Genomic DNA, 142,975 nt, shown 5'->3' on the forward strand with positions numbered 1-142,975 from the left:
TATTTCATTTCCCAGCCTCCTTTGCAACTAGATGTGGCCTCGTGACCAAGTTCTAGCCAATGAGATATAATCAGAACAATCATATGTGATGTCGTTCCAGAGAAGGAGCATCTCCCTTCCTTTGACCCCATGACTTCCTCCTTCCCTCTGGCTGGGATGCAAATATGATCATTTGAGTCTCAGCAGCCATCTTAAGCCATTTGGGGGAAGCCATCTGATGAGAATGGCAGAGTAACACGAAAAGAGCCTGGATTTCTCATTATCACGGGGTCACCATAACAGCCCCCAACGGCCTCCCTCTAGAGTTTTTACTTGAGAGCTTGAAGTAACCTTGGGTCTTTAAGTCATTCTTAGTTTGGGTTTTCTGTTATCAGTAGCCAAAGTGAATTCCCACTGATGCATACATGTAGGGAGAAAATATTAAGTGGAAAAGTAGGACAAAAGAGTGGATTCTCTTCATGGGTCACAACTATGTAAGCTGTATGTTAGTGCAGAGATCCTGAGCGGGGACTCATCAATGACAGTGTGACTGGGGTTTTCCTCTACACCAGCTCAGCTGCTGAATCAGTCAGGAGAGGTTATGCTGAGGTGACAAGTAACTCCTAAATTGCAAGGGCTTAAAACAGCCAAATTTAATTTTCACTTGCTCTTCATGTTCATCAGGAGGCTCTGCTCATTGCAGTCACTGGGAGAGTCAGGCTGAAAGAGAAACTGTGCCAGAGGCAAAGAGCCAACTCTGGAGGGTCTTGCACCAGTAAGTAAATGCTCAGGCCTGAAAGTGACACTTTCACTTCTGCTCCCAACTCATTGACCAGAACCAGTCCCAGAACCCCACTCACCCACCCTCCCACACTGAGGCCTCCAAGTGCAATTCAACCATGTATCCAGAAGGCAGATAACTGGAAAAATTTGGCCAGCTGCACTAAGGACTATCACAGATGCATCATGAAGAAACTTCAACAGCATAAACATTTGTGAAATAATTTTTAGAAGCTGTCCTTCCAGAAAAAAAAGTTCTATGTTTCTGTAAGCCTTTGTGTTCCCAATTAGATTGTAAATTATTTGAGAACAAGCCGTGTTCCTTCCTTCTTCATTAGTTCGCGCCTGTCTATCACAGGGCTGAGCCCATCAGAAGCTCGATAATAGGAATTATAGTCATAACGATGTCAGCTGACATGCTCACTATGTGCTATGCACTGTACACTCTGATCACAGCATTTATTAACACACAGGCAAGGTTCTCTGAACCTTATATGAATTAAGACATTGAATGCTCACAAAAAAAATAAACGCTTTGAGGCTGGTACTGGTATTATTCCCATTTTATAGATGAAGACACTGAGGCACAGAGAGGTTAAGTTGACTTGCCCAAGATCACTACTAGGAAGAGGCAGGAATGAATCCAGGTAGCTCCAGAGCCCATGCGATCCTGTGATCCTGCACAAACTCTGGAGGGCAGGAACAGCAGCAAGAAAAGACAGGCTTCCCGTCTCAGGGACCTCACAGTCTGGTGCCTGCAGCAGGATACCCTCTGTGGGGCCCTGTGGTAGCTGAATGACAGCACCCGAAGGCACCACATTGTCTCTGCTGAGCCACCAGGGGAAGCAGAGGGTGTACCAGCCAGGAGGACAGAGTCACAGGGAGACATTTCAGATACTAGCCCAAGAGGTGGGCGGAGGTAAGGAGCAAGAGAGATGGAAATAGGTGAAGGCAGAGACTCAGAGAGTCAGAGCTGGGGGGAGGGAGCAGCAGGAGGTTTGTTTCCTTTATCCACAACAGAAATAGCGGTGTGTGCAGGCAGAGAGTTAAGTGCACAGCTGGTTTACTAACTCCTGGTCCAGTTGGTTGTGGCAAAAACAAGTGCTCCACATCACAGCAAAAAACCCACGCTGTTCCGTGGCCTGCAAGGCCTGACTTGCTCTGGACCCTGGCTCTACCTGGATCTCATTTCCTGTCCCCACCTCTTCACCCACCCACAGTGCTCCAGCCACTCTGGCCTCTGAGAAAGCCCAAGTGCGTTCCCATCTCAAGCCTTTGCAGCTGAGTTCCCTCTGCCATCATGCCCTTCCCCATGACACGTGGCTCTCTTCCTCCTTTCACTCAGGTCTCTGCACAGGTCACCTCCTTAGAGGGGCCTTCTCTGACCACCCTTCTAGAACAGCAGCCCACTACATCACTCTGTAACTTGATTTTTCTCCATAGCACGGGTCAGAGCCTAGACTGCATAGCTATTTATTTAATGTCTGTCTCTCCAACTGGAGTATAATATCATGGATGTATCCCAGTGTCTCCAGTAGCCAGGAGGCCCAGGTGCCTATTTACATTTACATTTAAATTGCATTAAAATGAAGTGGAACTTAAAGCCCAGCTCCTCAGTCACACCAGTCACATCTCCAGGGCTCAGGAGCCACGTGTGGCTAGTGGCTACCTGACCAAGCGGGGCAGATCTAGAACATTTCCATCATCCTTTGTGACAAAACTCAGCTAATACGAAGCAGGTGGAAACACTGCCTAGGGTGCACAAGCGGCTTCATACCGAGCAGGTCTAATTCTGAAGCGCTCCCCTTCCCAGCCTCCCAGGTGCCCCCCACTCTCCCTCCTGCCTGCCTCCGCTGCCTCTTCCCTCTTCCCCCTTCCCCAGGCTCTGCCTGGATCTCATTTCCTGTCCCCACCTCTTCCCCCCACCCCCGCTCTGCCTCCTGCCCTCCTGGGTGTCCCTCCTGGATGCTCCCTCACCCTGAGCTCACCCTCCCAACGGTACTTACTGGATTCTTTTTTTTTTTTTTTTTTTGTGGTGGCTTCTCTTGTTGTGGAGCACGGGCTCTAGGCATGTGGGCTTCAGTAGTTGTGACACGCAGCCTCAGTAGTTGTGACTTGTGGGCTCTAGAGTGCAGGCTCAGTAGTTGTGGCACACGGGCTTAGTTGCTCTGCGGCATGTGGGATCTTCCCGGACCAGGGCTCGAACCTGTGTCCCCTGCATTGGTAGGCGGATTTTTAACCACTGTGCCACCAGGGAAGTCCCTCAACATGTGACCTTTAAAACTGTGGAAAAGATTTTTTGGTGCATATACTCCAGGAAGCCCTGTGCTGCCCCATGGCACGTCCCCCTCACCTCCTGCCATAAAGGACAGGGCCCCTTGGAGAGCCCTGCTGCCTTCCCTCCCTACCTCCTCTCTGGGGTCCTGGCCCAGGTAGCAGAGCTCCAGGTGGGGGCAGGGCAGCAGAAAGAGAGCAGGGCCCAGGGTCGCATGAAGGGAGGAGAGGGGGCATTACACGGATTATGTGCCCCCCACACCCTCCACTGTCCTCCCCCCGTCCCTCCCTAGCCTGCTCTATCCCAATTCTGGGCCACCTGGTCCAGTTCCTCAGACCTGAGCAGGAAGCCGCTTTGTAGCTGTTTCCCTGGCCTTCAGCCTCCCCAGACACTCCCACCTAGATCCCTGGGGGTGGGGGGGATGCCAGCAGGGACAGCTGAGGGCTGAGCAGGTTAGCAACCCCTCTCTCCCTGCTGCACCATGTGCGAACTTAGAGTCAGGAATTACATTTTTCCAGAGAGGGCATTGTCCACAAGCCTTCGGGAACCTTCTGGTTGGAAAGCAGAATAGGCTCGCACGCCAGACACAGGTAGAATTGCTGGAGGTTAGTGAGGGCCAGGGGAGCACCACTGGGGGAGGACTGGGAGGGCTTCCCTCCCTGAGTCCCTGAGATACTGAAAGTTGGAGTGTGTGAGGCTCACTGCTGGGCTGTCCTACGTGCCTTAATAAGACCCTCCACTATCCTTGAGAGCTGGGTCTCAGGGGATACAGCCTCTCTTGGGCCCGGCCTGGGGAAGGCACTGCACTTGCCCCTCCCCACCCAGGTTCCCAGAGAAACTCCAGAGCACTGGCTCCTAGGACAGGCACTGCCTGGCGTTGCATTCCTATTAGCTGGAGCAAGAGGGTCCTCCCTGTCACCAGAGCCTCCTCCTTTGACACGAGAGTGCTCCTTCTCAGGGGAGTCATCAGGGGGTTTCTCTGTGACATGGGGTCATTCTCTCTCCACCCCACTATAGTCCAGGACAGTAGCAGGACAGACTCAAACCAGAAACCCAGGCTTCCTAAGTGCAGTTCCATTAATTCTCCAGCCTCCTTGCTCGTGCCAGAGCTGGACAGCACCTTGGAGAAGCCCCCATTCTACAGATGAAGTGGCTTAGCCCAGAGGGAAGAGGGACTCATCCAAGATCATGCAGTAAGTTAGGTCAAAGCCTCCTGCTAATCAAACTAGTGATAGGGGCTTTAGAAGCATGTGTTGAAGCCCGAGTGTGTGTCTTCCTCTGGCATTTGTGTGCGGGGTGTGTGTGTGCTTGTTCGAATGGGTGATTGGGTTCTCCTGTGTCCACTGCATCAGAAACTTGCTTTCTCCCCTCCTTCAGGAACTTCTGGTCTGACTGAAGTGGGGGCCGTTGAGGAAGCTCCCGAGCACCCAAATGCTTCTCCGGGGAAGTGGATATCACCCATCTGCTGGCCGCCGGGCACCCAAACTCCCTACCTCTTCATGGAATCTTCCAGTGTGAGTCTGGCTGGGAGGCAGAGCCCTGATCCATTGTGGAAGTCAAAGGGGTGCAAACAGGCTCCCTCCCCTGTCCCCGGCAGCTGGGCTGGGGGCACACAGGCCATCTTGGCCAGAGGGTGTTTTTGTCCAGGATTTTATTTTTTACATTAACATGCATGAAATCGATTTAACTTTTTTGGTGTACAGTTCTATGAATTTTAACACAGGTATAGATTCATGCGACCACCATCACCATCAGAAGTGGGGACCATTAGAAATTGTTCACAATGTGCCGGGGTCCTGACGTGCTGCCGTCCATAGGTGGCCAGTGGCCAGAGGCAGCAGTGTCCCCTGCCTTAGCTGGGCTGCCCCTGGGTGTGACTCTGCCTGCTTCCCCTTCACCAGCCTTTCTTTCTTCTGGCCAGTTTTCCGAGCCTGCCTTCCCAGCCTTCTCACCAATTTAAGAAGCTATGATGTGTCCTCCCAATAAATTCCTTCCTTACTTGAGGTGGACAGTTTTCTTTTTTCTTTTTTTTTACAGTTTGCAATGTGATCCCTGATGAGTTCAGGTGAGACTGGGGTCTGGGGTCTGGGGAGGGAAACTCCCCAGAGATATACAGGGCCAGAGAGTAACGGGATCTTCTGGGATTTCCTGGGAAGGTGAGATACCACTCCTGGGCCCTCCCTAGGGACTGGTTTCCTGGGCAGTCATTTCAGGAAGACAGAACTTGCCCTAGCTTCCCGCCCCCAACCCCCCCCCCCAAAGCCCCATTTCTCTCTTGTCTAGGTCTTAGTGTCCCCCATCTAGTCCTCAGCCAAGAGACAATACCACCTGCCTTCTCCTGAGTGAAGAAGTGGAGGCCCTGCTGGGAAAATGTGAGGGAGGGGGATTATTTTCAGCTTGGGGGTCCCCTGCAGGCTGGAGCAGGGGCGGTGTAGGGGGCAGTGGCGGCTGCCCAGCTCCTCCTTCCCGAGGTTGGTGGGGGAAGGTTTCCATGGAAACAGCAGCTCCGGAGTCTCCGGAGATCTGGGGGAAAACTGGCTTTAAAAAATCACTGCACAGGGAGATCAGCTCGGTGGTTTGTGACCACCTAGAGGGGTGGAATAGGGAGGGTGGGAGGAAGGGAGACGTAAGAGGGAGGAGATATGGGAACAGATGTATATGTATAACTGATTCACTTTGTTATAAAGCAGAAACTGACACACCACTGTAAAGCAATTATACTCCAATAAAGGTGTTAAGAAGGGCTTCCCTGGTGGTGCAGTGGTTGGGAGTCCGCCTGCCGATGCAGGGGACATGGGTTCGTGCCCCGGTCCGGGAAGATCCCACATGCCGCGGAGCGGCTGGGCCCGTGGGCCATGGCCGCTGAGCCTGCGCGTCTGGAGCCTGTGCTCCGCAACGGGAGAGGCCATAACAGTGAGAGATCCGCGTACCGCAAAAAAAAAAAGATGTTAAAAAATATATATATAGCAAGTAACAAATAATAGATTATAATAATACACTTAATATTTATAACAAAGGAAATATATGTGATGTAAATCGCTAAATGGGAAGATGATTATAAAATATTTTACTATGTTTCAAAAAAAAAAATCACTGTCTTTGTTTCAGGCAGGGAGGGCAGCAGAGCTCCATGGAGAGGAGAGGAGCTTGAGGGTGACAGGGTCCTGGAAGAAGAGCTGGTGCCCCCCTCAGGCCCACTGCTGCCCCCATCAGTTCCTGAATCCCCTCCCCAGGAGGGGAGAACCAGGAAGCCCCTGGTTCTCTCTCTGCATCTCCTGCTGCCCCAAAGAGAGACCTGCCTCCTTCCCTACCCACCACGCTGATTCCTCACACCACCTCCCTGTATCTCTCCACCCAGCCCCTCTCCATCTCTTCCTGGTGGGGCAGAGCGCTGTCCCTTGTCCCAGAAATGCTCTTCAGTGTCCCCCTCCCTCAAGGGCCGCAGCTCCCCCTTCTCACACACTGTGAAGATGCCCCCCCGCCAGCTCCCAGCCTCAGTGCACTGCCCCCCATTCCAGCCTTGAGAACAGAAGGAGACAGGCGTGGGGACTCTTGCTGGGAGTTAATCAAAGTGTCCACAGCTTCTCGTGTTCCTGTTCCCTCCCTTGGGAGAACTGGGAGGAGGGGTGGCCACCAGTCTGTGTGTGACCGATGGACGGGCGGCATCAAACACGCCAGCCCCGAGGCATGCACAGACATGAAATCAACTGGAACACTTGCTTTTACAATGACTTTTCCAGCAGTTTTCTTCCCTGGCCAGGGTCCCCCATCTCTGCCAAGAATCTTCCTGAATTCCTGGTGCCACAGTGGACCTTGCCAGCCTGTTCCCAGAAAAGGAAATCACCCCTGTCCTTTCCACATCCAGACCCCATCCCACGCAAACAGTCATTCATACGTTCATTCAACAATGATTAACTCTGTGCTAATTTTGTGCCGGGCTGTGTTCTAGTGCCGCAGACACAGACGGGATATTGACGGTTGGGGCAGGGACAGGGAGGAAGCAGACAAAATCCCCAGCCCTTGTGGAGCTTATACTTTGCAGAGAGACAGAGACAGAGAACAAACAAATAAATAAGTAAAACACATCATAAGTCAAATGTAATGAAATGCTCTGGAAAAAAAAAGCAGGAAGAGAGATAGAGAAAGTTTGTGTCAGGGTGGGTGGGCTGCATTTTTAAATGAGGTGCTCAGGGAGAGTCTTACTGAAGGGTGATGCTTACTCATGACCTCCAGAAGGTGACAGTGAGCCATACAAATTTCTGAGGAAGGAGCACTCCAACCAGAAGGAACAGCACATGCAATGGCCCTGGGGTGGGGGTGTGCCTGGTGTTTGCAAGGAGTAGCAAGTAGACCAGTGTGGCTGGAGTGGAGCAAAGGGGAGAGGAGTCAGAGATGAGGTGTAGGTAGTGGGGCGGGATGGGTGAGACAGATGCTCCAGGCTCTGCAATCCACTGGAAGTGTACTTTGCTAGATTATCAACAGCCCTCTACATGCAACCATATTTTGTGCGTGCTATGGGGCTCCTAAGCTCAGATAGGAAGGACTATAACGATGATATCAGCCTTCCCACATTCTGATCTCCCCAAGTGAAGAAGCATGGACCTCTGCTTAATTCCCTGTATCCCCCTTCCCATTTGGAATGAGACTCTGAAAGCTCAATATGGGTATGTCTGTTGATCACAATCCAGAGAGGCCCAGGGGCTGTCCCAAGGCCACACGGCCAGGCCTCCTGCCCACCGTGGGCCTCTACCCTTTATTTTCTCCCTGCCCTCACTGGCACCTGTGGCACTGTGATGCTGGGCGCTGCAGCAGCGCCTGTATAATTACGGTGATGATTTCACATGTGACTTTCCCTTCTCTTATCACCTCCCAGTGCGAAATAAACCGTTCAGTAATTAATTGACAAAGATGAACTTGTTGTCCTCAGCCGGGCTGGGGGGAGTGTAGGGGATGGCCACAGCCTCCACAGACAAATGCTGTGAGAAGTAATTGCCCTAGGAGAGGAGGCGAGAGGTATTAAGACCAGATTTGCAAGGTCCCTTCCAAGAGCCCGTGGGCACCAGGCGACAGCAACTGCTGGGATTTGTGTTGCTAATTCATCACTAATTAGTGTTCCAAATTGGGCCTGACAGGAGCAGAAATAAATGTGGAGGCATCCACAGAGATAGGGAGACCAAGGCTGGGAACAGAGAGAGACAAAGCGGGGAGGAGACACACAATCAAACACTCAAGTGGTGGAGAGAGGTGTTGGAGCAAGAGCACAGGAGCAGAGGTGCTGAGACTGGATTCCAGGTCTGTGTTCCCAGTGGTGTGTGTGTGGGTGTGTGTGTGTGTGTGTGTGTACACATGCTCCTTTGCTACCACCCTGGTCCAGGCCGCCGTTGTCTCTTGCCTGGATTATTGCAGCTGCTTCTACCCCATCCTCTCTCTAGTCTACTCTCCACACAGCAGCCAGAGGGATCTTTTCAAACAAACCAGTTCAAGCCTGTGTCTTTGTAAACCCTTTCATCTCACCCAGGGTAAAAGCCAAAGCTGTGAGGGAGGTTCAGAAGCCCTACACCTTGTGGCTGCTATCGCCCACCACAGCCGCACCAGCCTCCTTACTCTTTTTGGAACATGCCAGCCTCTCCCACCTCAGGACCTTTGCACTTGCTGTTCTCTTGGCCTGAAAAGTTCTTCCTCCACATGTCCACATGGTCACTCCTTCTCTTTGTAAAGGTCTCTGTTCATCTCCTCAGAGAAGCCTTTCTTGACCACCCTGTTTAAATGATCAGCCCTCTCTCTACCATAACGCTTATCACCATGTGACTGTCACTTCTCTCTGTTTGGAGTCCATCCCTCCACTCTGGACTGTCAGGTTTCTGAGCTGGGATGTTGTCTCTTTTGTTCATGGCTGCGTTCCCCGCACGTGGATCAGCGCTGGGCACCAGGTAGGCACTCAGTGAATGTTATGGAAAGAATTCCAGAATTCTGTTTCAGAGAAGGACGGGCAAGACGAGAGAGTGAGCGGTAAGAGCAGGATGAGAGGGGACAGGGACTAGGCCAGGTGGGAGCTCTGTCCTTTGTTCCCTTGAGGGGGTCAGCAAAAGTGGGCAGGGACTAAGGACAGAACTCGAGGGTGACCACGGACAGGGTGACACCTCCTGAGACCAGGCCTGTCCCCAGGCCTCTCCCCAGCTCACTGCTGCTGCCAGTGGCACAGAGATGTTCTTCCTAGGCCGGTTCCTTTAGAAGCCACCACCAGCACAGCACAGGCATCCCTGACGCCTCCCCCTAGTTTAGGAGAGGATGAGAAACCATCCAATTGCTACACAATAGGGGCCAGTTAAGTAAAATGGAGTCTGTCAATAGAGTGGAAAATTAGGCAGGCATTTAGCAGGCTGAGATGAGAATTCTGTCAAAACCTAGAGCAGTGTAAGAAATGTTGTTATGAGACCCAAGGAGGCCGCCTCGTTGGAAGCACATGTAGGTCACTCTTCCCACCACATTTATGGAGCGCCTGCTGTGTGCTCGGCACCCCGCTGGGCACCCACAGCTGGGCTGGTAGACAGATGTGCACATGGGCATGCGTCTCTCTCTAGGAGACAGAAGGCTCTACATCAAATCCTGGGCTGGCCTCTCACCAACAAGGAGTCTGGCAAGCCCCTGAGGCCACTGGAAGATTTCTTCCCCCCCTCAGTGCTGTGGGAGGCATCAGCACTGAGTCCAGAGCTTGGAGTAATACTGTGGGTCTTCGTTCAGTATTACTACTGATAATTAATACTACAAGGATATCTAGGCCCGTGGTTAAAAATGCAGGCTCTGGGGTCAGATGGCCTGAGTCTGTATCTTGGCTCTACCACTTAAACAGCTTTAAGCCTCAATTTCCCAAAGTGTAAATGAAGGCGCTAGCACCCAGCTTGCAGCATCCCAGCAATGCACTCACTCATCCTTGCGAGGACCTTAGTATGGGTCTGTGCTCACTGAGAGCTTAGTGGGGGCATTAGTGTCCTAGAGCTACAGTTACAAAGACTGGGTGGCTTAAACAACAGAAATTTATTCTCTCACAGTTCTGGAGGCTGGAAATCTGAGATCAAGGTGTCAGCAGGGTTGATGCCTTCTGAAGACTGTGAGGGAGAGTCTGATCCAGGCCTCTCTCCTATAGCTTCGGGTGGTTTACTGGCAACCCTTGGCTTTCCTGGCAGATGGTACTTTCACATCATCTCTCTGCATGTGGCTCTTTCTCTGTAAGTGGCATTTTTTTTATAAGGACACCAGTCACATTGGATTAGGGGCCCATCTTATTCCAGTATGACCTCATCTTAACTATATCTGCAATGACCCTATTTCCAAATAAGGTCACATTCTGAGGTACTGGTGTTTAGGACGTCAATATACAAATTTAGGGGGACACAATTCAACCTATAACACTGAGTGTGAGTAGTGGTTACTGGGGTCTGTGGCAGGGGGAAGCAGAGTCCCCTGGGAAGATGGGGGAGGGCTTCCTAAAGGAGGCGATGCCTGGGTGAGGGCTGGAGGATGAAGAGGACACATCTGCGGGGTGGAAGAGGAAGGGAGATGGGAAGCCTGTCCAGGCGGAAGGCTCATATTAAGATATAGCCGTCAGGCTCCGGAGGAAAGCTGGTCTCTTATAAATGGTTAGAAAGGTGATTTTAGTGCATGAGGTTATTTTCATACAGTCTGAAAATCAGGCAGAGATTTGAGACATTTGGGAGAGGTTGCACATGGCCTTCATGTTACTCTGAACTACTTTCTCTCGGGCATCTGACAGCTTCAGTAGCCTTCAGAGATTGAGAAGTAGGGGAAGGTCAGGCAAGAAGAGGGAGGGTTGGGCCAGACTGGGGCACTTTGGGGGACATCAGAGAAGGGCAGAGGCCTAACTAGGAGGTCCTGCTAACTCTGCCTTCCCCTCACCCTCTTGTGTATGTATTTTTCCTGCGGTCTCCTCCCCCATCACCCTTTCCTGCAGTCCCCAGAGGAAGCGAACATTTCAGCATCCCTATGTTGGGTGTAAATAAGGATGACCCTGTCTTTGCTGTGCCGGCTGCCTCATCTTGGGCAAGCAGCCCCCTGCCCCCACCCCCAGCCTCCCAGCTGCAAAGCGTTGGATTTTCTGTCCTGCTTGCTGCATAGGGATGCTGGAAAACCCTATGTGACCATCTGCACAAGAGCGCCTTCTAACCTGGGTCAGGTGGAAGGGCTCCATTCAGGACCGTTATGGACTCCAGTTGCGTCCATATTCTTTTGTTCTGTCCCTTGCAATTACGTTGAAATCTACCCAAATTACAAACACATTGGTCCTTTAATTCCCTAACTAGAAATGTATCCTACTAACAGCCTTTCTGTCTTTGATTGGGTTCCCTGGAAACAAACAGTCTCTGAGGCAAAACTTTTCACGCAGGAGGTTTTCTGGGGGAACATTCTGGGGAATGACACCTGTAGGGGAGTGAGAGAGGCAGGATGGGCAGAGGGTGGAGTTGAACTTCCATGCAGATCCCATGGGAGCTCTGGGCTGGGATGGCCCTGCAGGGATACCCCAGATTGGGGCAGGGGGCCCTTACGATCCAATTAGTGGGTGTTTATACCCTGGGCAGGGGCATAGCCTTGGGTGAGGGTCAGCTGAGGGCAGTGCCTGAGGAGGTTTGCAGCTGTGAGCTGTTAGCGATCAATGTTCCAGGCAGCTGGGGGAATGAGTGCCCAGTCCCGTTCCTGAAGGAGTCTGAGCAGTGCATCCTAATATCCACTCCACTTGCCTTCATGAGAAGTGACACATGCATGGGGATGTTTATTGCATCAATTTATTTAGCAAAAGATTGGACAATGTCCTTCAATAAAAACTTTGTTGAAATAATGATGGTATATCCACACAGTGGAATTCTATGCAGCCAGAAAGAAAGCAGAAGCTACTAGAATACTGATGTGGAACAACCCCCAATATACAGTCTGAAGTGACAAAAGCAACATGTAGAACAGTATAAAGAGTATGCTAGCATTTGCATAAAAATGGGGGTATGGGAACCTCATGTAAACCTATTTTTGTGTAAGGATAAAATATCTCTGGTAACAGTGGGTGTTTCCAGCTTGGGGAACCTGGTAGTTGGGGTCAGCAGAGAGCCAGACTTCACTGTATGCCATTTCATATCTTCTGAATATTGAAACATGCACTTGTGTTACCTACTTAAGTAAGTTAAATTATATTACCTAATTAAATATGTTCCATTAAATACTGTAAAAGAAAGCCACTGAAGAGGTCTAGAAGAAGGGATGGGACCTTCCAGAACCCAGGCACCAGGGTGAGTAGGGTATTTTGGAGGCCAGTGGGGGCCCAGCCAGGGACCTTCCCCTTGCAGTGAGCAGCGAGGTCAGTGGACCCAGTGAGAAGAGGCAATGAGCATCTCTCTCTGAATCTGTGAATCAAGGCCAGTTCCTTACTGGCTGTGTGACCCTGGGTAAGGTTGTCTAGGTTCTCTGAGACTCAGTTACCTCACCTGTGAAGTGGGGACACCATGGAATGCTAAGCTGTAATGAAAAACAACATGCTAGATGTACAGACAGATACAGGGATAGATATTAAACATCTAGTGTTGAGTGGGAAAAAAGAAACAGAATTAAGGTCCATAGCACAATATCATATATGGAAATTAGAAACACGTTCTCAGGCAAACCAATACTACATATTTAACAAGGATAGACGTATATATTCAAAAACACATCAAGTGCATCAGAATGTGTGCTGGTGTCAAGCAGTGAATGAGAGTGGGGGCCAGGACAAAGGAGAGAAAAGAAAATGAAAAAGGGGGGTCCTTGCACAGACCAACAAAAGTACACCATGAGCTGAGGGGTGATTTTCCCTTGCCTTGGCCCCATGGTCCCCTCCCCAGGGATGTTGCAAGGGCTTCCTGAGAGAATGTCTGAAGAATGAGCACAGAGTAGGTACTTAAGTAAATCTTTAAAAAAATAGGAATCCTTCCATGGGTGTTTTGTTATCTTGCTCTTCATTTTTTTAACTTCAGTAGCAACACACAAGCCAAAGACTTAGGTGTGAGCATCGGCCCCAGGAAAACAAAAATGACTACAGGCAGTGAGTAGCAGGGCTAGAGTTTATCCCTGGACCACCAGACTCCAAAGCCAGGACTCTTTCCCACCATACCCACCAACCCCCTCAATCTATTACCAGTGGAAAACCTGAGACTCAGTGGTTAAATTGGGCTCACGATGATAGAAGCTTGGGCCTTATGGGACTTGGATCTGGCAGGAGAGGTTGTACATGCTCATTTACAGGGAACTGACATTATAAGGAGGCATGACTTGAGGTCTGTCTTCCCTTTGGCTGCTGTTAGGATTCTCTCTTTCTGTTTGATATTCTGTCAGTGAGTTTCTCTTAATAGCCAAGGGCCATATCCAGGAAGTCAGTTAACCCAAAAAGTTACTGAGGTGAATTCAGTTCTTTAAAAAACTACCTTGTCTGGGCTTCCCTGGTGGCGCAGTGGTTGAGAGTCTGCCTGCCGATGCAGGGGACACGGGTTCGTGCCCCGGTCTGGAAAAATCCCACATCCTCTTCCCATGTGCCACGAAGTGGCTGGGCCTGTGACCCCTGGCCGCTGAGCTTGCGCGTCCGGAGCCTGTGCTCTGCAACAGGAGAGGCCACAACAGTGAAAGGCCTGCGTACCGCAAAAAACAAAAAAACTGCCTTGTCATTTTTAGACTTTTGTTGCATGATTGTCTTTGCCATTCAACTTTTAATTAAAAAATTTTTTTTTGCTATTCTTCTGAAACCAGTGTCTAATTATCCTAGTATCTGAACTTCTTGGGAATTCACATCTGTTGCTTATTGTTTCTGCTGGCTCTCACTATGATGGTTCATTTTCATAAGTGTTTGGTGAACTTTGATCATGAGACTTTTTTTTCCTAACCCTAATCTGTGGAAATCCTTGGGGACTAAGTTGATATATTTTCCTTCAGAGAGGATTTGCAGTAGGTTTTTCTGGAAGCCAGGGGATGTGGGCTTGAAGCACTGAGTCTCTATTTTTTTTTCTTTTTTCTTGCAGGTCAAGTCTGTACTTAAAGCAAGAGTGCTGGGTCAGTTTCCTTGCCTTCCCAGCTGTGGAGCTAATATCAGCATGTTCCCTCAGGGCAGTCTTGAAGAGTCCCCTGACTTCTCCCAAGCCCCACATCATTACATATGGTTTATTAAGGATTTGTTTTTTTTTTTTTTTTTTCTTTTTTTTTCTTTTTATTAGTTTCTGCTTTATAACAAAGTGAATCAGTCATACATATACATCTGTTCCCACATCACTTCCCTCGTGCATCTCCCTCCCTCCCACCCTCCCCATCCCACCCCTCCAGGCGGTCACAAAGCACCGAGCTAATCTCCCTTTGCTCTGCGGCTGCTTCCCACTAGCTATCTACCTTACGTTTGGTAGTGTATATATGTCCATGCCTCTCTTTCGCTTTGTCACAGCTTACCCTTCCCCCTCCCCATATCCACAAGTCCATTCTCAAGTAGGTCTGTGTCTTTATTCCCGTTTTACCCCTAGGTCCTTCATGACATGTTTTTTTTTTTTAAATTCCGTATATATGTGTTAGCATACGGTATTTGTCTTTCTCTTTCTGACTTACTTCACTCTGTATGACAGACTCTAGGTCTATCCACCTCATTACAAATAGCTCAGTTTCGTTTCTTTTTATGGCTGAGTAATATTCCATTGTATATATGTGCCACATCTTCTTTATCCATTCATCCGATGATGGACACTTAGGTTGTTTCCAGCTCCGGGCTATTGTGAATAGAGCTGCAATGAACATTTTGGTACATGTCTCTTTCTGAATTATGGTTTTCTCAGGGTATATGCCTAGTAGTGGGATTGCTGGGTCATATGGTAGTTCTATTTGTAGTTTTTTAAGGAACCTCCATACCGTTCTCCATAGTGGCTGTACCAATTCACATTCCCACCAGCAGTGCAAGAGTGTTCCCTTTTCTCCACACCCTCTCCAGCATTTATTGTTTCTAGATTTCTTGATGATGGCCATTCTGACTGGTGTGAGATGATATCTCATTGTAGTTTTGATTTGCATTTCTCTAATGATTAATGATGTTGAGCATTCTTTCATGTGTTTGTTGGCAGTCTGTATATCTTCTTTGGAGAAATGCCTATTTAAGTCTTCTGCCCATTTTTGGATTGGGTTGTTTGTTTTTTTGCTATTGAGCTGCATGAGCTGTTTATAAATTTTGGAGATTAATCCTTTGTCAGTTGCTTCATTTGCAAATATTTTCTCCCATTCTGAGGGTTGTCTTTTGGTCTTGTTTATGGTTTCCTTTGCTGTGCAAAAGCTTTGAAGTTTCATTAGGTCCCATGTGTTTATCTTTGTTTTTATTTCCATTTCTCTAGGAGGTGGGTCCAAAAGGATCTTGCTGTGATTTATGTCATAGAGTGTTCTACCTATGTTTTCCTCTAAGAGTTTGATAGTTTCTGGCCTTACATTTAGGTCTTTAATCCATTTTGAGCTTATTTTTGTGTATGGTGTTAGGGAATGATCTAATCTCAAACTTTTACATGTCGCTGTCCAGTTTTCCCAGCACCACTTATTGAAGAGGCTGTCCTTTCTCCACTGTACATTCCTGCCTCCTTTATCAAAGATAAGTTGACCATATGTGCGTGGGTTTATCTCTGGGCTTTCTATCCTGATCCACTGATCTATCTTTCTGTTTTTATGCCAGTACCACGTTGTCTTGATTACTGTAGCTTTGTAGTATAGTCTGAAGTCAGGGAGCCTGATTCCTCCAGCTCCGTTTTTCGTTCTCAAGATTGCTTTGGCTATTCGGGGTCTTTTGTTTTTCCAAACAAATTTTGAAATTTTTTGTTCTAGTTCTGTGAAAAATGCCAGTGGTAGTTTGATAGGGATTGCATTGAATCTGTAGATTGCTTTGGGTAGTAGAGTCATTTTCACAATATTGATTCTTCCAATCCAGGAGCATGGTATATCTCTCCATCTATTTGTATCATCTTTAATTTCTTTCATCAGTGTCTTATAATTTTCTGCAAACAGGTCTTTTGTCTCCTTAGGTAGGTTTATTCCTAGATATTTTATTCTTTTTGTTGCAATGGTAAATGGGAGTGTTTTCTTGATTTCATTTTCAGATTCTTCATCATTAGTGTACAGGAATGCCAGAGATTTCTGTACATTAATTTTGTATCCTGCTACTTTACCAAATTCATTGATTAGCTCTAGTAGTTTTTTGGTAGCATCTTTAGGATTCTCTATGTATAGTATCATGTCATCTGCAAACAGTGACAGCTTTACTTCTTCTTTTCCAATTTGGATTCCTTTTATTTCCTTTTCTTCTCTGATTGCTGTGGCTAAAACTTCCAAAACTATGTTGAATAAGAGTGGTGAGAGTGGGCAGCCTTGTCTTGTTCCTGATCTTAGTGGAAATGGTTTCAGTTTTTCACCATTGAGGACAATGTTGGCTGTGGGTTTGTCATATATGGCCTTTATTATGTTGAGGAAAGTTCCCTCAATGCCTACTTTCTGCAGGGTTTTTATCATAAATGGGTGTTGAATTTTGTCGAAAGCTTTCTCTGCATCTATTGAGATGATCATATGGTTTTTCTCCTTCAACTTGTTAATATGGTGTATCACATTGATTGATTTGCGTATATTGAAGAATCCTTGCATTCCTGGAATAAACCCCACTTGATCATGGTGTATGATCCTTTTAATGTGCTGTTGGATTCTGTTTGCTAGTATTTTGTTGAGGATTTTTGCATCTATGTTCATCAGTGAGATTGGCCTGTAGTTTTCTTTCTTTGTGACATCCTTGCCTGGTTTTGGTATCAAGGTGATGGTGGCCTTGTAGAATGAGTTTGGGAGTGTTCCTTCCTCTGATATTGTTTGGAAGAGTTTGAGAAGGATGGGTGTTAGCTCTTCTCTAAATGTTTGATAGAATTCACCTGTGAAGCCATCTGGTCCTGGGCTTTTGTTTGATGGAAGATTTTTAATCACAGTTTCAATTTCAGTGCTTGTGATTGGTCTATTCATATTTTCTATTTCTTCCTGAGTCAGTCTTGGCAGGTTGTGCATTTCTAAGAATTTGTCCATCTCTTCCAGGTTGTCCATTTTATGGGCATAGAGTTGCTTATAGTAATCTCTCATGATCTTTTGTATTTCTGCAGTGTCAGTTGTTACTTCTCCTTTTTCATTTCTAATTCTATTGATTTGAGTCTTCTCCCTTCTTTTCTTGATGAGTCTGGCTAATGGTTTATCAATTTTGTTTATCTTCTCAAAGAACCAGCTTTTAGTTTTATTGATCTTTGCTATCGTTTCCTTCATTTCTTTTTCATTTATTTCTGATCTGATTTTTATGATTTCTTTCCTTCTGCTAACTTTGGGGGTCTTTTGTTCTTCTTTCTCTAATTGCTTTAGGTGCAAGGTTAGGTTGTTTATTCGAGATGTTTCCTGTTTCTTAAGGTGGGATTGTATTGCTATAAACTTCCCTCTTAGAACTGCTTTTGCTGCATCCCATAGGTTTTGGGTCGTCGTGTCTCCATTGTCATTTGTTTCTAGGTATTTTTTAATTTCCTCTTTGATTTCTTCAGTTATCACTTCGTTATTAAGTAGTGTATTGTTTAGCCTCCATGTGTTTGTATTTTTTACAGCTCTTTTCCTGTAATTGATATCTAGTCTCATAGCATTGTGGTCAGAAAAGATACTTGATACAATTTCAATTTTCTTAAATTTACCAAGGCTTGATTTGTGACCCAAGATGTGATCTATCCTGGAGAATGTTCCATGAGCACTTGAGAAAAATGTGTATTCTGTTGTTTTTGGATGGAATGTCCTATAAATATCAATTAAGTCCACCTTGTTTAATGTATCATTTAAAGCTTGTGTTTCCTTATTTATTTTCATTTTGGATGATCTGTCCATTGGTGAAAGTGGGGTGTTAAAGTCCCCTACTATGATTGTGTTACTGTCAATTTCTCCTTTTATGGCTGTTAGTATTTGCCTTATGTATTGAGGTGCTCCTATGTTGGGTGCATAAATATTTACAATTGTTATATCTTCTTCTTGGATCGATCCCTTGATCATTAGGTAGTGTCCTTCTTTGTCTCTTCTAGTAGTCTTTATTTTAAAGTCTATTTTGTCTGATATGAGAATTGCTACTCCAGCTTTCTTTTGGTTTCCATTTGCATGGAATATCTTTTTCCATCCCCTTACTTTCAGTCTGTATGTGTCTCTAGGTCTGAAGTGGGTCTCTTGTAGACAGCATATATATGGGTCTTGTTTTTGTATCCATTCAGCCAATCTGTGTCTCTTGGCGGGAGCATTTAGTCCATTTACATTTAAGGTAATTATCGAAATGTATGTTCCTATTCCCATTTTCTTAATTGTTTTGGGTTCGTTATTGTAGGTCTTTTCCTTCTGTTGTGTTTCTTGCCTAGAGAAGTTCCTTTAGCATTTGTTGTAAAGCTGGTTTGGTGGTGCTGAACTCTCTCAGCTTTTGCTTGTCTGTAAACGTTTTATTTTCTCCATCAAATCTGAATGAGATCCTTGCTGGGTAGAGTAATCTTGGTTGCAGGTTTTTCTCCTTCATCACTTTAAGTATGTCCTGCCACTCCCTTCTGGCTTGTAGAGTTTCTGCTGAGAGATCAGCTGTTATCCTGATGGGGATTCCCTTGTGTGTTATTTGTTGTTTTTGCCTTGCTGCTTTTAATATGATTTCTTTGTGTTTAATTTTTGACAGTTTGATTAATATGTGTCTTGGCGTATTTCTCCTTGGATTTATTCTGTATGGGACTCTCTGTGCCTCCTGGACTTGATTAACTATTTCCTTTCCCATATTAGGGAAGTTTTCAACTATAATCTCTTCAAATATTTTCTCAGTCCCTTTCTTTTTCTCTTCTTCTTCTGGAACCCCTATAATTCGAATGTTGGTGCGTTTAATGTTGTCCCAGAGGTCTCTGAGACTGTCCTCTGTTCTTTTCATTCTTTTTTCTTTATTTTGCTCTGCAGCAGTTATTTCCACTATTTTATCTTCCACCTCACCTATCCGTCCTTCTGCCTCAGTTATTCTGCTATTGATCCCATCTAGAGTATTTTTCATTTCATTTATTGTGTTTTTAATCGATGCTTGATTCATCTTTAGTTCTTCTAGGTCCTTGTTAACTGTTTCTTGCATTTTGTCTATTCTATTTCCAAGATTTTGGATCTGGGAAATAGAATCTTGGAACATCTTTACCATCATTATTCTGAATTCTTTTTCAGGTAGACTGCCTATTATCTCTTCATTTGTTAGGTCTGGTGGGTTTTTATCTTGCTCCTTCTCCTGCTGTGTGTTTTTCTGTCTTCTCATTTTGCTTATGTTACTGTGTTTGGGGTCTCCTTTTTGCAGGCTGCAGGTTCGTAGTTCCCGTTGTTTTTGGTGTCTGTCCCCAGTGGCTAAGGTTGGTTTAGTGGGTTGTGTAGGCTTCCTGGTGGAGGGGACTAGTGCCTGTGTTCTGGTGGATGAGGCTGGATCTTGTCTTTCTGGTGGGCAGGTCCACGTCTGGTGGTGTGTTTTGGGGTGCCTGTGGCCTTATTATGTTTTTAGGTAGCCTCTCTGCTAATGGGTGAGGTTGTGTTCCTGCCTTGCTAGTTGCTTGGCATAGGGTGACCAGCACTGTAGCTTGCTGGTCGTTGAGTGAAGCTGGGTGCTGGTGTTGAGATGGAGATCTCTGGAAGATTTTTGCCGTTTGATATTATGTGGAGCTGGGAGGTCTCTTGTGGACCAGTGTCCTGAAGTTGGCTCTCCCACCTCAGAGGCACAGCACTGACTCCTGGCTCCTCAATTTGGGATGATTTGTTGTCTATTCATGTATTCCACAGATGCAGGGTACATCAAGTTGATTGTGGAGCTTTAATCCGCTGCTTCTGAGGCTGCTGGGAGAGGTTTCCCTTTCTCTTCTTTGTTCTCACAGCTCCTGGGTCTCAGCTTTGGATTTGGCCCCGCCTCTGCGTGTAGGTCGCCGGAGGGCGTCTGTTCTTCACTCAGACAGGACAGGGTTAAAGGAGCAGCCTCTTCGGGGACTCTGGCTCACTCAGGCCGGGCGGGAGGGAGGGGCACGGAGTGCGGGGCGAGCCTGCAGCGTCAGAGGTCGGCGTGACGCTGCACCAGCCCGAGGCGCGCCGTGCGTTCTCCCAGGGAAGCCGCCCCTGGATCCCGGGACCCCGGCAGTGGCGGGCTGCACAGGCTCCCGGAAGGGCGGTGTGGACAGTGACCTGCGCTCGCACACAGGCCTCTTGGCGGCGGCAGCAGCAGCCCCAGCGTCCCGCGCCCGTCACTGGGCTCCGCGCTTTCAGTCGTGACTCGCGCCCGTCTGTTGAGCCCCTTTAAGCAGTGCTCTTAATCCCCTCTCCTCGCGCACCAGGAAACCAAGAGGGAAGAAAAAGTCTCTTGCCTCTTCGGCAGCTCCAGAGTTTTCCCGGACTCCCTGCCGGCTAGCTGTGGCACATTAGCCCCCTTCAGGCTGAGTTCTCGCCGCCAGCCCCAGTCCTCTCCCTGCGCTCTGACCGAAGCCCGAGCCTCAGCTTCCAGCGCCACCCACCCTGGCGGGCGAGCAGACAAAGCCTCTCGGGCTGGTGAGTGCCGCTCGGCACCGATTCTCTGTGCGGGAATCTCTCCGCTTTGCCCTACCCAGGTATGTGGGGAGTTTCTTGCTTTTTGGGAGGTCTGGGGTCTTCTGCCAGCATTCAGTAGGTGTTCTGTAGGAGTTGTTCCATGTGTAGCTGTATTTCTGGTGTATCCGTGGGGAGGAAGGTGATCTCTGCGTCTTACTCTTCCGCCATCTTACCCGGAAGTCTGGATTTGAGTGTTTTATAGTCAGAGAGCCCTTTGGCATGTCTAGTCCATCACATTTCTGCAAGTGGCATATCTAGATGAGAGGTTCAGGACAAGTGCTACAGGGGTTCAGAGCAGGACAGGTCTACCAAAAGCTGGGGCAGTGGCACATGATGGAGTGAGGGTGTGGGTTATTAAATGATCAAAGTCCCAGACATCCCCTCCCCGACAGAGTCTTGTCCAATAGATCCAGAGTGGAGCCCATAAATCAGCATTTAAAACCCACTGCCTTCTATACATTTCATGTGATTCTGATGCAGATGGTGTAAGCCACTTTAAGAAACTCTAGGCTCTAGTAATCAAGGAAGGCTTTGTGGAGGAAACTGGATTTGACCAGAGTCTTTAAGTGGCTAAGTTGAAGAAGACAGAGACAAGGACAGGGAATAGACAGCCTAGTTTTCCAGAATGTAGAGTCCTGTAGCGAGGCAGGGATGTAGAGAGGGCCCAGATGGTGGAGGTCCCAAAATCTCAGAACTAGGATTTTGCGGTTTATCCTACGCAATCTTGGGAGCCACTGAAAGCTCTTAGGGGAGAAGATGAAGTGACAAGAGTAAAGAGGGAATTTAGGAAACTCAATCAAGCATCAGGGAGCTGGATGAATGTATTTCTACAGTTACCCACTTACTATGGAGAATAATTAACTAAATCACGCTGTTGGGACTTCCCTGGTGGCGCAGTGGTTAAGAATCCGCCTGGCAACGCAGGGGACCTGGGTTCGAGCCCTGGTCCAGGAAGATCCCACATGCCGCTGAGCAGCTAAGCCTTACGCCACAACTATTGAGCCTGCGCTCTAGAGCCTGTGAGCCACAACTACTGAGCCTGTGTGCCACAACTACTGAGGCCCACGTGCCTAGAGCCCATGCTCCGCAACAAGAGAAGACATCACAGTGAGAAGCCCGTGCACCACAACAAAGAGTAGTCCCCACTCGCCGCAACTAGAGAAAGCCCGCGCACAGCAACGAAGACCCAACGCAGCCAAAAATCAATCAATCAATTTAGTTAAAAAAATCACACTGTTATTTTAATAGAGTTGTGTTTTTTTAGAAAGAGGAACCGTGACTAGCTAATACTCAGTGTTCTGGGCTGTCAGCTCCTGGGGCCTGGGGGATGGGCTGAACAGGCAGAGTGACATGACCTCCACAGGCCCCACCATCCATCTGGCCAGGCTGCATGAACCTTTGGGGATGGGCCCCAGTGGGTTCTAAATGGCATCGTGAAGATGAGCCTTGGCTCTTAAGAGGAACCCATACATTAAGGCCTCTGTTCCTGCCTTGGACTCTGCAACCCCAGAGGGCAGGCAACTGTCATGTCACCCGTGACCGGAGACCCAGGATGCCGCCACCACAGTGAGGTACATGATAACAGTCAAACTGTAGTAGAGGCTATTGTGCTTTCTCAGTGATAGTCGCATCTAACCCTTACAACAATGCCAGGTGCTGGGCTCTCTTCCCTCTGTGATGGATTAGACTCAGAGAAGCCCCCTGACTTGCCAGGCGTCACACAGCAAACCAGCAGAGCTCAGACTTGAACCTAGGCCTCCTGGTGGTAGCCCAGAGTTCTGGCCATTGCACTGCTGGTGGTGGAGGATATGGTGAGGGGCCTTCTCAAGTAGGGTGCTGCTGACGAGGAAAGTAGTCTTCAGGGGAGTGGGGGGAGTTCTATTTTTTCTGAACACCTGGGCAGGGGTTCTTGCTAGACACTTCATTTTCAAGGATGGCACTTCCTCAGAATAAAGAAGTTTTGAAAAGTGGCCTGGCCCTCCTCCTTCCTCCATGTGGGATGGCAACTGAGCCTCAAGTGTAAACATTCAGTCAGGGGAGAGGTCCTGCAGCTTGGGCAGATCTCCCCTGGACCAAACCCCACCGCCCCAGTGCCTTCATTTCTCCTGGGTAGGCAGGAACTCTTTCCTGCTGTCTGCCTCCAGTTCTCCTGCCATTTCAGTACATTCCCAGCAGAAGCAGAAATCAGTGGTTTCTCACAAGTTAAAATAATCTCCATAGACCTTAGGTCTAGAACCAGGGATCTTTCATATCCCAGCATCTTTAGTTTCTACCTTTTGCAGAGTGACAATCAGCCAAGCTGGGAGCTCCTCTTCCTCAAACTGGGGGCTGCCTGAGGGCAGACGGTATGCCTCCTCCCTCAGACTGGGGGCTCCCCAGCATTCTCTCCTCAGTCCAATTCACAGGGGCCAGTTCACAGGGCTCAGTAGACCCTGAATGCACTTGGAGCAGAAAACTCTCAGTGTTATCCCTCCGCCCTGGGGCCTGGATTTTCTTCCTACCTAAGCATTTAGACTGTGCTGGGGCAGCTAGGCTAAGAGTGAATGGTGGGAGATTGTCCCTCATCAACAAGGGGGCCACTGAGTGATTTAACTATAGTGGTGTGTGTGTGTATGTGCCACAGTAAGTGGGCTGACACTGGGGCTGAGAGGCCACCTCTAGGCTATTTTGCTTCCTATCTGCTGCAGAGCAGGTGCCCCAGAAGTGGTGTCCTGTGCGCAGAGAGACTTACCTCTCCGGATCTGGAGGTAGAAAGGGCTCCTCAGCCCCAGCAGATCTCCCACCATTGGCCTGTGCTACCCCTACAGCAAGCGCCTGTCTACATCCTCAGCTTGGCCATCGCAGGGGGGAAGGCGGGGTGCTTTGGCGCTTCTTCTTTGGTGTGGGCAGCTGAGGAGTGTTGTACCTGTCCTGGACTATGCAGAGTGCGGGGCAAAGCGGGGCCCGCGTTCTAATTCACTGTGCGGCCTTGAGCCCATCCATTTGCCTCCTTGGGCCCCTGAGCTTGAAGCAGTGGACAAGAGCCTTGCTCCTCAAAGTGTGGCTCACTGACCGGCAGCCTCAGCATCGTGCAGGGCTGGTTAGAAACGCAGAATCTCGGGCCTCACCCCTGACTCATTGGATCAGAATCTGCATTTTAATAGGGCCCCAGGTGATTCCTGTGCACGTTCAAATAGGCAAAGCCCTGGATTCCGTAGTCTTGAGGTATCCTCCCAACTCTGCTTATAGAAGTTCCTGGAAGATGGCTTTAGAGACTATAATTAAGAAAGCTGGCTTCCCTGGTGGCGCAGTGGTTGAGAGTCCGCCTGCGGATGCAGGGGACACGGGTTCGTGCCCTGGTCCAGGAAGATCCCACATGCCGCGGAGCGGCTGGGCCTGTGAGCCATGGCCGCTGAGCCTGCGCGTCCGCAGCCTGTGCTCCGCAACAGGAGAGGCCACAACAGTGAGAAGCCCGCGTATGGCAAAAAAAAAAAAAAAAAAGAAAAAAAAGAAAGCTCCCGGATTTCTCCTTCTGGCCTCAGAGAACTCTTATTTGGGGGTGGGAAAGGCCCTAAACTGGGAAGGAGCAGCAGACTGAACCCAGGGGTGGGGCTTGATTCTGGAGTGTCAGAGGGATTTCTCCAACCCCTAAAATTCCAGAGGCAAGTGGTCTGCCAGGAGTGGCTGTGTTTCCAGGATGCTCACCCACTGCCTTTCCCTGAGGGCAGCTTCTCCACCAATCCATCCAGGTCTGGCTGCCACTTCAGCAGCTCAGTGCAAGTGCAGACAGGCCAAGACAGGCCCTTCTGCCTGGCCACAAGGAGACCCAGGTTGACGGGACCCAAATGGCCAGAGATGTTGCCCACACCCCAGGCCAGCTCAGAGTACCCCAGCCTTCCTGTAACAGCAAGGTGTGTTTCGGTGGAGGGGAATCACTGCCTTTGAGGAGAGAGGACATGCTCCCCACCCCCTCAGCAGGTCTACGGGCATCCTGGCCAGCAACTGCAGCCTCTCTCCACACCACCAGGCTATCTCTGCACCACTCTGCCCTCAACTCACTCTGGGACACCAGGCTCCAGAGGAAGTTTGTGGGCTCAGAGATTTGTTTCTGTTCCCTGGGGAGAATACTGCTCTCCATTACCCCCCTTTCATTTGTGTTCTCCATCACCCCCTTAGGCCACATCTGTACCCCCCGTTATGTTTACCTGCCCTTCCCAGGGACCCATGGGAGCCAGTGATAAGTGCAGTGAGAGAGGTGCCCTAGCAGGAGCACACAACAGGTTGCAGCCCAGGAGCAGAGGGGTGGGAAGGCCAGATCCCCATGAGATTCTCCATTTCCCCTCACCAGCCTCAGCAGTAAGGCTATACTGAGTTCCTCCTGTATGCACCCAACCCAGTACTGGGATCTTTGGACATAGAAGAAGGGGCTGTAGCCATCCAGGAGACAGGACGGACTGAAGAAGAAAGGTGGACATCAGTGCAAAAGGATTGGAAACAACCCAAATATGCATATATAGTATGATGCTTACATAAAGTATGATACACCCATGTTCCAGTTATCTGTTGCTGTGTAATTAATCACCGTAAAACTTAGTGGCTTAAGACAACAGCAATCAGTTATTTTTCCCACATACCTGCAATTTGGGCAGGGCTCAGCAAGGCAGCTGTGTTCTCTACGTGGCACCAGTTGGGATAGATTGATTAAGGCTGGATGAGTCGCTTAAAAGCGACTTCTTCACCTGGCAAGTTGGTACTGGCTGCCAACTAGGAGCTCAGCTGGGGCTGTGGTTCCCGGGGCCTCTGCATCTCTCATGACCCTCTTCATGGACTTCCTCACAGCATGGTGGCTGGTTCCAAAAGCCAGCATTCCAAGAGGACAAGGTGGAAATTTTTTGACTAATCCCGTAGTATTTAGTGGTCAAGGCAGTCACAAAGGTCAGCCCAGGTTCCAGGGGACGGGGCTCAGACTCCACTTATTGAAGGGAGCTTGTGAGATGTGAGATACTGTTCCAACCATCTTTGGAAAATACAATCTGCCACAACCCATAATGTGGGATACCATTCAATCATTTAGAGATTTTTAATGCATATTATCAAATGAAAGAAACAAGTTATGAAAAAGAGAAAAGCATGTGCATATTTATGAGAAAAATACTGGAAGGATATATACCAAAATGTAATTTTCCCTCTGTGCTTTCTACTTTGTGTTTGCTCTAATGCATTATCAAACTTTTTTTTTTCAATTGGGCACACATTATTTTCCTAATTAAAAAAACACAAACTATTTCTATGTTGAAAAACAAATAATGACACAAAAGTCACAATTAGGAAGTAAATGATATGAAACAAGTGAAGGGTCCCAAACAGGAGGGAGCGGGATTCTTTCATGCCCAACTTCTAGAAGCCTTTTTTTTTTTTTTTTTTGTGGTATGCGGGCCTCTCATTGTTGTGACCTCTCCCGTTGCAGAGCACAGGCTCTGGACGCGCAGGCTCAGCGGCCATGGTTCACGGGCCCAGCCGCTCCGCGGCATGTGGGATCTTCCCGGACCGGGGTACGAACCTGTGTCCCCTGCATCGGCAGGCGGACTCTCAACCACTGCGCCACCAGGGAAGCCCTAGAAGCCTTTGATATTCTGATGTGCACTGGGAGCCTACGGGGAAGGGTCAGGGGATAAAGCAATTCCCACTTTTATCTGACCAGGAAAGAGTGTGTGTGTACCCACACACGGGGTGTGTGTATGTGTTATATGTGTATCACTGTGTGCACATGTGTTTTGCTGTGTACACAGGGGTGTGTGCTGTATGTGTTTCTATACATGTGTATCTGTGTGCATGGTGTGTGTGCTTGCTTATATGGGTGTGTGTGTGTTATGAGTGTGCATGTGTTGTGGCATCTCAGGAAACGTGTGATGCTCACATACACTTTGGGTAATGCTGGTCCAAGCAGAAGTTCTCCTGAACTCCGTGGAGGAAGAGGGCATTTCCCCTCACTTGCATTGCTCCTTTCCCTCTGTTTCTGCCTCTTCTTTTTCTCTGTCAGTGGCTTGACACAGTTTCTTCAGCCCTGGCAGCTCCCAGCCCCTCACTCATGGCAAAGACTGGGGATGAGGGCCTCTCTTTTCCTTTCCCATCTGTTCCCCAATGCCTTCTCTTGAGCTCTTGACAAAAGTTGCAGGACTGGGATAGAGAAAGTGAGAAAGAAGCTACACAGGCAAGGCAGGAGTTAAGAGAGAGACAGAAATTCCCAGGAAGTTTGACAAATAGCATCTAAATCCCCTTCCAACAGAGACATTCTATGATAAGTACTTCAAGCGCTTGGTTCAGGTACAGAGACAAGGCTCAGTGACTCCTGGTCATGGTCGTTCATTGTCACAGGATGACTCTTTCTCCCCAACCCTCATAAATACACACTCATCACACACTTGGATTGTGACCAGTTCATTATGGACTCTGGGAGAAGCCTTAACACCCAAGGATTGACCAAGCTTTTCCCCTCCCTAGAGAAATTCCCATACTTTCACACACATACACAAGAAGGTTCCCAGCAACACTGGAAAGGCAAAAAAAAAAAAAAAAAAAGGAAACAAATTAAACGTTCATTATAATACAAGAAAGGATAAATAAACTGTGGCATAATCCTGCAGTGGAATAATACTGCTGTAAGGATGAATGAATAAGATCTGTGCACATAACATGGATGAATATCACAATACATTAGTGAGAAGAATAGGTAACAGAGGAATTGCATACCATTTATATATAAAAACATTAAAATAAACCATGGGGCTTCCCTGGTGGCGCAGTGGTTGAGAATCTGCCCGCCAATGCAGGGGACATGGGTTCGAGCCCTGGTCTGGGAAGATCCCACATGCCGCGGAGCAACTAGCCCCGTGAGCCACAATTACTGAGCCTGCGTGTCTGGAGCCTGTCCTCCGCAAAAAGAGAGGCCGTGATAGTGAGAGGCCCACGCACCGCGATGAAGAGTGGCCCCCAGTTGCTGCAACTAGAGAAAGCCCTCGCACAGAAACAAAGACCCAACACAGCCATAAATAAATTAATTAATTAATTTAAAATAAATAAATAAATAAATAAATAAAATGTCTCCCTCCTTTTAAAAAAAAATTAAAAAAAAATAAAATAAATAAAATAAAATAAACCATGTATGGTTTGAGCGTATATACACGTTAAGTAAAAGTATTTTTTAAAGCATGGGAAAGATAACACATTCAGGTTAGTGGTTCCCTAGAGGTTACCAAAATATTTTCTCTGGGGTTAGGAGATGGGTGGGAGAAGAAATAGATGGGTTGCTAATATTAACTGTGTTGCTAATATTAATTATCTATCACTGAGTATAAAATTATCATAAAACTCAGCAGCTTAAAACCACATAAATTTATTATCTCAGTTTGAAATGATCATGTGGATTTTCTTCTTTTGTCTGTTAATATGATGGACTACATCGAATGCTTTTTGAATATTTAATTTTTTTATTATTTATTTTTGGCTGCGTTGGGTCTTCTTTGCTGCATGCGGGCTTTCTCTAGTTGTGGTGAGCGAGGCCTACTCTTCGTTGCAGTGCACAGGCTTCTCATTGCGGTGGCTTCTCTTGTTGCGGGGCACAGGCTCTAGGTGCGCAGGCTTCAGTAGTTGTGGCTCACGGGCTCTAGAGCGCAGGCTCAGTAGTTGTGGCTCACGGGCTTAGTTGCTCCACGGCATGTGGGATTTTCCCAGACCAGGGCTTGAACCCATGTCCCCTGCATTGGCAGGCTGACTCCTAACCACTGAGCCACCAGGGAAGTCCCGATTTTTGAATATTGAACCAGTCTGGCTTTATTCCTGGAATAAACTTCACTTGGTCATGGGGTATACTTTTTTATATGTATTGTTGTATCCAATCTTCTAGTATTTTGTTTAAGATTTTTGTTTGAGGGATATTGGTCTGTAGTTTTCTTCTTTATCTGCTTTGGGCAATCTGACAATGCTAACCTCATAAAATGGTTTGGGGAGTTTTCCCTTTTCTGTTCTCTGGAAGAGACTGTGTAGAATTGGTATTTTTTCTTCTTTAAATGTCTGTTAGAATTTACTAGAGAAACCATTCAGGCCAGGAGATTTTTTGGGAGTTTTTAAACTATGAATCAATTCCTTTAATAGGTATGGGATTATTCTGGTTTTTTTTTTTATTGGGTGCATTTGGTAAATTGTGGCTTTTAAGGACTTGTTTTATTTCATCTACATCAAAGGTCATCAAACTTTTTCTGTAAATGGATAGATAGAAAATATTGTTGGCTTTTGTGCCATACAGACTCTGTTACAACTATTCAGCTCTGTCATTGTAGTATAAAAGCAACCATAGACAATATATAAATGAATGAGCATGGCTGTGGTATTTGTTTCCTGGGGCTGGCATAACAAAATGGGTGGCTCTAAACAACAGAAGTTTACTCTCTCACAGTTTGCGAGGTTAGAAGTCCAAAATCCAGGGGTTACAGGGCTATGCTCCCTCTGAAGACTCTAGGGAAGGATCATTCCATGCTTCTTCCAGCCCCTGAAGAAGCATCATGGCAGCATACCTCCCATCTTTAATTCAGTCTTCACCTGGCCTTCTTCTGTCCATGCCTCTCTGTATCCAAATCTTCCTTCCTGTATGCACTCCTCTACTCATAAAGACATCAGTCATATTTGATTTAGGGCCCATCCTAATCCTCATCTTAACTAATTACACTTGCAAAAACTCTAATTTCAAATAAAGTCACATTCTGAGGTTCTAGGTAGACATGAATTTGAGGGTGGGGTACTATTCAGACCAGTGGAGCCATGTCCCAAGAAAACTTTAGTTAAAAAACACAGGTGGGGCTTCCCTGGTGGCGCAGTGGTTGAGAGTCCGCCTGCCGATGCAGGGGACACAGGTTCGTGCCCCGGTCCGGGAAGATTCCACATGCCGCAGAGCGGCTGGGCCCTTGAGCCATGGCCGCTGAGCCTGCATGTCTGGAGCCTGTGCTCTGCAACGGGAGAGGCCACAACAGTGAGAGGCCCGCGTACCGCAAAAAAAAAAAAAAAAAAAAAAAAAACCACAAGTGGGCCATGGGCCATGATTTGCTGACCTTTCACCAAGGTTGTTAAACTTATGGACATAGAGATGTTTGCAGTATTCTCTTTTTGATGTCTGTGAGGTGGGTGGTTACATTCCCTCTTTCATTCCTGATATTGGTAATTTGCATCTTTTCTCTTTTTTTTCTTTGTCAATCTAGCTATAGGGTTATCAATTTTATTGATCTTTTCAAAGAACTAGATTTTAATCTTATTGATTCTTTTCTATTTTCTTCCTGGTTTCAATTTCATTGATTTCTGTTCTGATCTTTATTATTTACTCCTTCTGCTTACTTTGAGTTTAATTTGTACTCCTCACTGCCCCCTCCCCCAGTTTCTTAAGGAAAAAGCTTAGATTGTCAATTTGAGACTGTTCTTCTTCTTTAATATAAGTATTTAATATTATAAATTTTCCTCTAAGCATTTCTTTAACTGCATGCTACACATTTTCATATGTTTTATTTTCATTTTCAATCAGTTCAAAATATTTTCTTTTTTAGATTTCCTCTTTGATCCATGAGTTACTTATAAGTATGTTGTTTAATTTCAAAGTTTGGAGATATTCCAATTACCTTTCTGTTATTGATTTTTAGTTTAATTTATTATGGTCAGAAAACATACTTTGAATTCGATTTTTCAGACTTTGTTAATGCAAATGTTCAACTTTTGGTATTGTCCCACACATGCCTGAATTTCTGGTCTTTTTTTCAAAACTTTTTCTGTCTGTTTTTCAAAATGAATAGCTATCAGTCACCCAAGTTCATTCATTCTTCCCTCTGTCATCTTCCCTCTGTTATTGGGCCCATCCATTGAATTTTTAATTCAGTTATTGTATTTTCCAGTTCTAAAATTTCTGTTTGGTTCTTCTTTTTTATATCTTCTGTTTCTTTGCTGAGTCTTTCTAACTTTCTATCTACTTCAATAGTGTTCACTCTAACTTCTTGGAGCATGGTTGTAACAGCTGCTTTGAAGTCTTTTTCTGATAATCCAACATCTGTGTCATCTTGGGCTTGGCATTTGTTCCTTTTCTTTTCCCTTGTGAGTTAAGATTTTCCTTGTTCTTAACATGCCAAGCAGTTTTGGATTTTGTCCTAGCTATTTTGGATCTTATTTAAATCCTAAGAAGTGTGTTGGGTTTTGTTGTTCTTGTTGTTGTTGTTAGCAGGTGATCAACCAAATCAGGTTTAGGCTGCAAGTTCTGCCCTGCCTTCTGTGGGTTGTGGTTCCAATACCAGTTTAGTTTTCAAAGTGTTTGCAGTGCTTTGAGGAACAGTCTCACGTGTGTGCCACCCATTGGCCAGTCTGAAACCTAGGTGGTAATCTGCACTGTAGCTCAGTTCTCAAAGCCTGGGTCAGCTGTTTAGCATCAGATCCAGGCATGTACAGCTCAGAGGTGAGGCCTGAGATTCACACACAGGAACAAGTAATGGGAGAACAAAGAAGAAGAAGAAAGTAGTGGGGATTCGCCCTATGCCCTTGGGATCACAGCTACTCTGGTGAGAGATAAGAGTTTCCCTCTCTCAGAGATTTAGACACCTGCTCTGCTGACTAAATCTCCATCACTGTACAGCCACCACCACTGCCACCAGAGTATTGCCTGGGGGCTTGGGCCAGAAAAAAGGGGAAAAAAATAAAAGCAACAGGGGATGTCCCCTACTCTCAATAACCCATAGGGGTCCCCTTTCCCACTCCTTGGTCCAGAAATAGAAAGCTTCTCATGGAGCTCTTTCTGTCCACACCCAATGAGCACTTCTGAGTTTCAGGCTGCCTTTAAGTCCAGGATGGGCAATACCAGAGGGGTGAAACTTGTAATTCTTCCTTAATCCACCTGCTACCATTTATTTTTCAGAATCCTTGATACCTGCTCCAAGAATTCAAGATTTATAGTTTTATGCAATGGGAGACAAGGTGGGGGTATGCCTACTCCATCTCCTCAGAACCAGAACTCAAAATCTTATAAAAGAGGAAACACCCACCTCCTTTTGTTGATGTCTGAAACTGCACCATCAGAGACCCCCTTCACGATGGCAGCCATTTTGTCAGTCTACTTCTAAGGACCAGGTTGCCCATACTCACCCAACAACAACCCAAGACACAATCTGCTGAAAACACCCAGGTCTCTCCTCTTCCCCACTCAGGCTCTTCCTAACCCACCTGTGTGCTCACAGGGAAAGTTCCCCTCACTTTGAGACAGAATAGGAGAACTCTCCCCTGCTAATGACTCTCCCTGATTGATGGCAGGGCCCGCACAGCAGGAGCGGTGGACCCAAGCCAGTACCTTGGAGAGCTCCCACCACTCTCCTGGGGAGGAGGAAGACAAAGCTGTAAACCTGGCTGACACTGTGAGGCAGGGCTTTCCACTCTATCATGATTTAATCACTTGTTTACTTGTCTGTCTCTATGGGTGGGGAACTTCTTCAAAGGGGCCAAACCCTTGTCCCCTGTTTATCTCCAGAGTCCAGCACTGTGCCTGGCATGTCAATAAATAGATGATGAGTGGATGCATGAACGATGTTATGATCTAATTCCTTCCCCTTGGTCCCTCTTCTCCCAGTCCTTTCTTGCCTCTCAAGGGCTAAATTAATTTACCATTTATTGGGCATCCTCTATGTGCCAGACATTTTGCATTTAATATCTCATTTAATCCCCCAGTGGGGGGGGTAGTATCATCCTCTTTAACTAATTAAAAGTTTAGGCTAAGAAACTTACTTGACTAAATCACATAACAAGTAAAATGGAGAACCCAGGATTTGAACCCAGGACATTTTGTTTCAGTTGTTCATCATTCTTCATCTTCCCTTTGCTTCTCCAACCTCAGCACCACCCCTGGGGCTTAGGCACCACCACGCCCATGGCAGAGACTGTTTATTATCCCTCCAAATCCATTCTCCTCATATTCCCAATTTTAGCTGGGCATCTGGAGTCATGTAGAATAAAAACTAAATTTTCCAGTCTCCTTTGCTGCTACGTGTGATGAATATGTAAGTAGAATCAATACGTGCAACTTTTTGGAGCATACTGGAAGGGAGGGGGCACTCCCTTCCTTGCCCCTTTCTTCTTCCTGTTGACTAGGAAGTGGATGTGACTCGCTGCTGGTATTCAAGCAGCCATCTCTTTCCATGACACAGGAGACATCTACTAAAGATGGCAGAGCAAAAAGACAAAAGGAGCCTGAGGATCAGCCCTAGACTGATACACTAAGATTTCTTTTATGTGAAAGAAATAAATGTTCACTTTGATTTAGCCACTGTTATTTGGGGTTTTCTGTCAATCTGAACTTAATCCTATTTAATAACACCCCTTACCTGGATGACCACAAGAGCCTTTACATAGCCTTCCCTCTTCTTTCATTGCAACCTAAGCTATCCTACAAACCACCTCCCCTTTAAACACTACTTTTCTCATGTCTTTCCCCAACTTATAAACTTTAAGTGGCTCCCTATTTCTTACTGAAAGTAATTCCATATTTATTACCCTGACATTCAAGGTTCCACTATTAACTGGATTTATCTTGTCTCACAGTCTTCACACATGCTTACTGTGCTAAACAGACTAGTTTCCTTGAGGTCTCCATCACATACTATCTTGGTCGGGGTATGCCAGCTGCCATAATAAATAACCCCCAAATCTCAGTGACTTATCATAAGCAAGGTTAATTCCCCCGCATGTCACAACCTGATGGGTGAGAGGTAAAGTTCTGTCCCACATAGTCATTCAAGGACCCAGGCTCTCTCATCTGGTTACATCGTTATCCTCAAGTTGCAGACTCCAAGGTTATCATGCAAGAGGAGGAGAGAGTATGGAGGATCAAGCAGAAGAATTTATGGGAAGCCTAGAAGCAGTGCTCATTAGTTTCATCCATAGTCTGTTGTCCAGATCTCAGTCACATGGGCCAACTGAACTGCAAAGGTGTCTGGGAAATGTAGTTTTTCTGAATACCCAAGAGAGAAATGACATTGCTTTGTTGAATACATAACATTGTCTCTGTCACACATGCCTTACTCTTCTTAGCTCTGAGCCTTTGCATATACTTTTCCTCCTACCTTGGAGTGCTTGCCTTCAGTCCCTGCCAAATCCTCCCCATTCTTGGAGGCCATACAAAACCTCTTCCTGGAAGCTCTCCCTGATTGCTCTCTCCCCTGAATGAATAAACCATGGAATTTCTCAAAACCTGCAATTTGGCACAGTTTGTTTTTATGTGTGAGGGTCCAGACAGCAGCTAGAGGACACTGAGGAGTCAAAGACAATGATTTATATACACATGTTCAAAAAATGTTTGTTGGAAGTGAACGTTATCAGAAATTGTACATATTGAAACCTGATAGGATGCAATAAGAACACAGAATTACTTTGTTGATGTTTTTGGCCAAAGATGCATAACTTGAATCTAATTATGAGGAAAGCAACTGAAATTGAGGGACATTGTACAAAATAACTGGCCTGTAATCTTTAAACATGTTGAAGTTATAAAAGTCAAGGAAAAATCAAAGAACCCTTTTGGAGTGAAAGAAGCTTCACGTGACAGAAACATGACAACTAAATACAACATGTGATTCTAGACTGCATCTTTTTGCTATAAAAGATATTATAGGGACAGTTGTCAAAACGTGAACAGAGTCTGAGGCTCAAATGGTAGTAATATATTAATTTTAATTTCCTGATTTTGATGGTTGTATTGTGGCAATGCAGGAGAATGCTCTCGTGTGTAGGAAATATTAACGTATTTGGGAGTGATCGGATATTAGGTCTGAAACTTACTTTCAAATGGTTCAGAAAATACATAGTTATTTGTAACATACTTCCAGCTCTTCTGTGAGTTTGCTGTTGTCTCAAAAAATAAAATACTTGTTGGAGGAAAATATCAATAAATCTCCAAGTTCAGGCAAAAAGGCACATTTCACAGGCAAGCCTCCTCTCTTGTCCCCTGGGCCCTGCCCTCGGGATTTCAGCAATAATTACCACTGCTTTGGTGTGGGCTGCGGATGGCCCACACTGCAGCCACTCCCCCTTCTCCTTCTCTCAGAGAACCCTAATTTTGTTGGGGCTCAGCAGTGTGCCCAGCCTCTGGTGTGAGTCACTGGTCTAAGCCAAGTGTGACAGACCACTCCTCTTTGTCAGACACTGCAGTTCCTTTTCAGGCAATGATTTGTTAGGTCTTTCAGATAAACCCTTCTTCTAAAAACAACAAAAAGCACTGGAAAAATACATTTTAAGAAGTAAACTTAAAAGCTTCAAAAAAGATGAAAAGACAGCAGGGAATACCAAGCTAATTTGGGGATGAAATCTCATAACCCGAGAGGTAAGCACCAATACTGCTTATCCTGAGGTTCTTTGCAGACACTGTCCATTGGGCTTTGGTTTAGGGGATGTTCCAGATGAGAGGCACAGAAGTCAAGGTCCGCCAAGGCTCAGGTGGGGGGATCTTCCAGGAGGCCCTCCCCACATCAAGCTGGAGCCCCACCCCGAAGGGTGCACCCTTGGGGTAAGGGTGCCAGAGGCTGGCTTTCCCATACTCCCTTGCAGTTCGGGACGACTGTATGCATGACTCAATCCTAACCAATGAGACAGGGGAAATCTGCGGGACAAGTTCTGGGAATGACTTTTCTCCCTGATGAAAGAAGAAAGGGCATGAGGGGAGTCCCCTTCTCCTCTCTCCTTCCTTGCAGCTCAAGATGCTGTCTTTGGAAGCTGTGATGTGGTGCTCTAGCAGCCATCTTGTGACCATGAGGTGGATACTATGAACATGCTGAAGATGGCAGAGCTGAGGGATCTGTGAAGAGCCAGGTCATTGACCAACACTGGAACCACTTCCAGACTTTTAGTGCTTTGAGAAAAACCATTTAAAGCCACTTTGGGTCTAGTATTCTATTCCTTCTAGTGGAAGACATCTCTCTTACTTGAGAAAACCAAGTACACACCACAACTGCGTGGCAGGGGCTTGTCTGCTCTCACCTCCATCACTTATCCACCCTCAGAGTCTCAGGGGCACCCCCTCTGTGAATTCACTGGGATCTCAGAAAGAACAAGGAAGGTCGGGGAAGAGTCAATATCCAAACCCCTCACCCTCATAGGCTCAGAAAGTCCACAGCTGTTTATACTCGACCCTCATCTCCTCTGCCACAGGGTTGCTGAATTCAAGGTTAAGAGGGAGATCCCAGTCCCGGTCTCTGTTCCATCTCCCTGCAGGATTTGAATACATATCTGGGGCTCATTTGTTTGCTCTGTGAAGTGGAGAGATTGATCCCTGCTATACCTGGGTCTCAGGGTTGACATTAGGGTTGGCTGAGAAAACCCCTTATCCTGCTTAAGCCTCTTATCCCTTGCTGGTGCTTTACATACTTCATCTCCTTTAGTGTAATCCACCCACATCCTGTGGGGTGGGTATTATTAATACCCAGTTTACAGACAAGGAAACAGGTTCACTGAGCTTACATGACTTGCTCAAATCACACAGCTCTTAAGTGACTTAATACACTTAACTCAGATCTGTCCAACTTCAAATCATTGCCTTTTCCCAGCCCGCACCCCACCTCACCATGATGCGCAGCTTGGGGCTGGGGGCGTATATAAGGTCAGAGGCAATCAGGGAAGACTTCCTAGAAGAAGTAGGGAAGGCCAGGCCTTGAAGCCTGGGGAGAAATTAGAGACAGATGAAAAGCCAAACACCCTTGAAGGAACTGAGTTAGAGCTTCAGAGCTTGGGAGGGAGGGAGTGCCAGGGAGATGGGGCTGGGGCTGGGAGGGGGCCAGTGGGCATAACTTCGAGGGACAGGGAGTAGAGCCTGAAGCTAAGCACCTAAACTCAAGAGGCAAAGGGCTAGATTACCTCCCAGCTCTGCTACTTACCAGGTATGTGACTCAGGGCAAGTTTTCTAATGTCTCTGTGCCTAGTTTTCCCATCTGGAAAGTGAGCTTGATAATAGTAGATACCTTATTGCTTTTAGCTACAATGATGCCCAGTACTTGACAAGTGTTATTATCATAGCTCTCCCTTTCCCCTCCTGCAGATTTGTTTGGCCAGTCGGGGTGCCACAGAGAGCTCCTGGGTGTGCTCCACCCCTCAAGGCCTTGGTCCTTCTGCTGAAGATGCCCACTGCCCCCAGAACTCCACCAACCTGGGCTTCCTCTAACCCCAGCTGTCCTCCTCCCTCCCCTCTTCTATGTGGGAGAATGAGAGAGATAAGAACCAGCAGCTTCAATTAAAACCGAGTCGCTTGAACAATAATGGAAAAGTAATTGAGCTAAATTGAAATGTAATTGGAAAAAAAAAAACCCAATCATGGCTTAACATGGATTTAGAAACCAGGTTGGGGGCAGGGGCCTTTCTACTCTCTAGTCTCCAAATCTCCTTCTTTCTTCCCCATCCCTCAGGGGACCCCATCACCTCTCAGTCCAGGGTCCCCACAAGCTCCTCCCTATCTTCCTGCAGCTCCTCTCTACCCCCATCCTCACCCCCAGGCATCCTAGACAGTGCTTCTCAATTGGGGCAATTTTGCACACATACACACTCCAAGGGACATTTGCCAATGTCTGGAGACATTTTTGGTTGTCACGATGGATGGTGGGTCAGTGCTACTGGCAACTAGTAGGTAGAGACCAGGGACACAAGGCACAGGACAGCCTCCCACAGCAAAGAATTATCCAGCCCCAGATGTTAACAGTGCTGAGGCTGAGAAAGTGCCCCGCTCCAGCTCTCCACCCTGCCTAGGCCCAGCCCTCAACCAAGGGACCACTAGTTTCCTCTCCCCTCTCCAGCATCAGGAGGCACCCTCTTTTTCATGTGTCCCCTGTAAATTTCAAGACCTTCACCCTCAGCAGAAAGGACAGATGTCTTTACTTTATGGGGACCACTTATCTCCCCCCTGGGGAATTCACCCTGACTTCCTTCCTCTCTTCCTATACCTTTTCCCCTCTCCCCTTCTTCTTCTTTTCTCCCTCCCTCCAACTCCCTTGCATGGGCCCATCTGGAGACCAAGGAGTGGACAGGATGACCTTTCAAAGCTCCCTGCCATCCCTATCACCCAAAAAGCCCTCCAAGGCCAGTCCTTGGAGAGACCCATCACCATGCTAGGATGTGGAAGCCAGAAGTGTCCTTAGAGATCATCTTCATGGGTGGAAGGGGAGGGCATGCCCCCTCCAGACTCCCTGCCCCCACTCCAGCCACTGTGCTACCTGGGCATCAGGAGTGAGGAGCTCCCCGTCCTCAGGCCCCCTTCCCCTCTGTCCACATAGAAAAGTGGACCTGCCACCCACAGAAGCAGGGCCTGCCCTCCCCCACCCCTCCATCTCCTCCCATCTCTCCCCCTTCCTGTCCAACTTCTGAGCTCCGGTGTGTGACTCCAGTGGGGGGGCAGCGGGGGGGGCGGGGAGGTGAGCTGGAGGTGCCAGTTTGGGCTCCTGATAAACTCAGAAGTCAGCCGGCGTGAAATGAAGAAATATGGCTCCCGGTAAATGTTTATTTTCTATCAGAAATTAGCAAACCAAATGTAATTAAAAACAACTCTGTGTGTGCCTTCTCCACTCCCACCCCCAACCCCAAGTCTAGAAAATGACATCTCAGAGTACTGAGTCATAAAGACCGTGTCCTAATTAGCAGGCTGCCCCTGAGGCTAAGGCCACCTCCCTCAGACTCCCCAGGAAGCGGCTGGTACCCAACAGGAGCCAGACCTATGAAGCCTCTGCTGGTCCCCTCTCTCCTTTGGCCCTCATCCAGGTCTGAAGAGCTTGAACCCTGAGCAGGGCCCAACAAGGGTGGAGGGACAGCAAAACACACCTCTCATCAGTGAGTCTGATGGGAGAGGCAGGACCCCAACCTCCTCCTCTGCCTGGCAACCACCTGTCCCTGGGGAAGCAGCTGGGGTTGCTCATTAAAAAAATAGCTTTCGGAAATCAGCAGAACCTGATTCCCTCACTTTCTAGCCTTGTGACCTTGGACAAGTCCCTTTAATTCTCTGAGCCTCAGTTTCTCCATTTGTAAAATGAGGGGTTGTGAGGTCCCCCTTGCAGATTCACCAGCTGTATAGTGAGCCCCTACTATGTGCAGGACACATACAAAACAAACATACAAAATCCCTGCTCTCAGGATTTACCTTCTGCAGAATGTGGTAAAGTGTGTAGCACACAGTAGGTGCTCAGTAGTTGAGAGTGTTCTCTCTCATGGTCTCCATTCATCATCAGGCTGACAGAGTAGTCCTGGCAGTGTTGTCACCACCTAGTCTGGGTAATAGTTACCACTCTTTATTGAGTGCCTACTGTGTGCCTGGAACTGTGCTAGGTGCTGTTCCTCCAGTGTGGCTCAGCTAGTTAAAGAGCTGGCTTCCAAGACTAAGGCCTGTGCTGCCGCAGGATGGGCACCAGCCCAGCTCCCAACTGCCAGCACCTGCAGCTCTTTGCCTGCTCACTCTCTGGAGCAGCACAAACCATCCTGCTATGCTCACAAATGACACCTCTTCTGGGAAGCCTATCCTGATTGCTAGAGCCTGCTCAACTCTGCCCCATGGAATCTGGCTTCCTTCAGCTCTGTGTAGACTCGGCTTTGACACTTGGCACAGACCTCCTGGTATTAGAAGTTCTATTTCACATGTCCAACTTCAGCTCATCATATGGATTGATTCTTCCTTCCTCCCCAACTTGTGGCTCTCTCACTTAACAGCTGTGTGACCTGGGCCAAGTGATTTAACTTCACTGAGCCTCAGTTTCCTCATCTGAATACCATGGATGATAATAATAGGAATTTATTTCATGCCTGTTTCAAGAAATAAAGGAGACGAGGCAGATAAACTATTTGACAAGTTGCCAGGCACATTGTGAGGGAAGGAGACAGCTGTGCCCTCCTAACTGATAACTCTTATATGGTCTTCCCAGCCCCCACCACTCTCCTGGGACTGGTATGCCCCTTCTTCTGGGGGATGGGCCCCACCTGTCCAGCTCTGGGATCCTGGTAGAAAGCATCTATCAGGCACCTCCCCCCACCGTTGGCCATAGATGACCAGCTGAGAAGTTAGCCTGTGCCGAAAGCGGGGCCAATCAGAATTCTTCCCTGGGATTCTTCAAACTGAAGCTGGGAGACACGAGGGAGAAAGCCACAGTGCCTGCCATGTGGAGGAAGAGGGTCTGAGAAACTTCAGTCAACAGGCAGAGAGGGAGAAACCAGAGGGGAAAATGACAGAAAATTTTGGCAGCATTTGAGTCCTGGGATCCAGTTGTCACGAAGGCTCTCCTGCCTGCTCGGCCCTCCCTTCCTTTGACTATGAGAGATACTCTGAATCCTTCTCATAAGTCCCCCCTTCTCTCCTTTTTAATTTTTTTCCCCTTACTTCAGTCATTTAAGCTGGGTTTCTGTCATTTGCTCCCCATCCAGTAGTTCTGGCCAACAGAGAACTCCCAGGAAACCATCGTTCTGGAATGTGCCAGAGAACAAAAGGGACAGGACTTTGTGAATGAGGAGGGGGAGGTGAGAGGGCCTCTGGGCATGTCCTAGGAGTGTTTCCTGTTTTCCTTCCTCACAAAGGACATAAGGAAAAGAAACCGCAGCCCCAAAGAAGGCTGATTAGTGATCAAGAAAAACTCCCCAATGCCATGAGCATGAAGTTCAGAAGCTGAGAGTGTTTATCTATTGCCATGATAAGTTAGTGGAGGGCAGCATGGGGGAGGGGCTGGTCATGAAGTAACCTAGAACCTTGACCTCAGGTGGGGCGTCATTGCCCCTCTCTACCCACTGGCCACATCTGAGTGCCTGGGGCACTCCTAGGAGGCAAGGGGGTGGGCAGGGGCCTCCATGGAGCCAGCCTAGGAGAGGCTGCTGGTTTACTGTCTGCGTATCTTTTCACTCCATTCTCCAGACTGCTCAAGGAAAATTGCTCCCCTAATTGGCTCTTCTCTCAAACAAGCTGTAATGAGGCTAAGCTTCATTCCAAGGGTGCTTAACCACCCTCTGCCACCACTGGATGCCATCTGCAGCCCCTGTCACAGTCACTGCCCAAATGAGAGGGGGTTAGGAGCAGGGGGAAGATCAAATATTCTTACCTGCACTGGTATCAGAAGCCAGGCACTGCTCTGGTCCTCAGAAAATAAACTGACCAGGAGACTTGCCCTCAGGGGATTCCAGATTTAAGAATGCTGGGCGGGAGGAAGAGACACAGCCTTGCCTTAGAGAAGCCCAAGTCTAGGGGGGAGACACATCACAGCCCTCATAAAGCCCCACTATGACGGGGAGAAAAAATTCTGCACTAAATAATTTCCAGACAGGGTGGGGGAGACAGCCCCGCCCTCAGGGAGCCCCAGTCTGAGGGGAGACACATCCACGGCCTCAGGGAGCCCCAGTCTGAGGGGAGACACAGCCCCGGCCTCAGGGAGCCCCAGTCTGAGGGGAGACACAGCCCCGGCCTCAGGGAGCCCAGGTCTGAGGGGAGACACAGCCCATCCCTCAGGAGCCCCGGTCTGAGGGGAGACACAGCCCCGGCCTCAGGGAGCCCCGGTCTGAGGGGAGACACAGCCCATCCCTCAGGAGCCCCGGTCTGAGGGGAGACACAGCCCCGCCCCCAGGGAGCCCCGGTCTGAGGGGAGACACAGCCCATCCCTCAGGAGCCCCGGTCTGAGGGGAGACACAGCCCCAACCTCAGGGAGCCCCGGTCTGAGGGGAGACACAGCCCCAACCTCAGGGAGCCCCGGTCTGAGGGGAGACACAGCCCATCCCTCAGGAGCCCCGGTCTGAGGGGAGACACAGCCCCAACCTCAGGGAGCCCCGGTCTGAGGGGAGACACAGCCCCGCCCCCAGGGAGCCCCAGTCTGAGGGGAGACACAGCCCATCCCTCAGGAGCCCCGGTCTGAGGGGAGACACAGCCCCGGCCTCAGGGAGCCCCAGTCTGAGGGGAGACACAGCCCCGGCCTCAGGGAGCCCAGGTCTGAGGGGAGACACAGCCCCACCCTCAGGAGCTCCAGTCTGAGGAGAGACACAGCCCCACCCTCAGGGAGCCCCAGTCTGAGGGGAGACACATCCACGGCCTCAGGGAGCCCCAGTCTGAGGGGAGACACAGCCCCGGCCTCAGGGAGCCCAGGTCTGAGGGGAGACACAGCCCCAACCTCAGGGAGCCCCGGTCTGAGGGGAGACACAGCCCATCCCTCAGGAGCCCCGGTCTGAGGGGAGACACAGCCCCGGCCTCAGGAGCCCCGGTCTGAGGGGAGACACAGATCCAGCCTCAGGGAGCCCCGGTCTGAGGGGAGACACAGCCCCACCCTCAGGAGCTCCAGTCTGAGGGGAGACACAGCCCTGGCCTCAGGGAGCCCCAGTCTGAGGGGAGACACAGCCCCGGCCTCAGGGAGCCCCAGTCTGAGGGGAGACACAGCCCCACCCTCAGGGAGCCCCAGTCTGAGGGGAGACACATCCACGGCCTCAGGGAGCCCCAGTCTGAGGGGAGACACAGCCCCGGCCTCAGGGAGCCCAGGTCTGAGGGGAGACACAGCCCCAACCTCAGGGAGCCCCGGTCTGAGGGGAGACACAGCCCATCCCTCAGGAGCCCCGGTCTGAGGGGAGACACAGCCCCGGCCTCAGGAGCCCCGGTCTGAGGGGAGACACAGATCCAGCCTCAGGGAGCCCCGGTCTGAGGGGAGACACAGCCCCACCCTCAGGAGCCCCGGTCTGAGGGGAGACACAGATCCAGCCTCAGGGAGCCCCAGTCTGAGGGGAGACACAGCCCTGGCCTCAGGGAGCCCCAGTCTGAGGGGAGACACAGCCCCGGCCTCAGGGAGCCCCAGTCTGAGGGGAGACACAGCCCCACCCTCAGGAGCCCCGGTCTGAGGGGAGACACAGCCCCGGCCTCAGGGAGCCCCAGTCTGAGGGGAGACACAGCCCCGGCCTCAGGGAGCCCCGGTCTGAGGGGAGACACAGCCCCGGCCTCAGGGAGCCCCGGTCTGAGGGGAGACACAGCCCCGGCCTCAGGGAGCCCCAGTCTGAGGGGAGACACAGATCCAGCCTCAGGGAGCCCCAGTCTGAGGGGAGACACATCCACGGCCTCAGGGGGCCCCAGTCTGAGGGGAGACACAGCCCCACCCTCAGGAGCCCCGGTCTGAGGGGAGACACAGCCCCGGCCTCAGGGAGCCCCAGTCTGAGGGGAGACACAGCCCCGGCCTCAGGGAGCCCCGATCTGAGGGGAGACACAGCCCCGGCCTCAGGAGCCCCGGTCTGAGGGGAGACACAGATCCAGCCTCAGGGAGCCCCGGTCTGAGGGGAGACACAGCCCCACCCTCAGGAGCTCCAGTCTGAGGGGAGACACAGCCCCGGCCTCAGGGAGCCCCAGTCTGAGGGGAGACACAGCCCCGGCCTCAGGGAGCCCCAGTCTGAGGGGAGACACAGCCCCACCCTCAGGAGCCCCGGTCTGAGGGGAGACACAGCCCCGGCCTCAGGGAGCCCCAGTCTGAGGGGAGACACAGCCCCGGCCTCAGGGAGCCCCGGTCTGAGGGGAGACACAGCCCCGGCCTCAGGGAGCCCCAGTCTGAGGGGAGACACAGATCCAGCCTCAGGGAGCCCCAGTCTGAGGGGAGACACATCCACGGCCTCAGGGGGCCCCAGTCTGAGGGGAGACACAGCCCATCCCTCAGGAGCCCCGGTCTGAGGGGAGACACAGCCCCGGCCTCAGGGAGCCCCGGTCTGAGGGGAGACACAGCCCCGGCCTCAGGGAGCCCCGGTCTGAGGGGAGACACAGCCCCGGCCTCAGGAAGCCCCAGTCTGAGGAGAAATTGAGCCCCACCGTCAGGAGCCCCAGTCGGAGGGAAGAAAGCCCCGCCCTCAGGGAGGCCCAGTCTGAGGGGAGACACAGCCCCTTGGTCAGGAGCCCCAGTCTGAGGGGAGACACAGACCCGGCCTCAGGAAGCCCCGGTCTGAGGAGAGATTGAGCCCCACCGTCAGGAGCCCCAGTCTGAGGGGAGACACATCCACGGCCTCAGGGGGCCCCAGTCTGAGGGGAGACACAGGCCCAGCCTCATGGAGCCCCGGTCTGAGGAAAGACTGAGCCCCACCGTCAGTATGAGACTTCATTTTCCCTGACATTCAGCTAGGCAGTCAGCTCCTGGGGTCAACGATCTCATCCACTTTACCTGTGCCCACACCTGGTATAGCACTGGGCACTCAAAATACCTCTCAATTCATATGCTGATTCAGAAATAGGAAGCTGATATTATCAATTATCTACTGGTATGTACCAAACTCAAGGGCTTAAAATAAGAACCATCTTACTTACCCTCAATCCTGGGAGTCAGCAATCTGGGCTGGGTTCTTACCAGGGATCCCTCACGTGGCTTCGGTCAGTGGCTTGACGGGGGCAGGATGCTTTCAGGTGAACTCACTTACACATGTCTGGAGGTTGGTGCTGGCCCTCAGCTGGGCCTTGTTGTCTCCGGCATCTAGCAGGATAGCTCAGCAAGAAAGGGAGAAGTTGCAAGGCCCTTGAGGCTTAGGCTCGGCCCTTGCACATGACTTCTGCTGTATTCTACTGAGCAAAGCCAGCCCAGATTCAAAGGCTGGGGAAGCAGTCTCTGTCTCTTGATGGGAGGAGTGGCAAAGAATTTGTGGCCATTTAAAACCTGGTTGTCTGGGACTTCCCTGGTGGTCCAGTGGTAAAGAATTTGCCTTCCAATTCAGGGGACATGGGTTTGATCCCTGGTTGGGGATCTAAGATCCCACATCCTGCGGGGCAACTATAACCTGTGCACCACAACTACTGAGCCCGCATGCCGCAAACTGTAGAGCCAACGCACTCTGGACCCAGGGCGCCACAACTAGAGAGAGACAACCCACACGGCACACCTAGAGAGAAGCCTGCACTGCAACGAAAGATCCTCACACCTCAGTGAAGACCCCACATGCCGCAACTAAGACACAATGCAGCCTAAATAATCAAAGCAAATAAATAAATAAATAAATAAATAAATAAATAAATAAATAAATAAATAAATAAATAAATAAATAAAAGTCCGGTTGTCTATTGCTGCATAACAAACCACTCCAAACCTAAGTGGCTTAAAACAATGACGGTATTTCTTTTGCTCGTGAATCTTCAAATTGGACAGGGTTTGTGGGGACAGATCATCTCTACTCCACCAGCACTTCAAGCTAGGGTGGCTTGAAGGATGGGGGTGAAATGATCTGAAACTCACTCAGGTGACTGGGGGCTGATGTTGGCTCTCAGCTGACACCTCACCTGGGGCTGCCGTCCTGGACACCTATATGTGGTCCCTCTCTGCGGCTTGTGCTTTCTCCCAGCATGGAGATGGGTTCCCAGGGAGAGTATCGAGGGTCGGACAGAAAGAGAGTGGCAGATAGATGCACCCAGGCAGAGCTGTATCACATTCTCTGGTGGAGGCAGTCACAATCTGCCCAATTTCGAGAGGAGAGAAAATAGATTCACTTTTATATATATATATATATATATATATATATATATATATATATATATATATATTTAAATTTATTTTTGGCTGCATTGGGTCTCTGTTGCTGTGTGCAGGCTTTCTTTAGTTGTGGCGAGCGGGGGCTACTCTTCGTTGCAGTGCACGGGCCTCTCACTGCGGTGGCTTCTCTTTTTGCGGAGCACGGGCTCTAGGCACATGGGCTTCAGTAGTTGCCGCGCGCGGGCTCGGTAGTTGTGACATACGGGCTTAGTTGCTCCGCGGCACGTGGAATCTCCCAGACCAGGGCTTGAACCTGTGTCCCCTGCATTGGCAGGCAGATTCTTAGCCACTGCGCCACCAGGGAAGTCCCAAAAATGGATTCACTTTTGATGAGGTGTGGTCAGGTCCTGGAAGAAATATTGCTGAGGCCAATTTTGCAAAATACAATCTAGCACACACTCCTGATTCTTCATCCATGTACCAAACTCCTGTGGTGCTCAGGAGTGCCAAACACAGAGTGAGGACCACTCACACAGAGTCTCTGCTTCCCAAAGGAAGTGAGTCACTTTGAAACCCCAAGAGTGGGAGACTGACAGCCTATCTTCAGAGGCATCAGAAGGGGGCCCGGGGGAGATGCCAGTACTGATGCCTGTCACACCCAAGAACAAAGAGAGAGTTCACATTTCAGCAGGCAGGATTCTCATTAGAACCTAAGAAGGATTTTTTTAAATTAATTAATTAATTTATTTATTTAGGTTGTGCCGGGTCTCGCTGCGGCACGTAGGATCTTCATTGTGGCACATGGGCTTCTTAGTATGTGGCATGCATACTTCTTAGTTGCAGCACGCATGTGGGATCTAGTTCCCTGACCAGGGATTGAACCCAAGCCCCCTGATTTGGGAGCACAGAGTCTTACCCACTGGACCACCAGGGAAGTCCCCAAGAAGGGTTTTTCTAAGCACAGATTTGTTCTGAGAGACATGCTCTCACTTGCCATCGTCACTGTTCTCCCTTCCTTCATTCTACATCACTGGTTCAGTAGGGGTAGTCCACGTGAGAGGACAGGTGGGCCAACACACAGCCCCCCAAATGTAATGTCATTGGTGCTCTTTGCTTTTTGGTTTGGATGCATGTCTGGGCAGAGGAGGTGCTCACAAAAGTATGTTGGATGTGAATGTCTAGACTTGTCTTATTCTCCCACTAGATCATGAGCTCCTGAAATCTGGGGCCTTGGCACATGGTACAGTGCTTTCTACAAAGTATGTGTTTATACATGTTTGATGAATGAACAAGTGAATGAATGAATGAATGAGTGAAAAAATCAATGACTGCTAATTGCCCCCCATATCTTTTCTCACTTTCTTTTACAGTAAAACAAAAATTATAATTTATTGCTAGACACATAGCAACGTAGAATAGAGCATGCGTTTCCCAGTCTCCTTTGTAGCTAGGAGGGGCCAGAACTCTGTAGGTAGTTCTGGCCAATGACATGTGAACAAAAATGTGTGGGATATGTTAACTTCCAGATCACACCTTCGAAAGAGAGAACAAGGCCCTCTTGCCTTTCTCCCTTCCCTCAAGCTGAGATGTGATGCAGTGGGGACACCTTGAAGCATGTGGACAAGAGAACACCCCAGGGCTGGTGAAACAATGAGCTAGATGGATCCTGGGTCCCTGACATCTCAGAGCTGCCACCCCAGCCCTTGACTACTTACACTCAGACTATTATGTGAGAGAGAAATAAATTCCTATTTAACTTAGCCACTGTTACATGGGGTCTCTGTTAGAACATCTGAACCACTATCCTAATCAATTCAGTAAGAAGGTGAATACATGCATGAGTGAATTCGTGAGTAAGTAAATGACCAACTGAATGAATGTCTAAGTTGTGCTATTATGGTGACAGCAAAATAATAATATTGATAAAGCTTTAACAATTATGACATTTGTTTACTTAACAAGTAGTATGAAGGGGTCATGGGGTGGTTTCAGGAATGACTCAACAGCTCAAACAATCATTAAGGACTCCAGGTTCATTCTACTTTTCCACTCCACCATCTTCAGAGTGTTGGTTTTTATCATTGTGCTTGGTGCCTCATGGTCACAAGGTGGCTACCACTGTGCCAGGCATCATGAGCTCACACAATCATGCCCATGGGCAGGAAGCAGGATGAGGGCCAGGGTGGTGAGGTAAGATTATTCTCCAGAGTTTCCTTCTTTCAACAGGGAGGAAAACCTTTCCCAAAAGCTCCCAGCAGACTTCCTCTTGTATCTATTGGTCATAACTGGGTCACATAAGCCAGCTCTAGCTGCAAGGGAGGCTGAGAAATGAGTACCTCCGTTTTTCAAGCTCTATGGTGGGAGGTGGGCAAAAAAGAAGGGAGTTACTGTGACATCGGTAACCAGCAATGTCTGCAACCGTGACTAAGTGGGTGAATGAGTGAATAAATGAATAAATAGTAAAAAACAATGCTACTATGTCCTCTCAGGGTCAGAATCCAAGAAGGGAGAAGCAGACAATGGAGGGAAAGGGATAGAGATGTTCCTGTTTTTGTTTTTTTAATTGGGGTATAACCGATTTACAACGTTGTGCCAGTTTCAGGTATACAGCAAAGTGAATTTGCCATACAAATACATATATCCACTCTTTTTCTCCTTGGGTTTAGAGGAAAGAAGGAGGTCAGAGTTTCTGCAGTCAGAGCGGGTGGAGAGGGTGGTAGGCTCAGAAATGACTAGATGGATCCAGAGTGGACAGGGAACCTGGAAGCTGGGCGGGGTGACCCACATGACAACAGAGGAGAGAGAGAAATCCACCCTGGCCTGAAGATGATGTAATTCCTGGAAAAGGGAACAGGGTTCAGTCAAACCTAAGAACGTGGACAGAGCCTGGGGGACAGACAAGGGTGGTGCGTCCCAGATGTGGGCAGGGGCCCTCAGATTAAATGTGTGTTGCAGGAATCTATCCTCTGCTAACCCAGAGAGACAAACATGCAATGATTCTGGCTATTAGTGATGGTTCTTCATGCCCAATTCTTTACCCTAATAGCAAATAACACTGGAAATCAGAGCTTTAGGACCCTAAGAAAATCAATCAATCCAAACTCCTTCCATTTTACAGGTGGGAAGATTGAGGCTCAGAGACAGGAACTAAAGAAAGTCCATGGCAAAGCCTGGGCCAGAACCCAGGCGCCAGGACCCCAGTGTCTGCCCCTCCCATTGGGCATTACATCGCTTCTCAAGGCAGAGCCACGGCCTCAATGGAGTGACTCAAGGGAGACAGCCTGGGTTCCCCAGCCCATTCTGAAATGTTGGAGTGGGGAACAGAGCCCTCACCCCCATTCTGCCACAGCCTTCCCCCCACCATCACACAAGATGCAGAGGGTTGGTAGGGGACAATGGCTGGCCAAGAGGGAGTGACCTGCCTGCAAAGTACTGAGCTCCTGGCCACTGGCACAGTTCAAGCAGGGCTGGAGGGATATTGTAGGGAAGACTCTGGCCAGCCATGGCGGGGGTGACCAGAGGTTCTCTTCAGTGCTGAATCTCCAGACTGAGTCAGTTCTCACCAGCCAAGAGGGGCTGGGCCCTGCTCAGGTCTGGAGGCAGCAGACACCTCTGCCAGCCCTGGAGGCTGTCCCCATGGTGACAGGTAGGTGAGAGAGAGGCAAGAGGAGAGATGTCTGGAGGCTTCTAAAGGTGTGACTCTGTGCCAGCAGGGGTGTGGTTAAGGCCACAGTGGAGGGGGCTCCCACAGAGGCAGGCTGCTCACTTCCCTCCAGACTGGGGGTCTGGACACAGGGTCGGAGACAAGGACTCCCACCTCACCACCCCACCATCACTACTCCACAGGCCAGAAGTCACCAGACGCTGCACTTGCCTCCTGCCAGAGTCCCCACAGCGGTAGCAAGCAGCCTGTGTGTGTGGGGGTGGGGGTGGGGGCGGGGATTGACCTTCTCTGCTTCTCAAGTTTTAGACAAAGAGAAAGGGCCTCAGATTCCCATTTCAGGGGGAGAGGAAATGGGGAATTTTCACCACCCCCCTCCCCCATCTTGTCCCCATCTCTGGACCCAGGGTGAAGAGGTGAAGGGACATCTCTGAGACCCAGTTAGGTCCTGCCTCCCACCCACTTCCACCCTCACTCCAGGAGAGGATGTTCACGGTTGGCCAATGACCTCCTGGAAGACTTCTGGATTTACTATGCTGTCCCCACCACCAGGGTAGAAAGGCCAGGCTGAAGAGGGCTTTTCTGATGCCTCTGGGGATCCATGGAGGGGAGGAGTTCCTCCCCCCATCCTCGTAGCTTCCACCCCCCAACCCCCCAAGTCCACCTGTAGCCACCTCCCACTCGGAAGCCATCCTCCCTGAGGACTGTCCCTCTTTCCTCCTCTGTCTTTGGCTCAACCCTGACGTCACCCCACCCTGCTAAGACCCCCTGCTTTAGGTCTCGGCCAGACCCCAGTGGGTCCCACTCATCTCCCACCACACCGCTGGCACAGCCGGCATCTGCCCACCAGCGCCCCACAAGGACCCCAGCCTGCCCCTTGGCAGGGGTGGGGCCCAGTTCAGGGATTGCGGGTGTGCCTGGGTAACAGGGGTCCCCAGTGCTGGGAAGGGGGACATAGACAGAAAGATGCTCAGTCTCACAAACAAAAACAGGGCTATGTCGCCGGGGTTCCCATTGACCCCTTTGGGGGAGCCCCCTTTCTCAGGAACACCCCACCCCCTCACTTCATTCAATCCCAGAGCTGGAAGACCCTTTAAGTTTAAAGTTCCCCATCTTGTCCCCCAATTTACAGGGAAACGGAGGCCCAGATGGGGCTGGCTTATTGGAGGTCACAAGCCAGAATTTGGGTCCAGGCATCCTTGTCCCCTCCTCCCAGTGCTCTTTCCACTTCCTGGGCTCGGTCTCTGTCTCTCTCCACCTCTCCTCAGCCCCTCTCTCTCCCTCTCTCCCATGGAAGCAGGACACCTTCTCTGACCCCAGTCTTGAGGCAGAGATCAGCACAGGCCTGGATGCTTCTAGTCAAGGGTCTGAGAGTTTCCAAGGGGCTTTCTGCCACCTGGGTCGGGAAGGAGCCTGGGAAGGGCCCAGAGGCAGTTCTTGCCCATCCCCTCCAGGCCCTGTCCAGGCCACACAGGCCAGCCCTCCCACTGCCCCCGCCCAGTGGGTGTGTTTGTCCACACACTCCCTTTGGCTGGAGTGAAGCCTCATTAGATGGCCCTGCATTCATGGGAGGGAAGGAGATGCCAGCGCTGCACGGGGGCTGCCAACGCCACAGCGTCCAAAAGAGGGCGTGCACACGCCCTCACCCGTGTGCCGACACCCATGCACGCGGTCACACACTCACACATGCGCAGGGCTTGGGCGTATACCTCGAACGGTAGTGTTTGTTGCCGCGGGTAGTGTTATTCTTTCTCCTTGGGATTTCTCTTAGTCCAAACCTGGCGTAACATCCCACCTCCTCACTCCTGATCAACGCAGGCCAATTCTTTTCCCTTTCTTTCCGACTATCTGTTTTTATCTGAATAAATCAGCAGGAAAAAGATTTCAAGGCCTAAGTTCAAAGCCCTTTCCCAGTCTTTGTGATGTGTAGTTATAAAAATAATGCTAAGAACAGAAAGTGACCTTTTTGTATAATCTATAGTCCTTGATGACTTCTGGCTTTTCTTTTCTCGAGAAAATAGATTTTTTCCTGGTTATTAAAAATAATACATGTTCTTCTAAAAGTATTCAGACGATACAGAAAAGTCTAAAGATATGAGTCAGAAGCATCTGAAATTTCACCACTGAGAGAACGACAGATAACCTGGTGAATATTCTTCTGGACTTAGAAAAAAAATGCACACACACACACAAGTACACACAGATATTTTTATATAAAAAAAATGCCAGAGTAATAAGCATGCTCTTTTCTGGTCTGCCTTTCTCTCTCAACAATACATTATAGACATCTCTAAATGGCAGCAGCGACTCCCACTGTGTGGACGTTTGGCACTCGCAGCCTCTCTGACTCATGTTTTACTCTACTTCTCACCACCTCACACTTGAGAGTGAATTGGTGGGTGTCCTGGGAGGTGGGGACACTGAGAGTGGGGCTCTATTTAAGACAGCATGTGTAGGTGGCATGGGGCCTTGCAAAGTGCTGAGTCCATTCAGCCGAGCTTTGGCTGGCCTCATGAGGCCTCAGAGAAATGGGAAACTCAAAATATTTTTAAAGACCAGAACTACTAGAGAGACAGGGTGATGGATGGAGTGGTAGGATTTGCATTTGGGGGGGCCTGCCAAGTTGACCTCAGAGCACAGAGTCCTGCTGGGCGCTGATAGGGCTCCATGCCCAGGAAAGGTGAATTTGGGAGCAGGCAGTTCAAGAAGCAGTATGGAGGGATACCTCCATGCGGGGTTGGGGTGAATTCAAAGAAGAGTTTCGACTTTTTTCTTGGATTTATTTATACCCAACCTCTTTCTAAAAAGGTATTATAGTAGCTTTCCACAAAGGACATATGCAAAAAGGTCAGGCAGCTAGAAATAGAAAATCAGGCCCAGGAACAATTTCCATCTGAAGTGAAGGGCCACACAGGAAAGGGCCCTGCTTCTCCCAGCTCCTGGGGATGAGCCGGTGAGAAAAGCAGAATGATCCCAAAGGGGAGGAGGAGGAGAGGATCTGGCTGACATAAACAAACACTGCACCAAAAGTCAAAAATCTTGGGCTTCCCTGGTGGCGCAGTGGTTGAGAGTCCGCCTGCCGATGCAGGGGTCGCGGGTTCGTGCCCCGGTCCAGGAAGATCCCACATGCCGCGGAGCGGCTGGGCCCGTGAGCCATGGCCGCTGAGCCTGCACGTCTGGAGCCTGTGCTCCGCAACGGGAGAGGCCTCAACAGTGAGAGGCCCACGTACCGCAAAAAAAAAAAAAAAAAAAAAAAAGTCAAAAATCTAGATTCGTCTCCACGTTCTTCCCCTTCCTAATTGTATGAGCTTGGGTAACCACAGCATCTTTCTGAGCCTCAGTTTCCTCATCTGTAGACACGAAAATAAAATATCTGAGTCACCACAAGTGCATAACACAAGACTCTGCTCCTGGAAGTTACCTGACCCACCTGTACAATTTGCATTGAGACCCGCCCTTGGATAGGATCAGCTTCGTGGTGCACACGCTGCATAACTGTGCCCCTGGGAATAGATCATCACTAGAGGAGGAATGAGAGGGAAGAACCAAAGAAGTACATTTATGGTGCTTGCCAGCCCCTTGCCCTTCTGAAGTGGGTCCACGCACAGTCTCTCTGAAGCAGTGGCCCACAGGCAGCCATGTTTTATATTCATGACCCCCTCCTCCAACCCAGTGGATTGGATCAGGGGTGGCACTTAACCCGAGGGCAACTTATCAACAGGTTTCCCAGGGATGTACGTATGACCGGGCACAAAATGGTGAGCCAGTCGAGTGGGCTCTTTCTCTCGAGAACTTGAGTCTGTGAATGCTGGGAGCTGTCACTGGAAGGTTGTGAGGGAGACTTAGAGCTGGAGATGTCTGGAAAGCAGAAGTCATGAAAGCGCAGACACTATGAGTCAGGAGAGAACTGCGTGGGTAAAAAGAAGCAGATGCTGGAAAGTGGCTGAGTCACGCCAGGGTGGTTATCGATTGCTGTTGTAACAAACCATCTCTAACCTCAGGGACTTAAAACAACACTTATTTTATTTTACCCCATGACTTCATGGGTCAGGAATTTGGGCAAGCTGGGCTGGGCAATACTTCTGTTCCCTGTGGCATCAACAGAGGTGTTCAGCTTGTGGATGGGCTGGTCTGGAGGGTGCAAGGCAGCTTCATGCCCATGTCCGGTGCTTTGCAGGAGATGGCTGGAGGTCTGGACTCAGCTGGGATGGTCTACTAGAGCCCTTCACACAGCCTCTCCAGCATGTCGGTCTTGGGGGAGTTGGATGTCCTACATGCTGGTTCAGGGCTCCCAGAGAGAACATTCCAAGAGGCCTGAGCTGAAGCTGCAAGGCATCTTCAACTCAGAATGTCACATTCTATGGGCCAAACAAGTCACCAAGACCAATACAGATTCAAGGGGAAGGGAATTAAGAGTCCTGTTCCCTATAGGTAGGATAACAAAAGATTTGTGGCCATCTTTACCCTGCCAGGTGAGGAGCCATAATCATAAACTCATAAACTCCTAAAACTACCTTGAATGCAGAATACCCATCTGGTTTAAGAAATTCATCCCTGTTATGCCTCTTGTGTTTGGCTTTCTGAGAAAGTCTGTCCCCCTCACTACATAGAGCCTCACAGTAATGCTCCTGTACTTGAGTGAGGGCGAGTGAGTCTCTCTTCCTGGTACCCAACGAGCCAACCCAAAGCAGTGGTGGGCTCCAAGCTCCAGAAGAGAAATCCCAGGTGTGGCAGCAACAAGTTACCCAAGGTGTGAGCTGACAAAGGAGGGGCATGGAGCCTGTAGTCTTGTCACCTTTCTGACCCTCAGTTTGCCCATCTGAAACAAGGAAATGAAACTCTCTGCTCCACCTACCTGTTACTACCGAGTAACACAATAAACTCTCTTCCTGTTCTTTGCCTGATCTCCTGGTAGTTCATATCATGACACATCTGCCCTTGATTTGGGGTCACGCCACAAACCTTCACAGGGGAGTGAACGTTCCCCATCACTGCCTGTCCCCATGATCTTGGCAAGCCTGTTTCTCCCAAGGAAAGCATAGGAGTAGATGATTGAAATAAGTGACTTTAAGGACATCCCAGCTCTGAAATTTTAGCATTCTGAGAGGTCTGGAAAAAGGGAAAGGTTGGGCGGGGCCTCCCTGGTGGCGCAGTGGTTGAGAGTCCACCTGCCGATGCAGGGGATACGGGTTCGTGCCCCGGTCTGGGAGGATCCCATATGCCGCGGAGCGGCTGGGCCCGTGAGCCATGGCCGCTGAGCCTGTGCGTCCGGAGCCTGTGCTCCGCAACGGGAGAGGCCACAACAGTGAGAGGCCTGCGTACAGAAAAAAAAAAAAAAAAAAAAAAAAAAGGGAAAGGTTGGCACAAAATGATTTTGGGGCAAGTGGGCAGCTAACTGGTGGTGAATAAGGGAGGCCAAGTAGAGTGCAGAGTGGGGCTTATGGGGCCAGGACAGAAACAGAGATTGGGGGTTGGGGGTGGGCAGTACGAGTGTATAGGAGGGATGGTGGGGCTGGGTGCTGAGAAGGGAAAGGGCAGAGTTGTTACACGTAGTGGATCAATTTTATTCCTCCTTCTTTGTCTTCCTTCCTCTTCCTTGAGCCTTCTAAGTTTTTTCACCCCTCTTGGCCTGTGCATACTCTGTTTCTTCTGCTCGGAAGATTCCCTCTGCCCCCAAAGGCTAACTCCAATCATTCTTTTTTTTTTTTTTTTTTTTTTGCGGTATGCGGGCCTCTCACTGTTGTGGCCTCTCCCGTTGCGGAGCACAGGCTCTGGATGCGCAGGCTCAGCGGCCATGGCTCACGGGCCCAGCCGCTCCACGGCATATGGGATCCTCCCGGACCGGAGCACAAACCGGTATCCCCTGCATCGGCAGGCGGACTCTCAACCACTGCGCCACCAGGGAGGCCCTCCAATCATTCTTTAGGTATCTTCTAAATGTCTCTTCTTCAGAGGAGTCTTCCCTGGAGCCCCAACCCACATAAGACCCTCCTCTTACCTTTTTCCAGAGCACCAATTTCCCTCACAGCATTAATTGTGCTCATAAGGATACATTTCCCAGTGCAATTATGAGCTTAGTGTCCACTAAACAGAAGCTTCCACGAAGGCAGCATTTAGCTAGTATTTGTTGAAGCGACAAGTGAATGAGTTAGGTGGGTTGGACACCAGGCTGCAGGTCCCCACTGTCCACGCCACAGAGCAGGAGCCAGGATTTTGGGGCCGAAGGGAAGAAGGGCTCCCTCCAGGGGCCTGAGGGGAATCCCCAGGCTCTCACCCATACCCCCTCCAGGCCCAGCCCACCTGCCGCCAACAGACACCGCCTGACCCGGAGCGCTAGAACACTGCAGCTTTATTGATTGAAACAACCGCGTCCGCAACTAGAGGTTACATCTGGGGGGTGGGGGGGGGAAAGGGGAACAAAGAGGGGGCAGAGGCTGGGGCGGAGACAGAGAGCAAGGCAAAGGGGTGAGGATGGGGTCATGTGACTAAAACAACCCCAATCCCTTTCACCCGTTAATGAGGGTCTCCTGTTGTGCTTTTACCTTGGTGGTAGGGTGGGCCTGGGCACGGAGGGGTTGGCTTTCTCCCAAGTCTTGAGGCCGCGGGGCTGGAGCAGTCCCCTCCTTCCCCTGCCCTTTCTCCTGGGTTGGAGATAAAGGCCTTGGTGAGCTGGCTACCCTGGGGCAGGAAGGATGCTTGGAGGCCATGGGTGCAGAGGGGCCAGCAGAGTTGTGCTGAGATGGTGATTATGTGAGCAGCGGTGGGGGGATGCCAGGAGGGAGGGCATTCCTAGGGGGGCCCCTGGGAAATGAATGCAGGTGACATGAGGGGAGGGGGTGGTGGTGGGCAAGGGCCATCTCTCTGGACCTCAGCTTTCTCACCTGTACAGTGGGGACACTGGATTAAATGGTCTTTAAGGTCCCTTCCAGCTCTAAGGGTCAAGGGATCCCCAGGAAAGAGTGGTCCTTCTGCCCTAACACACTCCCTCACACACACACACACTCACACATACACCCTCTCTCTCTCTCACACACACACACCCTCTCATCCATGCACACACACAGCAGCACTGACTCAACAGAGAGGGGGTGCTGTCCTGCCTTTGGAATTGAGGAGGGCTCCCCTGAACCTAGAAACTCAAACCAGTGGCCCTACAGGGACCCTCCGTTGCAGGTACACCCACCCCATTCCTGAGGACAGACCCTGAAAATACCCCCGTCCCCCTTGCGCTGTGCAGAGAGAGGAAAACACAAGGATTAGCCCTCCTCCCCCAGGTTCCCCTGGTCCTTAGGGGGAAGTCAACAGGATAAGGACACCAGGACACATTGACCTTCATTCCCAGCCCAGGCTCATGTGAAGACAGAGGGGAGGGGAAAGAGAGTCCCTTTCATCTGGGAGCCTGGGCGAGGGCAGCAGCCATAGCCAGTGTGGGCAAAGGGCGTCAGCCTCTATGTGGCACCCAGGCTTGACCTGGGGCAGGAGGGGCTGTGGCCTGGGATGCGGGGCCAGAACTGAGGGCAGGGAGACAGTACCTCTCCCAGTGCAGGGCCCAGTTAACATCTGTAATATCTGTACCAGCACCCGGAGACAGGGATGTTTGACCAAGCTCCTCCTTGCTGCCTGGCATGAGCAGTGGCCAGAGGTGTGGCAACCCCAGGACTGTAGTACCTGGCTTCCAAGGCTGGCTCCACCTTAACTGTCTGTGTGACCTGGGGCAAGTCCCTCCCCGTCTCTGGGCTTAACTCTCATTCTCACCATGAGGAGTTTGGATCTCTGCGGCCCATCCCAGCACTGACAGCCTGAGCCAGGGGCTTTCACTGAGCATAGGGAGAGGGCAAAGTGAATGAGGAAGAAGAGTCAGGGCTATCCCAGAGAGGGAAGAGGCGGAAGGAGCGTCCCAGGAGCAGGGGGCTTGGTCTGCAGGCTTAGCTCGGCACCCCGGGTGGCCGTCTATGGTTCCAGGGGCAGGACAGCCAAGCTGAGGCTCCCTGTCTCCTACCTATACAGCACCTGGCCCCAGGAGTCCCTTTGTCCCCCAGACACCAAGCTGGAGGGGACGGGTAGAGGACCCTAACACCCTGAGGGCTGACCCTGGACTCCCTGTTTTAAGGCCACAAAATGCCTCAGCCACCCTGACCCAGAGGGTGAGACTGCCACTGGGGAGATGCACTGGATCCAGCCAGGCTGGTCTCCCCCGGGCTGGGGGTCCTCATGGGCCACCAACCAACACATGGACGCTGATACCCACTGGCACACAAAGACACGCATGGCACAGAGGTGCTGACTCACAGGCACACAGAGACAAGCACTGACTCACAAGTCACCCAGGGACACACAAAGACACTCATTCCTTGCAGGACACCCCCCCACACACACGCACACACAGGCTAGCACACCCCTCACATCACACACTGTTAATGTCAGCACACATTGACACCCACATCCGCTGCAGACCTGCTGGCACATGCAGACACACGCAAGGACCAAGGATCTCAGCGGCTCCCTCGGGCACTTTGTTAGCCCAGGTCAAGCCACCCTGCAGTCGGGGCTGCCCCGGTCCCACCCCGACCTCCCCCGGGCAGTGCTCCCTGGTGCTCCCCCACCCTGCACTCTCTGTCCACGTGACCATGTCTCCTCTCTCCAAACAGACCAGAACTCAGGGGTCACGTGTATGTGCTTCAGCTCAGCTGACATATGCTGAGTCCCTTTTCTGTATCCAGCTCTACAGATGTGGAGGTGAACAAGGGAGAGAGGGTCTCCATCATGGAGCAGCCAGAGCAGGGGACAGATGTATTCAAAGGTCATCTGAGGGCAGTAGGCATGGGGCACCATGGAGCCCCAAGGAGGAAGCGCTCTCCAGCATCCATGCCAGCCAGGGCATGGGGGAAGCACCTGGCAGGTGATAGGCCAGGTTCTCCTGAGGAGCTTTTAAACATTTCTGATGCCAGGTTGCACTCCAGTCCAATTAAACTGGAATCTCTGGAGAGGGCCCCAAGCATTGGTGCTTTCTAAAAGAATCTCTGGTGGTTCTATTCTGCTGGGAACCACTGATTTCTATAATCCATTCTGCTAGGCAAAGCCTGTTGAGAGATTTCCATAACAGACCCACTTGTGCTGGGCATGAGGGTGGGATGGGGTCAGGGGAGGGTTGGAAGGCTCAGAGGAGGAGCTCACAGTCTAGTTGGGAAAACAGACCCTGCACAGATGGGACAATTAAGGAACAATACCCGCAGAAAAATGGCAGCACGTTCTGGGAACCCGGAGCCACTCATTTCGGACATAGGCCTTGGCTGGGCCGGGAAGGCAGCCACGCTGGTCAGGTATCAGGAGTCCCCACTCCAGCCCTGGCCTGGCCACCCACCAGCTGTTGGTGATGATGATAACACCAGCCTGACAGAGCTGAGATGGGCAGCGTTTACTTTGGTTTCCTGCCTGCCTCCTGGCATTGCAGTGCTGCCTCTTCTCTGCAGCTGTCACCACCAAATGCTCCAGGAGGAGCCCTGTGACACCGCCACCAAAGGTGCCTTCATTTCCATAGGGCCATCTGTAAGCTCTTTGTCACCCATAGGGGATAAAAGGTAGAAATTCAGGTGGTGGCAGGCAGCTTGAGACTACAGAATAGGGCTGAAGCGGCATATTTGGCCAGCACTCCACAATCATTCATGTCACTCATGAAGATGGACATACTGACATACGCAGGCACCCACAAGAGACGGGGGTTAGACCCAGCCTCACATATGGATCACAGCGCACGCAGATACATATTTGCACACACTCCTGCCAGAGATATGCCCACAGTGGTACACAGACAACAGATGGGCCCACACATGTTCACACGTGCACACCCACACCGCCACATGCACACACACGTGATGACTCACCCTGGAAGGAGTTGGGCCTCCTCTCTCCCATGGACCGCTAGGAGGGGGGCTCACGGATGACGGTGAGGAGGAGGTCTAGGTCCCATCATGTCCGTCTCAGTCTCCCAACCCAGGACCAAGGGCACGGAGCCCTTTCCCAGTTTTGGGGGCACAAGGCTCAGCTCCCAGGGAACATGGTGACCAGCAACTGCCCCACACACCACCCCCAGCTCTACAAACCCCTCCTCCTTCACTGACCCTGGGCGGGGAAGGGAACAGCCCATTAGACAGTGCTTTGGGGTGGAGGAGGACAGGGCAGCCCCCTACACACACCCCATCCAGAGCACCCCTTCATGGCAAGTATGTAAGAAATGGAGGTTCCACTCTACTCTTAAAATCAATGTCCAATATAGGGGCGTGAAATCAAAAAAGCAGGACTTCTCCTCTGCCCCTCTCAGAGCCAAGCCTCACCCCAGAAAATGGCTTGGCCACCACCCCTCCCCCCTGGCTCAGCTGGGGGCTGAGGTTAGGCCAGCCGAGCAGGGCAGGGACTGTGCTCTCAGGAATACAGCTCCTTGTGGGGTGGGGTGCAGTGGGATGGGGAGGGTGGGGAAGGGGTCAGTCTCCAGACTGTCCGGGCCCAAGACCCTGTGCTAGGTCCCTTCGAATGGGGCACAGTGAGGGGCGGGATATGAATGGGTCAGGGGATACGGGTGGCCTGGGCTCTCCGGCTTCTGGCCTTCGCTCTGGGAACAGAGTTGTGTGCAGCTGGTGCCTCATGTCCTTTGTCGTTCGCAGAGTCGGTCCTGCTTGGCCCCCTCTGACCCTGGCCTCCTCCATCCCAGGGGGCCCTAGAGTCCAGCTAGAGTCCAGCCAAGGGCAGGGCTCCTGTGTCTGCTCCCCTTCTGGCTCCTTCTGGTAAAGCCACGGGGCTGAGCTCAGCCTTGAGTCAGGGACAGGGGAAGGTCAGAAACACACCGCAGGTGCAGCCAGGACAAGGCCTATGTGGCGCTGAGGTCCCTGGAGTGGTGGATGCCATTCAGGCGAGTCCCCTGTCTCTGCAGCAAAGAAGGTGCTGGCAGGTCAGATAGAAACTTGTGCTTTAATATATCTGTGTGTGTGTGAGTGTGGGTGAGTGAGTGTGTGCCTGTGTCGAACAAACGTCTCCGGGGCCTCAGTGCTGGGCCGCTGTCCTTGTTCTCTGCTCATCCTCACAGCCAATGCAGGCCCCCTCACTGGCGGGCGGCTCTGCCCCTGGGCACCCCGGCTGGCACGGGGTCAGTCTTTGGTACGATGCGGACACTTTGGTGTGCCGGGGGCGGGGTGGGGGGGGGCCACGAAGCACTCATCATCTCTGCAACGCCAAGAGGAAGATGGCCATGGGTCCCCAGAGCTGTGGGCGGGACTGCCAGGGGGCTCCACTGCCTGGCATCACCACCACTGTGACGGGAAAGAGAAGGGAGAGAGGCCAGGGCTCCGGTTAGCTCAGCAGGGCCAGGGAGGAGCAGCCAGCAGGCCACGGGAGGGCTGTTCCCCTGCCCCCTCTCTGTGCTCACAGACACACTCGTAAGACATGAGGTGGTGTGCTCTGCCTGCTGGGTCCAAATCCTGGCCCTGTGGCTCACTAAATAAGACACAGAGCAATTCACTCAACCTCAGTGGCCTCAGTTTCCTCGTTTGTAAAATGAGTCTAATAGGAAGAGCCACCCAGAGGACTGCTGTGAGAAATAAATGAGATCACGCATATACAGGTGTTTGTACTTTGCCTGGTACATCGTAATCACTTGGTAAACTCTAGCTGTTATTATTGCCAACACCTGGCCCCCAGTGGCAGAGGGGGAGGGGTACACATTCACACCTGGACACACACACACACACGGATGTACCCAGACACAGATGCTGCTACTGTAAACTTAGTAAGCTCACAGGAGGGTCTGGTGGTCTCATTGTCCTCCATACAGCCCACAGCCTGAGCCAGGGTGGGGTCCAAGGTGGGTACCAAACACACCAGCAGCTGTTCCCACAATTACCAGCACATGAATCCCATCACCCAGCCACTCTGAACCCCAATTCAGACAGCAACGCCTCCCCTGACACAGGCACCCACCCACACAGTCCCCCAGAGATTCAGCACCCCCGCCCTCTTTCCATCCTGCACCTTTATTGGGATCCATCTGCTTCCTGGGACACTCTCCCTTCTTCAGTGTGACGTCATCTATGGCGATATCCCCCAGGTAGCCCGAGCCTCGAACCCCCTCAAAAATAATCTGGGGTGGGGTCAGAGAGCAGGGAGCAGGGATGAGGGAGGTTCTGCACCACAGACTTCCAGCCTTTAGCCTCCGTCTCCCTGGAAGGCCCCCCATCCCGGCAAGCTTTTCTCCTCAGCTCCCAGAAGCAAGCCCTGGGCCCTCCTGAGGGCTCCCTGGCCGGAGCGATGGCCCAAGGCCTGGAGAGCTGTGAGGAGCCCTGGGCCCAGCAGACTCACCTGGAAGGGCCCGCTGGGGTTGATGGGCACATGCGCCTGCTGCCACACGTTGCCCTTATTGCCACTGAGGGACCAGGCGTGCGTGTCCAGTGCCCCTTTGGTCCGGGACCGCACCAGGAGGTTGAGGGAGCCTGTGGTGGGTGTGAGGAGAGGGGGCAGTGAGGGGGCACCCTCACCTTTCCCCATTCACCAGGCTCAACTCCCTACCACTGCCCGCAGCACAGTCCCCGCTGGACAGGACATTCTCCCCATCGCAGACTGGCCTGGTGTCCTGTTATCCCAGAGGGGACCTCAGCATGGGAAAGAAAGGGGACAGCAGCCGGGCAGCAGGGCTTCCATATATCAGGACGATTGGCAAATTTTCTTTCATTTCTTCCTTTCCTTCCTAATCAGCTAATTCCCCCCACACACTCACTCACTCACACACACAAACACACCCACACACAGCACCCTTCCCCCCTCTAGACAGGGGAGTTGTCCCAGGACACTGGGGCCCATATCTGAACACAGAGCAGGATTCCCGAAGCACGTAATGCACACGCTTGGTGGTATACGATACATGCAATGATTTCTGGAGGTACAGGAACGGACTTTAAAAATTTAACACTTGGAGGGTGGCAGGTGGGTGAAATGGGTGAAGGGACTAAAAAGGTACGAACTTCAAGTTATAAAATAAATAAGTTCTGGGGATGTAATGTACAGCATGGTGACTATAGTTAATAATACTCTATTGCATATTTGAAAGTTGCTAAGAGAGTAGACCTTAAAAGTTCTCATCATAAGAAAAAAAAATTCTGGTGATGGTTGTTAACTAGACTTATTGTGGTGATTGTTTTGCAATATGTACAAATGTCAAATCATTATGTTGTACATATGAAACTAATATAATGTCCATTATACCTCAATGAAAAATTTCATACTTATATATATGTTTTAAGAGGTGAATAAAGCTAGCCTTTCAAACCCACAACTTCTCTAATATTGATGCCTAGGACAAAGCTAAGAAAAAAGGAGTGAGTTGATTTAAAGAAAGATATTAGTATATGTGCTACATAGCTGTGGTAAAATGTAAAATTTTGGAGTTATTAGCCTAGGGGTGCTGAGCCCCTTTGCCCACAGACCCAGGGGCCTGGGATTGTGGAGATGCTGAGGGGCAATGGAAGAGAAGAAAGGGATCAGGCCTTGATGAAGAGCACCCAGGCAATGTCATGCCCCCTCGCCGGCTCTTCTAGCCTATCTCAAGCCCCCTATGACATAAAGACTTGGCTCAGAGAGAAGGGGAATCAATCTCAGACGGCACCTGGTAGCTGGCATTTCCATGGCACTGCACCAGACAAAGCCACACCATCTGTGACACCAGATAGACGGACCCCCAGTGGGGGAGGGCCACCAAATGTTACCTGCCTGAGATGAAAGGAGTTGGCTTGGACCTAGGAGAGCCAGTGAGACACAAGGACTGGGGACAGCTGGTGCCCAGAGCTGCCAGGTGGGGTGGGAGGGGAGGGGAGAGGAGGGACCAGGACAGCAGGAAACACCCACCCCTCCCCAGCAGCAGACCCAGGCCTGGGGGAGGAGCAAACAAAGGTTCAAGGCATGTGGAGAACCCTCACCAGTAGATGGGGCCCTGAGAGGGCTGAAGCCAGCACCCAGTGGGCCGGGAGATGCCACACTGGCTTAGGCAGGGCCCAAGCCCCAGTGACTTTTGGGCTTCTCACCAGCCCCAAAGGGACCTCCCTCTCTTCCCCTAACTGAAGATCTTTCCTGGTTCCAATCCCCCAATCTCCAGGGTCCAACCGGGATCTCCAAACCGTTTCTTCCTCCTCCACCACCCTGCCCCAAGGACCCTAATGGGGGAACCCCACCTTTTCACTACTCAAACCAAAATTGAATTTCTGCCCCCTTCCCTGATCATCCCACCAGCTCCAAGATCTCCCCTCTTCCTGACAGCGTTTCACAGGGTCAGCCAGGGCTTTAAGGGTGCCCGCTCACTACATTCTTCCCTATCTTCCTGTCACCTCCAAAGCCACACTGAGCTACATGTTGCAGCCTGGACACAGTCCAGCTTTCCAGACTCTGGGCTTTTGCCTGGGTTGTTCCCACTGCTTGAGATGCCCTCCCCTACTATCTTCCCCTGACCAAATCCTTTTTGTGCTTCAAGCCCTCTCTGAAATGTCACCTCCTCCAAGAAGTCTTCCCAGGCTTGAGCTGGGTGCCCTCTGTGCTTCCTGTGAACTCTGAGACCTTAAACTGCAGTTCCCCATGCCCAGACCACTCCCTGCTCTACAGTGTGGCAGTTACTGGGATTCATATCCTCTCTCCCTATTTGGCTCCTGAGGGAAAGTCCCCATCAAATTCCTATCTGTTCTCAATATCTGAATGGTCAATGAAGAACTTTCCATCACTGTCATCAGGACTGACTGAAAAGAGGCTTCTCAGGGTAAGAAGTTATCTCAGGGTTCATCAAGCCCAGCCCTCCCTACCTCCCCACCTCCCCTTTATTCATTCATTCATTCATTCATCTAATTAAGCAGGCACTATTCTAGACACCAGAGACACATCCATGAATAAGATAAAGAACTCTCCTCCCTGAAGCTTATGCTCTTTTGGCAGTAAGCACTATAAAGAAAATAATGCAGGAAAGGGATACAGAGGTATTTTACATGGGGCTGTCAGGGACCTGTCCAAGGAGGCCTGAATGAGGAGAGGGGAAGAACATTCTAGGCGGGGGGAAATATCACAAGCAAAGGCTTCTAAGGCCTCAAGTACTTAAAGAAAAGCAAGGAGACCGGTGTGCTTGAACTGAGTAGAGTCAGGGGAGAGCAGCAGAAAATGAGGTCAGAGAAGCAGGCAGGGGCAGATCCGGTACGGGAGGCCTAGAGAAGATGGTGATGGAAGGGGGCCGAGTGGGGGACACCTCCACAGCACCCCTGCTGGACAGTCCTCCTGTCCAGGCACAGGATAGCCCATTCCTTTGCTGGGAAGATCTGATACTTATAGGATCTTCCTCAGGTGGAATTCAAACCTGCCTCCCAGAAGCTTTCAGTGACTGGTGTTTGTCCCACCTGCTGGGGGACACCAAGCAAGCTCTGGAGCACAGACGGCTCCCTCAGGGCTTTTTCTGCTCCCAGGCACCTGGGCATCCCAGCTCTTAAGGCTTGATCTCCCAGGGCCCGACTGTGTCCAACATGCTCTTCTTGCCAGCTGGGTCTCCCGTGCCCCTCCTGAGCTGAGGACAAAATGACCAACTGTCCTGGTTTGCCTGGGATGTGGGACTTCTAGTGTTAAAAGTGGGAGAGGCTGGGGCAAACCAGGATTGGTTTGAAGTGGTTACTCTAGCTGTGCAGGGAGGTCCTGGTCACCCTCACCCCCACCTACCCCACAGGAAGCTTCTCACGAAGTCCAGACCCAGTCATGGGTGAATTGGATTGTGTGGATGGCCCGGGGGACCCCAGTGGATGCAGAAGGTTCCATCCCACCTCATTCTAGTTCATCAGTTCGGCCCGACCCATCACTCTAGCTGTGGACACTTCACAATGAGCCTTTAGGTCCACACTTGCTTAAAGTCACTTCCTCTACCATGCAGCTGAGGAAAACAATGAAGTTTTCTATGGTCTGTTAAGGCCTGATCATCAAGATGCACAGTTTAGAGGGAAAAGCAAGGCACAGAACAGTGTGTGTAAAATGGAGGGAAACAGAATATATGTGTACTGGCTTCTACATGCTTAAAGCATTTCTGGAAGTTTGCCCCAAAATCTAATACACTGATTGCCTCCGGGAAGGGACTCTAGGTGGCAGGAGGACTGGGATGGGAGAGGGACTCTCCTTATGCAACCCTTTTGTACCTTCTGACCTGTGCAAAATACATTACCTTTCCCATAAATATGTAAACAAACAAATAAATAAAATTAAAATTGTCATTTCCTCAGCAGAGTCTTCCATAACCAGCCCCCAGAGTCAGTCAACTATTCCTTTTATCAGCTGTCTTGGCCTCTGTCCTTCTGCTGCAGACACACATCACAGTGGTCACCAAATCCTATCTGGTGCAATTAATTATTTAACGTCTGTCTCTCCCACTTGACTGTAGGTGCCAAGAGGATGAGGGATTTGTCCATCCTGTTCACTGCAGCACTAGATGCCTGGCACAGAGCAGGAGCTCTGGAAATGATGGCTGAACTGATGAGTTCATTGACTAATGTGGCACTCCTACCAGTGCCATCTCTTCCCAAAGGGCACTCCTTAGGTTCATGGTCATGCTTAAGAAGTAGTATTTCCCCTCACTGCTCACAGAGCAGCTCCCTTCCAACCCTGCGTTTAGGGCTTGGAGAATCAGACAGACTTGGGTTGCTGTGTGATCTTGGGCAAATGCTTAACCTCTCTGGTCTATATGGTAACACCTCCCACACGTGGTGGTTGTGAGGGTTAATAAGACCACAGATGCATCCCTAACCCAGGATGTCACCTGGCACCTGGCAGGCACTCAATACATGCAACCTCTTAGCTGATTTCTCCATCCCCTCCAAGACTCAGCCTGGTGGATCCACTTTCTTTGCAGACTCAGAAAGTCTTGATCATCTCAAAACCACAGACAAGCTGGCTCTGGACTTCCCCCTTGCCCAGATTCTGCTCATATTCCCTACAAGGATCTGTGATTCAGCCAACTTGGGATGCCCAGGCCTTACCCGGGCCGGTCCCCAGCTCCCTGTGGACACCCCTCCCTGCCCCAGCACACACTCGTGCAGCTTACCTGGTCCCTCAACTCACCGATATGCTTCCCGTACATGTGGTAGAAGAAGGAGACGCAGTAGAACTTGGCGCTGGCATTGTACAGGGGACTCACCAACCTCGCACGGTCCCCCAACTCCCGGGGCCTTGATGTCTCAATGAACATGTAGTAGCCTGCAGGGAAGGGGGAGATGTGCCAACAGTCTCCCCCTCACCCCTCCCAGGCCTCTTTCCATCTGATTCCTTTTTGGCCTTAGTATCAGCTGCCTGAATCCCAGGTGCCTCACCCCACCCCACCCAGTCCTCCCTGCCTCACGGCACAACACAGGAGTCTGAGCCAGCAATTGTGAGTTCTTAGCTCTGCTGCAGTTTCTCTTCTTCCCAATCCTCTAGCAGCTCAGAGCTGTTTCTCTCCTCTCAGACCAGGGCTCCCTGAGGCTGGGGCTGTGTCTCCCCTCAGACCGGGGCTCCCTAGGGCTAGACTCCTCCCTGAAGCTGTTCTCCAATCCTAGCAGCAGGCCATGTCCTCACCCTCAGGGGTGCCACTTATGTCCGTGGGGGGACCAGTGTTGGGGGAGCGCTTGGGGTTCTGGGTGAGGGCATTCTGCCGGGTCCAGTCAAAGTTGTCTGTCAGGTCCTGGGTGTAGCCGCAGATCTTCTCATCCTCAAAGTGGCAGGTGTTGTCTGTATTCAGGGCAGAGTTGGGAGGGAATGAGACAAAGAGAGTCAGCCTCTTCAAGTCCCCTGGTCCAGCTTTGCCTTCCTGGTCACCCCTGAGACAGCTCCCAAGCATCCAAGCAGCAGGCCCAGGATCCCAGGGCTTCAGAAACCAGGCAATGGAACCCCTGACAAATTTATTCCCAGAACAGGACCTCTTAATCTTTTTTGTGCCACAAACCCTTCTGGTGTCTAGTGAAGTTAAGAATCTCATCTCAGAATAATTATTTAGGTGCATAAAATGAAAAACACAGGGTTACAAAGGAAATCAATTATATTGAAATACAGTTGTCAAAATATTTAAAAAATAAATTTGTGATATAATAGTAAGTGGGCTTCTCTATTATCTAATTAAATCACAGGATCCAGTGTTAGGTCTAACTACTGTAGTTTGAAATACTAATAAATGGAAATGATATTTAGAGATGGCTGCAAAAACTTTTAGGTGATGTGAAAACATTGGATTTCCACTGATGACAGAGTCACAGGTAGTGATTATACCACATTCTTACATTCATCATTGAAGATGTTAAATTTCTAGAAGTTAGGGAAAATAAGTCATTGTATGCCCTTCCAGGGTCCAGTTTCATGGACCCTCCTCATCCTTTGTAGGGGTGGTCCATGGATCTCAGATTAAGGACCTCTGCCCCAGGGAACAGAGAATGTGGATTAGCCTGGTCTTTCCATTTTTCTTTTGGGGACAGTGAATGGTGCTGAGTGAGGACAAAAGGCCCTGAGTTAGAGAGATGTCCTCCTGACTCCACCCTCACTTCAAGCCTTTAAGCCCCAGAATAAATCCTAGATGCAAATATCTCCAAGCCCAGCCTTGCTCCCTTCTGCTTTTTCTGCCAACTTCTGGCCTCCACACTATTTTCTCTCTGGGTTATCTCTTGGGGTCCCTCCCACCAGGGGAGCCTTTGTGTCCCTAAAGGGAAGGGGAGGTGGGTAGGGGTGTCTCACCTGACAGATTGGGAGAGTTGATGGCTGAGAAAGCAAGCAGGAAAACCAAGTCAGAACCAAGGTGTGGGGCTGTGCAGAGGGTGCCTGGGCTTAGGAACACGGTCCCCAGAGTAGGCCTGGGGGCCAGAGGCTCCTGGCCTGCAGTGACAGAGTAGGACACTGCACATTGGAGAACCCCAAGGAACCACGTGGGGAATATGGAGGGTCCCCTGGGCATGAGATGGGCCCACGTATCCCACCACTACAGCCACCACCACCTACGCTCTGTGTAGTGGATGATGCGGGAGGCCGTATCTCCAGCCCCGAAAGTGGTGTAGGGCGTGAGGCGGACCTCGTAGCTGTGGGGCACTCGGAGGTCGGTCAGGATGTACTCCAGCAGCTGCCCCTTCTCCACACGCCGCACTGGGATGGCCTTCACCATGGCGTTTTGCTGATTCAACTGTAGATACAGGGAGTTCCCAGATGCCCGACACCCTCCACCTAAGCACCAGCCCAGGCCCTGGTGTGACTTTGGGGGGCAGTGCAGGGGAGGAGAAAGAGCAAAGGACTAGGAAGCCAGGCCCTCAGTTTCCTCATCTGTAAGATAGAGCAATCACCCCTTCCATGCCCACCTCCCAGGGCGGTCTTAATAATAAGTGATAGTAACACATATTGAAAAATTAATGTGCTAGGCACTGTTCTAAATGCTTTGCAATTATTAACTCATTTAATCCTCAAAATAATGATCCTATCAGTTGGAATAGTATAATTACCTCCATTTTACAGATGAAGAAACTGAGGCCAAACAGATGTAGCTTGCCCAAGTTAATACAGAACTGAATTTTAGCTTAGGCAGTCTGACTCAGAGTCACACTCTTACCCTCCACCCAACTACCCCTTAGTCTGGGCAGAACCACATGCAACTGGACTGGACTCAAGACTCGTATAGTGACTCTGGCCTTGTGTCCTAGAGACCCTGTAGATGAGACTTAAGCTCATGCTTTAAGCTTATGATATAAGAGTAGATTCTCTGTTTTGTGAGCAAGACTGGCTTTGCCCCCCTTCCCCCACATGAACCCAGCAGACCCCTAATTCTCAGGGCTGTGCCCAGAGCATGGGTTCAAAGGGGACAGGTCCCTAGAGCCTCCCAGCTCCTGTGTCCAGAACACTTTTCCCCTGGCTCTGAAGAGTTATCTATAAGAGGGTCAATGTGTCTCCAACCCCTTCCCCCTGGCTTGATGAGCATTCCCAGAGCCAGCCTGCACCTGAGCCCCTGCCCCCCTTGGCCCACCTGGCGGACACTGAGTCTGTAGTTGAGCAAAGGGTCGACAGCGTCAGGCTCCCTCTGGGTCCACTGCAGCACGTAGGAGTAATTCTTGGACAGCTTGTGGCTGCGGGTGGGGTTGGGGGTGTCGAAGTAAAACTCCGGGCTGTAGGCTTTGGCTGAGAGGGCCGGGAGGGGGGCATGGGGCCATGAGGGGCAGGGGATGAGGAGAGACACAGAGAGAGGAGGTGCGGGAGAGGGCGACAGAAGAGGATGTGTGGTACAGAGAGAGGGTGGGGGGGAGACAAAAGGAAGGAATATTGTGAGGAGAGGAGATGGTAGGAGAAGAGGAGATTGGGGAGAATGAGGGGTAGGCGGGAAGGTGGGAGATGGAGGAAAGGGAGATTGGGAATCCAAGAGGTGGTGTTGGTGAGAAGGGAGTGGAAAGGCCAAGGAAAGGACGGAAACGAGAAATGTGGGAAGACACAGAGAAGGGATATTAGAGAAGACACAGGGGAAGAGAATTGGATAGAAGACACCAAGAAGGGTCAAGGATTTTGAGGTAGAAGGAAGGGAAGAGAGATAGAGAGTGGCCAAAAGGTGGGGAGACAGGGAAAGTGTGGGAGAACAGGGGAGGGGAAGGAGGTGGGAAATGTCACAGGGGCCTCTGGCTGGCAGGGCTGGGTGGGGTGAGGAGGGGCTGGGTAGGTGGCCAGTGACCTGTGGCCCTAGCCCCCCACTGTTGAGTGAGGAGATCCAAATAAGAGCTAAAGGGGCACCCAGTCAGTCGGAGGCTGTTGGGAGAGCGGGGGCGCAGTAAAATGGGGGACAGGCACACCTGGGGCTCTCCTCTGGGGTGCTGCTTCTGACAGGGTACTGGCTCTCCCCAAGGGAGGAAGAGAAGGGAGTGGGTCCGGCCTTTCCCCTCCACTCTCACCACGACCTTCCCTCCTTTCTGACCCATCCACGCCCATCTGCAGCCCCAAAATGCCCACCTGAATGACATGAAGAGATAGGGCTGAAAGGGATTTCTGGGCACCAAGGGGCCTGAACCTCTAGAGTGACAGCTCAGGAAATGTGTGCTGGCTGGCCCAGCGCCACCCATGACGTTCCAGAGAAGCGGTTGAGGCGCTTCTTCCCTCCTCTAAGCTACAGCTCAGGCCCCTCACATTGGGCCCGCAGTCAGGAAGAGATTTCCTATCTGCAGCCTCTAGAGCCAAGGACGAAGGAGGAGGGACTTGAGAAGTGATGGCTGAGATGCGGCGGTGCCCAGGGCTTGAGCGGTCGGTCTAAACCTGACGTGGACAGGGCTGGAGGGAAAGCGACGCCTGCTACTCAAACAGGTGGAAGCAGAGAGCTGGAAGGGGTGGAGCCTATGCCTCACGTAGGCGGGGCGTAAGCCAGGTGTGAATGAGCCTTTAAAGGCAAGGGCCCACACCTGGTGCTCCTGGAGCTAGAGGGGCGAAGTCTAGGCCTGGTGAAGGGAGCGGGCCTGTCAGATGCCAGGAGCCGGGCAAGCTAAAACAGGCGAGGCTTAGGCCAAGTCGAGGCGGGCCTCGAAAGGGGAATGCCTAAACCTAGAGTGGCCAAGTGGCGGGTTCAGGGCTGTGAGAGGAGGTCCTGGTTATATCCGGGAGGCCTGGCGGTATCTGTACCTGGCATGGGCGGGTCCTGGAAAGGCAGGGCCCTAAACCAGGCGCAGTTAGGCCGGAAAGGGCGGGGCCCCAGGCCGAGCCTGGGCAGGGCTGGGGTTGGGGCGGAGCCTGGCCCCAGGTGGGCGGGGTCGGCTGGGGCGGGGCAGTCGGGACACTCACCGGAGACCTGGAAGAGGCAGGCAGCCCAGCCCACGTCGTTGGAGACGCTGCACTCGTAGCTGCCGCTGCTGTCGCGGGTGACGGCGTCGAGGCGCAGCTCAGAGTGGTCGGGGGCCTCGGCGGCGACGGGGACGGCAGGCGGCAGAGGCAGCAGTTGCCCTTTGAAGCGCCACACAGCCGTGGAGATGCGCTGGGGGCTGCCTCGAAGCAGCGAGCAGCGCAGCAGCACTGGTCGGCCCAGTGCCTGGCGCACGTCCTGGGAGCTGGGCTCCACCTCCGGCGGGACTGGGGGCGGGGGCGGCGGTCAGCGGGGCCTCTTCCCACCGAGTGGGGTCTGAGGAGCGGCCCCATGGGGAGGCGACGTACTCGCCCCTACTCCCGCCACCCCTACCCCACCCCCCAGCATCCTGGAAGGGTCTCAGGGCGGATACACACTCACAACATACAAAATAGCCACACTCATACCTCTCCGACCTGCAGATACCTACTCCTTCCCGGCCAAAACCTCCAGCCGAGCTTCCCAGACTGGGCCTCTATTCATACCTCAAATGGTCCCCTCACCCTCCGTGTAATGAAAAACAGCATAACGTCGGGATTTACAGCATGATCTCCGGAGCTAGATAGCTTAGGTTCAAACCCCAGCTCTGCCTCTAACTAGCTGTGAGATCTTAGGCAAGTTACTTAACATCTGTGTGACTCGGTTTCCCTATTTGTAAAAATGGGTGAATAACAGAATCTAGACATAGGGCTGTGGAGGGCTAGATGAGTTAGGGCATTAAAACAGTGCTTGGCACGCGGTAAATTAACTCTCGTCATTATACTATCAGAGGCAGTGTGTTCCCTTGAAGGTTCCTTCCTCCTTCAAACTCCCAGTTTCACTTGGCAAAATCAGTTATTTCTTTGCTCACTGGGTCCCTGGGAATGAAGATGGAGTAGAAGTGTGGCAAGGGTCATGGACCTCCATGTCTTAGAGCACGGGGGTCAAGGAGGGTTTAGGGGTATCAGCAGAGGGGTTTGGTTGGACCAGGGTGGGTGAAGGGGTGAAGAGGGGGCAGGCCTGACTGTAAACCGGGAGGGACAGCTCTGGACGGTAGTCTGGGTGGGGCGGTGGGACTCACACTGCACGTTCAGCTGCACCTGGGCCTCGCGGGGGCGCACGTTGAAGCCATTATAGCGAGCCGTCTGGCAGCGGTAGGTCCCACTCATGTCGCGGCTCACGCGCTCCAGCCGCAGCTTCCCGTCCGAGGTCTCCTCGAGGGGCAGCCCCGAGGGCAGCAACGCAGCGTCCTTGTCCACACGGGACCAAAGCACAGGCGGCCGCGGCTTGCCCCGCACCTCACACTGCAGCTCGGCGGGCGAGCCCTCGCGCACAGTCACCACGGCCCTGCCCTTGGGCACGCTAATGGTGGGAGGCACTGCGGGGCAGGGAAGAGGTAGGAGCGGGGTTAGAGCTTCCCCTCACCACCCCGGCCTCTGCTCTGGGGCTCCTGCTTCCCTCCCTCTAAGTGCGAGCCTCCTTTCCCATCCCCGATGTTCCACAGATCCTGCAGTATCTTCAAAGCAGAACTCCCCTCCCCAAATACTCTCCACCTCCTGGGTCTCTACCTCAAGGTCTCCCAACTCAGAAAAAGTGTTGAAGTCGTCCAGGCCAATTCTTTCTATCCCCTTATCCCCAATATTACTAAGTTTGGGGGATTCCACCTTTTATTTATTTGGGGGGGTTCCACTTTTTAAATAGTTCTGCTAAATATCTTCTCCCTCAATCCCCTCCTTCCTGCCTACTGGCCCTGCTCTAGTGAAAGCCTCCATCTTCTCTTTCTGGAGTGTTATCACAGGTTGGTAGTCTGTCCCCCAACATCCTTACCCTTTCTTCAAAAGTGAAAGAATATCTGGGCTTTAGCAGGACACACAGCCAGAATAAAGACTGTATTTCCCAGCCTGCCTTATGGCTAGCTGTGGTCACGTGACTAAATGCTGGCCAAGATGGTGTGAGTCTTTAAAGGGAGAGGCAGTGCCTCTCTTCCTCCCTGCAGGCTGGAATGCAGACTGATGGTTGCAGCTGGCACTGCCATCATGGACGAGGGGGCACATGCTAAAGATAACAGAAAAGCAGGACAAGATGGAGCCTGGGGCTCTGAGGATTTGGTCGAGCAGAGCCACTATTCCAGCCTGGACTGCTCACTTGTACATAAAGAAGAAATACACATCTAGCTCATTTAAAGGCACCATTATTTAGGTTTTTTTCTGTTATTCACAGCCAAACCTAATCTAACCCAACACATTGCCCAAATTAAGGGTCTTTTAAAGACTTCCATGGGTCCCATCCCATATCACATCAAACAAATTAAATGTCTACATTAAATATAAATCGTAAATAACTCTACAAGGCAAGCTGAAGTCCAATTATCTAGTTAGCATAATTTATACTCTGTAAACATTTATACATTTATTGGCTTTAATTCTGCAGTTTTCCCTTTGTATTTTGGAGCCAGTTAATTTATTTTTCCTATTCTAAACCATCTCCACAGGTCCTTAAAAAGCTTCTATGTCCTAGGCATCAAGCTGACGAGTGAAATGAAGGAAATGGCCCTGTACCCCATTGATTTCCCTGTTTCTAAAACACCCCAGCTCCCAACCCTTCTTTGCCCCCACAAGATAAAGGGCTGTCCCCCCATTTTGAGGCCATACTGCCCTCAGGTTAAAGCTCAAACTCCTTGGCTCTTCTAACAAGGCCCTTGTGCTCTGGCCTCTGTCAACCCCCAGCCTCATCTTCCTTTCCCATCCTGTGTTCCAGCTGTGGGATCCACTTGTAAGGGACATACTTCCTGAACACAGCAAGTCTCATATGCCTTGGGGGCTCCCTGTCCCTCCTCTCATGGGCTTGAGCATGGGCAAATGCACACATGGAAAATGGCTCCTCTAAGAAGCCTTACCTGACAACCCCGGGCAGCCTGGTACTCCTCTTGTGCCCCTAGATGCTCTGCAGACCCCACCTTTAGCTCCTGAGTCTTATCTAAGGTTTGTCTTTCCTTTTCCTCCACCTTGCCTGACCCTTCTGCAACAGGTCTATCTGTGTGTCTAGGCAGTGAGCTCTGATGATGGGGCTGTGGCATTCGTGTCTGAGTCCCTAGCTCCTCACCCCAGACATGGCTCTGTGATTTGCAAAATGGATTTGTGCAATCTGTGGAGGCCTAGTCCACTCCCAAAACCCAGCTCAAGTCTGTCTCCTTCTGGAAGCCTTTCCTGACACCTCCAGCTACACCTGGCCTCTCCCTGTTCAGATGTCAGGATGGGAAGAGCTTCCAAGGCCATCTGGTTCAATGTCTCATAGAGGAGAGACTGAGGCCCAGAGAGTTGAAGAGGCTTAGCCAAAGTCAGCCAGCAACTCAGTGCAAGGTACTGGGGGCTGGAGATGAGATTCCAGAGACCTTCTCCAAAGTCACTCCGTCCAAACTCTTGTAATTTTCAAAGTGTAAACCCTTCAGGGGTGGCTGAGAGCAGGTTCTGAAGTCTGGTTGCCTGGGTTTGAATCCCAGCTCCACCACTTATTGATGTGTAACCTTAGGTAAGATTCTTAAACTCTCTGAGCCTAAGTTTCCTCATCTCTAAAAACTGAAGATGAACCATCTACCCCATAAAGTAAATCATGAAGGCGAATGAGATAAATATAAAATCATCAGAACACATAGTAAACACTCAGTAAATGTTGGCCATTATTTCATTATCGTTATTTATTATTATTGGAATAAAGACCCAAATCCTCTGCAAAATCTGGCCCCTGCCAACCTCTCCACTCTCATCTCACTCTATTCTCCCAGCCACACTCTCCTTCTTTCAGTGCGCCAAATGCTCCATGTACTTTCCTGCCTCGGTGCCTTTGCACATGCTGATTCCTTGGCCTACTTTTCTCTTCCACCCTCCCTTTGCTCTCTTTTGCCTACTAAAATCCTGCCCCTCCCTCAGATCTCAGATCAAACCTGCTATCTTAGGAAACTCTTTCCTGACTCTCATGAATCACAGTTTGCAGTGATACATTTATTTGTGGGATGATCTGAAAAACATTTGCTACTAAGTTCAATGTGGCCTGTTTTGCCCACCACTTTACTCCAGTGCCTAGCATAATGCCTGGCATATAACAGGTGTTTAATAAATGCATATGACATGAACAAATGGTATCCTCCTCACTGTAGCCTCCCTTTCCCAAGCTGCTGCCCCCACCTCCCCTCTGTGGGTCTCTCCAGCCCCCTCATACCTCCCTGTTGCCCCCCTCCAGCTGCCCACCTGTCTCAGAGGAGATGTTGACCTCCACACTCAGGTCGGGCACAGGTGCTCCCGGGAAGGAAGCCACACACATATAGGTGCCATAGTCGCTGAAGTGTAGGTCAATGAGCTCTAGGCTGCTGGTGACAGCGGGCAACTCAGGGTCATTGCGAGTCACCAGCAGCCTCTTGGACATGCGCGCTGGCTTGCCATTCTTGAACCACTGGTAGGTCACCTTCTCCTGGGGCACTGCATCCACATGGCATGACAGCTTCAGGTCCTGGCCCAGCTGTATGTTCTCGCTCTCTTTGATCACATCTGGGGTGATCTGGAATGTGGCATTCTTCATGGCTATGGGTGGATGGGGAGGGAAAAGTGGCTGGAGCTGGCCCAAAGCCAGGGTTCCCTGTCTCACCACCCCCATCCAGATGCAGCTTCTACCCTCCAACTGGCCTTCCTGGAGTTTGGGGGCTACGATCCCACTCCCAGGAGAAACCATCACTTTTTCTGCTTGGAAATTGTTCTCCTCTCTCAGATGTGTTTCCAAAAGTTAAAAAAAAAAAAAAAAAAAGCTCGCTGTAGTAAAGTGGGTTTAGGAATCAATACAGCCACTGTTGACCAAACATACAATATGAGAGGCCCTGTTCTAAGCACTGTATGTGGGTTTCCTCGTTTAGCCCATCCCACAGTCTTTGAGGGAGGCATTTTATTTTCCCTATTTTATAAAGGAGGGAAATGAGGCTCAGACAGTTTAATTCACTTGCTCAAAGAAGTATTGGTAAATAGCCAATCTTGAATTCACACTCAGAGCCTGTGCTCTTAACTACTATGCTGCTTTATTTTTATTGTTGTTTTAAACCCAGAATATACAAAATACAAATTTTGGAAAGAGGCACCAGAATGTAATACTGGTTCTATCTAGCGAATGGGACTGAGGGAAATTGAGGGGAAATTTTTAACTTGCCCTTTTGCGCTGTTTAGCTCTTTGCAACAAGTTTGTGTCATAAAAAAAAACAAGACCAATACAATCATTTTACATGCAATTACATAAAAATATAGAGTTTAGAAAGAAAATGGTCTGGCCTCCTTTAAAAATCTAAAAATTGTTTTATGTATGCCAAGAGTTAGACAGAATTCTTAATATTAGGTGCTCATTGGAAAGGACTCTGGAAAGGACTCTGGTACAACAGCCATAAATCAGGACTGGGCTGAGTGAAGCAGGCTGTATGTCACCCCGGGAAGTGACCACAAGTATTTGATGAAAATGGCAATCTTATCAACCCAGGTTTTAAAGGGCATATGGATCAGGTGGGGAAGAACAATCTTCTGATGGGAAAAGTACCATCAAAGGAAACAGTAGTCATTAGATAACCACAGTTTGACTATTATCTTTCTCACTACTTAATCATAATTAAGTAAAAAGTCATAGAGAGCTAGCTTCTCTTGGTGAGGAGAGTCAGGGAGAGATTGGTCAGTGACAGATGAACAAAGAAGAGTGTTCACCAGAAGATGCTCAATTGAATTTGACAGAAACTGTATCTTACTTTCAAGTATTAAAGAGCTGGAAACAAGCCTGGATCTTTAAAAAAAATTTTTTTTAATAAATTTTAAAACAACCACCTAAAGCTGCACAAGCAGAAGAATTTAAAGTTTCCTCCTTAAAGCAGAGTAGTAAAATCAAGATCTTACCAAGCAGCTAATGATAATTAGTGAGGCTGAAGTTTAGTTAGGAAAGTATTTGTACTTCTTTTATATTGTGCTCCAAGTTTTAATCATTTTTACATTTAGTAATTATCTTTATACTCACTGAAATGCTTTGCTAATAAAGATTTACATATGAGGTATGTGGAAATGTGTGTTATTTTCACTTTAATTCTATTAATCATGTAGAAACCATTGTACAGGGAGAAAGTCAGGAACTTTCTCTTAGAGTCTGAAATGTCCACATTTAGCTTTTTGCAGCCTCAGTTTCCCAATCTAAAAAAATCTAGGTAATCAACACCAGCCCTTCCTACTTCTTGGGTTGTTGAGGTTATATTTGAAAATGTATTGATTGTAAACTGTAAATAAAACTTTATGCAAATTTTAGTCCTGCCATCTGCTGGCAGACACCTGAATTGCAGGGAAATCAAAGTGCCTGGAACCTGCCTTCTCAGCCTACCTCCCCTACCAAGGAGAAGCACACAGGCCCCTTTCCCATTTCAGTTCCCAAGGTACAGGGACCCTGTCTGCTTCCCCAAGTTTCCTTCCACCCCTCCGGAGCCACGTACATCGCACCAGGAGGTTGACAGTCTTCTTGGCAGGGTTGCCCACATTGTTGGTGGCTGTGCAGTTGTAGTAGCCAGAGTCTCGGGCCTGCACTGAAGGGATGCTGATGGTGCCACCCTGGGCCAGGGCACCCAGGGGCAGCGGGCCTGGTCCATGGGACCACTGCAGCTGGGGCAGGGGATCACCGCCTGTCAGCAGACACTGTACTGTCACATTCTCCCCCGGGTTCACCACCAGAGTTTCATTCACAGACAGCTTCAGGGCTGGTGGTGCTAGGAGGACAAGAATGGAGTCTTAGGGGACCGTGAGGCAGGGCCGGATGTGAGGGAGGAGAATCAGGGAGGGAATGGGGGCCGGGGAAGGCCTGCAGGGGGAGAAGGGAAGGAGCAGGCAGGAGGGAGGAGGGGAAACACTCGTGGTGATGTGCTTGGAGTCTTGCATGGGGTGGGCACCACCTCCTGGTTGAGGACTCAGCCCAGGTGGGCAAGGGGATGGGCGGGGAAGTGCCTGTACCCGTGGTGTTGGTGAGCCGGAAGGTGACGGCCTTGTCCGGGATGCCACACACGTTGCGTACAGACACCTGGCAGGTGTAGCTGGCATAGTCCTGGGGCCGCAGGTTCTTCAGCTTCAGGACCTTGGTCTCCCCCTGGGCAGTGACCACTGGGGTGAGGGGACTGCTTGGGTCTCACACACATTCACCAAGCACCAGAGACTAAAGCAAATTCCTGTTCAGGACTGAGCCTGGGGTGGATGGCACACTCCCCCTACCCTGGGCTTCCATGGGTCTGAGGGTGTCCTGGTACACACTGGTCAGGACCGGGCCTCAGTTTTCCCATTCTAGGAAATGGAAGGGTAAGGAGGGAATCCTGCTCTGTCTTACAACCCATACAAATATAGGGCTGGCCCTACAGGCCATGGCTACATGTGGAGTTCTGACAGCCACCTAGGAAAGCTGCCTCTGAAAACTCTCTCTTGCAGGATGGCTTCATCACCATCTCCTAGGACCGCAGGAGAGCCATGGGAAGTGACTCATCTTTCTACCCCAACTCCTGCTGTTCCTGCCCATGCGTTCCAAAGACCCTGCCAGCCAGCAACAGGCAGGGATGACTTGTCTGCCCCAGGAGGTGCCTTTCCTAACTGGCAAAGTTCTTAGAGGACATGTTGCCTTGAGGACTCTCCTGTCCTCACCACTGCTCCCTGACCTTTCTGTCTCGATATTGTCTGCCCCAGGTGGTCTGAAGCCCAATCAGAATGCTTGCTTCTGATGTCAGAACAAACTTGTTGGAGTCAGGGCAGTCCCTGGAGCTCCAGATGGTGAGGCTTCAGCCCCCCTGGCCCCCTCCCTTGTGGGGTACAGCAGGAAGAATGTGGGGTGAGCCATGAGGAGACCAAGCCAGCTGCCACCCATCCTGACCTGGGTGTAGAGGGGCTCATAGATGTCGACCCCATTGTCCTGGCTGTGAGACAAGGTGTCCGAGCCCCGCTTCCAGATGAAGCGGGCAGGTGGGTTGGAGTTGACCGTACAGCGCAGGAACACCGTCTTCTCCTGGTAGAAGTTGCCTCGAACATCGCTCACTGTCTGGTGTACTGTCAGCACTGGCTCGTCCAGGTCTGCAAGGGCACAGCCCCAGTGGAGTCAGATGCATGACCCCCTAGGTGGAGGGCTTGGGCCCCTGGCAGCTCTCGGGGAAAGTTAAGCTACCCTCATGGGATGCTTCCAGAGAGCCAGATGCTCTCCCAGCCCTGCAAGCTTGAGCAACCTGTCAGAGGCAGGGGACTGGATGTGTTGGCTTCTCAGCAGTCCCTCCCCAGGGACCTGCATTGGCAGGGGAGGGGGAGGGCGGGGGGATGTGTGTGTCTATCTTCACCCTCCTATCATGGGATGGAGGAAGCAGCTGCACACTGGAAATCAGGCCATGCTTGCTAGACCCTTCCAGCTGCAATAACTTGAGAAACGACCCTCAGCCCCAGGGTTTGTCAGGCCCCTGGGTGGCTGAAGGGGGACAGAAGAGAGGGCCTGGGGTTCCACCACTCTATCAGGTCCCAGTTGGGGCAGGGGAGTGTATTTAATGGATAGGTTCATTGTAGATATTAAGATGGTGGCAGACAGACCTTAGGGCCTGGCCCCACAGCTTCTGGGTACCTAGGTCAGCCTGGATGGCACAGAGGCAGATGGCAAGAAGGGAGATAGCCTCTGGGTGGTCAAGGGAATATCCATGGAGGGCAGGCAGGGACTGAGGGCTTCCCATTCAACCTGCAGCAAGGACTGAGGGGTGCCTGGTCCTGCAGGTGTTGGGGTAGGGAAGTTTCAGAGCTGCCCTGGGACAAAAGCAGAGACATGAGGTACTGTGGGAAGGACACTGGACCATAATAAGAGACCTATGCAGTGAGCAAGTCACAAGCCTTTGGTCTCAGCTTCTTCATCTGTAGAATGGGTATAATCCAACCTGTCCTGCCCTCCCTGACCACTTTGCAGGGATGCTGCAAGGTTCATATGGGATTAAAGATAGAAATGGGTGAATGGTATAAGGTAGTGCACATCAAAGGAACATCAGGGATGCCCTTCTCTATCCTGGAAAAGAGAAAGTCTCCACAGTTTTCTCCACGGAGGTGCCACTTCTCCACCCTTCTCCCCACTCCTCCTTCCCAGCCTGAGCCCCCAGAAGCAGGCCCCTGGCTCGGGTACTAAGAGGCAGACCCGACTCACACTGCACGTCCACCCGGATGGACTTGATGGCAGGCACGCCCACGCCGTTCTCAGCCTTGCAGTAGTAGCGGCCTCCCTGCGTGCGCGCGATGCGCTCGATGCGCAGTGTCTCATTGAACACCGACGTCTCCTGGAATTTGTCCGACGCGCTGCCCGCAGTCTTGGTCCAACGCACCTGGGCCAGCCAGGCAGGGCAGAGTCAGACCACACAGAGGGGGAGGGGGGAGGGGGGCTCCCCGCCCACCCCCATACTTTTCCACGAGTGCACATAAGGCATACACAGGCCTGTGAAACTAACCCAAACAGCCTCATGGGGATGCACACTGGATGTAGGACCTCTCAGTGAAGAGCCTGGGGAATCTGGGGTCAGGTGAAGGAGGCTTTTAAAAAGGCAGTATGTGCACTTGTTAACATCATGGATTTGTGGGCAAGTTACCCAACCTCTCCTGCCTTCCTTTCCGCATGTGTAAAATGGAAATATTACTCCCTTCCTAGGCTTACTGAGAAGACTAAATGAGTATATAATTCATTCCTGGAAGAGTAAGAATTTGATTAAATTTTTGTTATTCCACTTATTAGCTTAGTGGCCTTGGGTAGGTTACTCATCTCCTAGCTTCAGATTTCTCATCTGTGAAAGAGGTCTACGTGATAGCCAGCCTCCACCATGGCCCCCCGTGGTCCCCACCTCCTGGTATTCACACCTTTCTGTACTTTCCTCCCATTTTGTACCAGGGATGGTCTGTGTGACCAACAGAATTTGGCAGGAGTGATGGTGTGTCACTGCTGTTCTCATCTCCTCACCACCCTCAACTTTACCCTCATGGACCCAGGGGTTACAAAACTTGGGGAAGGCTACATGCAGTTTCAGGACATTCAGACGTAGATCAGAGGGTGCTTTGGAAAAAGAATAAGACCATGAAAATGTTTTTGCTTTTTGTACTTGACATTTTGCAGTCTTACCATGATTTATCTAGATGAGGTTTATTTACAAATGCTTAGGACTTGGTTTATCCATCTGAGAGTTCATACCATTCTTAAATTCTACAAAATTCTCAGGCTTTATCTCTTTAAATATTGACTCTTCTAAGTTTTCTCTAGTCCTCCTAGAATGCCTAAATTTGTTACAGCTTCTCATTCTATCCTCCATGTCTCCCAACTTCCTTTTCACATTTTCCATCCTTTTGTCCTCTCCAGACTGCATTGTAGCTGATTTCCTTGGATCTATTATCCAATTCACCAGTTTCTTCTTTAGCTACTTCTATGGTATTGAGGCCAAATTGTTCTAAAGACTATATTATTTTTTATTTCTAGGATTTCTATTTGCTTTTTTCCATATCTTAACTGATCAGGTTTTATAATCTCCTGTCTTATAGATTCTATTCCTTCCATTATCTCTTTAAACATTTTAAACACATTTATTTTAAAGATCCTTTCATATTGCTCTATTATCTCTGTTTTCTCAGATGTGAATTGTTCAATTATTTGGGTCTATGGACTGGCTCTCCTGGCACTGTATTTTTAGATATGCTTTAAAATTTCACCCCATGGGCTTGTATTCAGTAGGAATTATCTTCCTCAGAACTCCCACTTGGGCACTGACAGGCCTGTCTGTGGTGTAGCTTTATGGTTGCCTATGCCCAAGATATATGCATTCACAGGTTTCAACCAGTTTGGGTTTTCTTCGGCCGTGCCCCGCGGCATGTGGGATCTTTGTTCCCTGACCAGGGATCGAACCCATACCTGCTGCACTGGAAGCAGAGTCTTAACCACTGGACCGTCAGGGAAGTCCCAGTTTTTATATTAGTTTCTCAGCTTAAGGTCTCCTCACCACTTGGATAGTGTAAGACACAGACTGGATTAGGGTTATTCCCTCATAGGTGACTCTGTTTGCACCCACACCCTGAAGCAGAAAGTCTGCTCCCTGCTGTGACTCTGGGCTATGGGGCAGAGGTCTTCTGGTCCCCATTCATAGGTGGTATCACTCTTATCAAGCTTCCAGCTTTAGGTAAGAAGTGCAGTTCTAGCTCCAGTCATAGATGGGCCTGTGTCCTCAGCTCATACCCCCCATGTGTGTATTAATACTACTACCTCTGATGTGAGTATGCAGTTAAGTCCCTCCAAGTACCAGTTTCTTCAGCTTTTGCTCACTACCATCGCTATAGATTTCTTCTTCATTTTAACCATAGAGAGTCCCTCTCTCTTGCTATTAGTTTGGAGTAGGGAATTCCATGCCCACTCATTCCTCCATCTGACAACAAAGTGGGCTATGAGATGATACTTGCTCCACCCCTAGACTGGATGCTCCATGACAACAGGAACTGCAGCTGTATCCTCAGGACCCATCACAGTACTTGGCACATATCAGGTGCTCAATAAATATTTATTGTACTGAAATGAGCAAAAAGGCACTAGAAGGCATTTCAGGACAGGTAAAGAGCAGTGGCTAAAGCAAGAATGAACAGGGTGTATTTGGACAGGTTCACTGAAGACAGGGTGTGAGGAGGATGGCCGTGGGAGATCAGACAGGACAGGCAGGTGGGGGCTGGATTGTGGGGGTTCTTTAGTTCCACCCCTATGAGGCTGAACTGGGTCTGGTAGGTAATGTGGAGCCATCGAAGGTTTCTGAGCAGGGGAGTGATATAATGTAGCAGGTCTAAGGATGATGATTCTGGGAGCAGGGTGCAGGAATAGATTTGAGGGGGAGATGTAGGAGAATGGGAGGCCAGTTAGAGTCTACTGCAGTGGTCCAAGGGACAAGACTAAAGGTCTTACCTCAAGGGGTAATGACGAATAGAAGGAGACCCATGCAAGAGACGTAAAAAGAAAGGCCTCAGAGCCTGGCTAGGTGTGGGGAATGATATGCGGCTGAGTCAAATATGAGCCCAAGGGTTTGAGCCTAGGTAGCAGGAAGAATAATGAAACTACAAATGGAAATAGAAAATGGGTGCATGGACTCACAGCCACAGCCACAAAAGACTCCTACATGTGATGCACAAGGGGACACACACAGATGGCCAGTGCAGCCTGAGGGAGAGGTGGCCCAGCTGCCTCCCTGGCTTTAGGGAGCATCATCCCTAAAGTCACACCTATGCAAACACCAACCTGAAGACTGGCAGCACTGTTTTCACTTCCAAAAAACAACCGTTAAGAAGGAGGAAGCGGTGGTGATCGCTTCAGTTTGAAAAAGTCTTTAGGAGTTTTCTCGTCCATCTGCTTGTCTCAAGACCAAACCTACTAAAGCTGTCCCTGTTCCCAAATTTGTCCCCCCGAAAAAGGATTTTGCAATCACTGTGCTTCCTAGGATCCAATCAAAACCTTTTCTGCTGCTTTTAAAGGTCACGCAGCTCGCCAGCAAATTTTACCCATCCCTCCAGCCCACCCTCCTGCCTCCTCCTGTCAGCTCTCAGTGATAACCAGCCAATACTTCTTGCCTGAACCAAACACTTAGTCTGGGACAAAATTCACCCAGATTTTCCAGATACTCATCTTCTGTTACTTTCTAATAGCTTTGAGTCTCTTCATGTCCAAAGTGTGGGGCTTGCCTACTGGAAGCCTCCTAAAGTAGGAGGAAGTGTACCAAGCTACAGAGAACGCTGGTTGTGGATTCGAATTCTGCACCCACCCTCACAAGAGCTGAGGACCTTGGGAGTTTACCCAACCTCTCTGAACCTCGATTTCCTCAGCTTAAAATGGAGGCCCTGATGCCTTCCTCACAGCATGGTTGCGAGGTTCCAAAGAGAAAACACTGGAGAAAGTAACGAGCATAGTGCTTGGCACATGGTCTGCCTTCAAACAGTGGTTGAAGGTATATATCTGAGAGAGCGTCTGCTCAACAGATACAGGGAATGGAGTGGAACTGAAAAACTGACATTCAGTTTTTGCCCTCAGTCGTCAATATTTCCAGGTGAATAAGCCCACAGCCTCTAGCCCTTCCCCACAGTTTATTTTCCAGCTATTTCCCCAGCCCCAGGCTCCTGTCTTCTGCTGACTTGCTGCTGTCTGTCTCTAGTCACAGCTCCCACTGCCTCTTCTGATCCCAGAGCGGGGTGGGTCAGGAGGGGCCTGCTCAAGCCAGGCCAAGGGCTTACCTGGGGCCGAGGGTGCCCGGTGACAAGGCACTGCAGCACCAAGGTGTCCCCCTCCCGGATGGTGTAGACGCGCTCACTGATGTTGTCCTCTTTCACCACACACGCCTGGCCCGCATGCACGATCTGAGCCTGGGCTGGAGCTGGCGGGAGACGGAGAGGTTTAGACAGGAGGCCCCGAGGCCAGAGGGGTTCTAAGGCTCCCTCCTGCATGTGTCAGGGGGAGGGGTCAGCCCAGACTTCTCCATGACATCCCTCAGAGGCCTGATCCCATCGAGCTCAGGAAAGAATCCTCCTAGGGCCCCGGGCCAGACCAGAAGGGCCAGGGCCAGGGACTCAGGACAGGGGCAATTCGTCCCCATCCCACGGCCCTTGCAAGAGACCTGTGCTCTTCAATGAGCTGAGGACTGTGAGGGGGCTTTGTAATCTGTACAGAGTGGTTGTCACCCAGTGAGCGTCGTGTCTTAGCAGCCCCCTGTCGTGCAGGCTGCTGGTGCTCTGCCCAGCTCCCTGTATCTGGCAGGTGCCTTCATTCCCAGCTGCTGTGTTAGCTGCTAGGCACGCAGAGCTCACCTGCCCCAGGGGATTGCCCTCCACCAGTGGGAGCTGCCTGGACCAGACACGCCTAGGAGGTCATCCCTTCCCCAATACATACACACCCCAATGACTGGTGGACATGACGCAAAAGCCCAGCCACCTTGCCTCAAGCTGGTGTGACCGCGGTTCTGTTCATGCTCCAGAGGCCTCCTACCCCACCCCAGGGAACAGGCTGAGACTAAGTCAACTAAACCACATTTTCACCTGGCTGTTTCCCTTGTCCCCTTTCAGTTGGTCCTTAGAGCACTTTCTCAGCAAATCACTTGCCTGAACTCACTGCCACCAACCATCCGAGGCTCAACCTTCAGCGAACCTAACTAAGATAGCCCCCAGCCCCACAGACTGCACGTTCCCCTCACCCAAACGCCTGTTACTTTTCCCTCATTGCTCTCTGAACCTATGCCAGCCTCCTCTCCAAGGGAGAGAAGTTCTCACCGGGGTCTGGAAGCTCTCACAAGACTTTGGATCCTCCCTAACCTCTCTCACAGTGGCCAGGGCTGGGATCTGGCCAGGGCTGGGGGACCAGAGCTGGGATATGGCTGGGGGACCCAAAGGTAAAATGATTGAACCAGAAAAGTTCATAGCCCTCCTTCAGTGTCTTAGCCCCACTGTCCTGAAGGAAAACTAGCCCCCAGCCCACCAGTACTTGGGTTCTGGGAAGGAGGGCAAGGCCCCCAATTTCAAACCTGTCTGCTCACATATGAGGGTGGAGGGAGTGGAGGCAGGAGAGCTAATCCAGGGCACGAGGGACACAAGGGGGTGAAAACTGAGTCCTTGCCCTAAAGAGGTGCAAGGAGGTGAGATAAAACCTGTTCATAAAATGTGTAATTTCCTCCGGGAAGCATTCCATGATTGACCTACATCCTCCCCTCCTTCTGTACCCATCACTTTTCCAGTGCAACAACAAAGCATCAATCTGCGTGTCTACCAAATTCAGCATTCTTATCTTTCTACCTACCAGACCATGAACTTCACACCTTGGTATCCCCAGCGCAAAGCCTTGAATATAGCAGGTACTCAGTGAACACTGACTGAATGAATTTATAGGAATATGCCATGGTGAAGCTGCTAAGCATTGTAAGAAAGGTAAAGAGGAGGTGAGAGGAGAAAGACATCACTGTCTGCTGGAGAAAGAATCACAGAAGGCTCTATGGAAGAGGCAACTTTTGAACCAGCCCTCAGAAAACAGGGGGCTTCCTGCAGGTTGACAGGGCAGTCTTATATTCCATATTACCCGGGATAAAACACTAGTGATCTTTGGACCTTCATTTTCTCATCTCTAAGATGGAGAGAATGCTACCAACCCTGAGAACTCACAAGGGTGGATGTGATCATCGCACAGGATAAATGAGAAGTGCTTGGCAAACTCTGATGTGTTCTACTGTTGCCACAAATAGCACCTTAACAGAGTCTTTCCAACCAACACTGATGGGACAGTCACGAACTCATTACAGAGGTGGGTCCACAGAGGCAGTCCCGCCACACATCAAGAAGTTTGTGGGGCAGCCATCTGGGGGTGATGTAGGCTGTGTTTAACCATGAGAGTCTGCAAAGAGCAGCAAGTTCTGCAAACAGTGGCAGCTGCTACCAACCCAGAGTCTGAGTGTCCAGTCTGGCTGCCATGGTCAGGAGACAAGCTGTGTGACCTTGGGCAAGTCAAACCTCATGGGCCTCAGTTTCCCCACCTATAGGAGGGGAGTGTATTAGATGACTTCTGAGGTCTTTTTTCAACTCATACTTTCTATGAATTTTATAAACAGCATGTGGTCCCTGTATAAGATGCACCCTGGACATTGGGGATTTAAAGTAAATGATGAAGTCCTCCTTTATCATTTTATTCATTTGTTCAGCCAGTGTGGCTTCTACTCCACAAATGTAGATGTGCAAGGAGGTTTTCTCTGTTTTTCTATAAATGAACTTACTCATCCCATCGTGGAGCAGAGAGTTGGTATCAGTAAATTCAGGATCTCCTGTCCCCACTTTATCCTGAGTCTAGGGTCAGGGTAGGGGTGGATCCGCAGGGTCCAAACCCCCCCCCAAAAAAAAAGATGCACCCTGGAATCTAGGGAATGGGTCTGAAACTATCACCCCCTGCAATGAAAATGCTTTGGAAAAGATAGCCATCTGTGGCCAAGGTCCTCAGGAAACAAGCCACCAATGTGTGATGTGTGTGCCAGTCGTTGATAAGCCCAGAAGGCTGCATGGATGTCTGCAAGAGGCCTGGGGTGCCTCTCAACAAGGAAGACGTTGATTTAACAGGCTCCAAAGGAAGATAAGCTGTAATCTTGGACACTGTGGCTTGCCCGTAGCCAGGCAGTGTTGTAATGATAGACACTTTGGTGACTGATAAGGAATACTGAAGAAGAGCTGGAGAGCTGGACTTTCTCAGGGCCTGGCCAGCCCAAGCCAGAAAAGATGGGGCCTGGCCAGCAGACACAAAGCCTCTGGCCACCTGACAGGTACTCTTCCTCACTGGACATTGGGCTATGAGCTGGCATCATGGGTGATGACATCATTAAGATTATCTAACGTCCTTTAATGACATTAACTCCTAAGACTATCCAACTCTAAAATAGTAGAACCACTTTGGAAGAGATTTTGGCAGCACCTAGTCAGGCTAAACAAGTGTACACCCCATGATGCAGGAATTCCACTCCTGGGTATGTACCCAATAGAAATTAGTGCTATGACAACCAAACAATAGGTCCAAGAATATTCATAGCAGCTTTATTCATTATAGCTAAAAACAAGAAACAACCCACATATCCATCAAGAACAGCAAGGATGAATAAATTCTGGCATATTCCTACAATGGAATATTACACAGAAGTGAAAAAAAGAACTACAGGGGCTTCCCTGGTGGCGCAGTGGTTGAGAGTCCACCTGCCGATGCAGGGGGCACGGGTTCGTGCCCTGGTCCGGGAAGATCCCACATACCGCGCAGAGGTTGGGCCCATGAGCCATGGCCGCTGAGCCTGCGCATCTGGAGCCTGTGCTCTGCAACGGGAGAGGCCACAACAGTGAGAGGCCCGCGTACCGCAAAAAAAAAAAAAAAAGAAGAAAAAGAACTACAGATAGACACAACAACCCTTTTGAATCTCACAGCACAATTTGAGTGAAAGAGCTCAGACATAAAAGAGGAAATAGTGTATGATTTCATAGATTTGAAATTCAAGACTGGAAAAACCAACCTTATAGTAACAGAGATCTAAACAGTGGTTGCCCTTGGGTGGCGGTGGGCGATTATATACTGGGAAGGGCACAAGAGAAGTTTCTGGGGAGGAGATGGGATCCCATCTAGTGAGATGGAAATGTTCATAGTCTTAATCTGAGCAGCTGTTACACGGGTGGATGTACATGTAAAAATGCATCAAGGTATTTGCTTAAGATTTTACTATATCACTTTACACTTCAATTAGACAAAAAAAAAGAGCATCCAACCCCCCTTTGATGACATTGTCCGCTGATGTTATCCAGCTTCCTCAGTCGACACTAACCATTACAATTACCTACTCCCTTTACTCTGAGTCCTATTTGATGAGCCACTTCCCATGGCTGACTTCTTCCCAGTTCAGATTTTCCTTCTGGAGCAAGTGCTGCCTAATTGCAAAGCACTCAGGCCCCCTTGGCATAGACATTCCAATTTGCCCATCACCCCCCACTGAGTTTCGTTAACATGAATCAGCCTCCCCAACTCTGCTCACCCCTGGAATGGCTGGAACTGCTTTCTGACCCTAAACCAACAGAGATCCCACCAAGTTACAGACCCCCAAAGGGGTTCTGTCCCACTGAGCCTCAGCCTCTCGCTCTACACACCCCAGGAAGTCACTACCAGCGGCAACATTTTCTGATTCTAAAGGCAACCAGGCCAGGGCCTGAGTCAAGAGGCACCATGACATAATCCCTTCATTCAGTCTATCAAACAACAAAAGCAGGCCGCTGCACTGGATGCTAGAGAGACTGTCATGAAAAGCAAACAAAGACCAGCTCTGAAAGAGCATTATTGGGGAGATGGATGGCAAACAAGGAAACAGAAATGAACGGATGGTTTCAGAGTGTGTTAAGCGCTAAGATGACCCTAAAGCAGGGCATCGTGAAAAAAGGAACAGTGGGCGGAGGAGGGATCTGCTGGAGAGAGGTGGAAAGAGCAGACAATCTGGGACTAATTTCTGGCTCTGCTACCCACTAGCTGGGTGACATTGGGCAAGTTACTTAACCTCTCTGAGCCTCAGCCTCTTCATTTGTAAAATGGGAACAATAATACCTTCTCCCAGGGCTGGTGTGAGGGTTGAGTACAATATATGTAAAACATCTGCCCAAACAGTATGTGTTCTGTCAATAAATGACAGCTCCTGAGATGATTAAATAGGAGCAAGAGATGGGGACAGAAGACCACCCTCTGTGGCCCCCTCTGTATCTCAGGGGTGGAGCCACTCAAAGCAGACGCTAAACCATTAGGGAGGTTTCATGAACATGTTCAGAGTTCATGCTGAGGGCTGTGCAGGGAGTCGGAAAACCAGAGGGGAGGGATGGAGCCCTTTCTGAGCATCCCTCTTACACACTTAACTTTCAGAAAGTTACCTTGTGACTTTTAGCAAGTTATCTGAGCCTTAGTTTTCTCATTTGTAAAATGGGGTTGTGGAGAGGAATAAATAAGCAAACTCAGGTAAAGTGTTTAAAACTGTCTGGTACACAGTAAGCCATCAAGCATGTCAGCCAGCATTATTATTCCGTAAGTGATCCTGCACTCCTCTTAAAACCCCACCTCCCCAGGGCACTGCAAGGCCTTCGCATGAAAGGATGATGTCTTATCTGCCACAGATGATGAGGCCTGATACATTCCTGGAGTCCATTGTATATTTGCAAGCTCCTTGCCTCAGTTCTGAGAGCCAGAAAGGGCACGTCCTATTTAGCCTCCTTTGGCAGAGAAGGAGACTGAGGCCTGGAGAAGGGAACACCCCGTCCACTCACAGACACAGGACAGTAGCAGAGCTGGGACTCGAACCCAGGCCTTCTGCCCACTAGCTTGGAACTCAGTTCACTGCCCTCCACGGACTCCTCTACCCGCGCCTTGTGTCACTAGGGGAGCCCTTTGCAATGCATATTCCCAGGCCCATGCAGAACCACTAGCCCTGACTCTTCAGGGGCAGGCCTCAGAGGTTGTATTTGTAACATGCTCCCTTTAAATTTCAGAGGCACTGCTGGATTTGTTTATCTCTGCTTGACGCCACGTTGGTGGATAGAAAATAGGAAGGATTGTGGAACAATTTCCCTGCTTCTGGCCTATGAGACTTTTGCTATTTAACTCTCCCAAGATTTAGCAACAAACCCCATGGAAAAGGAAAACACTGTCTGCCAAACCTGTGCTCCATAAAATGCTCACAGATAGCCCATCGCCAAATAAGGATGCTGCATCTTCTCCCTCTCAGAGTCTCAGCACACAAGACTATACTATTAAAGGCCCTGAAAAGTCCTGCAGTAAACACATCCATGTAACTTGGTTTAATCCAGTGCTTTCCACTTGACCATAAAGCTCTTTCTTAACAGAATATAATGGCTGTGGAGTCAAGTAATATTCCCCACCCCAGCCCCTTGGTTGAGAGTAACCAAGCGGCATGAGACATGTCACCAATGAGGCAGCATCCTAAGGAGGGCAACTAAGCAGAAATGGCAAGTCCCTGGCAGATGCTTCTGGTCTATGAGCTCACTCCTTTCTACCTCCAAAAGTGTACACCCCACACCGTAGGTAGGGGTGGGGACTGCCAGCACCCAGTGAGGAAGCCACAAACTCTCAAGGACGCATGTTAAGGCAAATTCCAGCTTGCTCCGTGGCCTTCTGAAGAGAATTCTCACTGGAACCTAGAAGGGGAATTTCATCAAGGATCCCCATCCCCCATCAGAGAATTTTCTCCCCAGCTGCGAGCCAAGTGGGTGGGGGACACTGGCAAAGTACATGAGGATGCAACAGTAGGATGTAGAACCAAACAAGGCTGACAGACAGCAAAGGGAATGAAAACCCTTGATTAAAAGCCCCATCACATCAGCTTTCCTTCAGCTTTCTTCCCCACCCTAAATTTTAAAAGGTCAATCATGACCAAGTGGGATCTGGTGTCCTGCTTCCCCCTCCTGACTCTTTCAGGGGAAGTGTGTCTGCAGGCTGCGGAGCCTTCCAAACAGAGCAGAGTGGTGGGAAGGCAAGGAGAGAAAAGAAGAAGGGGGTGCTGCCGACTCCCCCACCTGAAGCTGGTTCTATTTCCCAGTTACTGGATGGCAGGGCAAGTACCATCACCCTAACTGCCTCCTGGAAGCATCACTGAGTGTTCTGGGCCAGGCGATATGGAAACAGAATCTGTGGTCTGGTCCTAGCTTCTATAAGACAGTCATTCACCAAATCTTTATAAGTGCGAGGTGCTGAGCTTGGTGCTGGGGGTACAGAGAGCTATGGTACCCAGGCCCTGCACTAGGGAAGTGCATAGTCTAGAAGAGCTGGGATAAGAATGATGCCTATAGGGCTTCCCTGGTGGCACAGTGGTTGAGAGTCCACCTGCCAATGCAGGGGACACGGGTTCGTGCCCCGGTCCGGGAAGATCCCACATGCCGTGGAGCGGCTGGGCCCATGAGCCATGGCTGCTGAGCCTGTGCGTACCGCGTACCACAAAAAAAAAAAAAAAAAAAAAGATGCCTATAAAGGCCTGCTGAGAGGCAGAAAGGAAACAAGGAGGGATTACTGTGAGCTGGAATTATGTCTCAGGTCTCCCTCCCATCACCATAATATAACGATCACATAATAATATATACATAATAATAATATTACTCTGTGCCAGCGTTTTATTGAGTGTTTTATATCTATTATCTTATTTATTGCCCACAACAAGCCTATTATTGTTCCCATTAGTCAGATGAGGAAGCTGAGGCTCAGCAAGTTTAAGTAACTTGCCCAAGGACACCCTGCTGATTTGGAGTCCCTCTGACTCTCTGACTTTTGTGCTAAGCCCCATGCATTTCCAGTTTGCAAGTGCCTGGCACAGTGCTCAGGACACAGGGCCCCAGGTGCAGGACATAGTCTCTGAGCCACTGGTTGGGCCTGTCCCACGTGGCATCCTTAGAAACTATTCCTCCCTCATTCTCCCAGCTCCTGATACACACATGTTTATCGATCGTTTTGTGTATGTAATGTAAATGGACACTTAATAATTTAGCAGAGTTACCAGTGCTGAAATATTAACAGGCTTTTCTCTTTTAATTAGCTGCTCAGAGAATGGCGGCCGGAGTCTGAAAGGAGGCTCTCAGGGCAGGCGCTTGGCTGGCTCCTCCTGGGCCTCCTTCTGCCAGAGATGATGCTACACGCCTCTCCTGCGGACCACAGGCCATCAGATGTGTACCTCTCAGGAAAATTAACCCTGCTCTCTGTGCTCTCCACAGTGGGGCTTTGCCCTGCCCTCCCCACAGCCCTGTCTGCAGAGCTGGCTGAAGCCTGCCCTCTGTTTCTGCCGCTGGCCAGGGGGCAGGCCAGGTGGCTTCTCAGGAGTTCTGGAGTCTAGGGGAGGCGCCAATTTCATGCTGGAAAACAAGTTTGAACCAGTCCCCCCACCAGTACCACCTCCCCTGGCCTCACCTTAATGTGAGTCATCTTGAGGGGAAGCAGCAGCACACCCTGCCCCGTCCACCTCTGGTCACTCTCTCAGGGCATTAGACCTTGGTCCGGGATGATTCTCTCTCCATCTTCCCTCTTGCTCCCTGGCCTCCCAGTCCTTCAGAGGCACGTACAATCACCTGTTAACTTACCATTGATTCATGGATCCCTTCTGTAACATTTCCTGAGCACCTGTTGGCCTGCTCTCAGCTCTAGAATGCAGAGGCAGTCAGGCACATCCCCCCCCCCGGAGCACCTCTGCCTTCCCCTTGCTGCCGACTCTATTAAAAGTCTGCTCTCAGCAATAAGTCTTTTTTGCTTACCAAAACCAGATCCACATTCAGCTGACCTCCCCTTTGGCTTCAAAAATCTCTCCCCAACCTGAGTATGTATGTATCTCTCACCTCCAGGTTCAAGAGCACTGTCACTGAGTGTGGAAAGCAGCCACAGATGAAAGATCAGGGCACAGGCTGCCAGCCTATCACCATGATTGAGCATGAAAACAAGCTCTGCTCTCATAGTCAGAGGCAGGGCCTGGTAGGGCTCGCAGAGTCTGTTGCTGTGTGTAAGGCCTGGTTCCATTTTCAGGAGCTGATACTGTTTGCAGAGCCTGATGCTTCTGGCAGAGCCTGGCACTGCTGAAACTGGTGGCCAGTCCATCTGTGCCCCTGTCCCTGGGAAGGTTTGGCACCGCTGCACCTACATCCTGGCCCCATCAGAAGGCACACAGGTTTTGAGAGTGCCAGGTTCTACTCATAGAATCTTCACTGTCTGCATACCAGTGGAAGTCTAATCTGCACACAACCAATGAACTCAGGAATGTTAGGACAGGTCATCAGAAAGCCCTCTAAGTGGGGGCTCTGAGGTCCCCTGGGGGAAACTATAAAGGGACTTTCTCCCTGGTGGGCAGGGAGATCAAAACCGTCAACAAATGAGGTGCCCTAGGACAGTGCTAACATTATAGGCAGGACACTCAGGGAAGAGAGATCAGAAAGGCACATGCCTCAAGGTGGGCACTGCTTGAGCCGAAGCTGTAAATGCAAGTCTGAGGGGCTGCCCAGATGGTGTAGTATGAGGGGCAGGAGGTAGGGCTCTATCTCTCCTCTAATAACTATGTGACCTTGGGCAAGTTATTTAACTTCTCGAAGCTTCAGTCTCTTCATCTGTAAAATGGGTATAATACTACATCTCAGCTCTAGTGAAAATATCTTCTGGGTTGTGAGGATTAAACGAGATAATGCACATTCAGTACAGAGCATAATCACTAGTATCTAGTAAGTGCTCAATAAATTTCAGTTCCCTTTCCATTTGATCATATAGCCTGGGACCCTTTGGGAACCTGTTCCAAGGGCCTGTAAGAGAAAAATGTAAAACTGAATGAAGAGGTCTACTTTGGGGGGATGCCAAGAGCCATAATCCCAAGAGACCAGAACGTCAATGTGGACAGAAAGAGGTAATCACTGGAAGGAAAGCTCTCCCCAGGAGAACATCCAGGATGATGGAGAGAGAGAGAGGCTACCACCCATCAGAGCAGAGTGGTTTCTGGAACCCAGGACCTGAGCCTGCCTGGCCCAGGGCTGTGGGGCCCATGGACATAGGGTTTCTCGTGTAAAAATTTTCTGCTGGGGTCCCGCTACGCAACCCCACCAAGATCTGCAGTCCTGGAGACCTCATCACTGCAGTTCACTTGGCCCTGGACCCTGGCAGTGGGCCAAATTCTAGAGGTGACCAAGCTTCCAACTGACAAAGCATACCTATCGAACTAAGCCCATGGGAGGGGCAGGGCTGGAGTAGACACAGCGTTCTCATTCAGACTGTTGCAATAATTGCTGTGTGACCTGGGGCAAATCATTTAACTCTCTAGTCTACAGCCTCAGTTTCCTGCCTATAAAATGGCTATAAGAATGCTTCTTATTGAGAGTGTTAAATATAATAAGAATGGAATCCACCAATCACAGCACATGCTGCCTAGTAGATGTTCTAGAAGTATAGTTAGAAGGGAGCAGAATAAAACCAAACTCACGGGGCTTCCCTGGTGGCGCAATGGTTGAGAGTCCGCCTGCCGATGCAGGGGACACGGGTTTGTGCCCCGGTCTGGGAGGAGCCCACATGCCGCGGAGCAGCTGGGCCCGTGAGCCATGGCCACTGAGCCTGTGCGCCCAGAGCCTGTGCTCCGCAACGGGAGAGGCCACAACAGTGAGAGGCCCGCGTACCGGAAAAAAAAAAAAAAAAAAAAAAAAACCAAACTCATACCTAAGGGTGTGTCCACCCTGAGAAGGTCCCCCTAGTCTGAGAGTTGAAGCCTCCAGTGTAGAGCCTGACAGGCCCCTGAGTAACCCTGTTTATTGGAGCCTGAGGCTCAGTCACCTGGGTACCAGTGTACCTGTGACCAACACTAGGGATGGGGCACATCCTGGGTGGGACCAGAGACACACTGCCAGGTGCAGGCCCCCAACCCAGAATGCAGAGCCTTGGCCAGCCCTGGACCAGGGAATGGAGGGAACAGTGGCCTCGCTAAAGCAAAGAACCCTCAAAGGCCCCTATGACCCAAAAGCCCAGTGTTTTCCTCCCACCCCCCGAGCTGAGACCCAAGCCTGAAGCACAGGGCACAGCTTTCAGCCTGACACAGGCCTGGCTGTGGGAACCAAGGGATACAGGGGGCTGAGGCACTGGACTGGGGCTGAAATGAGCATCTGGGGACCTGGGTCCTCAGAAAGAACAGGATGGTGGGGGGGGGGGGCTTGGGCCCCCTGAAAGAACGGGATGGTGGCAAGTGGGTGGGAGTCCTTTCCAACCAAACCTGCAAGAACTGGCTGGAAGTTCCACTCCAGCACTTAACTTGACTAAACCCCCATTTCACCATACAAAACAGAGGCCAATAGTATTAGGCTCATTGTGTCTCACTTGATATGTCATCTCAAGTGAGATGACATATCATAAAGTGCCATGTAAACTGTAAAGTTTTGCACAGATCAGGTCTTATTATTATTAGGTGTTCAAAAGACCCAAATATGGCTTCTGGAAGTAAAAACTGGAAGTTAAGAAGCAGGCCATAATGCACCTATTAAACCAGTGAAAATAAATTAAAATGATAAAAATCCATTGTGGCTGGGCTGCGCACAAGCCCGGCTCAAACTTTTTGTTGCACGGGCCGGCAGTGCGAAATGAGAACCATAAAACTGTTCCTATCCTATGACCTATTAGGCAATCTCACTTTGGGGAATAGGCCCCAAGGAAATAATTTAAAAGGAAAAAGTAATTCACATAAGGATATTCATGGCAGAGCTATTTAGAAGAAGAAATTGGCATCTGCCCAAATGCCCAGCACTGGAGAAATGGTGACCAAACTCCAGCGTATCAATGCAGGGGGTGCCCTGTGGCCATTAAGCTGACAGGTCTGAGGGTTCAGTCAATACCAGGAGATGTGTGTAGGAGATAAAGTCAGCCAAGAGAGCAGAATGGACCACTGTTTACTGCTATGTAAAAATATATTGACAGGTATGGGCAGGGAATTTAGAATGAATGGTTAATGTTTGATGGTCACTGGGTTCCTTTTTTTTCCTGTGAAGTTGTTTAAGTGGATAATAATAATAACAACCCTGAAAGCAAAATCACTCTTGCAGCTTAAGAGCAGGCGGGGCCTTAGACGCCAGGACAGAAGGACAGTGTTTCTGCAGAGCTTACCACCGCCACTCTGGCTGGGCAGCACTCTGGTCCTCCCCCACCCCCACCCCAGGCTACTGTGGGTTCCTGGGCATCATCCCGCCCAGCTGGGGGGTAGAATTATGGGTGTCACAACCTGACTGCTTGAAACCTCTTAAAGCAGCCCCTGTGTAGTTCTTCCAGGCTGAACCTTCACCCCAGCTCAGGAGGCAGGAGGAGGATTGCCTCTGAAGGTTTAAAAACCAGGGATCAGAGATGCAAGGGCCTGATTAACTTTATGCCTCTGTCCACATCCATTGACCTCAGGAGGACAGCACTTAGTGACCCCCACACACCCCCAAGGCCTGAGAGCCATTCCTCACCCTCCGTCACTGAAAACACACTGTCAGCCAGAAACCTGGGAGTCATCCCTGCCTTCTCTCCATCCACATCCCATGTCCAATCCACCAGCTCAACCTCAGAACTGATTCTGCATCCGACCCCTGAAACACCAACCTGGTCTTAGAAACCACTACCACCATGCCCTGCCTGGATTTTTACAGCAGCCTCCAGAGAGCTCTACCCTGCTTCCTCCCTTGCCTGGCACAGTCTGTTCTCCACAAGCAGCCAGAGGGATCCCTTTACAACATTAGGTCAGATCCTGTCCCTTCTCTGCTCAAAACCCTACCGTGGGTCTCCTCTCACTTCGAGTCGAAGCCATAGCTTTTTTTTTAGTTTCTGCTTTATAACAAAGTGAATCAGTCATACATATACATCTGTTCCCACATCCCTTCCCTCATGCATCTCCCTCCCTCCCACCCTCCCCATCCCACCCCTCCAGGCGGTCACAAAGCACCGAGCTGATCCAAACGTAAGGTAGATAGATAGTGGGAAGCAGCCGCAGAGCACAGGGAGATCAGCCATAGCTTTTTCAATAGCCCGCCACACCCTGCATGTGCCCTCCTCCCAGCTGCGGCCACACTGCTGTCTTTGCTGTTCTTCAAGCAGACCAAGCCCACTTCCACCTCAGGGCCTTTGCACTTGCAGCTCCCCCTGCTGGATTGCTCTTCCCCGGATATCCAGAGCTCACCCCATCGCTTCCTTCAGCTCTCTTCTGAGACAGGCCTTCCCCGACCACCCTTTTTAAGACAGCATTCCTGCCGCCACCGCCATCACTCTCAATCCCCTTACCTGCTTTGTGTGTTCTTCATACCACTCATCAACACCAGCATATTAAATAGTCACTTGCGGGTTTCCCTGGTGGTGCAGTGGTTAAGCATCTGCCTGCCAATACAGGGGACACGGGTTTGTAGACCTGGCCCGGGAAGATGCCACATGCCGTGGAGCAACTAAGCCCGTGCGCCACAACTACTGACCCTGTGCGCCACAACTACTGAAGCCCACGTGCCTAGAGCCCCCGCTCCACAACAAGAGAAGCCACCGCAATGAGAAGCCGTGCACCACAACAAAGAGTAGCCCCCGCTCACCACAACTAGAGAAAGCCCGCGCACAGCAACAAAGACCCAACGCTGCCAAAAAATAAATAAATAAAATTTAAAAATAAATAAATAAATAAATAAATAAATAAATAGTCACTTGTGCATTCTCTTTCTGTGTCCCTTTCAAAAGGAGAACACCCCTGGAAGGGAAAGCACATTAAATTTCTGAAAGGGATGACCAATCTTTTTTTTTCTTTTTTTTTCAAGAGTCAATTCCAGAAGCATAAAGTTTGGGAACGTATTTTCTTTTAGCATCAGGTATATTTATAAATCGGGAAATGTAATACCTGCCTCCCTGCTTAAGTATTCTCATTATTTTTTTCTTCCATCACTGAAGGGTTTCTCTCCTTTTTTGGCTGAAATTTAAGAAAGCACATAAATGGCATGCACTGTAGGATCTCAGCATGCCAAGTCTCTGAACAACTTGTAAATGACTTGAAACCCAGTCGGCTGGAGGAGAAAAGTGAAGGACCTGTGGATGGGGGAGGCCAATTGGACCTAAGTTCAATCACAGCCAGGGACAGAAAAGTCACTGCCATTAGGAGGCTCCTGGGGGCTAAGGACAGGAGGTGGGGGGCACTGCCTCTTAGGAGGAAAGTGAGGTCTGGAATGGGCAGCCATGTGGGTGGCAGTAAAGGGCTGGGTGCAAAACACACCTGTCTCCCAACTCATAAAGTAGCTCAAAGGGAACATTCTTGCTATAAACTTCCCCAAGAGGAAGATGGGAGGAGGGGTGGAATTCTGCCACACTTTCTCCAGGACCAGGGTCTCGGTCTTTCCCCCAATACTGTGTCACATGCCTGTACATAGAGCCTCACATGCCACTTCCCTGGTGGCAGCCTCTGTGACTCATCAGAGCAGGCCTGAGCAGGCCTGGGCGCTGGAATCACTCACTTAGCAGTGCCTCCTCTGAAAAGCCCCAGGCACTGGGCTCAGAATGGTTTTCCACAAGTTCCCATTTCCTCTTCACCACAGCCCCCTGAGGGGAGCACTATTATTATCATTTGCTTGTGCACAGGGAAACTGAGGCACAGAGTATACCCTGCCCAAGATCACACAGCCAGTGAGTGACTGGGGCAGGACTTGAACCCAGACCTGTTACAGAAGGCTCTGCTACAAGCCTTCAGGCCACACTGCTTCCGACACTCCCACCTGAGCGAGAGAGATGACTTTGATATACTTAGTTGCTTGCTTCTGAAATTAGACCTCAGTGGTGTCATGGAGCCTGGCAAGTCATGTGCGACAGCTGACCTCAGAGCTGCTAGTCACTGACACCTTGGTGTGAAGAACTTCTCTGGTTACTCTCCTCCCTGGGGCACTGAGGCATGAGGAAAGGAAACAGTGGAGAGCAGGGGTTGGGGGCAAAGCTGCAGGACCATTTGGCTGACCCTTCCCAGAATCCTCCTCCCTGGTTGCCATGGAGCCACCTCTTCAGAGGCTTGGGCCCTGGCGGGGAGAGGAAGACCAGGTGGCGCCAAAGAAAGTGATCCAGAAGAAAGGAAGCTGGCCTGTCTGTGGAGGCCCTTGGAAAAGGGGGGCTGCAGAGGCATCAGTCCTGAGACCCTCGGTCGCTAGGGCCAGCTGCAGGTGGAAAGGGAGAAGTGATTCCCAGGAGAAACTGAAAACACTGAGCAGAGACGGCTGAGGGGGGTGACAGAAGTATGCAGAAGGTTGAGGAAAGTGAGGTGCAGGAGGACACCTGGACCCTGCCAAAACTGGGTGCTTGGCAGCACTAGCCCAGTGCCCAGCAGGTAGTTGGTACTTAATAAATGTCAGCCAGAGCTATCGTTAACCTAGGTGCTCAAAAGAGACTCCCTGGTTAGGACACCCGTGAGCTCCAGTCTGCTCAGGCCAGGAATGAAGCGTGAGCGCTGTGTCAGGCAGATGTGCTCAGGGCTCCCGTGGTGAGGGGCCCCCTGCCCTACAAGGGGACTCTCCAAGGTGTCAGCTCCCCTCTGAGCCTGGGCAGTTCTGCTCCTGCGAGGATGACTGGGGAGGGCTTCAGGAGAAGAAGAGGCCCCCCTGCCACTCAGCCCAGCTGGGGCCACTGTGCCCATGCGTTCAGCCCAGCCCCCACCCTGGCACGGGCACAGCGGGTGAGCGCACGTCTGGCACAGGCCCCGGTGCGGGGAGAGAGGCTCCAAGCAGGCAGCTTTGTATTTTGTGAAAACCACATCCACAACTGAGCTCTCCAGCCAAGCAGGGCCTGCTGGGAAGGGTGTCTCTTCCCATCCCCCTGTTGGGGCCCACCCTCCTGCTGGGGCCCACCCTCCCCTCCTCAGCCCTCACCCCCAGGAGCCATAGGGAGTACCAGCTGCCACCCCGGCTGGCATGGGGGGCTGAGGGGGACGGCCTGGGCCCAGCTCTGGCCGTGCCAGGGTTCCCTGTTCCCCCACCCTGACCCTCTTCCTGCCTGGAATAAATTGAAATACAAATCAGAGGGAAATGCTTTCCTCTGTTTGAACAAATTGCTATGGATTCCTCCCTGTCTCAGGTCAGGGCTTGAAATGGGGGATATTTTCACTCGCCGACTGCTAATAGACTCAGGAGAAGTTTCTGGATCGATGGAGCCCGGGAAAATTAGCCAGGAGCTTCAGGCCAGCCTCAGCCTGTCCCTGCCCCCCATTTCAGGTCTCCCAGAAGCGGTGGTGGGCAGTTATAACCCAGGCTGGACCTAGCGCTGGGCTGACAGTCCAGAGTGCTGGATGCCCATTCCCACCCCCTGTCTGGGGACCAAGGCAAGGATGACCAGGGGCTGCCCAGAGGAGCAGTGGGATAAAGGTGGACCCAAAGAAGCCCCCAAAGAGGTCTGCAGTCCCTCCACACATACATACATGACTCCCTGCACATAAACCCATGTTCTTGTGGGCATGATCACACATATGCACACTTTCAGCACATGCATGCCCACGTATATTTACGTGTGCACGAAAAATACTGATGAAGTGTACATGCCCAGCGTAGAGAGGACTTGGGGAATGTATTTCAGCTCCGGCTGCGGTACCCAGTGAGAACACCTTATCTCCTGCCAATGGTTCTCCATACACAAACAGACAGACAGAAAGACACACACACACACACATATATACTGATCTCCACCAGCGGCCAGGGCTCCCCACCAATCACTCCTTTCACCCCTCAGCCCCGCGTCCCTGGCTCTATAATTCTGCAAGGGAGCCTGAAGGAGCTACTGGCTTCACCGGCCCCAGCTCCGCCAGAATGAAGGGCAGGAGACTGTGGGGAGGTGCAGCCCACCCTCGCCCTGGACAGCCTCACAGCCCCTGCTCCCTCAGCTCCCGAGAAAGTGAGGAAGTAAGCCAGGCAGGATGTCGGTGCTTCAGGCAGATTAGGGCATCCCTCAGGGCTGAGCCCTCCCAGCACCCCCGAGGCCACTGTGCCAATGGGCGACGCCAGGGGCCATGGCTGTATGGGGAACTGGAGGAAGCCAGGAGGGGAGGGGAGAACTCACTGTAGCCTCTGAATGCCCCAGAAGGAGGTGGGTTTCTTGATCTGGAGAAAGCCTCTTACGTCTCCTGCCTGCTGCCCCTGGCACATTTAGCCACATGTGCGCATGCACGCACACACACACACACACACACACACTCCTCTCGGTATCCTAGAGCCCAGATATGACTTGGGAGATAGAAGTGGGAGAGAAGCGTGTATTCAATGGCAGGTAGAGCTTGGAGCGACCCTTCACCTCTGACCACTGGTTTCTGCCTCTAAAAACTGACCAGTTAGGGCCAGGTAACCTCTAAGCCCATTACCTCTGACCTTCCATGACTCCAAGCTGGGCTGCCTGTTTGCTCTGTGGTCTGGGGACTTCTCTTGCCTTCTCTAGGCCTCAGGTTTCTTTTCTAACAAATTATTATATTTGATCTAAGTTCCCTCCTGGCTCTGACAATGCCAGTGCAGTTTTGAACTTCATGGGAGCTTATAAATGCCATGCAGATGTGTCCTTGCTTCTCCTGAGCCCACAGGATAATATAGGAGAATGAGAAAAATCCAGCTGGAAAGTCCTTTGACGTGACTTTTAACTTCAGCCTTGGCACCTAATTGCTGTGTGACCTTGACCTTACCTTCTCTGGTCTCAGTCTCTTCCTGCACAGACCCCTTGAGATTCAAGTGCCTCTGGGTCAGTTAAGACCACTGTATTGCAGCTGAGCTCACTTCTTGCCACACCCTCAAGCTCTATCTCCTGGCCTTCTCTGTGTCTGGAATACATGGCCTTATTCCAGAAAGTAGAGTAAAGCCAGGTCTTGTGATGGCACAGACCTTCAGCTTGCCTTGTGGGCTTATGTATTTTGCTAGAGATAAACTGACCTCCCCAGAGGCCCCCTGCATTTTACTGGAACATCAGAATCCAGCTCCCCTCCCCAAGTCTACCCTCCAGATGTCCCTCTCAGTGATGGGATAAGTGCCTTCATTTAGAGTTTCACATAGGAAAAGTCTCAGGGCTAAGGAGATATTCAAGTTCAGGTCAGAGGCCTCAGCTTCCGAATCTTTCTGATAAGAGATTATGTTACAACAAGCTGAAATAAGGTCAGACAATGAGAAGAACTTCCCAATAAAGGATTAGACATTGAGCAAACAGCAGTGGGGTTGCCTGGGCTCATGTGGGTATGGGCTTGCTGAGAGGCAGAAAGATGAGGTAGATCATGGTTTCTAGCACAGTCCCTCAGTTTCTGGTTCCCCCAAACCAGGAGGGTCCACAGAGCTCTCCTGCGGCTGGGACTGAAAGGAGCCACCTGCTAGTGGAGGGAGGTACCAACCAGTGGAAATGAACAATCTCACAGAAATGTGAATGAACAGTGTGCTGGGGTGAGGGGGAGCAAATGAGCACTAGCAGATGGGAAGCTGGACCCTCACATGAATGTCTGGGTTACCCCAAGCAAGCCTTTTCCCTGCTCTGGTTCTCTGTCTTCTCTAAAGTTCCTTCTGGCCATACTCAGAGCCACCAGAGCACCCCACCCAACCTGAGCTAGGCTGGCAGGGTAGAGTGAGGTGGGGAGAAGAACAGCTGTTCACATCCATCTAAATCCTTTCATTTCAAGAAATGCCAACTGATCCTGAGGTGGGGATTTGTGGTAAAGACTGCTCATGACCTACCCAACTTCCATTCTCCCCTTCTATCTAAATAAACCCTGACATTCTCTTAGGTGAGAATATGTCCATCTAAAAGGCTACATTTGTCAGCCTCCCTTCATCTAAGAATGGCCAGTAAGGGACTTCCCAGTGGTTGAGAATCCGCCTTCCAATGCAGGGGACACGGGTTGGATCCCCAGTCAGGGAACTAAGATCCCACATTCCTCAGGGCAACTGGAGCCCACGTATCGCAACTACAGAGCCCTCACGCCACAACTAGAGAGAAGCCTGCATGCCACAACGAAAGATCCCATGTGACACAACTAAGACCCGACTAAGCCAAAAAAAAAAAAAAAATGGAATGGCCAGTAAGATGTAAGCAGACATCATTGGGAAGGGGCTTCTGGAAAAGCTGACTCAACTGGTAAATGACTCAGCCTTTTAAGTGTTCCTCCCTTCTTCCTGCCTGGCATGTGTCATGATGGCTGAGCCCCAGCAGCCCCTTGGTGACTTTAAGGCAAAATGCTCTAAGGCAGGGGTTCCCGAACTTTGCTGCACATCTGAATCATCTCGGGATCTTTCTTTTTTTTTTAAAAAAAAAAAATGCTGATCCCTGGTTCTCACTCCCAGACATTCTGACTTAGTTGATATGAGGTATGACCGAAGCATCACAAATTTTAAACACGCCCAGGTAATTCTAATATGCAGCAAGGTTTAAGAAGCACCAGCAAGATGAAAGGAGCCTGGATCTCTAGTGACCAAGGAGCCACCAGAGCAGCCATGGATAGCCTACTTCTAGACTTAAGAAAGTCACTTTAATTTGTTTGAGACTCTGTAGTCAGGTCTTTGGTTCTGGCAACAGAATGTGATTCCTAACTGATATAGGACTGAGGGTCCTCATGCTGCTCCCATCAGCAACCCATTCTCCACAGCACAGTCTGGGGAAAAAACAAAAAAAGGTCAGATCCTGCCCTCAGGAATTTCACACTGGGGGCAGTAGGCAAGTACCAGACTTGGTATTGGGCAGGCTTGAGTTCAAATCCTGACTCCACTACCTGCTAACTTCAGGGGCTTGGGCAAGTCCCTCAAGCTGAGCCTCAGCTTCGTCATCTGGAAAATGAGGACGCTGGAAAAGGCTGCATTCTCCCGCACCACTGCGAGCTCCTTGGGGGCAGGTATCCTTCAGCCCTCCCTGCAGTCACAGCGCCCACCTCCCTTCCAGACACTTAGCAGCTGCTCATTAAACATTTACTCGGTTTACCTCTGAACTGAATTGCTACGATGGGGCCCAGCTCTGAAATTTTCATTTTCTCGAAACCAAAAAGAGAAGAGAATAAACAAAAGGGCCACATTTCAAAAAGGTAACAGAATTTACCTATTGAAAATCAATGAAAACAACATTCCTGGAGCAGTTTCTTTCGGTCTCTTTAGCTTCAGGTCTGGAAATTCCCTGGCTAGAAGCAGAGTGAGAGAGGCTACTCTCCCAAGCTCCTGACCTTTCCAGTTAGACTACTAAACTAGAAAGTCCCCTGGCTCATAATTTAAAAAATGATAAGTGAGTTTTTTTTAAGACCCGAGGGTCTAGATGAGCATGGCTGAAACAAAGCTTGGGCGGTGACCTGGAAAACCCAGAAATGCCCTCAGAAAGCCCAAGGGAAGAAGGCATCTGTTTGGGTCTGACTCATTCAGATGCACTGTCTACACCAGCTGTGCCTGAGAATCAACTGGAGAGCTTCCGACCACAGCTGCCTTGATGCCACCTGCAGAGTTTCTGATTCAGGAGGTCCAGGGGTGGAGCCAGGCATCTGTTCTTGAAAAAGTTCTCCAGGTGGTTCTGACATGCCCCCCGGGCTGAGAAACACTTCTCTACACAGCTCCCAACCCTCCAGATAATCAAAGTCAATCCCAGCTGAGTTTCTGGGACTGGAAAGGAACCAAGAAGAGCCTGGAGTGGAATCTCCAAAGCTGGCCAAGCAGCGGCCTCATGCCCGCCCATGTCACACTCACTCTCTCTCTCTCTCTCTCTCTCTCACACACACACACACACACACACACACACACACTGAGATCACCCACCCCTGCAGCCCCAGCTTCCCACAGGCAGAAGGCCCGGACTGGGTAGGGGAACTGCGGTTCCAGCCCTCCCTGGCCTGCGCGACATTTCTCAAAAGAGCAGCCTGCACTTCCTGCTTCCATACACCACCCACACCCAGGGCTCCCTACCGTCTGCCTGCCATCTCCTCTGCTCTCGTGAAACAAAGTCCCCATAGATTGCCTTAGAGTTTACGAAGTGCTATCACTCTCGGCTCCTCTGTAATCCCAACAGGTGGGAGCGCCTGAACCAGCCTTCCAGATAAGGAAACTGAGCTCAGAGAGGTGAGGCTCCTGGGCCAGGGTCTCTCAGAGGCAGCAAGCTGCCCACTGACCCTCCAACCCAAGTCTTCCCGTTTGAGTCCAATCCTCCTTCCTGCCTGCCCTTGCTGTTCAAAGAGCAATCTGCGGGCTAGCAGCATCAGCATCACCCAGGAGTTTGTTGGAAATGCACAATCTCTGCTCAGCTCCAGACCCACTGAGTCAGAATTTGCATTTTCACAAAATCCCCAGGGGACTCCTTGGGAAGTCCCCTTGAGAAGGAGCCCCGCTCTGTGCTGCAGCCGCATCCCCACCAACCTCCCAGTCCCCAGACAGCCCTTACTCTGTCTCCTCCCCCATCTCAGATGGCCCTTCCTCCCACGGACCCCATCCCTTCCCCGCCTTTCTGGTCCCTATCCCCTCCTGGGTCTCCTCCTACCTCCCTGATGCCACCTGCTCTGTCTCCTCTTTCTCCTCCCACCTCCAGGGCACTGGTCTCAGCCCAGTCTCCTCTCTCACTCTACTCTCTCTTCCTTGGCAATTTTAGCCCACCTCGTGGTCTCACCTCACATCGTTGTATAGACATAAATCCAGATGTGCAAGTCCACCACTCAGAACAGATCTCTCCCCTGAGCACCGCCACTCATATCCATCAACATCTCTCCCAGACACCCCAGCACCAGAATCCCATGAAGTTCAAAACTGCACTGGCATTGTCATTCAAATAAAACTATTCACCGAGGCCTTGCTAAGTGCCAAGAACAGTGCTCAGGGCTTTCCAGGTATGGCTTATTGCACGCTTATCACAAACCCATCGGACAAGCAGAAAAGCCACGGCTTTGAAAGCAGATGTAATTTCTCGGGCTCTCACAGCTGGTTCAAACACGGGTTCCTTACCCAGAAGTCCAGGCATTTAACTGCTTCATTCCTCTGCCCCAAACCTGTCTGACTTCCCATGGCCTTCGCTCCATCTCATTGCCATTGTGTGCCAAGCCTCCCAACACCAAACTTCAGAGCCGTTTTCAGCTCCCATCCCTTGCCCAAGCTCTGAAATACCGTCAGGACCCAATGATTGTACATTCTCACTTCTCGTCTTTTGTAACAGTCTCTGACTGGATCCTTCCCCCATCCCCAACCTCCTACAGTCTATGCTCTACATGGCAGCCAGAGGGATTCTATTAAAAAGGTGTCAGTTCATGTCTGTCCTCTGTTCAAAATCCTCCCATGGCCCCCACCGCTCTCAGGATAAAATCCAAAGTCCTGGGCTTCCCTGGTGGCGCAGTGGTTGAGAATCTGCCTGCCAATGCAGGGGACACGGGTTCGAGCCCTGCCGGGAAGATCTCACATGCCGCGGAGCAACTAAGCCCGTGCGCCACAACTACTGAGCCTGCGCTCTAGAGCCCACGAGCCACAACTACTGAGCTCGTGTGCCACAACTACTGAAGCCCACATGCCTAGAGGCTGTGCTCCGCAACAAGAGAAGCCACCGCAATGAGAAGCCTGCACACCACAACAAAGAGTAGCCCACACTCGCCACAGCTAGAGGAAGCCCGTGCACAGCAACGAAGACCCAATGCAGCCCAAAATAAATAAATTAAATTAATTAATTAATTTAAAAAAATCCAAAGTCCTTACTTAGCCTTCAAGGCTGCAAACAATCTGCCCCCATTAACTCTCTAACCCCACCTCCTACTCCCCTCCCCATGGCTCACTCTGCTCCAGCCATACTGGACTCCTAGTTGTTACTAAATAGTCCAGGCATGTTTCTACCCCAGGGCCTTTGCAATGGCTATTCTCCCGCCTGGATCACACTTCCTGCAGACATCCACGGGGCTTCCTCCCTCCTCCCTCGGGCATCTTCAGGTCTCTGCTCTGGTGGCACCTACTCAAGGAGCACCTCTACCCCCAACTAATGGGTATGAAGTTGAACCACATCCTACCACACCTTGTTCCCTTAGCTGCTTTACCCTTTTTTTATAAAATTCATCACCATAGAATGCATTACTTATTCACTGACTTGTTTACTGCCTGTTTCCCCTCAACTTGAACTTAAACTCTAGGAGAACAAGAGCATGTTTATTTCATCAAATATCTCAAGTGCCACTTACAGAGGCTTCACTTACATGTTTGTTGGTTGGCTGCAGTTCTTGTACCCACTCCCTCCTGTTCATTCTCACAGCCACCACCATGGATCAAGCTCTCATTACGACTTCCCCAGACAACTTCTGGATCTCCTGACCAGTCTCCCTCCGCCTGACCGTAGCCTCTTCAAACACACAGCTGCATGGCTACCCAGCCCGATATGAGGTACCTGGGCTCATATCAACCCATTCCCCTGCTCAACACCCTCACAAACCCAAGATTCCAGCCTACTCCCCCGCAAGCACAGGCTTTATAATCAGCAAATCTGGGTTCAAGCCCAGCTCTGCCCCCTTGGACAAGTAACTTCATCCTTCTGAGCCCTCAGTTTACTCATTGGTAAAATGGGCCGATGAGTGACTCTCTCTTAAGAGATTATGGTAAGGATTTAAGAAGACTATACATATTCCTTATCTCAGCCTGGGCAGCAAATGTTAGCAGTTTTTATTATTATTCCTTTACTGTTCCAACTCTAACTGTCCTGACTCCCTTTCAACCTACGCTCCAGCCCAAATCAACGACTCACAACTCCCCCCACACACCCAGGTTCTTTATCCTCCATGCCTTTGTCATAATGAGTCCTCCACCTGGGATGCCCTTCTCACTCCTTACTTCTATTTGTCAAGGCTGGTTCAAATGCCCCCTCCTCTACCAGGCCTTGGAAGTAATTTCCTCCCTCTTCGAATTCCCACAGCCCTTTATCTGCCCTTGCCACATGGCATTTATCAAGATCGTTCAGGAACCACCATCTTGTATGTGATTCCTCTCCCCTTCTCCTTGAGGGCATCTTATTTATCTCAGTAGCCCTGTCAATGCTCAGAACAGGGCCTTGCTCAAGGGAAGTGCTCAGTAAATATTTAATGAATGGTGAGAGGGACACCATACTGTTTTCCAACCCCCAAATCAGAAGATCCACTGGGATCGAGTCTACAAGCCACTTCTTACCAGCTGTGTAACCTTAAGCAAGTTCTTAAACTCTTAGAACCTTGGTATTCCCATCTGTTAAATAGGGACAATAGGACCCCCTGTTCTGACCTCTCAGAATGTTACGGAATCAAAGGAGGTAGACACATGAAAATGCTTGGCAATGCACGTGGTACTTACACACCTATAAGATATACAAAACCAACGAGTCTCCCCTAAAAAGCTCACTCCTATTTGCCCAAAAAGATGCCTGAAAGAATCATCATTGAATGCAAGGCAGGATGTCAAGTGAGTTTTACTTTCTTCCTTATACTTTTATGTTTACTCTGATTGTTTTTGCAGAGAACACATGTTACTCATAGACTTGGGAAAAGGGAGATTGCATTGCTTAAGAAAAAAGATTCATTCCTTTGGGTTAAGCATTGCTTTTGCCTTCCATATCAGCATTTAAATGAAATAGGGGCCCCTGAATACCCAGTATCAGCCGTCAGCCGATGTGTGCCTGCAAAGCAGGGTCTCTGACTATGGGGAGGAAGATGCACAAGAGGGGCCATACCCAGGTTCACAAAGAGGCAGCTCTGCCAAGGCACAAGCCCCTGCTCTGCACACAACCCAGCCAAGCCCCACCAGAGAGCTCTCCTCCAGCCTAGGGTTCAGGAAGTGTGGCTTTGGCCACAGGCGAATGCCCTGGGACACTGGGGTGGGGACACAGGAGGTGGAGGGCGGCCTGGAGCTTCAGAAGGCCCTAAGGAGCTCCAGTGGGCCCCAGGCTAAGCTCATCCTACTGGGAGGCTTGAGGCCAAGAGAGTCCAGGAAAGGCAAGAAGCAATGTGACAGCCAAGCCCTCCCCCTGCTGGCCAGTTCTGGAGTGGCAGCGCCAGCGGCACAGGGCAGGGTCCCCAGGCACACACCCTCACACCTGGAGCCTAGTCAGGCTCAGGTGTCCAGAGGCATGTCAGAGCTGGGGAGCGCTCTTCCAGGACTGAGTGGCCCAAGGTCCCATCTCCCAGGTCCCCTGTTTTTGCCAGGTGGGGCATCTCCTGGCCCATCCTCCCTGAGCCCAGCCACAAGGAGATGAAAGGTAGGAGTGGTGGAGAGGAAGGCAGACGAAGGGGAGGGGGGAGGGTGTGGGGGAGAGGAGGGTCCTCACGCTGCTGCCTCTCTCTCACTCCTCCCAGGCCCACCTGCGCCTCCTGGGCAGCGGGAGAAGCCATGGCTGCTACCACTGCCCGGATTTCCACTCCCGCCCCCAGGTATTGATTTCCTGCATCATTCATTTGTTGGCCTTGGCAGCTGTGATTAGCTCCCTCCATTCTCCCTATGGAGCCCTCACCCGTCCCTCCCTGTTCCAGCAAAGCAGAGCTAATACCAGGCTCTAATCGAGGCTTTGCCACCCTGGCCCCAGCAGCTCACAGCCAGGCCTGGCCAATTACAAGTAGGCTCTTGGCATGTCCCCAGCCCACCTCTCGAAGGTGCCTTCCTGGCTAACAAACTCACCCTCTCTAACCACCCCCAGCCCCATTCCCCAGAGCCCCCTTCCAGGCAGGAAGCACAAATTTGCAGCCTGCAGTGTAGGATGGGACATGATGCGGCTCTTGACCTGAAGGAGGACTCTCCGTCCCGACGTCAGGCCTGGGAGCCCTCAGACTAGCACAGGGGTCAACTTAAACTCGGTGGGGCAGGGGTGCAGACAATGCCGACAAAGCAAACAAAACAGCCTGGATTTGTGGACACAAGGCCCTCTTTCTCCCTCATGTAGTTTCTATAACTGAGAAGGAAGAAGGGACACAGGCAGGGATCTTCTTGAGGACATTTAGAACCCCCCGAGCCTTCTGCTTGCCCTGGGTGGCAAGAGTTTTCTGATGCGATGCCTTCCTTCTCCAGGGGACAGCCAGTTTCAAGGCATGGGGTAGAAATGCCAGTGAAAAATCCCAGGGGCGCCCACACTCAGATCAACACCCAGAAGACGGCACTGGGAGACACACTTCCTGAAATTCCCTCTCCGCACCCCTCAGAGGAGGGAAAAAAACCTGACTTGGTGATAATTCTGTAAGCTATGTTGCTCTTGTCAAATTATTCAACATCTGTCTTCATGTTCCCACAAAAATTAGCATAGGATAGTAGTTTCTGATGACACCTTTGGTGAAATATTTTGACTTCCACCAGTAAGTTGCAAACAACCTGTCTTAAGGATAATGTCAATTCACACTCCTGCATATTAAATAATTCAGGGGTTTGTTGTGTTTTTGTAAAGGAGAGAAGTCCCACTGACCTGCCCCTGGCTGGAAGTCCAGCAGCTATGGAAGGAAGAGAGGAAGCCAGGATGGAGGCGGGGGTGTTTTCTGATGCTATCCACACATAGGATATTCCTCCTCCATCACCTAGCTACTGTCTTTGCCCCAGAACTAGGCGTCTGGGGACAGCCCACCCCCCTGGCTTGCCAGAAGCAGATTACAGGATCCACTGGAAGCACAACAAACTGGGCCAGGAGATGGGAGGCAGGAGGGAAGAGGGGACAGGCTCCAAATGGACCATCTGGTCCAGTACTCAGCTCCTGTAGCATCTGTGCCCCCAAGAAGAGCAAAACCACCTGACCAGACTGAGAGCACCTCCCCAGCCCTATTGTAGACAGAGGACCTCAGAGATGACAAGAGCACACTCAGAGGGAAGCCAGGCATATGGCTCCAGGCACCTGCCTCCCACCAGCCTCATCAGAGACCCTCAGCACCGGCCAGATCCTGACGGGTTTATCCTCCACACCCTGCTCTTCCTCCCTCTCCTCAATTCAGCTTCCATGTTAATCTGCCCCTCCCTCAGCCACACAGGCTGGGGTTCCCTCCCTCCGGCACACTTTTTCTTTTGTGCCTTGAGTAAAACCTGCCTCCCTTCTCACTGCCAGGGAAGCTGAGGTCCCCTACGGCTGCCAGCCTAGGACTCCATGACTCTCCCTAAGCAGAGACTCTCAGAGAGACCCCACTATGCTGCTGGAAACCATTCTAGACAGAGTTCTTGGAGAGAAGGAATTTCAAGAAGCATTTCCTCAACTTCCCCCCAACAATGGCCCTTCGTTCATGCAACAAATATTTGCCAGCTCCTGCTGTGTGCCAGGCACCATGCTAGGTGCTGACATACAATGATGGGTATGAGTGACCATCCCTCACCCCTACACTCTATACTCTTTCTCAAACTGCTTCATCTGCTTTGGTGGGGGGGGGGGCAGAGCAGAAGAACTAGCTCACCATATTATTTCTTTTCTTTTTAAAGAACTAATATTTTTTTAATTAATTAATTTATTTTTGGCTGCGTTGGGTCTTCGTTGCTGCACGCGGGCTTTCTCTAGTTGTGGTGAGTGGGGCCTACTTTTCATTGCGGTGCACGGGCTCCTCATTGCAGTGGCTTCTCTTGTTGTGGACATGGGCTCTAGGTACGTGGGCTTCAGTAGTTGTGGCTCACGGGCTCAGTAGTTGTGGCTCGCGGGCTCTAGAGCACAGGCTCAGTAGTTGTGGCACACGGGCTTAGTTGCTCCGCAGCATGTGGGATCTTCCGGGACCAGGGCTCAAACCCGTGTACCCTGCATTGTCAGGCGGATTCTTAACCACGGTGCCACCAGGGAAGTCGCTCCCCACACTATTTCTTTAACCCAGACCCAGTGATACCATAGTTCTCCCTTCTGCTATATCTGGCCAAAGCTTCTAGCATCACAAGGAACTCGGCAGCCTCTTGTGGTCCTCCTCCTCACTAGATCCTCCACTCTCCATCCACCTCGATTAAGACTTTTCACCCTGCAGCTCCCCTGAGGCCTTCCTTGGAGTCATGCTCTCAAAGGGCAAGTGGAAAGAATGTCACCCAAGAGCTCCGGGTTGGCCCCAGTGCACAGCAACACACCTTGATTTGCTCTGAGTGAGAGCAGCTGGGACCCAGGCACACGAGGGAGTGGAGAAAACACAGAGAAAGGGGGACTTACAAGCCAACGGCTAAATCCTGGCCCCAAAGTACTCTGAATCAGGGTCCACAGAAACTACTGCCCCACCCCCTGCCTTCATTACTGGGGTTTCCAGGCTAGGCTCAGGGGAGCTTCTTCAAGATGGGTCCCATGCAGCCCCGGATAAGGTTGAAGAAACTGGAGGGGATAGAGAAGAGGAATGGCCAGGAGATGGGCCTGCCAGATCTGCCCAAGGGCACTCAGAGGGAGGAGCAGGGTGGAGAATAGCAGCAGAGGCGGCGGAGGGCTCCCCATCGCTCTCCAGAGCCCCTGAGGTGTGGTGAGAAGGCAAAGACCTCAGCAGGTCCCTCCTTAGGCCACCTCTTAAGGAGACAGTGAAGCTGTAGGGAAACCTTGAGGAGAAAAAAGAAAGAGGACCCACCAGTACACCCTGATGTCTTCCCCTACCCTGGGGAGGCCAAGGCCCTTGGAAGACGCTCAGTGGCCTCCTCTCCACAATGCAGCCTCTCTCAGTCCCTGCTGCATTCTTCCTCCTTCTTTCCCTTTCTGGCCTATGTAAAGGGCCAGGCAGTAAGAGACACACAAACTAATTAAGAAGCAGAGTTTGGCCAGATGCCTGGGCCAGCCTCCCCAAGGAATTAAGCCCAAGCCAGCTAGCTGTGTAGAGCCAGGAGTATGTCACCTCCCAGATACCCCCAGGACACCCCTCTCTCTTGCCAGGCTCGGGGAGGCAGGCCAGGCATCCCCAGAAGGAAGCATTTAGCATCTGCACTTGAGGCTGGCAGCTGAGGGACAATGCCTCTGCCTCCACCCCCTCAACAGAATAGGTCAAACCCTCTCCCGATCTAAAGGTGAATAATTAGGTCCTCAACCCTAGAGAAAGAAGGAAAGAGAATCTTCCCCACTCCAGCTACACAGCATTTAAAAAGTGACCTATACAGACCACCTTGCAGTCAGAAGAAGGTAAAGTAAGGGCCACCGGGCCCCAAAGACTTTTTGTGCTGTGGGTCAGGGCATTGCTGGCTGCCAGAACTCAGAGGGAAAGTCCCTGAGAAGGATGAGCCCTCGTGATCCTGAATGGATGATGCCCACTCCCGAGATCTTTCTCCCGGAAAACCCACGAGAGAGAAGGGAGAAGGGGTAACCAGAGTTCCCTTGGCTCCTGAGGGCGTGGGTGCGGACGCGGGAGCAAAGCTGCGTGGCAGGAGGCAGAGTTTCGACACGTAGCCTGATGGGTGCGTGCAGTGTTTGCTTTCTGGGGACTGTGGCTGAATGTGTGCGCGCAGACAGAAGGAAGGTGGGGCTGGGGTTTTGTAGCTGGGAACCGGGGACAGGAAGAACTAACTGGCTCAGGAGAGGTCCGAGAAGGGATTCTGGGGTCTTGGGAGCCGGATCTAGGGGATGCCTGCATCCGCTTGGGCTGTCAAGAAGCGAAGCAGCGAAGCCCAGCGAGAGCCGGGAAGGCGAGCCAGCCACCGGGCCGCGGTACTGGCAGCCAGTTCGCTCGCCAGCCGGGCGCAACTCCGCATCGTGCATCGCTCGGCTTCCACTCCGGAGGCCGAGCCAGGGTGGGATGAGGTTTCGGTGCAAGTCGTTTACCCAGCCCCCGGTGTGCGGTCTGTCAGGGTCTCTCGAGCCAACTGGGTGCTCTCAAGTGTTCCGATTCACTCCCGCCCCTGGCAGGGTTTGTGAAAGTGGGTACTACCTCCCCCCGGCATCCCTGGCTTCACGCCAGACCCTACAACCTGTCTCCGTGCTCCGAAGCAGCTGGCTCGATCTCCTCGCGCTCTGGAAAAGGGCGGGGACCCGGGCATCCACTCCAGAGTCCGAGCCGGGGTACCCACCAAACCCGGGCAGCGCGCACTTTGAGCCTTTTGCAAAGTTTCCGCGCGGTGCTAAGCCGGCATGGAGCGGGACGCGGGCTCTTACCGTAGACTCCTTGTCCCTGGCAGTGTAAGGGGATCAGCGCCAGAAGTAGAAGGCAGGTCACCTCCATCTTCACGGCCCGTGCTTCATCCCCGCGAGGCGGCGCAGCCCGAGAGGCGGTGGGGGGCGCCTCCGCCGGGGCCCTGCGATGCCTCTTGCGTCTTCCCCCTCCCCGAGAGGCGACGGAGGGGGCGGCGGCGGCGACGGAAATCAGGAGGCTGAGGAGGCGGCGGTGGCGGCGGCAGCGACCTGGGTTTCTCCTCCGGCGGGGCCGCTGCCCGCGTGGGAACGCAGGGGGCGCTGGCCCGGCCCCGGGTGCCTCGGCGCGCCCGGCGCAGCAGCCAGCGCCCCGGCCCGAGAAGCCCGGCAGCCGAGCCTCTCCGGGTTCCCAGGACTGTCCGCTCGGGGTTCTGGGCGCCAGGGACCCCTTTGCGGAGGCGGAGGCGCTTCGATCCAACAGGCCACCGACGACTGACAAACTTGTCGTTTCCCCGCCCAGGGGGCGCCCCTCCGCGGAGCTGGGGCGGGGAGGCCGGGGCTCCGCTGGGGTTAATCCGCTGTCTCCAGTTCTGCGGCCGGTGCTGGGGGCTCAATGACCCGACCCAAGGGGGCCGGGCCGGGCTGGGCGTCCTCTCGGAGGCGAAAAGCCCCGGCTCTAGCCCTCCTGAGCAAGGGAGAAGCGCGGGCTAGGCTCCGCGGAGGAGCGAGAGTCACGGGTCCACGGATCCGCGAAGTTAGCCGAGCCACCGAGGAACCCCGGGGAGGAATCGCGCCCCAGCGCCCCGCGGGAATCAGGAGAGCAATTCCATCCAAGAGAGACCCCAGAACGCGGGGAAAGAAGGAAAGTTTGAGTCGTTTGAAAAATATTCGCGCTCTCGCCAAGGCCTGGGCTGCGGCGCGGGAGCCGCTCGCCGCCTCTGCTCGCCTCGCTCCGCTCCCGCCGTCTGGCCGTGGCGGTGGTGCTCCCGGGCTCGGCGCTCTCGGGAGAGCCGGGCTGCGCCGCGACCCAAGTTGGTTGTCCCCGTCCCCGCCCCCGCCCGGCGGCCTCCGCCGGCGGGGACCCAGAGCAGGCGGGGCCGGGCCGGGCTGCCGGGCGCGGCTGCAGCTGGGCTCCGAGCCGCGAGAGCGCTCCGCTCGCTCGGCAACTTGGGCTTCGCTGTGCTGCTTTTTCCCCGCTCCGAGCTTTTCATTCCGCGCTCCCCCCGCCTCCCCCTCTCCTCCCTCCTCCTCGCGTCTCCTCGTTCGGTCTCTCGCTCTCCCACCCTTTGTCGCTCGCTCTCCTGTTTGATTCCCCTCCAGTTAAAAAAAAGGAGCCAATTAAAGGCAGCGCAGCTCGCCGGGCCCAGCCTCTGTCCAATTTCCTCGCCTCCCCCAGGACCAATTAGAGAAAACAAAACAGGGCTGGGGGAAGCAGACTGCCTTTCTCTCCCTCTCTCCCTCTCTCTCTCTCTCTCTCTCTCTCTCTCACTCCCACTCCCTCACTCCCCCCTCTCTCCCTCCTCTCCCCCACCCCTCCCCCTCCCCCCTCTCTGCACCCCCTGCCTCTCTCCGCCCCCCCATCCCCCCAGCAGGAAAATGTCAGAAAGCAGAAATGGATCCATCTATCCCGAGGACAGAGGCGAAGAGACGTGGGTTTCGGCGCGGGCTCTGCAGCGCGCTCGCACACTCGCTCTTCGCCCGCCCTTGCACACCCAGACCGGCTGCCCGAGCCGGGTGCACCGATCCCAGTACTCTCGCTGGGCAAGCATGGCCGTTCGCCCCGGGGACTCTAGCCTAGCCTGAGGGGCACTGCCCACTTTGTAAATGTTTTGCACTTTTGGGGGGCGGGACTGAAGCGGGGGTCGAAGAGAAAGGCCGGGGGCCGGGGCGCCCGCGGCTCTTGGGGTCCTGCAGGCTCGCGAGCCGGTCGCCTGCTGTGGGTCTGCAGGGTTGCCTGCGCGGCCCTGGAGTCCCTCCGCCCCTGGCCGAGCCCCGCCCCTTTCCAGGCAGCCTCGGCCTCTCCGGGCGTGGGGGCCACCACCGGAGCAGCTGGCTGAGCCCGGGGCGAAAAGGGTGCGATCAGAGCTCTTGCCCTTGCCTCGGCCCGCAGGTTGCCAACAGGTTTGTCCGCAGGACCCCGCAGCCGGAGCTTCCCCAGGCCACCTTCCATTATCCCCAGCTCGCCCCTCTCTCCGTCCTGCCTCCCCTCAGGACCTCAGACGCCCCAGGGGCGCCCTCTCTTTCAGCAGCCAAGCCAGGGGCCAGCTCCACCTGCGGGGTCCCGCACTCCCGGACTCCGCTACCTCAAACCGGCCCTCCGAGAGCAGGGATGGGGAGAGTGCTCCTCCCAAACGCCGGCAGGGAGAGGTAAAGGCTAGGAAGCAAGGCGGGCGGCCTCCCCCGCACCTCCGAGCGCTTTCCTCTACCCAGGTCTTGCTAATCTCACCTGCTCCACCTGTCGCCGTTATTTATCTCGGCGTGTGCGCAAGGATTGTATTAGGGCTGCCCGTGGGAGCGAGGAAAACCGCAGCAACTAACAAGCGGGGAGATTACAAACCCTCCTCCCCCACCCCCCGGAACTGCGTAATATCTTGGTTGTGATGGTGGTCCACGACTCCAAGCATTTGTCAAAATTCAAAGACTGTATACCAAAAAAGACTTTATTTTTCAGTACGCAAATAAAAACAAAATTTTTTTTAAAAAGCCACCCCTTTCCCAGGCGCATGTCCTGCTGGTTCCCTCCTCTCCTGACCCTCCAGGGGCTGACCCTCACAGGAGCACGTGCCCCCAGCTTCGGAGGTGGGGTGGCAGGAATGTGAGGTGTCTGGAGAAATTCCAGGCAGCATGGGGGGGCGTGCCATCAGGTAACATCTCCTCAGCTTCCTTCTGTCCATCTTGGAAAGTCTGAGACCACCGGAAGAATCTTTTTAAATTTTATTTTATTGTAGTATAGGTGATTTACAATGTTGTGTTAATTTCTGCTGTACAGCAAACTGATTCAGTTATATATAACATCTTACGGAAAAACCTGAATGAACTTTTTGGCCAACCCAATACATACATTCTTTTTCATATTCTTTTATCGGAAGAATCTTATTCTGCAGCCCACCCTCCACTTTATTTCTCCTCTTTCAACCCCTCCTTTTTTTCCTCTCCTTCCTTACCCGTGGGTCCAAGGCTGAATAAGGAGAACCAGATCCAACTTAGTTTTGGGCACCCAGCAGATGCCAACTGAAGATTTGTTAAATGAATGAGTGATTCCCATCATAGGCCAGATACAACAGACCTAGAATACCCTTAATACCACCATCTTTTCTACTCCCCACTACCGCCCCCCCAAACCAAAGAGAAAAGTCCATTTTCTGCCCCACAGAAATACAGAGCTATCAGGCTCTGTATCTTCCCACCCACCTCCCCCACCCAGTCTGAAAAGGAAGTGGCGCCAATTGAGGGTGTGATGGTGAGTAGCTTCTTTTATTGTCATCTTTCTCCCATTATTCAAAAATCATCACCTCCTCCAGGAAGCTCTCAGGGAGTGATCACAGTGATTCCCACCCTCCTTGGCTTTGCCCATTTTGAGCTGAATGAGCACTTGTCCATGTCATGGGAAACTGCCTTCCTATTTTTCAATTAGCTAGTCCAACCCCAAATAGCAGTTAATTGATCCTCTTTGGCTTTGGGGTGCATTACTGGTGAACAAGGAACCCCACTGACTCAGCTGACAGTCACTTGAATTTACCATCTCTGAATACCTACACTGGCCTAGAGAGAGAAGACTTGCGATGGGGGAGGGATAAAAGGGAGGGGGAGCAGAGAACCAAATTCTAGCCAGGCTGAGATTGAACATTTGCTGTAGCTAATCCACTTGTGAATACTCTGCAGCTAATTGTATGCAGTGTAAATACCTTGACAGCCTGCTTGTGTGTGCCTGTAAATTCAGTCATCTCCTCCCCTAGGTGTGCCTTGCCTGTTGCCTCTGACAGAGCCCTGAGTCTGACAATGGGAGGCAGCCTGGAGAAGGAAAAGAGCACTAGGCTTGGGAGCCATCTGTCCTGAGCTCCAGTCTTAACCTCTCTAGGCCTCAGGTTCCCCAGCTGTAAAGTGAGTAGGGTCCCTATTTCAGAGAGTGGTTGAGAGAAGCGAGTAATAATAGTAATAGCTGACACCACATGCCAGGCACTGTTCTAAGCCCTTCACGTGTATTAGCTATTTAATCCTCATAACAACTATGTGAGATAGGACTGTTATTCTCATAGAATAACATAGAAAGATTTAGTGATTCACGCAGCTGCTAAGTGGCTGAAGTGGGCTCTGTGGCCTTGCTCTTTCCCACTGTTCTGTACAGAAGAGATGTAAGGGCCTAGGTATTTAGTAAATATTTTCACAAGAAGTGTTCCTATTCTCTTCTCGAATAGAGAACAGTCCTCTGGGCCCCAAATTGGGCTCTTGGGGGGTGCGGGATGAGAGCTAGACCACCGGACCTGAGGCATCCATGAAGCGGGCCACTGGGCACAGGCTGCCTGGAGGCTTGATGGGTCAGCACCCAACTGCCAACTCTTGGGTTCCACCCATGATATTCTAAGAAAAACCCCATTATTTTGCCCTAGAGAAAGCCCAGCCTGCGACCTCCAGGAAGACTAAGTAACTAGCTGCTGAGTGGGGGGGTACGTGAGAGGCCAGGGAACCAGGAGCCCCAGACCTCAGCCAAGCAGTGCAGCTTCGGGCTTTTGTTGTGAGAGTGCATTACTAGAAAGCTCTCCCATCTCCTCCCTACCTCTCGCTCACTCGCTCACTCGTCTCCAGCAAGGCAGAGCCTGGGAGAGGAAAAAGGGAGAGAGAGAGAAAGAGTCTTTGCGGGAATAGCGTCATCACCTTGCAAGGGAAATTGTCTCTGAAAATCGTGCAGTGAGGGGTACTGATTCAATCTAGGGGCAAGCCACTTTCTGGTCAGGTAGGGGAAGGCTGGCTGGGAGGAGTGAGGAACGGGGAGAGTTATGACCCCGCTGAAAGACCAGTTTATTAATTCCAGCTCTAACAAATAGCCAATTTAATGGTTCCAGCTGCTAATTAGTAAGCAGTTAACTCCTGTTATAAATCGTGCTGCTCGAGACTAGTAATATTGCAATCCTGCAATGACATCCTCAGAAAGGAAGGGCCATAGAGACTTCTGTTGTTCAAAGGGTCTGTAGACCCCTCACTCCATACCCCCAGCAGGTTCTCTGCTCATGGAATGCAGGATTCAGAGCAGGGACCCTGACCATATGTTCACCATTCATTCATTTAAGAAATATTTAATAGGCTCCTGCTATGTGCCAGGCACTACCCTAGGCACTGCAAATTCAACGTGAACAAAGCAGACAAGAACCCCTCCTCTCATGGAGGTGACATTCTTGTGAAGAGACAGACAATATAGTCTATAAATAGTATTTAGATAGTAAGGAAAATACTAAAAGCTAGGAAGAGGAGCAGGAAATGTGAGGCCTGAAATGTTAGAGAAGGTGTCCAGAGAAGACCCCATTGACACTTGAGTCATGACCTTAAAGAGAAGAGGGATCGGGGCTTCCCTGGTGGCGCAGTGGTTGAGAGTCCGCCTGCCGATGCAGGGGACACGGGTTCGTGCCCCGGTCGGGGAAGATCCCACATGCTGCGGAGCGGCTGGGCCCGTGAGCCATGGCCGCTGAGCCTGCGCGTCCAGAGCCTGTGCTCTGCAACGGGAGAGGCCACAGCGGTGAGAGCCCCGCGTACCGCAAATTAAAAAAAAAAAAGAGAGAGAAGAGGGATCAAACCATGCCAATGTCTGGGGGAAGAACATCGCAGGGAGAGGGGGCAGCAAGTGCAAAGGCCCTGCGGTGGTGAGGAGTATTTGGCTGTAGCTGAGTAGATGAGGGAAGAGTAGTAGGAGCTGAGATCAGAGAAGTTAAGGGGGCAGGTCATTTGGGTTTTGCGTTCATTGCAGAATGCTGGACTTTGAGTAAGATGGGAGTTATGACAGCGTTAAGAAAAAAAGAGGGACAGGATCTGACTTTAATTTAGCAGGCTTGTTCTGGCTCTGTGTGCGGAATTGATTGAAGGGGGTGCCACAGCATCCCTAGCACCTGACACGGTGCCTGGCACTTAGTGGGTGCTCAATTAATATGTGTCATAAAATGACAAATGAAAATTGATGGGACTAGATTGTGAGAATGGGAACCATGATCACTTTTGAAAGTCCAATTTATTTGGATTCTCTTGTAAATTATTTTACAACCCTCCAAGGGTGCCTGCACATTTGAATTTTTCAAGGAATTCCACAGCCACCATCCTACTTGGTCCTTAAAATATGAGGTAAGTGAAGACATGTGGCCCCCACCATTTTACAGATGTGAAAACTGAGGCAAAGAGACATTCACTGACTGGCTTAACAGTGTGTTACTAAAATACCAGTCTTAGAATGATGGGGTTGGGGGATGCAAAAGAGACAGGAGTCTCTCTCCCGCATTTCTGGCCACTGTCATGATTGTGTCGTGCCTCACTGTGAGATCTTCCCTCTCTGGCCTCCAGATTCTCATTTCCACAATAAGCAGATGTGCCTCAACTCCAAAGCCTTATGAGCTGTGTCAGAGACCTGGATGCTACCATTTCTCAAGTGAGGGTCACATGGTCTGTCTCAAGCTCCCTTTGTCCACACTAATGTTAGAACAGGGGAAGTTTTAACTTTTTTGAGCTGACAGTTCAGTGGATCAGAAGTAATTTGGTTTTAGCACCAGCTTGGAAACACATAGTCTTCCCACTCTGAGGAGGCATAAGGAGCACTGATTTACCCAGCTCTACTTCCCCACTGGGTGGGTCTAGGAAGGGGGTGAATAGGCTGGAAAAGTCAGGGTCTCTTGACTATTTATTCATTAATTCAATAAATATTTATTAATCCAGGCATTGTGCCTGCATCATACTGAGCATCCTGGTGGAGACGTCCAACAAGTAAAGTCCCTCAGGAAGCCCCAGTCTGAGGAGACACAGCCCTACCCTCAGGTAGCCCCAGGCTGAGGAGACACAGCCCTACCCTCAGGTAGCCCCAGGCTGAGGGGAGACACATCCCTGCCCTCAGGGAGCCCCAGTCTGAAGGAGGAGACACAGCTGTACCCTCAGGCCCCCCACCTGGAGTGGGGAGACTGCTACTAAAGGTTCATAGATCCTGGCATAAAAAAGGAGCCAGGATATAGACACAGGAAGAGATACACTGATAACAGCAATAAACTGTCCACTACATGGGTAAATGCTAACGGCATAAGGAACAAGGACAGCCCGAGGTGTGGTTACTCTGACTCTTGGCTCTACCCCAAGATTATTTCATACCCCTAAGCCTGGTTGCCTGCAGCCTTCCAAGTCTCAGCCAAGCCCAAGGGAAGCAGTCTGGTGTTTTACTTGGGTGTTTCTCCCAATGCAAACGTCTCTCTGGGCTCCTGGGAACCCGGCCTGTTTGAAGGCGAAACTGTGAAGCTGGCATGCAGCATCAACACCCACTGGGAGGAGAACCCACTCTCTCTGGGGGCCAGGCCCCACCCCAACCAGAAGCCCCATCCCTGCCTCACTCCACTGGCCTCCCTAGGAAGACACACCTGGCTAAGGGGGCTGCGGAGCACCTGGAGACCAGCTCCTCCCTGAAGGCCCCGCCTGTTACTCTGGTCTCATGGATGTCACCTCCCACCCCCGGCTTAGAGTGGCATCTGTGCGGTGTGCTCGGTTTCCACATGTGCTGTGAGCTCAAGGGCAGGGTGGGTGTCCTGCTCCTATTTGGATCACTCGTAGACAGCACCCCGTGCAGGACTGAGCATATGGCAGCCACACAGTGTCTGCTCATTAAAATGAACTGAGTCGGGTTACCCTGACTGAAACAGAAGTAGGCTCTGGGCAAGACCTGAATTATCAGGATAAGGGAGGCCCAAATTGTCCAGATAATGTGTAGATTAGGGACAAATAGACATAGTGAATATATAAGAAGACATGATTGAGTTATGTGCAGGCCGAGGGGAAGCAAATTCTTAGGGAAGGGAAGTAGGCAAGTGAGGGACAGAACATTCTGGAAAAATCACTGTGTAAACAAGTGACCCTCCACTGCTGCCTCATTCTGGGATGCTTTCTAGGAGGGGAGGTGTGGGTCAGGTGAGTTTCCTGAAGTGGGGGGTGCGTTCTGCCAGGCTGAGGGTGGCTCTGTCCTCTGGCATCTGCCCCCAGGGCACCAGTGAAAGGCATCAGATTTCACTGAGCTGGCCTTTCTCACCTTCTCCAGGGCAGCTCTTCGGAAGCGGGATCAAATGTCCTCAGGCTTGAAAAAACAGGCTGGGATATGAGGGGAAAGGAGGAAAGGGAGGAGGGGAGGGGGCCAGGGCTGGGCCCAGGGACAGGGCCCGTGACTCTCCCAGGTCCCTTTCCGTTTAAGTTCTCCAGTAAATTCCTTTTCCTTTAACCATCACCTCTTTTTGAGCCTTGTAAACTGGTGGTGGAGGTGAGGCTAGCGAGAAATCTGGAGCAGAATAATCGCAGGCACACACACGGACAGGACCGCTGCGTGGCATAAACTCCAGGGGGCGCCATTCACATAGAATATGACAGGAACGGCGCCCATCTCCCACCCCCAGTGGGTGCGACATGGAGGCCCAGCTGCAGCTCCCTCCGCTCTGCCCCGACCCCAGGACAAGCTGATGTCATCCTACTCGGTACCTCATACCCCCCCACCCTCTACACCACGCTCCTTCTCTTCCCAATCCACCGCAGCCCCCAGCCCCTCTGGCCCCCAGCACGATGCGCTAGGGGATGGGAGGGGTCCCGGGCCGTGTCCCACAATCTCCTTGTTCCAAACACACTACAAGCCCTGGGGACTCGCTGCCTTTTTGATTAACTCGCCTCATTATCTGGCCCTCCCGGCTCTCCTTGGGGAACCGCCACTTCCCGGGGGCCTTCGGGAGCCACATCTGGCCCTGAGTGAGCGTGGAAGGGGGACCCCGAGGGACCCTCCCACTCAGCCCTTTGAAAGCAGTCTAGCCCCACCTCTCACCGTTTCCACCCCCTAACCCAGGGCTTATCTGAAAGAGTAAGTAGACAATCGCATAAGCATAAAATGCTCAGCCTAAAGGCCACTTGCCCTCACAACCACCCAGTAGGTAGGTAGTTTTATCATCGTTTTAGAGATGAGGAATTAAGGAACAGAGAGGTTCAGTTACTCCCCCAAAGTCACACAGCTAGTAAGTGGCAAAGCTGGTTTTCCAATCAGAGAATCTGGCTCCAGAAACTAGAGTCTATACTCCTCTCCACTGCTTGGTGCTGCCTCTCACATAGAAGAGGGGCCAAAAGCTGACATAATACAGCTGTGCTGGCCAAACACACAGCCTCTGGCTACTAGTATTTATATAAGTTTAAATCAAGTCAAATTTAAAATTCAGTTTCTCAGTCACACTAGCCGCGTTTCAAGCGCTCAACTCAACAGTCACCCATAGCCAGTGACTACCGTTCTGGACAATGCAGATATAGAACACTTCTATCATCATAGGAGTTTTGTAGATGGCAGTGCTCAGGAGTCTTTAATTTCACCCCAGCTCTGCTGATTACTAGCTGAGTAACTGTGGGCAAGTTACTTAAACTCTTTGTGTCTCAGTTTCCTCATCCAAAAAAAGTGGTGATAAGGATAGTGCCAACAGGGGTTTCCCTGGTGGCACAGTGGTTAAGAATCCGCCTGCCAATGCAGGGGACACGAGTTCGAGCCCTGGTCTGCGAAGATCCCGCATGCTGCAGAGCAACTAAACCCGTGCGCCACAATTACTGAGCCTGCGCTCCAGAGCCTGCGAGCCACAACTCCTGAAGCCCAGGCGCCTAGAGCCCGCAATGAGAAGCCCGCGTACCGCAACGAAGAGTAGCCCCCGCTCATGGCAACTAGAGAAAGCCCACGCACGTCAACAAAGACCCAACGCAGCCAAAAATACATAAATAAAATAAATAAAACTTAAAAAAAAAGATAAATAGTGCCAACTTCATAGGGCTGTTAGGGGGATTAAATGAGGAAATGCATATGAAGTGCTCCATACTGTGCCTAACACGTAGTAAGCATTCTAAAACTTATTATTTTTTAAATTATTTATTTATTTATTTGATTGCACTGGGTGTTAGTCGTGGCAGGCAGGCTCCTTAGCTGCAGCTCACAGGCTCCTTAGTTGTGGCATGCAAACTCTTAGTTACGGCATGCATGTGGGATCTAGTTCCCTGACCAGGGATCGAACCCGGGCCCCCTGCACTGGGAGCACGTAGTCTTATCCACTGCGCCACCAGGGAAGTCCCTAAAGATTATTTTTATTATTAGGAATTCTAGTCCAGTCCTTCCTTTAACTAAGTAGGTAGTTAAGAAGCAGAGAAACCAAGGAATTGTTTCAAAGCCATGCAGAAAATTAAATGCCAAAAGCTGGGGCTCCTGGTTCTTTTTATCACGGCCTAATGATACCACTACAGTTGATAAAGGACTTTCACATTTGACCCTCTCCCAAGTGCTGGGAGGCAATTAAATGAGGTTTCATCAACCCCATTTTACAGATTAAGAAACTGAGGCACAGAGAGGGTGAAGTAACTTCTTCAGGTTCATGATGCTGTTTAGTAGCAGGGTGGGGAATTATTACTCTTCAGTGTTCTGCCCCCAGCTCTATTCTCCACTGTCTGTGCAAATTAACATGTGAGTGTGTGTGTTTGTATTTTTTATTTGTTTACCATGCAGAGCACAGGGACCTTTGTCCCCTATAGATAGAATATAAATCATATAAATAATATTAATATGGTCTCAATTATGTAAAAGCTGTATATAGAATAAAGATGAGAAGGACGGATAATTCCATTTTAATGATTATTGTGGGTGATCGAATTATGGGTGATTTACATTTCTGTCCTCATATGCTTCTATTTCCCCCATTTTGTTTTTGCAAGCAGTATGTATTATTTTTTTTAATGTAAATTTATTTATTTATTTTTTGGCTGCGTTGGGGCTTTGTTGCTGCGCGTGGGCTTTCTCTAGATGCGGCGAGCAGGGGCTACTCTTGGTTGCAGTGCGCGGGCTTCTCATTGTGGTGGCTTCCCTTGTTGCTCAGCACGGGCTCTAGGCACACGGGCTTCAGCAGTTGTGGCTCACAGGCTCTAGAGCGCAGGCTCAGTAGTTGTGGCTCACGGGCTTAGTTGTTCTGCAGCATGTGGGATCTTCCTGGACAAGGGCTCGAACCCGTGTCCCCTGCATTGGCAGATGGACTCTTAACCACTGTGCCACCAGGGAAGTCCTAAGCAGTATGTATTATTTTCATAACCAGAAATAAACAAATGTGATTTTCAAATACATTTTAAAAAAATAAAGTTCTTCCAGTGTTTCCCCTGTGGTCTCCTCTGCCCTCCAAGCAGTTAGGAGGTCTGACCCAGGGGTTGGCTTTGCCTGGCCAGATTTACTAGCAGAAAGGAGGCTGGTGTTGTGCCTCTTAGCTCAGTCCCCTTCATCTACAGGCCCTCAGGTCCCTCTGCACTGGAGTGGGTTTGAATTTACTCAGCAACATCCACATGCAATAAATGTCATACCGTTTTATTTTTTCAAGTCAAATAAATTCTGACCCCAAGTCTCCAATTGCCAGTGTGCTGAGAAATCAGCCTTAGTTATGTTTGGGGGGAGTCTCCAGGGTCATAGAAGAATCTGGGACCCAGGAAAGAGGCCTTGGGCCTTGTGGTTGCCATGGTAATTGACTCCTGTTGCCTTGGCTCCTGAACCCTGGGCCAGACCTCAGTCGGCCGGCTGCCCTGGACAGGCTGTGAGAGCTCTCCACAGCAGCCCTCTCAGTGACCACATTGGGCCCTGGAGACCCTCAGGGCCTCAGCACTTGTCATCCAGTCTCCACAAATATCCCCGTCTGGCACTGCAGGCCAGAGGGACACAAGGCCCCAAACAAAAACCCCCAAATGTCGGTCCCTTCCTGGGCTGGAGAGGCCCTTCTAGTCAGTCACTTTTTCCTCATCGCTTATCTAGTCTACTCTTCACTCCCACGCAAGAGACCTCTACTTCCAAACCGAACTGGATGGGGGTGTCCCTGTTGCATTGATAACAAAACCCAAAACTCCTTGAGGCAAGAAAGCCCAGACCCAGACACTGACCTTGGGTCCTTTCTTGGGATGGAGGAGGGGGAAATGTCACTCATTATGCCAAGCGAAATGGGAAAACACAAAATAACATTTCAGTGTAGATCCTGGCTATACAACTCATGCCTGAACTTCAACTGACGACTTCTTAGACCTCTCCCTGCCAGGTCAGGCAGAGGAGCATTTATGCACCAGGGGGTGTGGAATGGAGTTCAGGATGTCCCATCTCCCCCTCACTAGGACCCTGGCTGGGGGAGGGCATGACTAGGGGGAAACCCAGGAATTGGAGTCAGAGAGACTAAAGTGCTAGACCCATAGTAGGTGCTCAGTAAATACTTCTGTTGTGGATGAATCTAATCTGGGCACAGTCCTTCACGTCTCTGAGCCTCAACATCTTTATCTGTATAATGAGTATCCATTCATTCGATAACTATGTCATGATTACCAGACACTGTTCCAGGGACAGAGGTTGTACCAGTGAACCTGACAAAGTCCCTCCCTTCCATTTTACTGGATGAGACAAACATAATATTGTTATGTCAGCCCATATCCTATTATACTAACTTCACTGCCCTCAGGCTAACTTCTAATTGCCTTTGCCCAAGGCCTTCTTTGCCTGCCCACATAGCGGCCAGAAGAGCCAGGAACCCCCAGCTCCCCGGGAGCAGCCCTCAGCAATGACTCACAGAGCTGGTGCATAAACACCCCAGCTCCCTCACCTCTCAGGCAGGATGTCCCCAAGGTATGTGTCCCACACTAGCTCCCAGAGTTCCCCAGCAGGGTTGGGCTCCAGTCCCCCTCCCTCTGCAGTAACTGGATAAATAACTGCACCCTTTATTGGCTGCCTTCCCTCCCCTGTATCACTTCCCCATCCTCCCCTGGGTGTTTCCTGGAGTCACTGAATACTATTGCCCTCAAATCCTTATCTTGGGGTCTGCTTCTGCCAACCCAAGACATCAGATTATGATTGGTGCTATCAAAACAAAATTCAAGGGCTTCCCTGGTGGCGCAGTGGTTGAGAGTCCGCCTGCTGATGCAGGGGACGCGGGTTCGTGCCCCGGTCTGGGAGGATCCCACATGCCGCGGAGCGGCTGGGCCCGTGAGCCATGGCTGCTGAGCCTGCGCGTCCGGAGCCTGTGCTCTGCAATGGGAGAGGCCACGGCAGTGAGAGGCCCGCGTACTGCAAAAAAAAAAAAATTCAAGTAGGACAAGAGAGTGGAGAACAAGGGTAGGTGCCACTTTAGACAGGGTAGTCAGGGAAGGCCCCTCTGAGGAGGTAACGTTCAGTTCAATCAAGGACCTGAGTGAATGGAAGGAGGGAGACAAGTGGATACCTGGCAGTAAAGGTGTTCCAGTCAGAGGGAACAACAGGTACAAAGGCCCTGAGGTGGAAACACCTGGGAACAGGGGGATGTTAATGACACCTGCCCAGAAGCTTGCAGAGAAGGATTCCTTGAGATAGTCTGTGTGGACTGGAAAGCCCTGGACACATATGAGCCATTAGAGCTTTTTATTTTTTTTTAGTTAATTTATTATTATTTTTTTTTTTGCGGTACGCGGGCCTCTCACTGTTGTGGCCTCTCCCGTTGCGGAGCACAGGCTCCGGACGCGCAGGCTCAGCGGCCATGGATCATGGTCCCAGCCGCTCCGCGGCATGTGGGATCTTCCCGGACCGGGGCACGAACCCGCGTCCCCTGCATCGGCAGGTGGTCTCTCAACTACTGCGTCACCAGGAAAGCCTGTTAGGGCTTTCTAAAAATTCCCTCTCTTGACCTGGCAAGCTCTCTTCAGGAAATAGCTCAGCCTCCTGCCCCGCCTGGGCTGCCGTGCTCCGCACCTCCCCCTCTGTGCTCACCCAGCCTCTCTGGCCTGGAGCAGGGCTTGATTTTTCCAATAACTCATTAGTGCAGCTTTTGTCATGATTGAAGAAACAAAAGCCCCAGCAAGAAAACCCCGTTCAGAGGCATTACGGGTTATTTATAAGAGAAGGCAAGGCAGCTTCTGCATTGGGGGAAGCCTGGGGGAGGCAGGAAGGCCCTCTGGATGGGGGACTGGGATACTTTGGATTTGCCTGGTGCTGGCCACCAATGCCCCTGTCCAACGCAGAACAACCTCTTCTCTCCTCCCACCTGCCCCTGCCAAAGCTGCCATGAGTCACCACTGCCCAAGCCTCTTGATTTCCTTCCACCCAATCATCCAGCTCTTGGTCTATTCATTTATTTATGTATTCATTTATTCATTCATTTATGTATTCATTTATTCATTCATTCATTCAAACATGTTTTGAGGCCTACTATGTGCCAGGCACTAGCTGGTGTTGACATTTCTGGAGCATAGGCATGAATCAGCAATTGTGTGCTGGAACAAGCTCATACGTGCTCACAGCTGACTGTACATGTCTCTTCTCAACTGCTCCTTCAGTAGCATGGCGTCGGTAGCTTTAGGTCAGCCATGGTGGGAGTATTTATATCACGGAAATTGGCAAGTGGTACAAATCAGGGCCTTTTCCCCAGGGAGCTGGTTGTTAAACATTTACTAACCCACCACTATACCAGGCCTCGGTATCCTGGGCCACACAAAGCTGAGCCCCAAGAACTTACAGTCTAAACCAGAGAAGGACATTGACCCAATTTCCAATGTAACCTTTAACCCACCCAGATTCGTTGGCCTCAGAGCCACACAGGACTCCTGCAACAGTTGTCTCTGCAACCTAGGAGTACCAAGAACAGAGAATTTAATTCTATCATGCAAGACATAAGAAGGCGTGATAAAGGAGGTGTATTTGAGCTGAGCCTTTAGGGATGGGTGAGATGTGGCCTTGAATGGAAGGTGTTTTGAATGGTGGGAGCAGTCTCAGCAAGGTTTCGGAGGAAGGGCCAGGCAGAGCGTGTTCACTCCACTTAAATAAAAATGCCATGGGGCTTCCCTGGTGGCGCAGTGGTTGAGAGTCCGCCTGCCAGTGCAGGGGACACGGGTTCATGCCCCGGTCTGGGAAGATCCCACATGCCGCGGAGCGGCTGGGCCCGTGAGCCATGGCCGCTGGACCTGCACGTCCGGAGCCTGTGCTCCGCAACGGGAGGGGCCACAACAGTGAGAGGCCCACGTACCACAAAAAAATAAAATAAAATAAAATATAAATGCCATGGCAGGGTGCTGCTCCCACCCATTACCTTCCCAATCATACAGCAAAAGTGAACTGCTTTCTGGAAGGAAAAATTGATATTGCAAGTGCTGGATTATTAGGGAGAAGCTGCTGGTTGGATACCGAGGGATGAGGATGCTCCTCCTCCTTCCTCTTCCATTCCTTCTTAAATATTTACAATGTGTGAAAGGGGCAGCCAAGAGACCACCATCAACCCACCCTCAACACCACCTCCATTGTTACCACAGTGTTCGTCATGGTATATAACCCCCCAGGCTGGCCCCACTGTCACCCCTGACCCCATCATTACTTCCCATGTGGCTCACTGGCCCTGTTAAGCAGCTCAGACAGACACGCATGCACATGCTTGGCTTAAAGATATCAGGATAGACACCCAAACAAACTCAAATGCTCCCAGTACTTCAACTGTCTCCATCCCACATAAAAGGCAGCTTCTCAAAGATTTAATACTTGCCACCTCCTTACTCTGGGAGATAGCTGAGCCTCCCCCAGACATATACACACATGCATATGTGCAATGGCAAGTATACATCCAGGATGCAGCACCGCTGATGCCAAACCATTAGGCAGGTGTCAGGGAGGCTACAGTCCATTAGCCTTAACAATCCCTCCTGGAGCTGGTAAGCCAGTGGCGGCCATGCCTGACCCACGTCCTCCCAGCTACCCTACCAGCCTCACCCCACTTGTCTGACAAAGAACTGAGCTTCCCACTAGTTCAAGGCAGCCTCCCCATCACTGTCCCTGGTCTGCTGCCAGCCGCATCCCAGGAGGGGAGACAGAGCTTGACTGTGCACTGCATCTGTAGAACACTCCACAGTCCTCAAAATACAGATTCGTATTCGCTCATTTAATTCTGGGAAGCCCGTGAGGTGGGGGTTGGTGACTCCAGCCTGCAGGTGAGGAAACTGAGGCTCTGAGTGACTCATCCAAGGAGAAGGTAGAACGAGAACCAAGGTGCTCTGATTCAGACATTCATTCCACAAGGGTTTGTTAAGTCCTAGATGCTGTACTAAACCCTGGAGATTCAATAACAATAACGATAATGGTGAGTAATAATAATAATGACTAAGCTGAATGGAGTACATGTTCAACACCATCTCAACCTTCACCACAACTCTTTAAGACGTACCACATTTACACCTGCATTGCAGTGGAGGACACTAAGCATCGTTCCTGTGCTGAAGGAATTCACTGTGAGCTCCGGGGTCTCTCAAGGTTGGCCGAGGACCTCAACTCTCCTAGAATGACTGAAGGAGAAGTTCTTGGGTGGGACACAGGAATATAGTGTGAATGTATTGTTCAAAAACATCCAGGGGTGAGCAGTACATGCATTAAAGCACGGGCACCAGAAGGGCCCCAAGGGCACACAATTGGCCAAGGGTCTTTGGGGACAGTTTGTCAGTGTTCCCTGGGCTCTTCGCCCCCACCTTTATCCCTTTCACGCACCCCATATGTGAGCTCATCTACTGCCCCTCCTCTGATCACCACCCACAGCGTGTATGGGGTCAGGGGCGCTCCCTGGAGTCAGACTGCAGCTTCTTGCCTGTGTGACCTTGGACAAGTTACCTCACCTCTTTAAGCCGTTTCCCTGTATGTAAAACAAAGCTACCAATAGTATTAACAGTAGTTTCTTCCAGATTGCTTACTTTGTGAGAGGCACTATTCTGAACCCCTCACACGTGTAAGCTCACATAATCTTCGAAGGTCCCTGTGAGGTTGGCTCCTAACACCAGGCCTAGTGTGTTACATGCGCTTAGTAATCGTTAGCTGTTATTAGCTGCATCTTCAGCTCCGGGCTGTTCTGAGGCTGCCCATCTCTCTGCTTAGCACTTACAACCTCATTCTTCCTCCTGCATTTCTCCTCTCAGTGAATGGCTCACCATTTCCACATCACCCAGGCAGACACCTGGGACCAAACCCTGAACTCCTCCTTCTTTAAATCCACATTCAAGTCCTGCAGCTTCTACCTCCTCCCACATCTCTCATATCCATCTCCTCCACCCACTTCCTCTTCCGGTCACCATTACTTTTGTAGTGGTGACCCTGCTCGGTCACCACTACTTTTGTAGTGGTGACCCTGCTCGTTTCTCACCTGGATTATGCAAAGGCCTCCTGACAGCTCCTTGCTTCCAGCCTACACACCCTGCAAACCACCCTCCTGCTCTGCCTGAGACTTCCGAATTTCAAATCCACCGAAAATCCCTCTGTGACTCACCACAGACTCCAGGATCAAGTGCAGACTCTTCAGCTTAGCACACAGCGCTCTGCAGGATCCGGGCCCTGCCTTCCCGCCCTCTGCTCTCCTGACACACTGCAGTGTGGCCCGTCCGGTCATGCCAATTCATTCCTCTGGCCCTTTGCACATGCGGTTCCCACAGTCTGGAGTGTCCTGCCCATCCTCCTTTGTCTAACCAGCTCCCCACATCCCTCATGACTCAGCTCAGGCAACATCTCTTCCCAGAAGTCTTCCTGGATCTCTATTAAGTTTTCCTCCTCCATGCTCTTAGAGTATAACCTTTAATACAATGAAATTATAATGACTTTATCTGTGTGTTCTCTCACCAAACACAGATGTCACCTGGAGGCAGATGGTTAAAATTAGCACAGTCACCATAGTCAGACGGCCCCAGTTCCATCACTTACTGATTAATTTCAGCTCCACCATTTACTAGCTGTGTGATCTTGGACAAGTGACTTAACTTCACTCAGTCTCAGTTTCCTTGTCTCCAATATGAGGCTAATGATAGTACTTACCACATAAAGTAGTTGTGAGGATTGAGATATACAAGGAAAAGTGCTTAGCACAGTGTCTGGTGCAATCCAAGTACTCAATAAACGTTAGCTCTTAAGTTACATACTGGGTGCAAGGCATCCTGGGAAAGTGAGCTCTGGATTCTACTTAGGGGAAAGGCAAACACACAAGATATGAAGTCCCAAACAAAGGAAGAAGGTTTAAAGGCCCTAGGCAGCCAGGAAGAATAACAAATGTCCACTACAATCCACCTCTTGACTGCCTAAGGTCAACATACACCCTTCTTCCATTCTTAAGCTCATCCACTACTGCCACTACCACCAAAACCTGCTTCCACCTAACATAATGTAATTATTCCTCACTAATGAAAACTTACCCTTTTGCCCAAAGGGATTCAACCCAAATTCATATTGGTAATTACACCAGGATAACTGGCATGTCCATTCTCTTTCCAATTCCATCATGATCCCATGTTGATATTCTATAATCCATTCAACAAATTGCAAATATAACCATCCAGAAAATCCCTATATACAAATAATAGGGAATGAGGATAGGAGAAAAAAGGGAAATTTTTAAAAAGCAGATCAATATATCCATCACAAAGGGGGGTGGGTACAATATGGGTAGAAACTATAGTTCTTGTTTCTGCATCTACTCACAAGACCATAGCTGGTATTTGTCATCTCATCCCATGTCCTATTTGCACTTCACAAGTACCTCAGTTGGTCATGGTTCTTTATGTAATGGGACAGTTGTAATCTTCCATCTGAAGAAGGCTGAGCCTTTGATGGTGTTGCTTGTTTGGGGTCGCTCTGGTCTTCCATTAACTTTTTTTTTTTTTAAGAATTTTTTTGATGTAGACCATTTTTAAAGTCTTCATTGAATTTGTTACAATATCACTTCTGTTTTATGTTTTGGTTTTTTTGGCCCTGAGGCATGTGGGATCTTAGCTCCCCGACCAGGGATCAAACCCACACCCCCTGCATTGGAAGACGAAGTCTTAACCACTGGACCGCCAGGGAAGTCCCCCTTCCATTAACTTTTACCACTTGATGTAGAATTACTAGGAGATGCCCCATATACCTTCCTGCCCCATTGTTTCCCATTGGTTATTAAGGTCAATCACCCCAGTCAACACTATAATCCCCCTTTTAGCATGAGAAGCCAAAAGGTCCTGATGACAAACCCACTTTTCAGTTCAATGGAACCATTTTGTCCCCTGCTAGAAGTATTCCTATCGTGGATATTCAAACTTCTAAAGCAGCAAAGTCTGGAGTCTTGTGGCTGGAAAGCAAAAACCTTACAAATGGGTATTTAGGTAAAAGAGTGAGAGATCTGGGTTGGAGACATGAATTTGGGTTTCATCAGTGCATTGAAACCATGATCAGAGATGGAGTGCCCCAAATAAGCATGAAGCTGAAGACAAGAAAGGAGCTAAAAACGAGTCTCTGGGGAACATTGCCTTGTAAGAGTTCAGCAGGGGAGGCAGAGAACTTGGGAGCCAGTGAGGTTGGGTGTTCTTTCTACTGAAGTCCAGCTCTCTCTTTAATGAACCTCTGCGCAACAGAATCCCATCCAAGGGCAGGCATGTCAAGAGTTCACGCTCCTTGGATAAAGCTCATGTCCCTCAAGCCATGCTGTAGACCTAGTGTTACAATGCAGCAATGTCTTTTCTGCGTTTATAGAAATTCTCTTTCTCAAATCCCAAATCTCAAGAAAAGTCAGTCAAGAAAACTGAAAGATGGGAAAAAGTATTATAATTCTCCTGCGAAAATTAAAGCTTCATAATCTACATAGAGATGTTACTGGTTTGAAGGGATCAACTGATGACGTCAAGTTGAAAGCAAAAGCTGAAAACCCCAGTACATGGAGTTGAAGGTTAAGGTCAATGTCTCTGGGAATTTGGTCAGGAGCTCATAGGTGGGAATTTTACCATCTAATCTGTCAATCTTGCTTGTAGCTGTTGCTATTATATCAGTGTATGTTGGGAGCCCTGTCTGTTCCCAATGGTGAGTCATTCTTACAAATAAAATAAATATTAATAAGTTTATATGCATAGTATATTTTATACAAATCCTCTGAGTGATATTCTAAGAAATAAGCTTTGGAAGCAAAATAAGCCCTTAAATTGGCAGTTTGGTATTTGTAGTCCTGTTAACTTTGCTGGGATCTGAATGTTACATTCTTCAAGTACTACCCAGTCATGATCACTGGCATCTTCCAGTGCTTGAATATTCTCTGTGGAAGAAAGGCAAAGAGAAGGAAATAGGAATGTTGTAGAGTTCTCAGACGCAAAATCAGATACTGATCTAGAATCTGAATGAGCAAAGACAATATCAATTTCAGTGGCAAAAAGAAAATCAGGGAAAGCAGACAAAACACTTTCATTGTTAAACAAAAAATGAGCTTATATGAAGCAATGTGCATCCTAACACTCAGATTGAAGGTGCTTTTGGACATTTGCTTGACAATTCCAACAGTGTCAACACAAAAGTTTTTTTCCGTGTCTGGAATATTTGTTGCAAAACAAAGATCAAAATTGTCAGGTCAATTAATGTTTTGTGGGTTTAAAAAACTTTTATTTTAAGAATAAAAATTTTTAAATATTTGTGTCTTTCAATTTTTTATGAGTTTTGTCATTAATTTTGTGTTAATGTTCCTTTCTTTTAATGTTTTCTCTTTCAAATGTCTATATCCGGAAGGCAGCAAATCTACGTTATTGAAATATATAGTCTTGGGGCTTCCCTGGTGGCGCAGTGGTTGAGAATCCACCTGCCAACGCAGGGGACACGTGTTCGAGCCCTGGTCCAGGAAGATCCCACATGCTGCGGAGCAACTAAACCCATGTGCCACAACAACTGAGCCTGCACTCCAGAGCCCGCGAGCCACAACTACTGAGCCCATGTGCCACAACTACTGAAGGCCACTCGCCTAGAACCCATGCTCCGCAAGAAGAGAAGCCACCACAATGAGAAGCCTGCACACTGAAATGAAGAGTAGCCCCTGCTCAATGCAACTAGAGAAAGCCCGCACGCAGCAACGAAGACCCAATGCAGCCAAAAATTAATTAATTAATTAATTAATTTTAAAAGTACTTTATTGCTAAAAAATGCTGACCACCTTCTGAGCCTTTATTGAGTCATAGTAGTAACATCAAAGATCACTGATCACAGATCCCCATAACAAGTATAATGACGAAAAAGCTTGAAATATTGCAAGAATTACCAAAATGTGACAAAGAGAAACAAAGCAAACAAAGGCTGTTGGAAAAACATCGCTGATAGACTTGCTCCACGCAGGGTTGCCACAAACCTTTTATCCATTCATATGTCAATGGACATTTAGGTTGCTTCCATGTCCTGGCTATTGTAAATAGTGCTGCAGTGAACATTGTGGTGCATGTGTCTTTTTGAATTATGGTTTTCTCAGGGTATATGCCCAGTAGTGGGATTGCTGGGTCATATGGTAGTTCTAGGGCACATATATGCAATGGAATATTACTCAGCCATAAAAAGAAATGAAACTGAGTTATTTGCAGTGAGGTGGATGGACCTAGAGTCTGTCATACAGAGTGAAGTAAGTCAGAAAGAGAAAAACAAATACCATATGCTAACACATATATATGGAATCTAAAAAAAAAATGGTTCTGACAAACCTAGGGGCAGGACAGGAATAAAGACGCAGACATAGAGAATGGATTTGAGGACACGGGGAGGGGGAAGGTTAAGCTGGGACAAAGTGTGAGAGAGTGGCATGGACATATATACACTACCAAATGTAAAATAGATAGCTAGTGGGAAGCAGCCGCATAGCACAGGGAGATCAGCTTGGTGCTTTGTGACCACCTAGAGGGGTAGGATAGGGAGGGTGGAGGGAGATGCAAGAGGGAAGGGATATGGGGATATATGTATATGTATAGCTGATTCACTTTGTTATACAGCAGTAACTAACCCAACATTGTAAGGCAATTGTACTCCAATAAAAATGTTTAAAAAAAATAATAAAGTAAATTAAGGAAAGAAAAAACCCCACAATATCTGTGAAGCACAACAAAGCGAAGCGCAATAAAGTGAGGTGTGCCTGTAATAATGAACCATGTGTTTAACATTATTTTTATTTTTATTTTTTTGCGGTACGCAGGCCTCTCACTGTCGTGGCCTCTCCTGTTGTGGAGCACAGGCTCCGGACGTGCAGGCTCAGTGGCCATGGCTCACGGGCCCATCCGCTCCACGGCATGTGGAATCCTCCCAGACCGGGGCACGAACCCGCGTCCCCTGCATCGGCAGGCGGACTCTCAACCACTGCGCCACCAGGGAAGCCCTAGCATCATTTTTTTAAACAAAAAAACCTCTGAAACTTTTAGAAACTATTACAGAAAAATTATTCACCGTTTATTATTTATGGTCACTCATTTTTAAAAACACACAAATATATTGTTATGCAAAGTACAAAATACAGAATGATTTCAGGAATTTCCAAGAATTCTCAGGATTCCAATTTCTGATTTCCAAATCCACCAAATTAGTAGCTGTCAGGAATTCAGAAACACTGCAGACTAGTAGAATCAACCCTGGTCGGGAACACTGGATATACCCAGCCTCAGCGGTGCTGGAATGGCACGGAGAGGGCAGTCTTCCCTCATACCAGTCCCAGGTAAACTCCACTGCAGGGTGCTAAGCCCACCAGCAGCAGCCCCCTTCAGCCTGCAGTGACCTCATGCCCAGCACTCCAGCGCCCTCACCAAACTTGAAACAATCTGAACCCTGGGTCAGCCTCTCTCTTCCTTGATCCCCAGGAGAAGAGAAGAGTAACATTTACCTTCCTCCTAATTTTGTCCTTTTCAAATGTCAACAGGGAAGGGAGGGGGCTCTGTTCCTCTCTCAGCTCCACACCAGCCTTCCCAGCAGAATCCCTCATTCCACATCTCCTTATCTGTTTATATGGGATGGGGGAGGGGTGTGAGTGGGGGATGCCGCCTGGGATCCCTGGAAGATCAGGGTGACTCAGGGGCAAATAAGGCCACCCCTGTTGGGGTGTGGAATGCTGGGCACCTCTCCTTTGGGCTTCCTGGAACCCAGGAAATGTGGAAGGGGATGAAAAGCCACACAATGAAGAGAGTGTCTGGCTCTTTGCCTCAGGGTGGACAGCAGTTCTATCCATGGATGCATCCTGAAACCCCAAGACTTAATGGTTTAAAACAATACGTCCTTCATTTGATCACAACTCTGTGGGTCAGAAATTCAGACAGGTACTTCCCTGATTATCCAGTGGTTGGCTGAGTTTGGCCACTCAGCCAAAACAAACAAACAAAAACCAAACCAAAAAAAAAGATAGAAAGAAGGAATGCAGACAGGTTACAGCCAGGACAGCTCATCTCTGATCCGTTTGATGATGTCTCCTGAGGCTAGAAAGTCCATGGCCTCTCCATTCACAGGTTGGAAAACTCAGCGAGGAGGGCACAGAGGCTGCGGGCTGGCTGGAGCAACCCAATTCGGTCATTTATCCAGGTTCCTTGGTTCTCCTCTGTGTAGTCCCAGGGCCTCTCTCTCCTCATGCGGCTTTTCCACGTGATGGTCTTTCCTGAAAGGTGGCTGAACTTCTAATGTGGTGGTTCAGGGTTCACAAAAGTTCTATAGTGGAAGCTGCCAGGCAGTGGGGTGCTGGTAACTGACTCTACAGGAGAAAAAAGAAAAAGGAAGGAAGGGAGGGAGGGAGGGAGGGAAGAGGTGGGGAAGAAAAGAAGGGAGGCTCCTGATTTGTAGTATCTGCCAATTTCCATAGGGTAAATATTTCCATCAAGACTAACTTTAAGCTACCAACTTGAGGTCAATCAGTCCATAAAATTCCTGAAGATTTAACAATCCGCTCTTGCAAGCAGGTATGAGCAAGCTCCAGCATATCAGTGCTGCCAGGGCTTCTTAAGGTTTAGGCCAGGAATTGACCCAAATCACTTCCACCATATTCTATTGATTAAAGCAGGTCTCAGGCCAGCCCAGCATCAATGTGGGAGGGGAGTACACAGGCCATGATTTCTGGAGGTGTGTTTCATTGGGAGCTACCAAAGTAACAGATTACTAGGGACAATAACACTGATCACAGCTATTATTACATTATGCCCACGGGTAAGAGATGCTTGGGCCAGGCATCTCACACATATTACCTCTTTTCAGCCTGATGAGGTAGGTGTTATTAATCCCATTTTAAAGGTGAGGACCCTGAGATCAGAGAGGGTGACAGAGTCTGTAACTTCAGATCCTATTTGCCTCTAGCAGTGAGGCATCTCCTCTGCAGGAAGGTAGGGGCATTACATATATTATATAAGATGTTACGGAAAAACCCAAAGCAACTTTTTGGCCAACCCATAGTTTTTGGATGGTATTGGGGAGTTCAAGGGTATTGGGGGGCACAGGAAATCAAAACTTATTAAATAAGTCTTCATCAAGTCTGGGAGCCTGGTGGGAAAAACTTGAATGAACATGAAGAGGAAGGGCAAAGAGAGTAACTCACCAAAATCCTAAAATATTAGTAATAACACAGCCATCGAGCACTTACTTTGTGCTAGGGACACTGATAAGAATTTCGCACCTGATCTCATGTGATCCCTACAATCCTGTATGGGAGGCTCAGTGGTTACCCCCATTTTACCTATGAAGAAGCAGGTTCAGAGAAGTAACCCGAGTGTGTTACTCTGCTCAGGCTGCTATAACAGAATTCCATAGACTGGGAGATTTAAACAACAGAAATTTATTTTCTCACAGTTCTGGAGGCTGGAAGTCCAGGATCAAGGTATCAGCTGGGCTGTTTTCCAGTTAGGAGGCCTCTCTTCCTGGCTTGCAGACAGCTGCCTTCTCAATGTATTCTCACATGGCCTTTCCTCCATGTGCACTTGGGAGAAAGAGAGAGAGAGAGAGAGAGGGAGAGACCTGGTGTCTCTTCCCCTTTTTATTAGGACACTAGTCCTATCAGATTAGGGCCCCACCTTTATGACCTCATTTAACCTTAATTACCTCCTTAAATGCCCTGTCTCCAAATGATCCATGGCCCAGAAAAAGTTAAGAATCCCTGTTTAGGGCTTCCCTGGTGGCACAGCCTTTGAGAGTCCACCTGCCGATACAGGGGACACGGGTTCGTGCCCTGGTCCGGGAAGATCCCACATGCCCTGGAGCAGCTGGGCCCGTGAGCCATGACCGCTGAGCCTGCGCGTCTGGAGACTGTGCTCCGCAGTGGGAGGGGCCACAACAGTGAGAGGCCTGCGTACCGCAAAAAAAAAAAAAAAAAAGAATCCCTGTTTAAAAGCAAGTAAAAGGCAGTGCTCTGCTGGCATGTGGTACCCAAAGAGGGGATACTGGCTGAGAAAAGACACAAAAGTGGTTACAATGAGCTCCTGGGTGATAGATGAGGGTTTGGGGACCTGGTTCTTATCCTGAAGGCTGATGCTGCCCCCCCATGCTCCACATCCACGTCAGGGACCGCAAAGCTGACCCAGAGCAAGTGGCGCTGGTCAGTGGGCAGGGAGGATTGATTCTAAAGGCACGCCAGTCTACCCTTGATCCCTGTGACTGCAACCCCGGCCTTCACGCCAGCTCTTCACCCCCTTCCCCGCCACGTGTGGGCAGGCTGGGCATCGCCGGGAGCCAGGTGTCTGCTGCACCAAGAGGCAATTTATGAACCGTGGGTATTTTGTCTGTTTACTTGAAAGCACAAAAATTTGTCACTTGTGTGGGTAATTTGCTGCTAATTACGAGCTTACAATCTGCAGATAAGAAAATCAGGGCCAACGTGCGCTTCTTGAGGAAGAGGAAAATTACCCCAAGTAGTGCGTAATTATACACTTAGCGGGCACCGCACTCCCAACCCTCACCCTTCCCACAGAGGGCTGACTGTGCAGGGTGAGTTTGCATACATACCCACTGGAGCTCCCTCCTGGGGAGGGGAGGGCCCACCTGCTGCTGCTGTGTCCCAAGACACGGGGCCACTAGGCCTTATCCCTTCCCTCCTCCACTGAGCAAAGAAGGAAGGTGAGGAAAAAGAAGTCAGTCACCTCCCTCAGGGAGCATCCAGTCTGAGTGGAGAGACATAGGCTCTGCCCTCAGGGGCTCCCAAGTCCAATGGAAAAGGCACAGACCAAGACGCCAGGTAGACCCCAGTCTAACAGAACAGACAGTTGCTGCCTACAGGGCCCAATTCTGATCGGGAGTACAGAATGCCTGCCCTCCAGGAACCCCTGCTCTGACATCAGGGCAGACGTCGGATCATGCCCACGCCATCAGGGAACCTGCTGGAGAGGCACAGCCCACCCCTACCCCCCCAACCCCCGCAGTGGAGAGGGAGTGTTCTTGCCCTTGGGGAGCTCTCTGATGAGGGAGGCCTAGGCCCTGGCCTTGGGAGCCCCCAGTTTCATGGGGTGGGGGAGACACAGTTGCTGCCTACAAGGGTTCTGATTCTGATGGAGGAGACATAGCTGCTGCTGTCAGGAAGCCCTTGGTCTGATGGGAGAGACAAGCCCCTGTACTCCGAGTACCTCTCTATTGGATGCGGAGACATAGCCCCTGATTTCTGGTTGTCTCTGAGCTTCTGTTGGTCCGTCTCCATATAAAAGGAACAATTTGACAGTGAGACTCAGGTTAGCATGCTAATCACCCTGTCCTGCTGTGGAAGTTGGGGCTCAGCCCCCAAAGCCTTCCTGTAGGTATGCATAGCACCCTCTCCCCCAAGACCCTCACACCTTTCAGATTCCCTCCAGCCACCCCCAGTGATGAGTTAGGTGATCCTAGAAAATTCCTCTCCCTTTCTTTCTTCCTGATCCCTTTTATTTGCTGGCCTAAATCATTCATGACTTGCAATAAAGGCCTCCATGGCCCCCTCCCAGCACCCTGCAGAAAATATTATTTAACAGAAAGGTGACAGTTATGTAATTTAGTCTCGGTCTCCATTATTGATGAATTTGACCATGAAATATTTAGGCTCCTCTGTGTTCTGCTGCACAGGGTCTGACAGTAACAGTGTCACATTCTGGTTTATCCTCATGGAAGATGTGTCAATCAGAATGCCCTGCCTCATCCACCCAAGGCTACACCCCGCTCAGCACACACCCCAGCTCTCCCCACTAAGGGCTCCACCCAGCACTGACAGTAAGGGTTCTTTTGTGCTCCAGGGATCCACTGTCTCACCTCCCCACCAGCAAAGTCTCCAGTGTCCATGGAAGGGCCTGTGAATTCAAGACAGTCTGAGATGGAAGAGAAAGAGGGAGGGAGGGAGGGGAGAAGGGAGGAAGGCATTGTGTGTTAAGTATCTCTAAGTGCTGGAACTGTATTAACTCATTTAATTCTCCCACCAACCCTATAAGGTAGGTATTATTATGATCCATTTGCATTTGAGGAAATGGAGGCTCAGAAAGGTAAAGACACTTTCCTAAGTTCACCCAGCTAGCCTCTGGCAGAGCTGAAATGCAAAACTGATCTAGCTTGCAAGCCTCTGTTCTCTGCACTATACTACGATGGAAACAGACTCTGCCAGAAGACAGATTGTGCCAGAAGACATGGCTTGGGCAACATAACACACGCATTCAGTGACTCCCAGTCCAGGGCTCTTTCTGTTCTGGATCCTAGTTCTTGGCTGGGAATTCCAGATGGAGTGAGAAGACAGGAGAGAATAGAAGATAGGGTTCCTGTCCTCAAAGGATTTCCAGGCTGATGGGGAAAACACTGTCCTTGAGGAATCAACATCACTAGCAGGAAGCCACAGCCGATTCTGCTGGCCCAGGTGGGGGTAGAGCTGTAACTGGGGAAACTGAGGCCTGAGTATCGTCCTCCTGCCCTGGAAGCTGGAGGGAAGGACTTTGAGCCTTTTAACACGGCACGGCTCTGTAACCCTCTGGGGGTGCTGTGCCCCCGAAAAGTCACTGAGAAGAACTTCTTCCTCCTGGCTCTGCAGGTTGACTGTCTGTCTGTCCCCAGCTGCAGGTGATTGATGAGCAGCTCTGGTGTGATGTTAAAATATGCATTAGGCTAATCACATGCTAATTAAACAGACCAGGGCATTATGACTGCTCAGGGGCCCATCTGTGCTCTGGGGCATCCCAGGGCGGCTGGCAGGGCTGGGGGCTTCAAGACACTGAGGAGCCAGACTTCAGGGCAATGAACAAGGTGACCCTCAGAGGGAGCTGAAGGGTCATCAGGTTGAAGAAGGCTGGCAGGTATTTCAATACAAGGAAGAGCTTTCTAACCACAACTCACCAGCTATTAAATAAGGGTAATGACCTCCCTGTTGGTGGAGTTAAGCAAGCAGATAAATAAGGATTCCTGCATCATCTGGTGGAGAGAAGGATGAGTGAATTCTGCAATTGCCTCCATTTCCAAGATTTTGGGTCCTTATGATATAGGACAAACCCCTCTCTGTTTTCCCGCCACTCCCTCAGCCATCCCCTGCCAAGCAGAGGCATCCTTGGCTTCATGGGGAGAGTGAGAGAGGAGATGCCTACACAGGCAGCAGGAAGGAGTCTGGAAATCTGCTTCTCCCCCACCAAACAAGGACTTGTTGTATGTGCCCTGGGGGCCCCAGAACTCTGGAAAGTGAGATGGGACCCATGAAGATGTCCCCACTTCTCAGCCCCATTGCTGTCCTTGCAGGAGAGAGATTTCTGCCGGGGTCTGGGGATGGGCTTGCTTCATTTCATCATCTGGTGCCTTGTATGTAAATATTTCATGCCCCCTTTGAATATTTTGGGATGATTATGAATTCTTGATGTGATAAGAAACTTGGTATGTATGAGATGCAGTCAGCTGCCAGGAGGGGAGGCACAAGGGAGGGCAAATCAGATAAATCATTTCACACTCTGAGCCCAGAGTGAACCAGCCAACACCCACACATCTCTCTCCCCAGCCACCAGCTTCGTGCCAACCACATGCCACCCAACTTCCCACCTACATACCATGCACATGCCAACTACACACCAGCACACGTCACCATGCTCCACCCACATACCACCACATGCCACCAAATGGCAATTGCACGTCACCCATACTCCAACCACACACATGCTTACTTTCTGATCCTGGTAATCCTCGTCGTCATCGTCACCATCTCCCATCCACCCCGTGTGTGATCATTCCCAGAGGACTTCCATGGTCCAGCATCTTACATGAGGTCAGAAGAACAGGGATCGTGACCTTGCAATAATTACAGCACAGAGAGGTGAAACCACTACCCCAAGGCCACACTGTACCAAGACCACTCTTAGGCAATAAAAAGTTCTCATTTGCTTATGTAACAAAAAATCTTTCATTTGGTAAT

The 142,975-nt window shown here is 50.5% G+C and overlaps 1 protein-coding gene across 3 annotated transcripts; it reads right to left on the reverse strand.

Annotated features, from left to right (window-relative positions):
- Positions 1–59,745: 59,745 nt before the first annotated feature.
- MDGA1 (MAM domain containing glycosylphosphatidylinositol anchor 1) lies at positions 59,746–114,863 on the reverse strand. Of its 3 annotated transcripts, none has more exons than XM_082637160.1 (17): positions 113,667–114,862; positions 83,927–84,066; positions 79,839–80,013; positions 78,546–78,742; positions 77,645–77,777; positions 77,134–77,403; positions 74,885–75,214; positions 71,722–72,018; positions 70,604–70,888; positions 68,817–68,968; positions 67,808–67,985; positions 67,547–67,570; positions 66,401–66,553; positions 65,909–66,043; positions 61,148–61,278; positions 60,821–60,929; positions 59,746–60,102 (listed from the first exon to the last, which is right to left on the reverse strand). In XM_082637160.1, the coding sequence occupies exons 1-17, from the start codon at positions 113,731–113,733 to the stop codon at positions 60,011–60,013; spliced, it is 2,868 nt and encodes a 955-aa protein (XP_082493286.1). In that variant the 5' UTR covers positions 113,734–114,862; the 3' UTR covers positions 59,746–60,010. The 3 variants fall into 3 exon arrangements, 2 of the variants coding, with proteins under 2 accessions (XP_082493286.1, XP_082493287.1); XR_014295410.1 differs by having other exon boundaries at positions 60,015–60,102; positions 65,892–66,043; positions 113,667–114,863; XM_082637161.1 differs by lacking the exon at positions 67,547–67,570.
- Positions 114,864–142,975: the final 28,112 nt, after the last annotated feature.

The sequence above is a fragment of the Mesoplodon mirus genome (assembly GCF_964341445.2).
Source record: "Mesoplodon mirus genome assembly, chromosome: 12".
Classification (NCBI taxonomy): domain Eukaryota; kingdom Metazoa; phylum Chordata; class Mammalia; order Artiodactyla; family Ziphiidae; genus Mesoplodon; species Mesoplodon mirus.

Coding starts and splice junctions, on each gene's coding strand:
- MDGA1 (XM_082637160.1), bottom strand. CDS start 113,733: ATGGAGGTGACCTGCCTTCTACTTCTGGCGCTGATCCCCTTACACTGC. Junction 84,067..113,666: donor CCAGGGACAAGGAGTCTACG/GTAAGAGCCCGC, acceptor GTCTCCCGCCAG/CTCCAGCCCAGGCTCAGATC. Junction 60,930..61,147: donor ACCCCAGCGGGCCCTTCCAG/GTGAGTCTGCTG, acceptor ACCCCACCCCAG/ATTATTTTTGAGGGGGTTCG.